The sequence below is a fragment of the Chenopodium quinoa genome, unplaced genomic scaffold, assembly GCF_001683475.1.
Source record: "Chenopodium quinoa cultivar QQ74 unplaced genomic scaffold, ASM168347v1, whole genome shotgun sequence".
Classification (NCBI taxonomy): domain Eukaryota; kingdom Viridiplantae; phylum Streptophyta; class Magnoliopsida; order Caryophyllales; family Amaranthaceae; genus Chenopodium; species Chenopodium quinoa.
Genome location: NW_018743331.1, coordinates 10557182 through 10701360, shown reverse-complemented (window position 1 = coordinate 10701360; position 144179 = coordinate 10557182). Strand labels below are relative to the sequence as shown.

Genomic DNA, 144179 nt, shown 5'->3' with positions numbered 1-144179 from the left:
ATTCAATTTAATAATTATTTAATAGTTTAAACATTGTTATTGAAAGTATTAATTTAATTAATTTGATAGATAATTTGAATTTTAATCATAATTATTTCAAATAATTCAAGAGGAGTGTTTGTAATTTAACAAATAAAGAAATGCTTTACTTACTTTAAATACTTTACTCAAATCAATTATTTAATAAAACAATTTGACTTTGATTCAAACATTAATATTCGAAAAGCTAACTTTGAATCAATTGAATAATGTGTTTGACTTTCAATTGTTTCAATTAACAAATGAGTTAGTTGTTAAATCTATTAGATTAGTCTAATATTAATACTTTTAGTTAAATGCATTCAACAAAGCAAATGAAATTTTCGATTTTGATTTAAACAAAATTGAAATGAAAATTGAAACACATTGAATCATTTGCTTAAATTCATTTTGTTTATTTAATTTGATTGAATCAAATAAAATTAATTCAATTATTTGTTGAATGTTTTGACCTTCTTTTTATGCAAAAAACTTTGTTTGAATGTGTTTTGACTTTCATTTGATTCACATAGCTTTGTTAAATGAAAATCAAACACATTCATTTAGCTAATTCAATTAATGAGTGTCATTTATGGCACTCATAGGGTAGTATTTTAGGTTGTTTTTACCTTCTTTTTATAGCCTTCTTTCTTAAAAAATTGCTTAGTTTTGTTCATTTGTTCATTAATTTCTTCATTCTTGCTTATTTTGTGTTTTCGTTCACTTTTGTGGTTATTCTTGTCTTTTCTCTTCTATTCTTGTCTTTATAGCTCTAAGGCAAAGCTCGGGACCCATTCACGTTGATTTTCCGGGTTGGAGGAGACTTTTGGTGTAAAGTCCTAGCTTGTGGATAGCTCATGAAGCAAAGTAATGGCTAATTCCAAGTCTTAGTTGTTGCGCTCTCATGAAATTTAGGTGTTGAACCCACTACAAATAGCGTTTTGAAACTGCCATGTTTCGTGAGTATCATGAGGGGCGCACTTATCCTACAATGTGAGCACCTAAGAAGTGTCCTTCTCCAGGAAGCGCGGGCGTGCATGCACTACCTACGCACGTAGGATGTCTTTGCGGGCGCGCCGCCGAGGGTCTCTGTTCCGTACCTAGTTTATCGCGGGCGCGCATGCTTGTGAGAGGGCAGTCCCGACTAGGTCTGTTTTTGGTTTATGCCGTATTTTCTTTGTATTTAGTTATACTATAAATAGCTTTTCCTTTTATTTTCATGGGGACTTGATGAGACTTCATTTTAGCAAATTTTAGAGAGAGATTAGATTAGGCTTAAATTAGGAGTAGATTTAGAGAGAGAAAGTGAGGAAGATCAATGGAGAATTGAGTGATTGAAGAATCAAGTGTGACAATTGCTTTGGTATATTCTCAACTATTCAATGAGAATTTCTTACTCTATCTCATCTTTATTGCCTTCTTGTATTCATTGTTTGATATAGTTCTATTGCTTGAATCTTGATTTGATTTGTTGTACTTCACATTTGATTTATTCTTGATTTTAATTACTTGCTTTGATTTGATGATGAAGTGTCTTGAGTAGTTTGCTTGCTAGGGTTTGGGTGAAGCATATTTGATTGATTCTTGTGATTAATTTGGGAATTTTGGTTTATTTTTGTTGAGATTAAATTGATTAATGGAATTTTGCATGTGTTTAGTTTCATTAGGCCTTGATGACTAAACTAGATTGCATTGTAAATCCTTTTGACATGACCACTTGATTTAGGATTTGCAATTGTTGATTGGTTTGAATTGTGATTCTCCTAGTTTGTCATTCATAGTGGAGACCTAGTTTGACGATTAGGTGATAGCTATTCAATTCCAATTGATAGCTCTTACCATTAATCCTGGCAACTATTAATTAGCTTGACCTTTCCCAAATTTGTGCAATTATCATGATACATGTTGATCCTCATTCCCTAGTGTTTAGTTTGTTTGATTCTTGCTTCGTTTTGGTAGTTGAATATTGTTAGAATAGTCTTTCTTCACCCTTGATGACTTCGACCTAGCTTAGGCGTTAATTGAAAATACTTAATCATAAATGTTCCTTGTGGTTCGACCCTTGACTTACCTCTATACTTGTATTAGGGTTTGTTAAGTGATTATAAATTTGTTTGACCTTAGGGAGGATTAGTCAATGACCTAGTTTTCCCTACATCAAAATGGCGTCGTTGCCGAGGAACGGTGTCTATGCTTGAGTGTTTTTTATTGTTTAAGTCTAGGTCTTTGTATTTACTTTTCTTTTATTTGACTTTTGTTTGTTTTGTAAAAAATGGCAAGTACCTCGTTTCCTCAATTTGAAAATGAGCCATCTTAGGTGTACTTTAATAGGCTAGAGAACTTCATAAGTTACCATGGTTGTGAACTTTGGGAGGCGTATGAGATTTGTTATCATGAGTTGAATGAGCAAACTAGAGACATTATTGAAAGCATGTTAAATGGTGAATTTCAAGAATTGTCAATCGATAATTCTTAGGATTTTATGTGTGGTTTGCTAGGGATACTAATTATCGTTGTTATGGTTATTCAAATACTTCTAAGGATAATTGTGATGTTTCATGTTCCACGTTTGATGAATCTTGCATGCCTAATTGTGCCCCCCATTCCCCATTTTGATGATGCCATTCATATCTCTTATGTTGATCCCAACATGCTTGCACATGATTCCTCTTCCCATGATGATCCTTTATGCTCTTCATCTTTTCAATCTTTACAGCCTAGCTTTGAGTCTCTTTATAATCAAATTAGTAATTAATTGAAAGAATTAGAGATGAATTCTAATTTGGAGCCATATGAGATGAGATGTTTGGAGATTATGCAAAGCCAAAAATGGTAATGATGAAAAAGATGGAGGAGAAGAATGGCAAAGCAAATGAGGAGATGAGAAGTCAATTGTCATCAATGTTGAGTGTAAATGTAGTTTCTAAAAGTTTTGTAGTTATGGAAGATGATGATAATGATTGTTTTGAGAGCTCAAAAGTGTGTGAAGAGGATTTTAGAGAGCCTATGAGTGAGGAAAAGGGAGTAAAGATGGATGTTTTCTAAAAAAGTTTGCATTTTGAACCTCCTTCCCAATTTAAATTTCGTTCCATTGAGTTTTTAGATGGAGTCAAAGAAGAATGTTATTTTCGCTTAATGTTGAGGAAATGGTATTTCAAGTTTTGAAGGATAGGTCATTATAATTTGTGAAGCGTGGAGAAGATATGAGGAAAGAGAATGATGAGGATGATGAAGTAATTTCTATGGGATAATGGATGTTTGAGGGTGATAAGGACCAAGAGGTTTTGAGTCTTGAAGAATCATCAATTGGTGAGCCAATTCCAAAACCCATCTCCTTTGTTTATGATTTCATTTCTCCATCGGAAAATGATAAGTGATCTAAAAGACCACTTATATGCTCCATATACCCCTATATTTAGTCTCTTTCTCGTGCTCTTAGCCCCTTTTATCCTTACTTTACCCCTTTTTTTCTCTCGTTGTTCCTCTTCTCTTGATGTTTAACCTTTTTGTGCATATTTTGGCCATTTTTACTTGTTTTTATGAGTGTTCTAAGTGCATGAATGATATCGCCCCTCCCCTATCTTCTTACAAGTGTGCTTGAGTGCATGTTTTAGGTTGCTCCGGAACGATGATTTGTAAGCCAACTCAAGCCACTTGAAGACCAAGACTTGAGGAGCTAATTTGGAGCTTTTGAAGAAGACATCTAGAGTATTTGAGTTCCAAGACAGATTGTTTGGAGCGATCGCTCTACCATATAGGAACGTCCACTCCACTTCAGATTTACAATTTGGGCAGAAGGTTTGGAGCAACTGCTCCACATTTTGGAGCGACCGCTCCCCTAGACTAGAGCAACCGCTCCAATATGGTGGAGCGCCCGCTCTACTTGGTCTGTTATGCGCCGTTTTTAATCCTTCTTTTCTAGCTTTTTAGGGGTTTTAAGGAGGGGGTATAAATACCCTTTTGGATGTAATTACCCACTCTATTCTGATTTTAGCCCTAATTCTAGAGAGTTTAACCTAGTTTTCTAGAGAAAGAAAGTAGTGTAATCTTCAATTCTCCACTGTAGCACTTGATTCCTTTTGAAGTTAATCTCAATCCAAGCCTTTTGTTGAGTAATTTCTTTCCCTTTTTCTCTTTATTTTGTTTATTACTTTCCTTTTGATTTATTATGTTTGTTTTTGATTAGTTTGTTGCTTTTGATTTGTTCTTCTTTGTTTGTGAATCATGTTTAGTTTTCTGTTGATGGTTGTTTCATCTTGTTTGGTTTCAATGGTTTCTCTCTCCTCTCTAGGCTAGATTTCTAGCTAGGGGAAGGGAGAGGGATAAGAACATGGGTTGCTTTGATTAGATGATAATGATGGATTGGATTATGCCTTTTATTGATGAGAGTTTGCCATTTGATTGTGTGGAATCAATGTTGTGCACCATTAATTCCATGATTTGATTGCCTTGATTGGATGCACGGAGGTGATCTTAGTTAGGGTTAGATCTCGTTCATCGATATGCTTGGATGATTGTATGGAAATAAGTTGTTTGAGTAGGATTTCTTATTCCCTGGCATGTTATTCATGAATTTCATTATCATCTATCTTGGTTGTTCATGTTTGGCTCTCCCCCACTTCCCCTAGCATTCGTCTCACCTTGTTTACATCCCACTTTTTGTTTGTTTGTTTATTTCGTGTTGTTTGTTTGTGTTTCTATGTTTGATAGTTTCAATCTCTCTCACTACAATTATGTACACAATCCTTAGGTCTCATTAGTCTCGTTTATTTGTGTTGATCACCGTTTTCTTGTGGATCTCGACCCTATTTATCACTATACTTATATCTTGGTGAGTGGGTTAATTTTATAGGAAGAATACCAATGACCTAACATCATTCTCCGTATCAGAAAACCAATCTTCTTCCACCCCATCTCCCTTGAGTAATAACCATGGTTGCTTTGAGAGTAAGGCCTTGAGCTTAGATGATTTTGATGAATAAGAGGTTCAATATGACAAGGTAGAGCTAACTTTTGATGATTATGAATTACAGGTCGGCATCTTGATCTTCACCATTGGTTTTTCCAGAATCTCCCTACAAAATGGGGAATCATCTAGAATCACCTAGAGCCGCTCACACTTCATCCTGTCCAGGCTTGGCCCTCGCTCTAAGATCGAAGATCTGCTGCGAGTGACTCGTGCCACTGAACTTCCTCTTTCAAAAGGCCTCTTCATCCCCCACTCTTGGTTTAGATTATGAGCCTCCAGCTCCAGAACCTTCTTCCTCGACTAGATCAGTTCTTTCTACTTCGGAGTGAGAACTGGTGACATAGGCTTCTTGGCTAACGGATAAGAGGCTGTATCAACTGATGTTGAACCAGCTCCCTTGCATTAGGTAAACATTGCCGTAATCGCAGCAAGTTGCTTCTTACTGCATTTGGAAAGGTTTTGAAGTATGGCTGGCATATTAACAGGCTAAGGTTTCTAGGTTGGGGGTGTCTGAATGATTCGTTCGTTATTCGGTCTTGAATTGGCATTCTGAATTTGAAAGATGAACTGGATCGTGCCGGATCTCCCGGTTTTACCACCGCTTTTGTCGAAATAGGTGTCGATCCGGAGAGATTGGTCTTCTGGGTCACAATTGATTTTGGTTTTTTGGTAGATCCTTTAAGACTGTAGTCGATGATGTTTTTTGTGGTGTTTGATTGTTTCCAGTCATTTTGGAAGCCAGTCCCTGCTTAGTCGGCGAACTTAGGTACGGACAATCGTGGCCCTTCTTTCTAGCGCCAATTATTCCAGGTGTGGTACTGGTTGTTCGAACTAGGACAGGTGGGCTCCAGCTGTGTAACTTGCACAGGTGACAAATGTTACTGCCCTCGAGAGTGGCTCGAGGAACCCCCCTCCGAAGCTTAAGTTAGTAAGTGTTTAGAGAGAGAAAGTGTACTTAGATAGAGAGAGAGTATGTGTAATAAACTTATGTGTCTCACCCTTTTTCCGTTGTACTTGGTCCTCTATTTATAGGTGTACGATCTCCTTTCAACTGGAGTCGTACTAGTCAGCCTGTAAGCCGACTCTAACGGGCTGGTGAGCCCCTACATCTTTATAGTGGTGATCGCACACCCCATGAGTAAGGCCGGGAGCGTGGTGATAACTCAACAGGACCTATCCCATATAGTTAAATATATAAATTCATTGAAAAAAGGCTAGAAGCTGTTCCACTAAAATTAACCAAGTGCTTAGGAATTACATAACCTTTTTCAAAGAAACCTTACAACAAAAATTCTTTTTTCTCCTTCAGTCCTCTAGCATCCCTCGTATAAACTACCCATGTGTTCCTTGGTGACCCCCAAAAGCAAGTGGGAAAACAAACCATGGAGAGAGTAGTAAACTTACAAAGCTACTTAAAGAACACTTGTAAAAAAAAATGTAGTTACTTAAGGAATTATAAACTCAATTAAATAAGCTTGAGATTTTTATGAATTAAACTTCGACCTTGTTTAAAGATGAGACTGAATGCGACTATTTGAACCATAATCCTAAAATATAAAGGTATGGATCACTGAATTTATAATTCCTTTTCACTTAATATATATTTTTCAACTATTTCCAAGAAAAAGAAGGGCATGGAGTTAACAAAGCTTAAATTTTCAATAAATGAAGTCAACAAACTGATAGAATAGTCAAAGTATTATAATCCAAGAACATGTATTACAATTCTATGCAGGAGTATTTTAATCTATGGAAAAAAATTGTTTTGCATCAACAACATACTAATAATTACCTATCGTTAGCCATCTTTATTAAGTTGATTGCATCATTTTCATGGCAAATGTAATGACATCCCTTCATGAGTCTACATTTTAAACCAACATTATCGGCTAATATCTATGAGTTAGGAAATTGTACAAGGCAATTAAATTGAGTAAACTTTTAAACACATCCCAAACGGACTCAAATTTTGTGCGTTTCAACTTGTGATGTTTTTACTAGCTAAAGGAATACAAATTTCTTTAAACTAATCTTTGACGGTTGATACCATAGTTCAAACCAATAGTCTAAAATAAAGTGATGTCAGTATAACAACACAACCACAGCAAGAATAACAACTTCCTATCAGATAATATATACACACATCACTCTGATGGAAATCAATCCACATAAACTTAAAATTTGGCATAGATCAACTATCTCACAGTTAGCCATTGACGTATATAATCATGCAACAATTAAAGCAATTGAACCACGTGATGAGAAATATATAAGCCCTAAAACATAATCAATATTCAAACCCAAAACTAACAAATCCTACAAACAATCAAGCTCTTACTGTCTTACCACCTTTAACCGACCACCACAACGCATATAGACAGATATGTCGTCGCAAAACTTGAAACCGTAAACCCTACTTTACCTGCCAAAGTAACTTTGAGTGTTGTGATGATAATGAAGAGTGTGAGGTTCAATGGGATGTCAATGGTTATTAAGAGAATTGTTCCCAAATTCAGAGATTCTACAAAAATTACATTAAAAAATCAACTATTAATTAATAAAAAATTACTACTCTTACTTGATTGAATGAACCACCGTCGTCGTAAAGCTATTCAAATCAACCAACATTTTCGCGCCATTAATGCTCGATGACACAGACAAATGAAGTTCTCAGTTATTGATTTCTTTGAACACTAATGTGAGAGAAGTTCTTTCTAGGCTAAAAAAATGGTTGTTGATGAGAGAAAAAGAACGGTGGGAGGATGGGCATGAGGAGGAACTGGCGGTGATTAGAGGAGAGAGAAAAGATTGCGATGAGCCAAATTCTTTAGTTCTTCATGTGAGAGAGTATAACGGAGACAAGAACGGGAAAGAAAAAAAAACAATAGGGTTAAGAAGCCTGTCATTTGGTATTTTTTTTTAAAAGGTAAGATAAATAACCCTACTGAATTGGCACCTCTCACAAGTTAAGCTAGCCTAGCTCAACAGGTTAGACTTGAGAGTATAGGGGGGAGCTAAGGAAATCCCCCTATTTCCAATCAAATGTAGTTGGTGAGAATTGAATTTGTGAACTCAAAGTCAGAGTTCCCATTGGTATTAATTACATGATACATGTATATATGTATTTTTTTTTGAAAATGTACATGTATATACGTATAAGCATACATTACATTACCCCACTTTTGTCGTTTGGTTCGCAGGGGGTAATCAGAATGGAATGAACAAAGAGAATGAAAGAGAAAGGAATGAAAATCCCTCAAATTTAGTATGTTGTTTGTTTTAAAAATCAAAGGAAATCACATCGCCACCACCACCACTACACAAACCCCTCTTTCTTCACTATCCCACTTCTCCGGCCACCCCACCCCTCGCCGCACCTGCCCCACCCTCGCCGCACTTCCTCTCCTCCAAAACAGCTTTTCCCTCTCCCGAAAACCTTCCCCCACCCTCGAAAAAACCCTAGAACCCTTCCCCAACCACCCAGCCACCCTCGAAACCCTTCCCAACCACCCTCGAAGCCCTTCCCAACCACCCTCGAAGTCGCACTTCCTCTCCTCCCAAAAACCGATTTGCTTTCCGGCGAGGGGTGGGGGAGTTGAGGGATGACCGGCGAAGGGTGGGGGAGATGCGGCGAAGGGTACACGGTGGTGCGGTTTCCGGTGATGTGGGTAGGTTGGAGGGTGGTGGTATGGTGGTGTGGTGGTGGCCAATGAATGGAATGGAAATACCTTGGGGGAGTGAGGAATGAAGTTAGAGGGATTTGGGGAATGAAGGGAGTAAAGGAAATTGGGAAAGTGGCCTAACAAACAACAACAAAGAGAATGATTCCCGTCAATTCCCATTCCCTTTGTTGAATACCCCCAACTAAACGGTCCCTTAATTTGTTATGGGAAAGTTTGCCGCAACAAATTGCTGGCTTTACCCGTACGAGTTATTACGTTGCTCAAAGTGGATCAAATTTGATATCATTTCCAAAAAAAAAAAAGAAAAAGAAGTGAATTAAAAGGATATTGGAGCTTTTCACGTGCACCCCTCTCTGTCTCTTTCCTCCATTGAAGCGGCTATTCTCTGTTGAAGCTACTCTGAATTCTCCGTTGAAGCAGCTTGTGAGCTTTTCTCTACTCCATTGAAGCTTAGGTAAGATATATTTCTTTGTCATCGATTATCAGTTTCACAATCTAGTGTTAATCATTGATTCAATTAAATTTAGGGTTCTTCTATGGTTGATTGATTATTGAACTATTGATTATAGTTTGATTACTGAAATGCTATAATTACTGTGGTATAACTTGTATTAGATATCTTGTAACTATTTAGGATATGGGGTGTTTTGCATCAACACCAAAGGAGGGTGGTGGGAATAGAAGACGGCCGAGCAATATTGGGGAAGTCTCGGTTTTCGTACCCGGACTTCGAATTCCTAAACCTGTAGATTTCTCTCAGTGCCTTGGTGATCATGTACCTAAAACTATTGTCGATGGTTTGTCCGCTCTCAGAACCCAAATTGTTGTGATGGTTGGCCATGAAGCCCTTACAGTCACGAGATCAAGAAGAAAATCTGCTACCCAACACGGTTAGTTGATTGTCGGAATGGAAGTAACAATTTTTACTAATGGCATGGTAGTAGGTTTGTGGATTGCAAATTAAAGTAGTCTCAGACTTTCAACATACAACCTTTACTTGTATTCAGGAGGTTCGACTTTGGCTGATCTTCAGCAAGCCCTTGAAGATTATTTGCCAGTTCTTCTGGGTTTAGTTAAAGATGGTAGGCATCGTATCATATTGTATGAATAATTATGCTTGATTTAGATTTATTCAAGTTCTGCCATTTATTATTTTTTCAGGAAGCCCTTTACAACACAAGATACAATTTGCTTGGGTTAATCAGGAGAATGTTGCCGAGGTTGAGTTTCATTATCCATTTATGTTATGATTTTAATTTTTTTTTTTAGCCTATGGTTAGCTTTTATTAGGAAGTTTAGCAATTAATTTCTGTTTTCCAATTTTCAGGAAACTGCCATGTCTAATGCTTGGTATGAGGTATCGTCTGTCCTACATTTGATGGCTATGCTATCATTATCACAAGCCAACCTATTACTTCTCCCCAGAATATCTGCTGATGGCTATCAGCCAAAGGTTTCAGATGGTAGGCATAGATTTCTTGTTTCAGTTTATGAAGTAGACTGCCATATTACTTTAAATTATTTGTGTTTTAGTATGTTTCAAGATATTGGTCTGGTGATATTGTACTTATCAATTCCTTTGCCCTCCCGATATGAATTTAAGTTGCTGCTTCCTTGTTCTGAGTAATTGATGTTTCGAAGCTGAGGTGAATATTCTGATACACTAGCCAAAAATATTGAGGTCAATAGATAGTGTAAGAAAATGTAATTCTCATCTATTATATACTACAAAAAGGTTGCAAAACCTGCTTTTTGATGGGGCAGTGGCCATGTAGGAAAACCCAGATTCCTAAGTTCATAGTAGTTAGAACAATGGTGGACATGGTCTCTCTTGATGGTAAGATTTGTGAGGAAAGAATTAGACGGTTTCCTTTTATTTTCCTATTTGAAAGAGGAGATATCCAAATGCCAAGTCTAGGAGATGTGAAAATCATTTTGAGATATACAGATGAAAGAGAAAATCCAAGAAGATTTTTGTAGTGGTTTTGTGCAACCTATAGGAAAATTTTGACATTCTAGTATACAAGTTGTGGATTCCAAACCCTTGTTTGTCTTATTTAAACTATGTTTGAGTAGCTACTAGAGAAGGAAAAGGATGGTTGGAGAGGATAGAGAAAAGAAAGGGAGATGAGGGGAAGGAAAATGTGAGCTTGCATTCTCCTTTATGTATTTCCAACATTTAAAGGTTTTTTTTTTTTTTACTAATCGTCCTATTCTTTTCTCTTCCCTTTAACCCTCCTTTCCCTCCACTCGTATCCATTTAACGGATGATGAATCTCACTTTCTCTTCCCTTCTTTTTCCTCCATACTGCTCTATTAAAATACACAATTATGGCATCCTTTATGGTGTGATTGTGGAGAGGTGGTGGTCTTTATGTATAATTGCAATCATGGTTGGTCACTTTTCACTACTTCTCCATTTCTTACTACTTAAATCTGAATATTGAACTTGGAAACATATACAAAGGCAAATGTTCATGAACTAATGACTACCAATCCCCAAGATCTTTCCAATAAGTACAATTAGAGCTGGATTCTTCTTAGAATTTTATTGTGACAATTAGCAACACCCTGTTGGCTTTGCCACTCCCTAAAATTGTGTTTTGATCACAATCTGGGGAATGGTTATGTCGTGGGAACGGAAATGATGTGTTCATTGTGGATTGGTTATGTTTCGACACCATAAGTACTCGTGTTGAATCATTGACACTTGGACATGAGTAGGATACTTGGACACTTCATTTTTGACAAAAACCGTGAGTGTGTCTTTACGAAATTGCTGAATGAGATCCTTAAATTTGTATTGGGACATGGGTATTCGAGTCCAAGTAACATAGTGCTTATTGTGAATTGACTTTGTTTTAACTCTTCATTTCTTCTCAAGTACTCGTGTTGGTCCCTTGTAACTTGGACATGAGTAGGATACTTGGACTCTTCATTTAAGATAAAAATCCTAAAAGTGTTTTTTATGAAATTGCTGAATAGGAAACTTAAATTTTTATCAAGACATGGGTATTCGAGTCCAAGCAACATAGTGTTCATTGTGGATTGGCTATGTTTCGACTCTTCATTTCACCTCAAGTACTTATGTTGGACCCTTGACACTTGTACATGAGTAGAATACTTGGACATTTTATTTTTCATGAAATTGCTCACACTTAAGTACGTATTAGGACATGGGTATTCAAGTCCCAGTAATATAAGGACTGGGTCACAGTGGTTGTGATACGAATTTGGTATTATAGTATTTTTATGTGTGTTATTTAAAACTAATGTATTGAAATATACTTCGTTTTTTACTTGAAACACTTTGACTTATGTATTATTTATATACTCCACTTTGACTAGCTTTATTGATTTATAATTAAGGAAAAATATGGTCATGTGAGATGTTCTTGGATTTGCCTTTATTATAATTTCATAAATTCAAATTTTTCTAAATTTAACATATTGGTAATTTAAGGTATTTTCCAATCACATAATGCACAGGCAAATGTGAATTGAGAAGTGTTGCAACTTGCAAGTAAATAAAAACAAAGGAAGTATGTTGATTAGGTGTTTCATTAATTGTTGTAAGACTTGTAACCAAAGATATATTGTCTACACTTACAATTCAAAATTTTAAAATACATAGTTAAATTATCGCCAAAAAAATGAAGATATGAAAAATAAACAGTGGAGTCGGGAACTTAAATGTCAAAAAGAATGTAAAAAAGTTTTTCTCTTCGTTTCATTTCGTTCTTTACATATTTTGTTTTTGGCGTTCCCCTTTACGTTTTCTGATATCAAATTTCTAAATTTTTTTATTATTCATCTAGTTGTTGCATCTCTCCCGGCTCCTATTTAATTAAATTAATCACAAAAGTATAATCTATCAAATTTTTATTTTTTGGTAAATAAGCAATTTTATTACCAAAGGAAAACCGTTACAACTTACAATAATAAAAGTTGTAACCCCTGAACTACACAAGCCCTACGGCAACCACACACCCCGAACATGAAGGCCACCTTCTAGGAAAAATTGAAAAGAATAGTCCCACTTTGCTCAACCTGCTCAAAACAAGCCAAGTTTTGGAAATTCTGGGAACAAGCCAACCTTTGCCCCCTATTTTCTCAATACAAGCCTTTTTACCTACTACCTCAGGTTAATTTTTTTTGTTTTTATAATTATTTTTTTCCTTTAATCTTTGTCCTCCCACTCACAACCCTCCTCCGTGGAAACCACCTTGGAAAACACCACCAGCACTACCTCAAGAACCAAACTGACCCATGCCCGACCCGAAACCACCCACGTCTTGACCTGAAACCACCCACGTCCTGACTCGAAACCACCACCCTTCACTTCCCCCACCCCAGAAAACCACTCTTTCCTACACTCCCGCCCCAAAACTTCCGTGAACCATAAACCCCCACCATCGAAACCACCCTAAAACCCAAAACCCCACTACCTAAACCACCTTGAAACTCACCCAAAAACACAGTCTAAAGAATGAAAACAAAAACAACCCAAAAATCTGATTCAAAAATCCAACCTAACAAAGTGACCAAAATCATTCAATCTTTCATGCTAATGCAGCTCAATTAATTGAAATCCCTACAAAATCTGATTTAATAAAATAAGAAAGAAATGAAAGCTTGAATGAAAGCTTCATCCACCGCAAAACCTCTCTATTCATCCCCATAAACAACCTTTACCATACGAAAATCAACCCCAACCATCACAAAAAATAACCCAAACAACCGGATCTAAAAAATTTGCAAGAGAGAGATAGGAGAAAGTGGCGGCGCGGTGGCGGTGAGAAGGAGCTGGTTCAAGGGGGATCGCGGGAAGGGGAATGAGAAAGGAGAGGGTTGGTTCCTTTTTTTTTGTTTTTTGTATTATTTTTTTTTCAAAATAATTATTTTAAGATAAAAACCAATTAGAAGGTGACATGTGGCGAGTCACCTTCTAAAACCAGTTAATAATTTTAAAAACTGGTGAAAGGACTGTTTTGAGAAAATTAGAGGCAAAGGTTGGCTCGTTCCCAGAATACGCAAAGGTTATCTCGTTTTGAGTAGGTCGAGCAAAAGTGGGATTATTCTTTTCAATTTTTCCTATAATTATTCGTTAATTTGCGTGCACGACACCAAACATAATGAATAAAAAGGAATACAGGGAGTAGACGTGTGAAAAGATCAGATTCTTATAACAAAACACCACTAGATATTTTCCTTTCCAAAACATGAGATATGGTCGGAAAGTCAAAAGTGAAAAAAAGATAAATAAGAGTGAGTTACAGCTAGTATCTTAAATGCTTGGTACTAATACTCATTTAGTTTTGTATTGAATGCTTTAGTTTATAGTTGTTGGGAACTTGACAACAATCTCAGGGCATCTAAAATAGAAAAAATGACTACTAAACTTGGGAGGTACACAGGGTGTACTACTCTTATGTGGTATCTTAGTTATGTGCAACAATATAATTTTTTAATCTTGCATGTTTATTTACCATTAATTGGATATTCTTACATGTATTTGAGACCTTAAAAGGTTTTTTTTCATCATTGTTCATTAATATTGTTGTTTTATTCATACAGAAAGCAGGCGTGCTTCTGTTGATATCTTCTTGAAGGCAGCTGGATACCTTGATTGTGTTGTGCGCCATGTTTTTCCGCAGCTTTCAGCTGAAATGAGGTTGGAATCACATACTTTTGAATCATGGTCTCTAAATTTTAATTGTAATGAAGGGTAGGTTTTGTCACAATGCTCACTATCTATCATCCTTGATTATAGGAGAAATTTACCAGTAGACCTAGCTGAAGGAGTTATACGGGCTCTGTCCTTGCAGGCATTGGGCCAGGTAGTTGTATCTTCTAATTTTTTTACTTCATGTGCTTAATAATTTACACCCTCATCCCAAAAAGAGCATTGCTTTCCTTTTTTCTACACCTTCAAATATGTAATCTATTTTTTCATTGAATTGACTACTCATTGGTACTTGTGAAGGCCTATCTACTATAATTGCTAGTTAGAAGAGAGACAACTGTGGTTTTATGTGTGTGTCTGTGTGTGTTGCAACTGTTGCAAGTATACACAGGAACTCCTACATACACATATAAAGATACGCAAGCACTCTTTGTGTTCACACTTCCTCTCTCTTGGATACATAGTATGCAAATTTCTATTGCAAGTATACACAGGAACTCCTATATACACATTTAAAGATACGCAAGCACTCTTTGTGTTCACACTTCCTCTCTCTTGGATGGTATGCAAATTTCTATTGCAAGTATACACACACTCCTACATACACATATAAAGATACGCAAACACATCTTTGTGTTCACACTTCCTCTCTCTTGGATACATAGTATGCAAACTTTTGTTGTAAAAAAGTATCTTACATAAATGAAAGAGAATTTTCTAAAAATAATTGTCTCTTTGAGTTGATTTGATCCTTTTATTATCATTTTTCAACCATGATGCATTAGATAATTCTTGTCTATCAAATTTCATGGGCGGGAATATCAGGTAAATGACTAGAAAGATGATATTAGATTGAAATTTTGTAAATATGACTTTTCACCATTTATCATTGATATGCTTTTTGATCATCATAATCTATCCTATTATTTGGCTGTTGAATAGTATGACTATGCTGTTGAAATTGAATACATAGGGAATGTGAAATGAACCGACTTAGGGGAAGGGTATTATGGGTAGTTTTGTATGCAATGAACTGTATTACATAAGATAAAATATGCAATGAACCTAGAGATGCCACCTGTGCACATGAGACAAAAGCTAAGTCTAGAATCATCATAGGGATAGAGAATGTATGTATAAAAATGGAAGAGAGGTATTGTGAAGGTAGGCAGAAATTTGTATTGAAGGAAAACCTTAGAGAGTTATGGCTTTGAGCCATTGTTAGAGAGTGATAGCCTCAACCTATTTTGAGAGAAATAGCCTAAATGTATTAAACCTATAATTTTGTAACCCTTTTACCATTGTCAATCAATATGTAAGCTTCCATCTTTATTATTTCTTCATAGTCATTCAATTTACCAAAAAAAAAAAAAAAAAAACGGATTATTGGTCTATTACATAATAAGGCTTTGATTGATTGGTCTATTACCGAATGCTTAGTTGCTTTGTTCCAATTCCGCAAGACATTAGTAAAAGTCATGGAGTTTTAATTTTAGTAGTTCAAATGGGGTGATTGGGAGAGAGAAATAATAAGGTTATTTTACTACCACAAAAAAATCTAAAAATTGGTTTTCACCACTAGTAACGCTTTATTTTGTTTTTCGATTTTCGTGACGAACACATGGTCTCTAGAGGTTTTGGGGGTCATTTTGGCCCTATAGAATCCGATTTTAGGTCCAAATTGACGAAAAATTATCAAAAGTGCCTTGTTTTTTTTTTTTTTTTTTTTTTTTTTTTTTTTTTTTGTTTTTTGTGAAACATTCAAAACAAGGCTCTTCCGATAATTTTTTGTCAATGTCAACCTTAAATCGGACCCTTTAGGACTAAAATGAACCCCAAAACCTCAAGAAACCATGTTTTTGGCACGAAAATCAAAGAAATGTTTTAATTCCATTAGATTTAAGGGAAGGTTCTCAATGCCAGGTGGTAAAATATAATAAAAAAAAGAGTAGGTGGTAAAAGCCAATATCTGGTTATTTTTTTGTGGTTAAAATCAAAATTTCCAAATACTAATATATTAGTTGGGCTTTACAAAACAAAGAAGTGCTACAATTAATTAGAAATGGATGAGAAAAGCAAGTGTTGCAATTAATTACTTCCTCCGTTTCTTTTTAGTTGCTACACTTTCCTATTTTGAAAATTGTTAATTACTTGCAACACTTTCCATTTTTGACATTTCTTTCTCTCTATCACTCTCCTACCCACATGGGTCCCTCTTATTTTTCCCTCTATCTCTCTGCTCTTCAAAAATTGTCTAGGAGACCGTGAAAATAAAAGCTTTGCAACTAAAAAAAAACGGAGGAAGTATTTCAATTGAAGTGCTTGTCATATATGGTTGAGGACTTGGGTCCTTAGTGGAGTGGATATTGAGCTAGAGAAGTAATAGTCAAAATTTGAATAGAAGGTCTATTGTATTACTTTAGGCGGTGCCTAGGTAATTCCTTATTGTATGGAAACAAAATGGTAATTCCTTAGATTTGCATTAGTGACATGTTGCCATTTGAATGTGTCTCATATTGAGAGTATACCTTATTCTATCAATTTGGATTCAAGGGATATTGGATACTGTTTTACTGTTTTTATGGTGGCAGAAGATTTTTTATGATCCATTTGTATGCCCTTTGTTTTTTTGTATTATATTTTTGGTTTGATGTAGGATGCCTAGACTAGTTAGACCTAAGAGGTGCTTTCTTGACAACCTTGTTAATATAGGAGGTTTAATGGGGGAAGTGGGGTTTATAAGGATTGAATCTCTTATTGCATTGTCCTAATAAAGAACTAAGGTGTTTTTATTCAATAAATATTCGTTTTGTAAAGAAATGCAACTTAGTTTTAGTTGGTGCACATGGGTGCACAATTCTTGCACCTCGTCAAAATAACAATGCGTGTTCTTTGATTTTGAACTACATGTTTAATACACAAAATTGTAGAGTTATGCTAGACATTGGAGTCTTACACATCAAAGAGGAACAGCTTTATCTATTTTTTTTTTTTTAATTTCTATTTTTTATTTTATCTTAATTTTAGTTAATGTTGAATTCAGGGTGTAGATATCCAACTGGGAATGGCAATTGATAGCGCCAAAGCTACACTTGCTGTTAAGAGAAGGCTTGCATGTGAAATGGTGAAATACTGGCAACAGGTATGTGAATCACCTTTATCATACATACCTACCACCTTTGTTCTTTTATTATTGCTTCATACAAGGGATGAAATAATGAGCAGCCCATGTAATGAGGAGTGATATGTAGCGATATTAAAAGAGTGACCCCATGTGATAAAAAGAGAGAGAGAAAGAGGAACCACATAGAAGGAAATGTTATAATGAATTTGAAACTTTTAAACATGGAATGTGAATATAGAGGAAGTGATTTTAAAATCTCTTCGTAAGACTTAAATGTTTAACCTTTATAGCTTTTTTTTTTTTTTTTTTTTTTTTTTTTTTTTTTTTTTTTTATAAGTTTTTATTATAGTAAGAAGACTTAACTAAAGCTTACTTTCTCAGCTTCTTAAAGTTCTTCCCACTTTCAATTTCCATCCGTTTCATGAAGTTCTACCTACTTTCAATTTATTATTTAGAATTTCCTTTCTACCCTCCTATGCCCCACTTTTCGAATACAATTTATTTTCAGAACCTCAACCTCCTTCCCTAGAATGCAAAAAAGGACCCACTTTTCAAACTCTCTCACATCCTTTTCTTGAACTTAAGGAATGGAGGAAGATAATTTTTAATTGAGTAATATGCCTTAAGATAATCAGTAATAGGTTTTACCTCATAAATCAATATAATGGTTAGTACTCCCTCCATGCTATATAACCCTCATTTCATCAAAATTCTTGTCCATTAACAAAATCCTTAATTTTATTGAGGTGGGGTCCATCCACTAACTTTTCTTTTTTAGTTACATTTAAATCACTTAAACCCTCATTATATTTTCTCACTTCCCCTAAAACTATTAACAATTCCGTTACATTCCTTTTTTATTCAGCAATACTCCGCAATCAAAAGAAGCAATCAACACTACTAAAGAAAAACTAGCTAGATTATGCATAAATATAATAGTTAAACATGTTTTTGATTTTTTTTTTTTATTAATTAAGTAAAACAAGAGATTAACTAAAGAATAAACTACTGTAAGTAAAAAGAGAAAATTGGTAGTACATAATAACTATTACAAAGTTTCATAAGTTAAAAGATCAAAGTTTTGCAAAGCTGGTTATGAACACCTAAGCACCCATTATAATTATCTTTATACTAAGGGCATGTACGATATCTCTTTGAGTTAAGTTTAAAGCAAAACTTAATTGATTTTTTTTATTATTTTTTAAAATAATTTGAAATGGATACTATTATATGAATAGTTTTTTTTAACACATAAAGGAAGTTATTATACTACTCTCTTTGTCCCATATTACATGTATAACTTTGGTTGGACACATTTGCCAATGACTGGATACCCTTTACGTACATTCTTTAGTTCTTTAATAATTGCAAAATTAGGTTTTTACACTATTCACTCAATATCATGTGGCAACTCATTATGATATTTATGTAAGGAAAATTATAGTAAAGTGGGTTCTTGTTAGATTTGTCTCGATTATACTTTCATAATATCAACTTTTTATTATTTTTTGTTGTAGATAATTGAAGATATTAAAGGTTAAAGTAGTGCCTCGAGATGCGTGAAACTCCAATTGTTGCAATTAATTTGAGAATGGAGAAAGCATATATATATATATATTATTTTTTTTTTTTTCATATTTTGATGATATACATTAAAATAAACCTAATAACATCCCAAATTAGTTTTTACACTTTCCTTTTTAATCTAATTTGAATTAGGAAAGGCCCCACTATTATTTAATTCCTCTCACTTTGCATTACCAAGCGGTCATGATCTTTTACATTCAATATACTACCTCCATTGAGTATTAGTTGCAACTTTGGGCATTATTTGTGAGATATAAAATATTTCAAAGTTGCAACTAATTCTTAACAGAGGCAGTGAAAATATCCCACTATTTTCTGTCATTTCTAATTTTTCATTAAATAATACTGCACTGTCTCTTTTCACATTTACTGTTCTAATAATTTAACAATTGATAACCAAGCAACTTATCTTCTAAAACTATTTACCATTATAAATGTCATAATAAATGTCGGATGAGGGATTATTAATTTTAAAACAGGAACATTTCAGTTTACATTTACTTCTATGTAACTCATAAACTACTCTTCACATGCCCCCACTGACGTTATTTACATAAAGAATTTAACATGTCATAAATTTTTGCTTGTTGTGGAAAATTGGTGGAGGTAGGAGGTATCTCGTGAAAACTCCCTTCCTTAAACCAAGAATATATTTTTTCATGCGTGAACTCATTTAGCTAACATGCGCATTAACTTTCTATCAGGCATTCTGGTTGAAGTTCAGCTAGTATAAAAAGGGACTTGCTCGATCTTTGCTTGCTAAGTAATCAAGCTTATTCATAGATGGCCTTCTGCTGATTTTTACCTACAAATATATTGAATTAGTGAGCTTGAATTAATTATTATTTATTTATTTATATTTTTTTACTTCCTTCATTTTTTATTAGATGCATCACTTTCTAAAAAGGGAAGTTTCAATTTAGATGCATCACTTTCCCTTTTAATTAATAAATTCTCTCTATCTCTCTCCTATCACATGAGCCCTCTTTATTTTTTCTCTCTACTCCAAAAATTGCCTAGGAATCCGTAATTATAAAAGTGATGCAACTTAATAAAAACGGAGGAAGTATTTTATTGCAATCAAACTAACATCCAAATGATTATGTTACCTGTGCCATTAGGATCATAATTTTAGGTTCTTTTGAACACGAGTAAATGGAAATTTATAATTGTTTAAACAAATTCATTTAATTTAACAGTTGCTTGTTCTAATGCCACGGTTTGTGCAGGCACAAGATAATATAATGAATTTACCATTATCTAATGGATGGGGTGAAAAGCATCAACTGTTCATTAAGTGGAAGTATGTTGAAGCTAAGGTATAAAATCAAGGTTCTTTTCTATATATGTCGTTATTGTGATTTATCTTGCTATTTTGATGATTTCTCATAATTTTATGCAATTTCTACTTGCCGAAGTCCCTATTGTGGATGAAAGGATTGCCATATTTATCCGAAAATAGCATATGTCTGATCGCCATTGATGGATTGGGCCTTTACTGACACGATCTGATCGGCAAGTCTTTAATTTTAATGTGATATTTTGAAGTGGTTGGTCAGGCAAAGACTTAGTCCATTCATATTCACGGTGTTAAAGTTTTCCCTTGTGCATTTTTTTAAATCACAATTACTTTATTTTAAATGTTCCTTTGGTCTTTAAAGTATGCTTCTTAGGAACTCCTAGTGTTTTAGTTGCATAAGGAATGTACATAGATAATCCTTGCTATGTTTCTTGTGTTGAGGTATCATAGTATAAAACGCTTCCACATCTCCACCCTAATTTAATGTTTCACTATCACTTGAAATATCAAGGATTTGATGTTTCGGCTCCCTCTAGTGCTTATCCAACAAATGTATACTTATGTTGTTGGCTATATGTATTCAAACTCGACTCCTTGGTGTGCTGTGAAAGTCTTGCCCAACTCATTCTGTTGCTTATAATCCCCACCAGGCATGCTCAGTCGCATATCTTAGTTGCATATCTTGTACCCCAACCTGCATTCTTGCTGCATGGATGCAAAGAATGTGGCACACATTCTGACCATCTAAATAGCGGACATCAACACCTGATTAAACCTCTCTTCATGCACATTTTGTTTTGGTAATATGTAGGGTTAATGGAAAGGAATTTATATGCAATTATGTAAGATAAGTACCATGCTTTCCTTTATTTAAAAACATTTGTGCTGTTGCTTTAGTGGTGATATTAAATGGTAATACATTTGTGATATTGCTTTAGTGGTGGTATTAAATGGTAATGAAACATATACTTTTAAATTATTTGTGGCTGGAGTTCCATTGCCATGGGCATGGGCATGAGACTTCCTCAAAGATTACTTTTAGATTCCTATCATTGTAATCTTCAAAACATGCTCTGCATTTGCTGTCTAAAGATATTCAGTAATCTACCTAACCAAAATAGTCTGTGGTACTTTAATCAGACACCACTTTGGATTTTGTTTTTTGTTTTAAAAAAAACTCAATTTACAACTTTAACTCATGTGAGGCTCTTTTTTTTTTTTTTTTTTCCCCACTCATAGATTTCTCATTAGAGATACTATAAAAGACTATGTTACTCGGACTCTTCACTTTACCTTAGATACTCATGTCGGATCCTTGACACTCAAACATGGGTAGGACACTTGAACGATTCACTTTAGACCAAAATCATGAATGATTTTTTTATTTTTTTATTTTTTATTTTTTATTTTTTTATATATTTTTTTCCCAAAATAGCCAAATTGGACATTTGGAGACGTACCAGGTCAGACTTGGGTAAGTTTGGATAACTCAGATGAATAATTATTTTTGACTCATTTATAAAACCAATAAGCTTTAACCTTCTTAATTTTTTTTCCTCACTATGTTACTCAGACTCTTCATTTGACCTCAAGTACCTATGTCGGCTCCTTGACTGACATTGGTAGGACACTCGAACACTTCATTTTAGTTCAAAATCATGAAATTTTTTTTGGAAAATAGCTGAGTTGGACTCTTGGGCATTTAACTTGTGTCGGACATGGGTACTTGTATCCAAGTAACATAACTTTCATAACAAATTCGACTAGCCTTAAAGTGACAGTACATGTGTTGTAGAAGGTACCTCTGTCAAATCCCCCTTAAAGTGATTGTGAACATGTCATAAATAAAGCCGAGGCCAAATCCAATCTTGTTTATCTTATAGACAATCTGGCTGGAGCGGAATCGGCATATTGTTAATGGAATTGCTTCTTCTCAGGATAGTATATGGAATAAAACAACTTTATTAGTGTGTGAAAAGGTAGGTGAGTGCTAGATAAAGTAAAAGAGTGTAAAACGGTGGTGGGTGTAAGATAAAGTAAGCGAGAGAGTGTGTAAAGGTATATTGTGGGGTAAAAGGGTATAATGATAAAGTAACAAGGCAAAAATGGATATATATAATACGAGTTGAACCAAAAAAAAAAAGTAACAGTGTTTATAAGGTAATTGAAAATAACAGATGTAGGAGTATAAATTTATGAGAAATAGAAGTAGGTAACTTATGGAAATTTATTCTAAATTTAGGAGTTCTATAAAATAGTTTACAATACCCTAGGTGGATTATTAGAACTTGGCTGAACGTTCGAATAAGTTGTGTATTTGTGTTTCTTGGATGTTACCGAGTTAATTTGTATGCTTTTATTTGTCATTTTCGCAGGACATGATTTCCTTCTTAGTCTTTGTCCAACTTCTTGCAGGCTGCTGCTTATTATTATCACGGACTCATTTTGGATGAGGGGAACACAGAGAAATCTCATGGTATGGCTATTGCTGCCTTGCAAGCAGCTGATGAATATCTTAAGGAAAGTAAAAAGGCATGTGAAGCATTTAACATGGCTCCCCCTCAATCAAGGTAATGCATTTTGTAACATCAGTCTTTGCTCTTTATCTAACTGCACTTAATGTGTATTTTGTCTGGCAATACTTTTTATTAATTTATTTTTTATCTAATATGAATCTCAAAGCTTTGTGTTGGTTGTGAATAAACAGTTAATACAAACAAGATACACTGTGAACTATCGAGAGTATTACATATGAACCAGAATAGGTAGCAATTTGAAATCCCTTGAAACCAGTATGCAGCTAATGAGTGTACGCTAGACATAAATTATGACTGTTTACTAAACAAAATGTTACCTCCTCTCATTTTGCTTGATTGGAAGTTAACACTTTGCGTTTCTATGTATAAATTCAATTACTGGTTTTGAAATAATTTGATAGCTACATATTTGTCAAAGATTATATTGTGAATTATTCTAAAAGAACATATGAAGAGTAAATTTATGTGAATTAACGGTAAGCATTTGATAATTTTGACCTCAAAGTAAAGTGATATAAGTTAAGTGAGGTGGAGGAATAGTTCTTATATGCTAGTATACAACCATTCACTTTTTAAAAGAAAAACTTAAATGGAAACCATAATTATAATTTATGTGTATGGAACAACTAGGGAATGATTTTCTAATAGTGACCGGCAAAATTTACAAGAATATTGTTGGACATGATTTATGGAAAGGAGTGACATACCAAATGATGAAGGAGATGGTTAATTTTTATAAGTCAATACGTGCAAAGTAGTAGCATGGAAACTCAGTCTGATATGTAAAATGGTCAAAAGGATTGCATGCATTTTAATCTTTGTTTGTTAATAGATTAGATTGTATGGAGTTCTTGCTATGGTTAGACTATTAGGCAGTAATGTGGGTTGTTTGATGAATCTAATTTTGGTTAAGTAAGGGTAGTAAATGTTAAGGCCCCAATTGGTTTGATGTAAAACATTTTCAATAAAAATTTAGTTTTAAGAATACATATTTCGAAGGAAAACCTCAATTACAAATTAGTTTTCCTTTGTTTGGTTCCTTACTAGAAAAGTTAATAGAAAAATTATAAATAGGAAGTGAAAATGTGAAGATGGATGAGAGGAAAGTAAAAATGAGTTAGGGAAGAGAGAGGAAAATGTGGCTTCCCAAGTTTTATAAAAGAAAATGTTTTCCACCATTAAGGATACAAATTTCCACCATTGGGAAAATTGTTTTCTACCCCTTCACAAACCAAACAAAGGAGAATGGAATTAAAATTGGAAAATTGTTTTCCGTGAAATCATTTTACATCAAATCAAACGGGGCATAAGTGTAAAACTACCCATAGTAGAAACGAGTCAACTATAAAAAAGTTCCCCGTAAAGAATACGTGTCAAGTTTGTCAACTAAAATAAACGGAGGAAAGTGTTAGTGCTAACACCTTATTTACCTAATTTCAGTTGAAGAGAACATATCCTATGTACCTAAAGTTTGACTTTTAATTCCATAATTGGATATTAAAAGTTAAGATTATTTATATGAAAAAGTTATATCATTTGTATTCCTGTACCTATGTTCCAATTAAGATGATGTCCTTGTATTTTCATAAGAACTACAACACTTGAAGCTTGTGTCCATTTATTAGAGGTTAGGTCTACTTATAACACACAAAATCTTAAGTCTCACCAAAATCCTTCATATCAGAAGTGATGTAGATCAATTGATTTGTCAATTGTCATACATGTTATTGGTTTAACTGTGACACCGTTGTTGCAAAGTATTGAATACAATCAAGGTTCATTTTTCTAACCATACATAAAGAAAGTAGCAATCAAATTATTTTATCCTCAACATGAGAAGCTCTGTTGATGCCATGAATACTCTGCTGTCCACCCTAGGTGGTGCTCATGGCCTTGTTGGAATCTTGTTGGAGGTATTGAGATTTCTGTTAGGTATTCTGGCTTAATTGTTGTTGGTACTGTTTGGTTGTGGATCTGGGGCTTCAGCAAGAAAAGAAGAGTTAAAAAAACATGATATTGGTAGCTTCAACTTCTACCTTGAAGCTGCAACACTTTTCTGGAATCCGAACACATACTGCACTTGGTCAACCTAAGCTTTCCTTGCGTAATTTATCTTTTGGATGTCTGAAAATTGTAATAATTTTTTCTAAAATAGAATTGCTATTGTTAATCCACATGTGATATGAAATTTCAATCTTTAGTTAGTGATCTGCATTCACGTGCTGTACTATATAATAGTTGTCGGGATCGAGATCCTACTTTGTATCAAAAAGGGGTGATAGGATGGGATCGGTAAAATCGGATCGTAGGATCGTAAGATCCTACAAAAACTCATAAAAGGGGTGATTAAAGACTATAATAATACTTATTACATGTGATTCGAGGTAAAATTGATGCTAAAACCAATAATTTTGAAATAATTAGCCATGTTTAAGACAATGCAACCCAAAAAATAATTTAGATACAAAATAATCTAAAATTTTAGTAGGATCACTTAAGATCTAGTAGGATGGTACGATCCTACGCGATCCTATCCGATCCTAGCGTGATCCTACCATAACTTGAGCTGAAATTCCTCACCATTTAGTTGATTTGTAGGACGTGTGGGATCAATGGGATCGTCTGATCCTATATGATCCTACCCGATCCTACTACGATCCCACTTTAATTGCGATTTTGCTAACGATCCGGATCCTTTGGTAAAAAATAGATCGTAGGATCGTACGATCATATGATCCGGATCGCGATTCCAACAACAATGACTATATTCATAGAACTGATTCATGCCCAAGGTTGGTACTCTATGGAAACAATCAATAAACAGTTTGATTAAAGAATCTTTTAAAGTTCAGTTAAAAGGTATTCTAAAACATTGATCCGATTCTATGGTTAAATATATCTATCAATTCAGTAGCTTGATTCTTAAGCTTTATTTCAACAGTTGTTTTTATTACTTTCTAAAGTGACTATCTGATTTGGTGATGCTAGTGGGATGGGTGGAATATAAACCAACCTTTCGTTATTAATTAAATCGTAAAAGCTTTATTTACAGGATTGGGAATAATTTTGGGGTTTGAGGTCTTTTTAGAAATTGACACTTATAATGATACCAATTGTACATGTTATAGTATGAAATCGTAATAGTGATTTTTCGGTTTCCCAATTGGTATCCATTCCCTGATATGCAAATATCAAACAGTGACTTTGAATGACTGCAAATTTTTTATATTTATTTCATGGGCGAGCTATTATTTCTGACATATGTGTCCCTGTAACTCAAATCCATTCCCTGATGTGCAATAATCAAACAGTGACTTGGAATGATTGCATCTGCAGAGTTTTTCATTTTTACTTTTAGTTTCACGGAAAGCTGTAATTTCGCTCACTTCTAACATGGAAAGGGTTTGTATTGAGTATAGAACTTGCTTCCTTGATACTATTGGATGGTTATCCATCTGTACATTGGAAATGATCTAAGGTCTTTGAGTTCTTGTAGTAATATAATCTCGTTGTACCCTCTAGGGATGTTTGTCCAGTATTGTCTTTGTTAGGATGGATTTTTAAATGTGGTTATCTACCTTTATTCGTTATTTTATAAAGTGCTTGTTTAGTTTATCAGGCAGCTCTAAATCGGCCTTTTTGATGCAGAAATACATTATCTTGGGGGACTATGAAATATCTGTCAGAAAAAATTCCAAAAGACACGGCTAGCAAGGTGCGGATCAATCGGGACTTGTATACACATGAAAAGTAAGCATTTTTTTTAGCAAATAGTTTCTTTCTAATATATAGATGTGATGTATGCTTTCATAGCCGCGCAATGTCGAACTCAATGGTCTTTGTTGTCTGTTTCCATTATACTATATTTATTTTCCCGTTTCTTCTGTTATTGGTTATTTTTTGTAGAGCCATACGCAATGGGATGCAAATCATCCTATTACTTTGGTTTTAGTCTAAAGATGCATACATATGTTTTTTTTGGTTATTCCCTCTTTGGAGATGAGAGCGTTTGGTTCACAAAGCAGTTTGAGTATGTGGTTAGAACTTGATTCTTAATACCATGTGTTTGGTTTACCCATCTTCCCCTTGGTTTTCTAAACCCCATACATTGTTGGTATGAGGTATGAGTTCAAAAAGTAGAAATTTTTTAGACAAACATTTAGGTATGGATTTTATATGGGTAAAACCCATGCCTAATTTTAAAGTTATGCAAACCAAACACCCCTTTAAAGGTTTGAGAGTCAAATTGCTTATATTGGTGTTGGTAGTTAGCTAGTCAAAGACTCAAAGGAGTGTAATGTTATCATTTGCTAATTTACGTTGACCATAACATATCAAAGCAATGTTTTGGGATGATAGAAATAGGGACTATTTGCAAAAGGACAATCTGCCAATTGTTTGTGCCATAAAAAAACTATAAACCACCATGTACAAGACCTCTTGAATCCCTAAGACAATACAAATACAATGGAACCACACTGCTAAGAAGGTACAATGGAAAACTGGAAGTCATAAAATTCTACAGTCATTTTATGCCATTGTTTGTCAAATAAAATATAAGTTTTAGATTTGGACACTAAATCAATGCTAATTTAAGAGCCAGGCTCTCAAAATTCATGAAGGTTGGCCCAAGGAGAGGGGATGGAAGAGGGTGACTGTTTGAGTGATGGAAATTTTCCATGTTGTTTTCGAGGACTAAAGAAGTGGAAAGATTAATCGGGAGTAGAGTAGACATATGTGTGCTATAGTTATAGATGTGAAAGATAAGAGGAGCTATAAATATAGGGTAAAGGCTTATTTACTTTATTAAAGGGTGTGGAGATGGTTAGAAGTTTTAGTTATTTATTTTCTTAAATATTCCACACTTGTAATCATTTCAATTTTATTTGAAACTTTGAAAAAAAAATTATCAATTTTTTTATTTCATCAAATAACATCTTAAGAATCTTCTGGGTTAAAAGTTTGGTTAATAGTTTTTATAATAAACTAGTATTTGGGCCGGACAATGTCTTAGGTTAGTATATGTATGTAATTAACAATTATACTTTTTATTCATGCTCGATGTTCCCAAATTAAATTTTATTTTTCAGATTGTCATTCATCACAATTTAATATTTTGTTTGCAAAAGTAAACATGAAAAATGTGATATGTCTTAGTGGTAAGACATCCGTGCCAGAAATTGAGTCAACATTTTTAATATATAAGTATAAATATTAACTTAATTATTTTCCCAAAAGATAGGGAGAGTGCTCATTAGTTTTAATTGTTTGATAATTCATACTTTGTTCTTTTTTGCTTGACTTGTATTTTTTTTGGAAGTTTCTTTTACTTTTTTTGGCAAATTTTATATGTTATTTTCCCTTATTTACCGTCACTTTCTTAACATAACCTAGAAAAAAAAAAAAAAAGAAACAAACTATACCCCCTTACCTATCTCTTGTTACACAGCCCACAACCAATTTTCTCCATGGCAGCCATCTCCTCCCTTCCTCCAATTTCATCATGGCAGCCACCTCCACAGCTCTATTATCAATCAACCAATCAATGAATCTTAAGCCTTAATCCAATAAGTGGGGTTGGCTACATGAACCAAAAATGATTATTCCGTATAGTCATTGACAAAAATCTTCCCTCCTCCACCCCTTACGATCCAATGCCTCATCCTCATGCAAATCCATATATTTCAAAGTTTGGCTCATGACATGGGATGTGACAGTTTTACACTGGGTGTCACTGGCCTACCGAAACCCTCCTCCTACGAAATACCACCACAAGATCAACCACCACCTTTATATTTCCTCTACATCATTACTAACATCCACCCTTCTTTCACGCGGTCCTCTAAATCATTTGGCTATCTGTTAATAATTTGCACCATTACATCCAAAATCCTTGCCCCTAAATTTTACCTTTATTGATTTCTTTATTAGATTTTATTCATTTATAATCCACTATTGTATTTTCTACCTTTTTTTTTCCCACTTCAAACCAACCAAACCCTACTATCGTATTTTTTTATATTCACCATTAAACAACCAAACTCCACTATGTTTTTATTTATTTTTTAAAATTCATCTTCCTTTACACTTGTGCAAAGGGTAAATGAGGCTTTTAATCGAGGATTGTGCGAGTAAACGGTTTATTATATCGAATGAAGGGAGCAATAGCTAATGACATCAAATTTCAACTAAGTACCAAAATGGCTTGAATATATCTTCAGTTTGTCTTGTGGATTTATAATTGTGTTGAACATAATACGTTTTGAAATTTTCACTTTGGTATGGGTCATATGGTTTGATATTTATTACTTCCCTCGTTCCATATTAGATGACATGTTTTGACTTTCAAACTATTTATAATCTTTGCTTTGACTAACATTTGTGATTTTTTAATATGAAAAAACAGGTAAGATCTTGTTAGATTCATTTCAATGTGTATTTAATTAAAATTAAAATTTCAAAATGTTTTTTAATCATAGTATAATTAAAGATTTTTTCAGTTAAATTTTTGCATTAGCAAACATGGTAAAATAAACGTGTTATCTAATTTGGAACAGGTTCGTTTTTTTTTTTTTAAATGCATTACTTGGTGATGCGGAGAGTTTTTGGAGAGTAATATATTGTGAGTGGGTGAATAATTTATCATAATAAAAGTAAGATGGAGACCATGAAAGAAAAAGTATGTGAAATAAAGTAAATATTTTTATTATTTTAGTGGGGACCATGAGAGAGAAATGATAAAATAATTTAAGTGGAGTTTAAAATAAGAGAGAGAAATGATGAAATATAGTATAAAGTTACCAAGTATAGAAGTGATGCGTTTAAAAAAAAAATACCCATAAAAGGAAAGTAATGCATTTGAAAAAACACGGAGAGAGCATATTCTAAGAGAAGCACTGGCTTTAAGGGTTGAGCATCTCATAAGTACAACATAAAGTCTCGATTCTAGTTACTATGACCTATATGATTCTTGTAATTCCTTCATAGTGAAGTGCTTTATGTGTTTCTTTTCCTCTTCTTTCCCACTGTTATTTATCAGTATCTTAGATTTAATTAAGTAAATAAGTGTAAATTTTCTTGGATAGGAGTTTATGCTGTCATTACTTGTGTGCAGAATCATGGAGACAGCACCAACATTGCCTGATTTTGCTTTGGCACTTAAACCTGATGAATATCAATTACCTCCTGTGCATCCTTGTTGGAGTGGAGAGAATACAAATTCCGTGGAGCAAGGTGCAAAGTAGCTTTACAGTCCAGGTTTCTCCCATCTCAGAAGTTAACTTTGCCTTATATCAAGTTGAAAAAGCAAATCTTGCTCAATTGTAAGATTTGTAACATTATTTGTTGTGTGTAATCTAAAACATCATAGCTTTACGTCCATTACTCCCTTAAGGTGACAGTAGTTTTTCATTTTGAGCACCAGCCTGCCAAAAAAAAAAAAAAAAAAAAAAAAAAATCATGTATAATTGTATAAAATCGACAGTTGGGAGGACATCTTTCCTATTCAATATTGAAAATAAAAATATGCATTCTTTCAGTTAAAATGTGATGATATTATATTAACTGTTTTCATTTGCTCCCTTAAGCTGCATTTATTTTGCCAATTGATGTGTGAATTCATCGTTTCTATTTCCGTTGGTATGCTTCAAAGATTTGCATTATGCTGCTTGAACCTTCTTTTTTGACCGCCATAAGAAAAGTAAATTTGATTCTTCGAGAAATAATAGAGGAAATGGGAGGTTAACAACTGTTGTGATTAATTATGAAAACTGTTGGGTGCAAAATAGAAGAGTTCATCGAGTAAGATGAGGAATGGAATGAAATTCAGATACCCTATTCGCATTATGATAGAGGAGATCAAAGCTCTATGTTTAATGGCGGACATGTAGAAACAAGAGTGGTACTACATACTTAGTATTTTTTTTTTGAGAGTAATTAAAGGTTTCTTGCTTTCCTCATTTATACAGTTCAAAAATAGGCCACCAAAATCTCATGATCAAAGACTTGTATTTTTTTTTTCTTGTGTATTTGTAAAATCTAGTTTAGCTCAATGTAGTTCTTTGGTCTGTCAGGAGTCTTACATTAAAACAAAGTAGTTCTTTGCTGACATTTTTTTTTTTGTTTGTTTGTTTGTGTGTGTGTAAATGCTGATATTCTTAGTTTGTACTCAGTTTTAAAATAAATGCTCTATCTTGACTAGGCACGTATAGGGCTGGCCCAGGTTACTCAAGTTGAGTTACAAATGTTGTTGCTCAAATGGCAATGTGGTAAAAATTTGTCTTGAAATTCTCAAAATAACAATATTTTAAGTTTGCTGGGGTTTATGGGTAGTAACTGGGGTTTGTTACCGTTATTCCACGGAGTTAGTAAATTGCTTTGGTTTGTTGAGGAGAGAGAAAGCATATGGACTGTTAGAGCAGTCGAAAGAAAGTGGAGAGCTTCGACCGCCGCAGCAGGGGAGTACGTTTCTAGCGCGAAAGGCTAACGATGAAGCACGACGAAGCCACCCCAAATCTTCTCTGAGGTAAATAATTAAACTATCATTTCCGAACAAGCATCAGTTGCCAACTATTTCATCAACCATTTCATCACCATAACTAATGTAAACCATTATCAATGACAATGATTCTATATCATCAACAACTAAGTAAAACCCAAGTAATTAACATTGAATTTCATTAAGTGCATTGAATTTCATCAAGTAACACCCATCCATTAACATTGAATTAACCCATGTAAAACCCGACCATTAATTAACATTGTACTTCAACAAGTACATGCGTAAACAAGTAAAACCCAAAAATCAAAATAATTGGTATCAAAATAACCTATTAAACTGAAATGTTTGAATTTCAAAATTATTTGTATTCAAATTCATCAATTACAATTACATCAACAAACAACTAAAGCATCTGTAATTGGGCACAATTTATCAACAGTGGGATGAAGTAAACAATGGCAAGTACTTACATGAACATCAATACGCCGGTTTAAACATCAATTCGTCGGTTTTAAACATGAATTGGCATGGACTTGAATTCATCCCATGTTAATTGAGTTCATTCGGAGGAGACATCGGACTTGAATTCATTCGGTGTTAATTGAATTAGTTCGGAGAAGGTGACATCGAACTTGAATTGCTTCGGAGTTAAATTGAATTCATTCGGAGAAGGTGACATCAGACTTAATTGATTTCATTCGGAGAAGGTGATATAGGAGATCGCTTCAGCTATCACCAGAGCAAACCCTAACTTTACTCAAATGGGAATTGAGATCTTTGGTTAACGACCCTTCACCAGAGGTTAACCATAGTACATTTCACATTACTCATTTATCCTTACTCTTGAGAAGGAAGTTGAGTTAACCATTAGGTTACTCAAGTTGAGTAACTTAGATTTCCTCGGCACGTATATCATATAAAACTTGACTAAAAATATCATCAATTATCAATAAATTTAAGGTAAGATTTTAATAATCCCAACTTCAGCCCATTCGCGTTTAATAAACCCAACTTTGGATTTTGGTTGAATAATTTCAACTTTAGGAGGTACTAGCTCAAGCCTTGCGCACGATATTTTACTAATTTTCATAAAAAAATTATATTAATTCAATAATACCTTTTGTACCTAGCTAAAATAATATTTTGGTTGTTGTTAATGGTAAGATTATATTAATTTTCCTAATTAAATAAGATTTTGTTGATTGTTTGAATGGTAAGACAAATTTACTTGATTTACATTGAATAAAAGAGGAACCAAAAAAGAAAAAAAATGAAAAAAAAAGCAAATTGGAGGGAAAAAATTTCACCACAGTGTGACAAGTGTCATGTCGATATTTGCTTTTAGTATAGGTTCACAGATTCGCTTTTATTGGTCCTAACTAGTCATCCAAGTTGCCGAACATGTGTCAACATGTGATTGGTAAAAAAATAAATGAATACTAACAAAAATAAAACCCAATACCCAGCCCCTGCCTCCTCTGGCACCCCGGCCCAACCCCCGGAACGACCACCCCTCCGGACTCCACCCCCGAAACCTTCCCTCCTCCTCAGCCCACCACCCCAAAACCGCCCATATTATAATGGTGAAGCTACGTGAGTTGAGTTAAGGGGTCGTAACTCGTTTTCTTTTAGGAAGGTAGAGAGCGGTAGAATTTCATGTTATTTTTTTCTTAATTTTAGCATCTTTTAGGGTTTTTGTTAGTATTACATAGATTTTGCTGTTAAGTTCTTTCTTACATACTAGGATGTGTAAGTTTGTTAGTAAGGTTGAACCTTACATTAATAGTTGGTGTAAGTTATATTATTTTATATAAGCTTGTTAGTGAAGTTATTTTATGCTTTAGGTTATGTAAGTTGTCATAAAACTTGTTACCCTACACGCAATTTTGTGTAAGAAAGAGAAAAGGAAGTAGAAATCATGTGTCACAAAAGTACAGAAACTATAAGTATCAAGAATATTGTTTTTTTTAGATTTCAAGTACATATTCGTGTTTTAACGAGTTTTCTTAGTTTTTGTACCTAAGTTTTAAAGATGAAACTTCTTGTAAAGGGGGTAGACCGTAATACCGTATTTTAATATAATTTATAAATTATTTAAGTATTTATAAATTATATTTTAAAGGCTCAATTATTTAAATTAAATATTTAAAGGATTTAAGTATTTTAATTATCAAGTTTAATTTGGCAAATTTTATCTTAGGTTAAACTTTTATTAATTATTATTATTTTGACCCGTTTAGATAATTGTATATGAATAATCCTTACATACTCCTACCTCATATCATTTAAATAAACCCAATTCATTTATGTAGTTTCTTGGGGTCAAATATCTTATACCTAAATCCAATTAGTTTTGTAAAGCCCAAACCTACCCTGTATACACTACACTATAAAAATCCCTCTATACTACAAAATTTGCTACACAAAAGGTTAAAAGTCAGATTTTTATTGCAAGTTTTTTTTCTTTTTGTTTACTTTTTTTTTCTTTCTTTTTCCCTTAATTTTATTTTTCCCACTTTTCCTTTCATGCATGAGCTTTCACGAGTGGCAAGACTGGCAGCCCCTTGCTGCCACTTCACGCTGCTGTTGATAAAGGTAGGAAATTAGGTCGTTATATTACCTCTCTAAATCAAATCAATTTTATCATTCCTAAACTAACCTTAAACGTGTCAAGTTCAAAGTCGAACCACAAAGACTAAGGGACAAATATTCAGGTAAACTAGATCGAAAACAAATTAAAAAGAAAAACTACTGATGGGCGTTAGAACGGTCGTACATTCCACACTCAATCAAACACATTTATTAACAAACACCTTACAAACCAAGCATAATGACAAGTAAGAGTTCGGTCCACAAGGAACAAGATATGATTGCCAAAGATCTTTACACTTAAGCTAACTCGAAGTCAATTGGTGAATAGGGGTTCGTCAAGAAGACAAACAAACTATGGTTCTAAATCAATGAATTAAAGATACTAGGGAATGAGATCCACTCAACCAAGGCAAATAGGCAAACGGGGAGTAAAATAGACAAGGTATAGCAAGGACTATATGTAAAATCAACCTCATGCAATTAGAAAACAACTCACACTACTAAACTTAGATTCCTCATTAGTTTAGCAATAGATGATACATAATCAAATTACAATAAGTAATGACGTACTCAATTTACACTTCCATGTCAAATTAGGCATATCATACTATCAAGCTCCTTAGTCAAGGGTAGCTAAACCTATCATGAGGAACTAACAAGCAATCTCATATAATCAATTTAATTGCAATACAAACATCAATGCTTCTCCCACATTTGCATAGTTAACCCAAAAGGTCGAGCTTCACCCAACCCCTAGCAAGAAAACTACTCACAACTCATGTTTATCAACATGCAATCAAGAATTAGGGTTCTAAATACTTCAATACTTGGGGAAAAGTGGTTAACAATTGAAATAACTATCATCCAATAACAAATTACCAAGAACTAAGAAGATTTAAATAACATGCAAATACCAAATGAAATATGAAATTAAAAGGAAGAAGGTTGGAGAAATTACTAATTGAAGCTTCAAATGTTGAATACAAATTGCCCAACTTTGAGAATAATTCTTGAATTTCACTAATACAATGATTTGATTTGATGAAAACTAAGCTAAATTAATCCTAAGGAATGTTTCAAACTAAGAGGGGTTTCTGAAAACTAGGCTACTGTCCTCCTTCTCCCCTCTTTTTTAAACGATCTCAAAAGGACCTTAAATAGTCCGTACAAAATTGGCTGAGATCGGGAAAAGGTCCGACCGAACTCTGGGTAAGTTCGGTCGGACTCAGGGTAGGTTCGGTCGAACCCTGTGTAGGTTCGGTCGAACCTCCCTGATCCTTGTTTGGTCGAACTTTTGAGGTTCGACCTCTCCTGCAAAATTGCTGAAAACAGGTTTGACACTGCCTTCACTGCACCCTGGAGGTTCGGTCGAACTTTTGAAAAGTTTGACCACACCAAGGTTCGACCGGACCTTTCAGAGGTTCGGCCACACCTCCTCTTGCACTTCCTTTTCTTGCTTCCTCTCCTTCCCTTTTGCTCCTCTTGCCTTTGTCCATGGCTTCCATGCTTGGCCAAGGGGCCTCCCACCGTGCATAGGACCGTCACGGAACCTGCAGAAGATACCAAAGTTCACGAGAGCATGGGGATGATAAAATAATGCATAAAGATTATCAAAATAAGCATTACTTTTCATCAACACAAAAAGAAGCCATAAGAGGATAATGAGGTGGAAAAACCTAAGAAAAATAAGAGGAAAAAGACCTAAATACTACCCCTAAGAGTGACATAAATGTCACTCATCAACTACACAAATATAATTGATTACCAAAGAGATAAAAGCACTAGAGATCGGAGACTTGGGCATAGTAATGAATTTAAACAACCAATTGCACATAAATAACAATGAGCTCAATTAAGGAAATTAACACATTTAATTCACTTTCGTATAATCAAACATGATAATTACCCCAACTTGATTAAATCATTTCCGCACAACCAAATATGATAATTATCGCAACAAACCTAGCCTAAACATGGATGAAATTATATTCTCAATTAACTCACTCTTGCACAATCAATCAAGGGCATGATAAGAATTAAAGGGGCAATTAGCTATAGAAAGACTTAATAAAGTCTTCATCCATATTCAGAAATTGAGCATCAACACAATCTAAACACAATAAATCAATTATAAACATCTCTATCCCCTTCATCATGGGACTCATATGTTCTTCGGGAAACCAGCTATAGTTAAGCCATGGTCTGACAAAATTAATTTTTTTGCTTAAATTCGTAGAACAAATTGTGCATTTGTGGGTTAAAACTTCCTAATCTACCTTTAAATTGTTGGGGTGTTTAGTCATTAAGTAGAATTAGAAGTATTGTTGGAGTCCCCATTTATGTTGATGAGTGTACTTCAATAATTCTGAGAATTTCTTTTGTTAGGCTTTTGATTGAAATTTATATTACTAAGGCACTACCTAATAGTATTTGGCTTGAGAGTCTAACTGGTGATTGGATTGAATATAAAATTGTTTTTGAATGGAGCCCCCTTTCTGCAAAAAGTGTAACAAAGTAGGGCATGATTGTTCTGATCCTATTACAAAGCCTATGCCTGAAACTAAGAAAAAACAGGATGTGTCTAAGAACCAGCAAAAGGTCTGGGTTCCCAAAACTTAAAAGCCTACTATTATTGTTTCTGAGAACAATAGTGTTCTGAAAGGAATGGTGTCCTTCGATTAACTGTATTACTTTGATAGAGGGTTCAGAATTAATTAGGAAAACTAACTATTCAGTGATTCAAGTGATCAGAATGCCTAGCTGGAGGCCACTTCCGATCAGTAAGATTAATCCGAAGGGTTAAATACGTCAATAAAGATACTAAGAACTCAGACGTTGGATTCCGAGCATAGAGCGTCAAAACCGAGCGTCAAACGTCGAGTCGATTATAGGAACCGACAAGACGAGAAATAAGTCAAACAACAAGTCAACACGCATAGCCGTTGTTTCGGGGTTTTCTGATATGCCTGCGAGAGAGTTACATCACCAAGACTGGATTCTCGATGCCTGTACCTACAGGCAAACGGAAGCTCCGATTGTTCGGAGTTCCGCCTCCAACGCTCAAGTTAGTACTGGGTGGAGTGTAATAAAAATGGAAAGTAAATAGAGTGGATCTTCTCGGATCCCGAGATCAAGTGAATCACTATAAAGAGTGATTGCTGTAATAAATGGGAATGCATTGTAAGAAAAATGAATGTGTCTCCCAAGGTCATAAATTCCCCTATTTATAGGGCATGGGAGTTTGTGCTTTTATCCTAGGTAATTAGGCTGCGCTGTTTTTACGGCACCTTGGGATTTGGGCCCTTGAAGGCCGCCATTTCCCTAATGATGTAGAGTGCCACGTGTCAATCCCTGAGTGGTCCACGTGTCTAGGGTATTTTTACCCTAAACAATTGTAGCCTCATAGTGATCTAGCCATGCGAGGGCTAGGCTAGCTAGGTTAGCTAGGCTGCTGCCTTATGCGTGGCCTTGGCCGTAAGCCTAGCAGCCGTGCATGCGTGCTGGCTGGGTGAGCAAGCTGAGCCTGCAAGCTAGTAGCGCTAGCAAGGCCAACAACTAGCATTCTTGCTGGGCCTCGCTAGCTGCTGCTAGCATCATCTCGTAAGAGCAGCCAACCCGCTAGCAAGGCTAGCAGCAACAAGGCTTGTTGGGCCTCGCTAGCGGTAGCAGCGCCCAGCGCACAAGCAACACGCATGGTGTTCGTGGCTTGCTGGTGCGGGGCTTCTGCTATGAGGGTCGGCTGGCAGGCCCCCCCAAGGGAGCAGGCACCAGCGAGGTAGCCTTGGTGCCCAAGGCAGGTCGCCAACTAGCGGTAGCTAAGTGGGCTAGTTTGATGCTTTGGGTTTTCTTGAAGAACAAGGGGAGCTTGTGGTCCTCCCCTTGTGGTCCTCACCTGCCCTTTCTTTTGTGTTAACACTTGTTGTTTGCTTATTACATTGAAGTATTTATGAGGAAAGGAGATGTCATGCCTATAAATACCAAGTCTTGGGATTTGGGAACATCACTTGAGTAGAACTCGAGAAAGGCATCTCCAATTTAAACTGTGAGAAAGCCTTTGGAGTTCGTAAAACTCATATTTTGGTTTGTGGGTTCGTCTAGCTACAAAACCCAACCTAGTTCGGGCACGAGGGTGTGTAAAGCGGGAGGATCGTGAAGTGCGGGTCTAAGGCTTTCGACATCAAGGGTCGTGTTCGTGTACGTGGCGAAGCACGCGTCTTGGGTATGATGGTCTTTTCCCTTTTCCCCCTCTCTCTCTCTTGTATGTTAAATGTTTTATTTATTATATGTATGTTAGTCGTATTAATTTATGCATGTGGTCCGGGGTGGAGTTCGGTTCCGCAAGGTGTTTGGAACACCGTAAAACCGAATAACTGTATCACGAGCCTCTTGTATTTAATTTTTACGACTAAAATTAGTTAAGGGGTTTTAAAAGGGATTTAAAATTTGGATTAGCAACCTAATTAGATTAGGATTTCTGTTTTATTAAATAAAATCGAATTAGTGCTTGATTATGCTAACCGAACCCAGATTTCGACGAAAAAGTAGTGAATTTTGGGTGGAAACAACATTCTAAATCAAACTTTACCTACAAAGTGATTAAAAATTGGCTCCCAGAGGCCAAAATCCACCTAAAAACATGTTTTTCGAGGGTTTTTTCGTTTGGAACGAGAAAATTTAAATCATTAGACCTTAATTAATTATGGCATATAATAATTGATTATGTGAGTGGTTATGGATTTAATCTACCGCAATTAAACCCTTAATGTATGAATTTGGTAATTTTTGGATGCTTTATTTTGAAGGCTCAATTTTTCACATAAACTTGAATTTGCTTAATTATGCAATTGGATTGCCCTAAGTGACTTGGTTTATGTTGAATGTGATTAATGACCTTTAAAATAGTTAGAGATTGAATCTTTATTGGATAATTGATTTGGATCTTGACTAACTAAAACCCTAAATGAACAAACTTTGAATTTTAATGATTTTGGAAATTGATTTGAAATTTATGTTGTTTATATTTATGTTTGAATATTGTTCTTCATTGGATGGTTGAAATATTCAAACATGGTTGGGTCCTAATTGAATAAATTATTTTTCATTGGATGGTTAATTAATTAATTTGATTAGTTTGCCAAAATCATAATTAATTTAATTATGTTGCATGCCCTAAAATTATAAAAGAATGGTTCTAGGAAGTAATTTTGGTTGTGTAGACACCTACTTTTCGCCTCCTGTCCCGACAGGAGGTGCAATGATGTTACAAAAACACGCTCTTCATGCTAGATCAAAGTTGAAGTGTTTATGGACTCCGAAATAAATTATGAAGTAAGTTAAAACCCGTATTTGAGACCAAAATATTTTAGAGCCTTGTCGGTTTAGTTAGGCCTAAAATGTGCTCATACATATTTAATCTTGATTAATAACGGACACAAATGCGTTAAGTCCAATGGTTAAATCAAATGGATCTTACATTGTTGAAAACCGAGCCAATTAGAATAATTAGACACCTAATATCCGTTCTAACCAATAAAGTTGGATAGCTCTTTCAAAGAGCTTTTCAATGGTATATTATAAGCCAAATTTTGAGTTAAAACGAAGAAGATATCATCAAAATACTAAACCGGGCCCGAAAACTGACACCCTTGCACTCAAACGGCCATATCTTTTGATCCATAATAGCTTTTAACCTAATTCTAACGGCATTAGGAAGTAGACATTCAAAGCTTTCCAAAGATATCTCATTTGTTTTAATCCGACTTCGTAATCAAAAGTGATGGAAGTTTTAAAAAATGCATTTTCTTTTAAGGCAAACCGCGCCGCGCGCGACATCTTAAGTTACACGTGACAGCCTAGCGCAAGTCTTAAAGTTGCGCTTGGCACTCTAGCGCAACTTTGAGAGTTGCGCGCGCCCCTTTACGCCGGGGCCCTAAAACCCTAAACTTCGATTCCTATGCTTATAAACAAGGGTCGTTACTAAGACCTAATTACAATAGGAAAATTAGAATTAAAACCCTAGCATTCTGAAATCCCTAATCTTTCAAGCTCTCTTACTATTTGTAAATACCTAATCGTGTCTCCCCATAAACCAAACCTAGTGATGAGTACCTTTCACATCTTTAATTTACGAGTTCGGAAAAGAATTGAAGAGTCATGTGAAGTTTCCTTAAGCCTTGACCATATTCCTAATCTTACCTGAATGGTTTTTAATCCAAGACGTTCATTTTGTGTCCTTAAACCCAACATTCATTTCGTGTCCTTAAAATCATTCATTTCGTGCCCAATTTATAAAAATGTCCAAAGGTAATTATTTTGGTCCATGTTCTCAGTCCAATTATTGTTTAGTTGGATGGGGCTCAAAAAGAGCTTTCCAACGATATATTTTAAGCCCAAATCCGACTTAAAACGGATGAGATATGGCCAAAATACTAAGCCGAGCCTAGACCCACCTTCCCTTCGACCCAGTGGTTGTGTGGAGTCTAAATATTTTATTTAGGCCCTATTTGATCATATTCGCAATCCTAAATCAATTAGGAACTTCTAGAATCTTCTAGAAGGTTCTAATTTATCTAACCTGAAAAGATAAAGATCAAAGAAGTTCGAGATTGAATAAAACTTCTCATATGATAGTCCTTGTTCAATCCAAATTCATAAATGTTCGGATATCTTCTGCAAATATAGATCCATTAGAAATCAAACTCCGTACGACTTCGCTATCTTTAATAACTAACGCACAACGGCAGGACCATCGCGCCACGTCAGCACTGTTGCGTTGCGACAGGTGCCAACGTGTCGCGACAATCCTGTCGTGCCGTGACAAAAAGTGGTTCCATGTTATTTAGAACTTCTTATCTTTTCTGATCGTCGATACTCTCTTTTTTCCTTAAAAATAGAGGTCATTTTCCCCGATTTCAGATCATCAACAATCATCAATATTCATCTATAAATAATTTTCTTAAACACCCATGTTATTGGCTTTAGTCTAAACAGATCCCAAACAAACACAATACTTCCTTTGCGTGATTCGAATACTCCAAACCATACTCGACATTGCCTTCGATCTCGACGTGAAAGGTTAATAGTTCAGAGGGTTTGGTCCCAAATCTATATTTCAATTCTTATTTGATTTATTTACTTTATTGATTTAACTTTCTTGAAGTTTACTAATGTGTGTATTGTTTTAATAGAAAGAAGATTAAGGCATCAAAGTGAGTAATTTAATTACCCTTTTATTACTCTTTTGATTATTAGAAATCGTGTTTAGGATAACGCTTTGATTTTGTTATTAGTAACATGCTAGGAGTTGTTATTAAACAGTTTAGTATCATGCCTATGATCTTACTATTAACGATGGTTAGATGATAATTGTGATATTAATCATATGTTGCTTGATTATTTATGATTTATTGTTATTGCTTGATCACGCCCTCTTTTTGCAGGTTTAAAGGGAATTTGTAATTAAAATCACGCCTAATAAGATAACTAATAATTTTGATTTAGGCTTAATATGATTTTAATTCAAGTGATCACCAATATTAGATTTATTTGTGCATTAATAATCAACCAATGTAGATGGACAGGTTTTGGGCTAATATGATGTATGTATGTTAATTGAAAAGCGCGCATGAATATCAATAAGAATCAAGTAGAGGCCTATTTAGGGCGGGTTTGATCTCTTTGAGGTTAAATTTGTACCATCTTCCCCGAACATCCAGTCATGGTTCCAAACCACTATGAAGTTAGCAATCTCTGTGATTGTTAATGGGGTGTAACCTTCATAATCATGAACGGTTTACAAGTTCCTAAAACTTGTTGGCGACTCTTTTTCTCTAGCTTTTTTTCCTTGGAGCACCGCCATGCTTAAAAACATGACCCACATGTAGAGCAGGAGTTAAAATTCCATGCAGTTTTTGGCGACTCTACCGAGGAGGATTTCTAATTAATTCCTAATTTGTTTAGCAATTAATTAGAATGAGTGGATGAGACTTGAAAGATTCTTGATGTTCATGCGCGTAATTTTGATTAACATTGTGGCATAAGCATAAAAAGGTACGCATTGGAAAGACCATCCATAATGCGTCAAAACATAGGACATATATGTAGGAAAGGTCGAAAATATTTTTCACAACAAAAATCGAAAAGACGTTGAGAAAAATCGAAAAAATATTGAAAACTGAATCTGCCGCAGAGCGTTGGAACTGTCGTCTGACGACAGTGACCAACGGCGGATGACAACCCTGTCGTTTCGCGACAAGGCTGTTGCCGGACGATGGACACTACCGTTTAGCGACATGATCTGGCGATTCTGCGCCAGCTTTCTGTCTTCGTGTTTGGCCCAATTCTAGTACTGTCTCGACAATTTTACTTCTTGATTAAGTTTTTCCGACCTTTCTAAACCCATATGTGTTTTACATGTGGTTTTAGCCCTTGGGAATTCACGCTCCATCCACCCTAAAAACCCTATGTGCGATAATGGGTGCATCTGAATTTGTGAATTCACCAAACCATGGAGTTGAGTTTAACTCGCGGAGTCCCGTCCATCGCTAACCCTTCTAAGGTAAGGCTTCTGTGCGATGAATCCGGACTCTTAACCATGGATCCTTTTGGACACCAAAACTCTTGACCTTAGAGAACTAGAGCTTTGGTTAGGTGGTAAACTCATTGTATCATGTTATGACTACTTCAGTACTTGTGCATAGCTTGCTTGTGTTTAACCTAACCTTTGTCTTGACTTGTTTCTTGTACATATGACTTGTATATACTAACCAAAGGACAAAAAAAGATTTTGCTCAATTAATTTGATTAATTTTTATCAACTCATAACGAATGAATATGCTTGACCTAGAAGTCTTTTAGGCTTAAACCTTCAAAAGAATGACCGAAAATAGATTTCGGTGACAATCTAGTATTGGCGTGACACTTGAATCTGTGGCGCAGAACGATGGTGACAATCGCCTCGTGACAAGCTGGTCGTTCTGTGATAGAACCATAGTCCCGCGGCAGTTCCATCGCCACGCGATGGTTTAGTCGTTTCTTTCGAAGTCTTGGCATCGAGTCTCACTGTTACGACTCACCAGTTTAATAACAGTTGATCTTGTATGAGTCTAATCACGTGTCTAGTCCCATGGTCATCATACGAGCCTTGTAAATCTCACTTTCATTCACGAGTCTTGCACACACCTTGTACATGTCTTCTTTCACACCATGACCATGCTTAGAGTCTTGTGTGCGTTGTTTTCCGTCACTTTTTTTAGGGAGTAAGTCGGAGAGTATCCTCTTGAAGGATTTATGTTTTCGTCAAGTGCAATTACTAGATATATAAACGGATCAAATTATGGAGATAATTAAGTTCGTTCTTCTAGGTCGTCGTTATATCACAACTAGAGGTACTAACGATCTTTGGGCTAGAAAAATAGTCTAAAGCCTAACTGAATGGATCCTATAAGGTCACACAAAGGGCCTAGATTGAGCATAAGTGGAAGAGGCCCATGATGGGCCTTCTCCCTCTAGGTGGCTGGCCATATAGAGGAGATTAGGTGGATCGGGCTTTCTAACCTAGTCTAATTATAACATGATTATAAATAGACTAGGTGCCTAGGGTTTTCAATATACAGTTTACTGTTAATCAAACCCGAGTTAGCAAACACAAAAACTAACCTCTTAAACTCTCTCTATCTCTCTCTCTCACAGCTCTCTCCCCTCCTTGCGCTGGTTGTGTGTACGGTGGTGGTGGTGGTTCGTGGTGGTGGCCGGTTGTCCGCAAAGGTGGTGATCGTGGTGTTTCCCTTTCATCTAACCTATCTAGTATTGGTGGACGGCTCATTCGAATCCCGTGGACTAAGTAGAGGAGCAACGCTTGGGGCTCTATTCTCTCCCGAATTGTCAATCAACTTGCTACATGGAATTTCAAAGGTATAATTATCTGATTCTTGTGTGTTATGCATGCGATCTTGTTTTAGGTGCGTATGAATATGATTCATGAAATTTCTCTTAGAGTACCTAAATCCCTACACCTCCTCCCAACATGAACTATGAATACTTGTCTTCCCTACTTGATTCCCACAAATTATGCACCCATTTTTTTGCTTTTTCAACCCTATAGAGTACGAGTCGATTAGAGTCAAGTCATTAAAGAGTCAATGGTTTAATTTTTACAGCATTTTGTCGAGGAAAGAAGGACGCCTAGTTCGAGAACTCCTACATACAAGACATCTTCTTCAATAATACGGTTCGAAAAAAGAAGAAACTAGTGAATGACCAGTAAGGAAGATGTTGACAAACTCGAAAAAACCATGGAAGGTCTCGCTGAGCTTGTCAAAGGACTCACCACTTGAATGGAAAGGGTTGAAGATTCTAATCAGTACGTCCTGTAGGGATTTAGGTACTACATTGCGGAATTTCACAAATCATATTCGTTTGCACCTAAATAGGATCTACAAACATAACACACAAAAAATTACATAATTCATACCTTTGATGCGTTATTTCCACGACGCGATTAACTATTAATTAGGGATATAATAGAGCCCCAAGCGTTGTTCCTCTACTTAGTCCACGAGCTAGGATTGAATCTCCGCTACTGCTAGATAGTCGGGCACGAACACTTCAAACCACCATCTACGGAGAGGGGAGGAGAAAACCGAGCCAAGAACAACCACGACCAACACTGTGCACCACCGTGCACCACACGCGCCACCTGCGTATGCAGACGTGAGGGGAGAGGAGAGAATGAGTGCGTGAGACTTTAGGGTTTGGTTGCTTGTTGATAACTTGTTATTTTGTATGATTTTAGAGTGATTTTGAGCCCTAGAATTGTGGGAAGTCAATGCTTAGTTCGCTAATTACTCTATTTTATGCATTTTTTATGTATCATATGCTTCACGGGTTTGCTAGTATTTTGGTGCATATTTAGGTATAAATATGGCACTTTGAAACTTTTGGACAAAGAAGAAAAGAAGTTGGAGACAAGAAGAGGAAATAAGGGAGCTATGGAAGAATGAAAGAAGCAAGGAAAAGTGTACAAGAGTGAAATAAGAGCATTTGGAAGGGTTTTGGAAGGATTATTTCACTAAGGTCAACTTCAAATGACTATAACTTTTTTTCTACTCAAGGTTTTGAAGTGATTCAAATTGGAGATTAAAGTTCATCTCAAGAGCTTTCCAACGACTACTTACACGCCTTATTCCAATGAGTAATGAAGAAGTTATGACCTTCCAAAACGAAGCTGTATCGCTAGAAAATGTTGCACGTCCGTGCCAAGTGATGCACGTCCTTGCAAGGTCAGGCAGAAGTTACTATTCTCATTTTTACAGGTCTGCACGTCCGTGCAACCTTTGGCACGTCCGTGCCGACCTGGAGACGGGCCGATTCTTGTTTTCTCCGCCCTTTTACTTAGGGGTTATATAATATCCCTTTAGCTTCATTTGTAGGGGGGATCCTCTTAGTTTAGTTTTAGCTTAGGTTAGGGTTTTTAGAGAGAAAAACTCTCATTTTCTAAAGAGAGAAAGTGAGAAAAGCTTGTTGAAAGCTTGGAATATGAAGAATTGAAAGGAGACTTGAACATTTGGATACTCCTTGCAATATCAATGAGAATTTCTTACTCTCTCTCTCCTATTTTGTTATTCTATTTACTTATTTTTGTACCTTTTCATCCTTAATTACTTGTTTATGTTAGATTAGTGTTTGGTTTTATGTTCTTAGTTGTTAATTCCTTTAGTTTTGCAATTTATTATGATTTGTGAGTGATAACTTGCTATTTTATGCAGTTTTAGGGCGTATTTGAACCTAGTTTACCTGAACAAATTTGTGTTTTGGTTCACTTTTACCCTATTATTATGCAATTTTTGTGTATCCTATGCTTCACGGGTTGTTAGTGTTTTTGTTGAGATTTTAGGTCCAAAGACGACCAAATGAAGCCCATGGTTACCAAACCGAGGTTAGAAGCAAGGAAATGATGGAAAGAATCCAAGTACAAGAGCATCGTAGAAGAAAACACGAAGAAAAGGGCCCAGAAGACCCTGCACGGCCGTGCAAGATGTTGCACGTCCGTGCAGGAGTGCAGACTTGAAGCCATCTTTCTGCCAAGGCCTGCACGGACGTGCCAAATATTGCACGTCCGTGCAGATGATGCAGCACGGACGTGCTTCCGTGATTATGAGGCAGCACGATCGTGCAAGATGTTGCACGTCCGTGCAGGAGTGCAGACCTGAAGCCATCTTTCTGCCAAGGCCTGCACGGACGTGCCAAATATTGCACGTCCGTGCAGATGATGCAGCACGGACGTGCCAAAGGTGCACGCCCGTGCTGCAGCAGGTCGTCTTAAACTGAGTTTCTGCCTTGGTCTGCACGGACGTGCCAACTTCAGCACGTCCGTGCAGACCTACAGTTTACCCGTTTCTTGTTTTCACCGTCCTCTTATTTTAGGGGGTAATATAAATAGCCCCTTTGGACCATTTTAGAGGGGTTCCCAATTTTTCCAGATTTTCATACTCCTCTTAGTTTGAAACACAAAAATCCTCAAATTAGCATAGATTTTAGTTCTTGTTTTGAAGGTTTTTCAATCCAATCATTGTAGAAGACAAGTTCCACCATTGTTAGTCAATTATTGAAGCTTCTAGTAATTTTTTCTTACTCTTTCTTTCTCTCTTCTATCTTTAATTCTTGCTTTTTATTAATTGTTTGGTTGTTCTTTGCATGTTTAATTGTTAGATTCTACTTAATTCTTAGTTTTAATTTGTTCATGAATTCCTTGAAATCTTTAATTGCTTTAACCTCCATGGATTGTGAGTAGTCTAATTTCTAGGGTTTGGGTGAACCCTCAATGTAATCACCAACACTTGTTGCATGAACTAATTTGTTAATTGTGGGGTGTTAATTAGTTGAGTTTAAGAGGTTTCATTGTTAATTCTTGTAATTGGCCATTGCTTGAATTATTTATCTAGCTTCCTCAACGAAGGATCGAGAGATGAACTTGAGGAAGCTCCCTTATGCTTGATTGACTTGATTTGCCATGAGAATAGGAATTTCTAGTCAAGGGAATTTGCATGTTATCGTGAGGATGTTTTAACACTTGTTTCTTGCCCATAATCACGAGAGTAGGTTATGGTTTTGATGTCAAGTAATCCCTCTAGCTTGAGAGAGTAGTTGGGTGCATTTGATAACTTCCCCTAATTTATCCCCTAAATCACCATTTCTATGCATGCTACTTGTGGTCCGTGATGAAGTTTAGTGGTGTAACCCATGCCCTAGGCCTTCTTAATATTGTTAATCACCTCTTAGAATTAGTTGATTTGAATTAGAATAGTGTGACGTAATACCAACTTAAAACCCCCGACTTAATCTAGCTTGTTTAAACAATAACATTTGGTGGTTGATTCAACGCCTCTCATGGGTTCGACCCTTTCTTGCCCTTGCTACTAGTTGAGTAGGATCGAGTTAGGTCCTATTTCTTGATAGGTTGACGACGTCCTATCAAGTTTTGGCGCCGTTGCCGGGGAGGCAAAGTCACATTGAATAAGTTATTGTTGAATGAGTCTAGATTTGTGTATATGTATATAATCTTCTTATTTTGTTTTTGTTTAAGCGTGTTTACTTTGTGATAGTCATTGCTAACGTTTTCCTTAGCTTTGTTTGACTGTGCATGACACGGAGGAGTAAGCAATCACCGCTTATCCCCGTAGATCCGGAGTTAAATAGAACTTTGAGGAACGTAAGAAGGCTCCTACAAGGCACGCCAGAATTTTCTCTAGCTTATACGGATTCCGAGTCGGAGGATAATCTTGACAACGAGCAAGAGATGGCCAACCCACCGCCTCCTCCACTTCTACAAGACTATGACCACCCCGATGCATTCCAACTTCGGAGTGGCATACTTCTTCCCACCACCAATGCAAACAACTATGAGTTCTCTCCTCAACTCATAAGGATGATCCAAAGTGAACAGTTCGGGGGGAGTGCAAATGAGTGCCCTCTAGCTCATTTAGACAACTTCCTTGAGTTGTGCACTACCATCAAGCAAAACAACCTCACGGAGGAATTCATTTGGATGCATATGTTTCGGTTCTCTCTTAGGGACAAGGCTAAGTGTTGGTTGAGGTCCGTGAAAGAAGGATCCTTAACAACATGGGAAGAGGTTACCAAAGCATTTCTTGGGAAGTTTTGTCCGCCCGAAAAGACCGCGGAATTGAGAAGGAAGATTACAAGCTTCACTCAAGAGGATGATGAAACCTTAGGTGAAGCATGGGAAAGATTCAAGGATCTAAAGAGGAAGTGTCCACACCATGGGTTGCCTTTATGGATGATTATTCAAAGCTTCTACGACGGTCTCACTCCTACCTCAAGGGCCAATCTTGACAACGGAGCCGGTGGTAGTCTTAAAAAGCTACCGGTGCAAGAAGCCGAGAATATGATTGAAGAAGTTGCAAGGCATTACGCCTATAGATATGATAGAAGAGAAAGTCAACCGAAGAAGAAAGGTATGCATGAGTTGAGTGCAATAGATCTCATTGCCTCAAAGTTTGATATGCTAGCTCACAAGCTAGACCAAGAAACCTCCTCAAGCGGTACCTCCTCTTCACAACCACAACCACAAGTCATGTCTTGTGAGACTTGTGGGGGTAATGATCACATGGCTTCATATTGCAATGCTACTAATGAGCAAGTTGCGGCCATGAACCAAAGAAATGAGCAACCTTTCAATCAAGGTTGGAGGCAACAAAACCAAGGGTGGAGACAACCCAATCAAAACCAACAATCCAACTACAACAACCCTCCTCAAAACATCTACAACCAAAATCAACAAAATCACCAAGCCCCATACCGCCATCCAAACCAACAAAGACAACAATTCAACCAACAACCTCCTCCACCCCAAAAGACTTCCCTTGAGGCCGCTCTTGAGTCTTTCATAAATCAACAAGGGAAGAGCAATGCAGAAATGAGCTCCAACATCCAACAACTTCAAGCGCACAACAAAATAATTGAGAATCAACTAGCTCAAATTGCACAACAAGTTGGGAGTTCTACCTCCAATGCTAGTGGTCAATTTCCAAGCTCAACGGTTGTGAACCCAAAGGAGAATGTCAAGGCTATCACATTGAGGTCCGGGAGAGGGTATGAAGGTCCGGTAATGAGTGAAGATGTGCCACAAAAGAGAGATGAGGGTGTGGAGGTGAGAAGTGAGAATGATGTTGAAAATGAGGTGGTAGAAGTTGAGAGAAAAGAAAAAGAAAAGAGTGTTGAGGGAGACACAAAGAAAGGAGAGGGAGTTGAAGTTGAAGTGGAGAAACCCCCAATGAGAGTCTACAAGCCACCTATTCCTTTCCCTCATAGGTTGGTAGAGAAAAAATTGAATGAGAAGTTTTCAAAGTTCCTTGAGGTCATGAGAGGGCTCCAAGTGAACATTCCCTTTCTTCATGCTATGTCACAAATGCCTACATATGCAAAATTTTTAAAAGATCTCTTGTCCAACAAAAGTAGGCTTGAAGAGAGTGCAACCATCTCCCTTCCAATGGAGGTGAGCGCAATCATTCAAAACAAGCTTCCCCGAAAGCTTGGTGACCCGGGTAGCTATGCAATTCCGGTGAAGATTGGAGATATGGAAGCCATGGATGCTCTTTGTGATCTTGGGGCAAGTGTAAGCTTGATGCCCTTCTCAATTGCGAAAAATTTAAAAGTTGGTGAGATGAAGCCAACAAGAATCTCAATACAATTAGCCGATCGTTCGGTTAGGTTACCAATGGGAATACTTGAAGATGTACCGGTACAAGTGGGAAGAGTTTTTGTACCTTGTGACTTTGTGGTGATGGAAATGGAGGAGGACAACAAGGTTCCTCTCATTTTGGGAAGGCCGTTCTTGAACACGGCGGGAGTGGTAATTGATATGAAACAAGGCAAGCTAACATTGAATGTGGGAGATGAGAAAATTTCTTTCTCATTCTCGCAAGCCATGAGGAAGCCTATGTATGAGGATATCAATAGATTCGATACTCTTGATCGAGAAGTGGAGGAATTGAAGATGATGAACAATAGCAAAGATACTCTACAAGCGATCCTCACGGAAAGTTTGTACAATGATGATGATGAAGCTAAGGGGTACAAGTTGTTGTTAGACCAACCCCTACATGGCAAGGCAAGGGAGTTTGAAGCACTTAAGGTGGAGGTAAAAGAGGAGAGGTCTACGCCTCCTCCTAAGGTTGAACTTAAACCCCTTCCCCCTTCACTTAAATACGTTTTTCTTGATGATAATGAGACTTATCCCGTTATTGTCAATACCAACCTTGATGACACTTCCCTTGAGAAACTCCTAGTTGTGTTGAGGGAGTATAGGAGTGTCATTGGGTATGCCATTGATGACATTAAGGGGATAAGTCCCACGATATGCATGCACAAGATTTTGCTTGATAATGATCATGACTCCTCAATTGAGCACCAAAGAAGGCTCAACCCCAACATGAAAGAAGTTGTTAAAAAAGAGGTTTTGAAACTTCTTGAAGCGGGCATAATCTACCCTATCTCCGATAGCAAGTGGGTTAGCCCGGTTCAAGTTGTTCCAAAAAAAGGGGGCATGACCATTATCAAGAACGATAAGGGTGAGACCATTTCTACAAGGTCGGTCACCGGGTGGAGAATGTGCATAGACTATCGAAAATTGAACAAATCCACTCGGAAGGACCACTTCCCTCTCCCCTTTATCGATCAAATCTTGGAAAGGTTGGCATCACATAGTCACTATTGCTTCTTGGATGGGTATTCAGGATTCCTCCAAATCCCTATCCTACCCGAGGATCAAGAGAAGACTACATTCACATGCCCTTTTGGCACCTTTGCTTATCGAAGAATGCCATTTGGATTATGTAATGTACCTTCTACATTTCAAAGGTGTATGATGTCTATCTTTTCCGACATGCTTGAATCATCAATCGAGGTATTTATGGATGACTTTTCTGTTTGCGGTTCATCTTTTGACACTTGCCTAAGTAATTTGATTAAAGTGTTAAAAAGATGTCAAGAGGTGAACCTTGTGCTTAATTGGGAAAAATGTCATTTCATGGTTGAAGAGGGTATTGTGTTGGGACATGTTGTTACTAGTAGGGGCATTGAGGTTGATCGTGCCAAAATTGAGGTTATTGAGCGCCTCCCTCCCCCCACTAATGTGAAGGGTATAAGGAGTTTTCTTGGACACGCGGGATTTTACCGCCGGTTCATTAAAGATTTTTCCAAAATCGCTAAGCCGCTCACTCAATTGTTGGTAAAGGATGCCCCTTTTGTGTTTTCTAATGATTGTTTGCTAGCCTTTGATAGGTTGAAGGAAGCTTTGATCACGACTCCCATCATTCAACCACCGAATTGGGAGCTCCCTTTTGAACTCATGTGTGATGCTTCGGACTATGCCGTTGGATCTGTGCTTGGGCAAAGGAAGGATAAAAAGCTCCATGCCATCTATTACACTAGCAAAACTCTTGATGAAGCACAAAGAAACTACACAACGACTGAAAAAGAGCTCCTAGCCATCGTCCATGCTATCGAAAAGTTTAGGTCTTACTTGGTGGGCTCCAAAGTTATAGTCTTCACCGACCATGCGGCTTTGAAGTACTTGCTGTCCAAGAAGGACGCTAAACCAAGGTTGATTAGGTGGGTCTTGCTCTTACAAGACTACGATATACAAATTCGGGACAAGAAGGGTGCCGAGAATGTAGTAGCCGATCATCTCTCACGGCTACCGATCGTAGAAGGTGAAATTGAAGCTTTGCCAATTGATGATTCATTCCCGGATGATCAATTATTCGCAATCATTCAAGCCCCGGCCCCATGGTTTGCGGATATTGTAAATTACTTGGCTTGCTCCATCCTTCCTCCCGACCTCACCTATCAACAAAAGCGGAAGTTCCTCCATGATGTCCGCCAATACTTTGGGATGACCCCTTGCTCTTCAAACAAGGTGTTGATGGTCTTTTTAGAAGGTGTGTCCCCGACGATGAAATTCATGAAGTTATCACAATGTGTCACTCCTCACCTTGTGGAGGACATATGAGTGCTAACAAGACATTGGCGAGAATATTGCAATGCGGTTTCTATTGGCCCTCTATGTTCAAGGACGTATGGGGAGTTGTTAAAGCTTGTGACCGGTGTCAAAGGACCGGTAATTTGTCAAGAAAGAACGAAATGCCTTTGAATAACATTTTAGAGCTGGAAATTTTCGATGTGTGGGGAATAGATTTTATGGGACCTTTCCCATCCTCTTTTGGGAACAAATACATTTTGGTGGCCGTCGACTATGTATCAAAGTGGGTTGAAGCGGTTGCATCTCCTACAAATGATGCTAAGGTAGTAGTCAAGTTGTTCAAGAAAGTCATTTTCCCTAGGTTTGGTGTGCCACGTGCCGTAATAAGTGATGGAGGATCGCACTTCGCAAAGCGATCTTTCAAGGCTCTCCTTGAAAAATACGGAGTGAGGCACAAGGTTTCATTGGCTTACCACCCTCAAACAAGTGGTCAAGCTGAAATTTCAAATAGGGAGATTAAGTTGATACTAGAGAAGACGGTGAATAGGTCAAGGAAGGATTGGTCATCAAGGTTGGATGATGCTCTATGGGCCTACCGCACCGCCTTCAAGACTCCTATTGGCACCACCCCTTACAAGCTCGTTTATGGGAAGTCATGCCATCTACCGGTGGAACTGGAACATCGTGCGCACTGGGCTATCAAAACCTTGAATTTTGATATCCAATCCGCCGGAGAAAAGAGGATGCTTGACCTCCATGCCTTGGAAGAGTTGAGGTTAGATGCATATGAGAGTGCAAAGATCTACAAGGAGAAGACCAAAGCATGGCACGACAAGCACATCAACAAGAGAGAGTTCAAGGAGGGTGACAAGGTCTTGCTATTTAACTCCCGGTTGAAGTTGTTTCCGGGAAAGCTAAAATCAAGATGGAGTGGCCCTTTCACCATTACAAAGATATTCCCATATGGCGCCATTGAGATTTCCAACGACAAAGGTGAACCATTCAAAGTTAATGGCCAAAGGTTGAAAGCATACTTCGATGGTTTCGTGCAAGAAGAAACAAAGGTAGTTCATTTAGATGAATTTGATATCCCTCGTGATTGAAAACGTAATATGGTCAAGCTAGTGACAATAAAGAAGCGCTTCCGGGAGGCAACCCGAGTATTTTAGTAATTTTACTCAAAAAAAAAAAAAAAAGGAGAGTAAACGTGCCAAAAGCAGCACGTCCGTGCCGATAATGGCACGTCCGTGCCGATAATGGCACGTCCGTGCTTTTACAGGCAGAAAGTTGAGAAGTATTCTGCCAAGTTAAGCACGTCCGTGCCAAAAGCAGCACGTCCGTGCCAAAAGCAGCACGTCCGTGCCAAAAGCAGCACGTCCGTGCCGATAATGGCACGTCCGTGCTTTTACAGGCAGAAAGTTGAGAAGTATTCTGCCAAGTTAAGCACGTCCGTGCCAAAAGCAGCACGTCCGTGCCAAAAGCAGCACGTCCGTGCCGATAATGGCACGTCCGTGCTTTTACAGGCAGAAAGTTAAGCACGTTCTGACTTGAGCTGCACGTCCGTGCCAATGCTGCACGTCCGTGCATACCAAGTATTTAAGGCCGAAACTGCTCGAAAAAAAAGAAAAAAAAATCCACAATTTTTTGTTCTTCCTCTCAAACCCACGGTTCTCCTCCTTCTCTCTAACCCCTCTTACTCCTCCTCTCAACCCTCAAACACTCAAATTCTCACCCAAAATTCAACATTTCCCACCATAATCAACACTCCTTTTCAACAAAAACGCAAAATACTACTCCTTTCTCCAATCTTCAACCCAAAAATCACCCATTAACCGAAACCCTAAGAAGAAAAAAATCAATTTGGGGGTTTTCTTTTGGATTGAAATTTTAACAATTGGTTGAAGGAAAAGGTTCAAGCAAGGGAAAGGAAGGCTAGGAAAGTTCATTGGCGGGTTTTACACCCACGTTAAGCTCGGTATAATCGTTCCTTCCACTTACTATTTCCATACTTGAAACTTGTTGTTTTGTGCTTATTTTTGCTTGCAATCTTGGTTGAATTGATAGTTGTTGAGTATTTGTGCTTTTATGTAAAGCATTATGGGTTTAATTGAATATTGTGAGGATTAATTGTTTAGGTTTTGTGAGTTTTTGTGATTGTGTGGATTATTCTTTGTGGTGTCCTTTGGTGTGGCTAAGTCTTGGGTTTTTGACCTTAAAATTGCTTGGTGAATTGGTTTAGTGTCTTGATCTCTTTGTGTGGCGGGTTTAGTCATTCTAAAAAAAACAAAATAAAAACAACCATGCCAAGAAGAAACCAATCCCGAAACACCTCTTCCCTTAGATTTAGGAACCCATCGCCTCCTCCTCCCGTTGATCCACCGCAAGTGGACACAATGGGAATAGTTTTCGCTGACCAGGCCTTTTCGGCCAATTTCCTTAAAATCAGTAGGAGGCGGGTCAAGCCCACCAAATTCTATGATAGTGAGGTGGCGGACGCCTTAGGGGTAGGAGCTGACATCACAATGTTATTCGAGGGAGCCGACCTAGGTTCTTGGCTAGAGTTACATGCCTTAACCTATAGGAGACTGACCCTAGAATTCCTCTCCTCCCTTTGTGTGCACCGTGACACCACAAGATCCCCCCGTTACATGACCTTCCAGCTCATGAATGCCCAACATAGAATGTCCGTAGCGAGAGTTAACCAAGCTTTCGGGTGGCCTGTTTCTGGAACTATGGGGCCTAAGGATAGGCAACCCCGTAACTATATGGCGGGTGAATTTTGGAGAAGAATCACAGGGCTGTTTGGGTATAACCCTAGAACTGATAAGGCCACAACCATTATTCACCCTGCCTTTAGGATCGCCCAGCGTACCATAGCGAACACAGTTTTTGCTAGGGGAGACATTTCAGGGGTCGTGTCTACTCGAGAGCTTTACTTTCTATGGCATCTGAGTGAGGGTAGTACGAGTTTAAATGTGGGGTCTTGGTTTATGGACCACCTAGAAGATGTTGCCACAGGATCAGGCAACATCACCATAGGTGGTATGATTACTATAATTGCTGCTGCTCTTAACCTTGATTTTGCAGAAGAGCAGGTTGTTCCAGGTCCAACACAGTTGGATATGCAGTCGCTGAGAGCCATGAAATGGCTCACGGATGTAGAGGGGAACCACCCCTATTTGTGGTTGGTGAGTAGGCGCCCCTATGCCTACTTACCCGACCCCGAGGCCACCGCCATCTACAATCAGGCGAACTGGATCTTTGAGAGGGACTTCCCTTGGGCTCCCGGTCAAGAGGGAGAGGAACAAGGGCAAGAGCAGCAAGAGCAACAACAACATCATCAATAACAACAATTTCAGCAACAACCAAAATTTCACCAGCAGTACGAGTTCCAACAAGGGTACCAAGAGGGGTACCAAGGTCAGGGCATGGGTGAAGGCAACCCATTCCTCACCTTCGAGCAGCAGATGGCTAATATGAATGCGAACTTCGCCCGCATGAATTCCGAGTTTGAGACCATGAGGAAGTCAAATGAAGACTTGAGGACTTCTTTTGACGGAATGAGGTCAAGCTTTGAAGGTCTTCGATCGGAATTGGGCGACTTCCGCAATGTATATCACCATCTCTACCCCGGGGGTTCGAGCTCCCAAGGGGGCCCGAACCAATGAGTTAGTATCTCCTTCCCCTTCTCTTTGTGCTTATATTGTTTCAACATTGGGGACAATGTTTATGATAGCTTGGGGGGGAATGGAGTATTTTCTCATTTACCATTGGTTCATGCTGTGTTCTCGTATGTATATGTTGATTTGCATGCCCCTATTCCCATTTCCCTAACATCCAAACCCTTTGAATCCAAATTGCTTCCTTTGAAATCCAAATCCCTTGCATTGTGAATACTTCTTCTATCCCTTATTTAGATGTATAGTTATTTTATGCCTAAAAAAAAAAATATAAAAAAAAAATTAAAAAAAAAAAAAAAAAAGAAAAAAAGAGAGAAAAAAATGAAAGAAAAATGATGAAAAAGTGCCCAAGGATGAAACTCATATGACGATTATATGTTTTGCTTGCTTGACTCTTGAGTGATGAGTAAAAGTTTTTTTTTAGAAGAGTGTGTGCACGAGTTGGGGGTCATTTAGAGGTCTATTAATCTTGATTGCATTGGAGTATATGAAATGAAAGCCAATGAATGCTCAATTGCACGCCTAGTATAAGATATTGTCTAATTTGCTCAAGTAGGATATGTTTGAATAAATTTGTGGTCCCTTGTGCCCTTGATGTGTCCCCTTTCCTTCCCGAAATGAAACTCTATTAGGGAATTGGTTCTACTTGTATCGTGTGTAATAAGTGGCGTAATAAGCCACACGTTCTCAATAAAGAAAGAGCCGCTCACAGTTAAAAGAGGCGAGGGCATTGAAAATTGAAAAAAAAAAAAAAAAGAAGAGCATAAAAAGGGGAGAACAAAAACTACCCCAAAACTTCTAAAAAAAAAAAAAATTCTCTTCTTTAGAGGTCAACTCGTGGATGCCTCCCACACCTTGTTTGCATTGTTGTTTCTTATGAAGTTCCCGAGTTAGAGTGTAGTTAAGGGGCCTTGGGTGTGCATTTTGGGAGGTGGACTAGCATTTTGAGATTTTATAACCGAAAGAGGGCTTGTTACAACTTTGGAATATCTAGGTGTGCTCTAATGAAATAGTAAAAGGCCAAAGGAAGTATCCTAGTGCAACCTTGTTTAGTTCTCCTCTCTACCCCCAACTCATGTGTACATTTGTATGATTGGTAATTCTTGAAAGTTGTTCACTTGTCTTGCTTTTGAATCACATCCCGATGAGTTGACTTGGGCTATAAAAAAAAATCGTGTGTTGTTTTTGTGGGAGTTGTGGGTGATTCTCTTTGGAAACCCTCACGAGAGATGGACTCGTCCTACTAGGCGACTTGTAGGTTTAAACGGCTTCTCACTTTTGCTAAAAGTGATCGTTCGGTTTATTGTGTATGCCTACCCTTTCTTGGTTTAACTTTTGCTTCAACCTTCTATAACAAGTTAGTTCCCTCTATTTGTTTTGTCATGACTAGTTTGCTCGAGGACGAGCAAAAGCTTAGATTGGGGGATTTGATAACTTGCTATTTTATGCGGTTTTAGGGCGTATTTGAACCTAGTTTACCTGAACAAATTTGTGTTTTGGTTCACTTTTACCCTATTATTATGCAATTTTTGTGTATCCTATGCTTCACGGGTTGTTAGTGTTTTTGTTGAGATTTTAGGTCCAAAGACGACCAAATGAAGCCCATGGTTACCAAACCGAGGTTAGAAGCAAGGAAATGATGGAAAGAATCCAAGTACAAGAGCATCGTAGAAGAAAACACGAAGAAAAGGGCCCAGAAGACCCTGCACGGCCGTGCAAGATGTTGCACGTCCGTGCAGGAGTGCAGACTTGAAGCCATCTTTCTGCCAAGGCCTGCACGGACGTGCCAAATATTGCACGTCCGTGCAGATGATGCAGCACGGACGTGCTTCCGTGATTATGAGGCAGCACGGTCGTGCAAGATGTTGCACGTCCGTGCAGGAGTGCAGACCTGAAGCCATCTTTCTGCCAAGGCCTGCACGGACGTGCCAAATATTGCACGTCCGTGCAGATGATGCAGCACGGACGTGCCAAAGGTGCACGCCCGTGCTGCAGCAGGTCGTCTTAAACTGAGTTTCTGCCTTGGTCTGCACGGACGTGCCAACTTCAGCACGTCCGTGCAGACCTACAGTTTACCCGTTTCTTGTTTTCACCGTCCTCTTATTTTAGGGGGTAATATAAATAGCCCCTTTGGACCATTTTAGAGGGGTTCCCAATTTTTCCAGATTTTCATACTCCTCTTAGTTTGAAACACAAAAATCCTCAAATTAGCATAGATTTTAGTTCTTGTTTTGAAGGTTTTTCAATCCAATCATTGTAGAAGACAAGTTCCACCATTGTTAGTCAATTATTGAAGCTTCTAGTAATTTTTTCTTACTCTTTCTTTCTCTCTTCTATCTTTAATTCTTGCTTTTTATTAATTGTTTGGTTGTTCTTTGCATGTTTAATTGTTAGATTCTACTTAATTCTTAGTTTTAATTTGTTCATGAATTCCTTGAAATCTTTAATTGCTTTAACCTCCATGGATTGTGAGTAGTCTAATTTCTAGGGTTGGGGTGAACCCTCAATGTAATCACCAACACTTGTTGCATGAACTAATTTGTTAATTGTGGGGTGTTAATTAGTTGAGTTTAAGAGGTTTCATTGTTAATTCTTGTAATTGGCCATTGCTTGAATTATTTATCTAGCTTCCTCAACGAAGGATCGAGAGATGAACTTGAGGAAGCTCCCTTATGCTTGATTGACTTGATTTGCCATGAGAATAGGAATTTCTAGTCAAGGGAATTTGCATGTTATCGTGAGGATGTTTTAACACTTGTTTCTTGCCCATAATCACGAGAGTAGGTTATGGTTTTGATGTCAAGTAATCCCTCTAGCTTGAGAGAGTAGTTGGGTGCATTTGATAACTTCCCCTAATTTATCCCCTAAATCACCATTTCTATGCATGCTACTTGTGGTCCGTGATGAAGTTTAGTGGTGTAACCCATGCCCTAGGCCTTCTTAATATTGTTAATCACCTCTTAGAATTAGTTGATTTGAATTAGAATAGTGTGACGTAATACCAACTTAAAACCCCCGACTTAATCTAGCTTGTTTAAACAATAACATTTGGTGGTTGATTCAACGCCTCTCATGGGTTCGACCCTTTCTTGCCCTTGCTACTAGTTGAGTAGGATCGAGTTAGGTCCTATTTCTTGATAGGTTGACGACGTCCTATCAGTGAGTAGTTCTTTTACTTGGGATGGTTGAAACCATTGATGAATTCACAAATACTTGTTTTTATGTGTTGATTTAGCTAATGTGGGATGTTAATTAGTTGAGCTTAAGTGGTTTCATTGTTAGTTCTTGTAAGTGGGCATTGCTAGAACTATTTATCTAAGCTTTTTCAACGAAGGATCGAGAGATGAACTTGAGTTAGCTCCCTTATGCTTAATTGACTTCAAATGCCATGAGAATAGGAATTTCTAGTCAAGGGAATGTTTATGTCATCGTGATTATGCTTTACCACTTGTCTTATGCTTTGTAACGTCAGAATGGTTTTGAAAATCCAATAATCCTAAGGATGCATAAGAGGTCCATTTAAGGATCAAAGTAAGAATCATGGAGTTAGAATCTTCAATTTAACGAGTTAATCAAATCGGTTGATATTCTCATAAATGAAGGTCTTGTGATATTTAGTGGATACAGTCTTCTTGGTCTCTTACAAAGAGTGATTATTCCATTCTTGAAGGGTCAAATAGTGGCTAATGCATTTTGTACGAAAAACCTTGAAGACGAAGATGAGTATAGTTGAGAATTAAGATCTAAAGAGATAGGTCTCGAAGGATATTTGAGCTTAGTTAAGAAACTTATATTGATAAGATTCTTATCAGGTTCACATTATATTGAAAAGAGTTTCTATCCCATGTAACATGGCACATAGCTTAACAAGATTCAATGCTTTGAAAAAGGCTGATGAAATTAAAGGTTGAGTGATGCTCCTTGTGCCTTTTGGCAAAGGATGCATCATGCATGTCATGGACTGTACTCGTCTATTTCATTCACATGTTTTCAGGAAATGTGGTGATAGATTTCAATCGAAAAACCAATGCAACATGGGAATACAATTTAGAAATTCCTAAATTCCTTGCTGAAGGATGAAGGACGATTCTTAGTGTATGGAGATGAATATTATTATAAAATATAGAAGTTGTAAGATTCATGTTTATGAGAATGTCTCATGAATTGTATCAACTTAACTATTTCAAAACCCTAAAGATACAAAAGGTTCATTTGAAATAACAAGATGGTGGATGTTTTTTTATTGTGTGCTAGGGAGTCACAATTGCAAAATCATCAGTCATGTTTCCCTATGTTTATCAATTGAAACAAAGTTTTAATATTATTTAATCATGATTTAGTATTAAATAAAATGTCCAAAATAATTATGATTTGATGGGATCATCAAATACGTGATTTGGTGAATGAAACCCCACAGGTGAACAAAATTCATAAATTATTTAAGTTCTTAGTTCGAAATCATTAAATTGGACATAAATGATTTCAATAAATGGACTGGCATGTAAAATTGATTGGATAGCGCAGTTTCATGGGCTATACGGGCATAAAGAAGCTCGGTCAATCATGGATATGCATGAATGATACATGATCGAACTATATATTAACCTACTTTGAAGTTCAAGTATAGTACTTCCATATATATTAGTGGATTCTTTTAACATGAGTGGAACAATGATTTCATTCAATGATTGATTTAACTATGGTACATCAAAATGTCATTCCGTAAAAGGGGACTATAAAGGGTGTTTCCTGGTTACTTCAAAAGTTGAATGGGAGCTTTGGTTGCCACAAGATTGGATTGAGTCTACCTATTTAATTAAGAAATGTGTCATGGCCTCTTGACGAGGGAGAATTTGGAAAATACGTGGCCGCGCTCAAATGCATTACTCAGTTATCATTTGTTTTGTAATTCTAACTCAGATTTCAAGAAATGATTTGTATATTAATATGATCTCAACACGAGATGAAATCATATTATCAAATCGACACATATTGATTTAAGGAATTTGATCATTGCATACTTGTCTCAGACAAGTGGGAGATTGAAGGTTTTATGTCTTCATCAAGTGCAATTACTAGATATATAATGGATCAAATTATGGAGATAATTAAGTTCATTCTTTTGGATCGTCATTATCTGTTGCTAGACGTGATCAATGATCTTTGGGTTAGTCAAATAGTCCAAAGCTCAATAGAATGGATCCTATAAGGTCACACAAAAGGGTGATGGATTGAACAAAAGAAAGAAGCCCATTATTGGGCCTCATGGACAAAAATTGTTCCCAAAAGCAAGCTTAGCCCTATTTAAAGGCTTTACAAACAAACCCTAAAGTTCTTAAAAAATTACACCCCTTGGATTACAAATGAAAGGCCAAGATAAAAAGATAGCAAAAATAAGCACAAAATAAATGAAGTTGTTCGCTCGAAGCAGGGCCTCATGAGCGGCCTATCTAAAGGGTGGGAGCGGGCGCTCCTCAATTCTGAAGATTCAATTGACGTCCTTTGGAGTGGGCACTCAACTGTGAGGAGCGGGCGTTCCACTTGGAGGAGCGAGCGCTCCTTATAGAGGGAGCAGGCACTCCTCGCAACTGCCTGGACAACTCAACTTCAACATCCATAACTTCTTCATTTCTTGCTCAAATTTGGCATATGAGCTATCGTTGGAAAGCTCTCGGACTCTACTTTCATCTCCAATTTGAATCATCTGAAAATTCCTTGTTGTTTAGGTTAAAAATACCCATCACAAATGGACTAAACCGGACCTTCCACGTGTCCACCACGTGGACCAATTAGCGTCCGCCACTTGACACTCTGAGAGGTCCAACATGGACTAATTAGGCCACGCCATGTGGCACATAATCCGCCAACATAGAAAACGGCCATCACAGGCCCGAATCCTGAGGCAAACCCAATCAGTCCTAGGTTTCGCTAGAAAACCTAGTATTGGGCACGTAATTCGATGCTATATAAACAGATAATTAGCCTCTATTAAACAGGAGAATCATCTCACCAAGAGAAGCCTAAACCCTCGTGCATACTACTTGCTAGACCAGACTTAGCATTAATTGCACACCTTGATCGCTCCTCCCCTTAGAGGAACCAAATCACCTTTACTTGCCGCACCTTTTACTCCTAAAACACGTTCTAACTTGATTGTCGGAGGCGGAGCTCCCACAAACCGGAGTTTCCGTTTCTTTGTAGGTACAGGCGCAAGGATCCCAGTCCCGGAATTGTAACTATCCCACAGGACATAAAAAAAAAAACCCCGAAACACTTGTAATGAAGAATATATAGCTTATTGAATTTGAGTATTACATTATTTTACCAAATAAAAGCTTTTCTTTCTCATCCTTTTCCCATGCTTCATCTTCAACCATCAATTGTAAAATTAAGACACAAGGATCACTTTTATTCACCTATGCCACGTTATAAGATAAGAAATATATCCAAAAAGTAGATTAGATCCATAAATTCCACTAAACAGGTCATATTTCCCTATAACCAGTAGGTTTAATGAACACTCCAGCATCACAAGTGATAGGCCGTCGTCAAGCCTACCAAAGATAAAAACCTAACTTGGTCTATCTAATGGGTAGAAAGGGCAAGTAAGGGTCGATCCCACAAGGACTAAGGGGAGAACTAACAATTATCGATTTGTGATAAGCTAAGTCAAGTCTTTTTGGGTTATGAGTTATGAAGAAAAACTACAAACAATAATAAAAAAGGATCTTGGGAAGGTATCCACCAATTAAGTCATTCACAAACTACAATTTAACATACAAGACATAGCAATTTGGGGATAAATTAGGGGAAGTCATCTAAGGCACCCAACTACTCTCTCAAGCTAGAGGGATTACTTGAGTCATGAATATAACCTACTCTCGTTGTATCACATATAAATCTTCTTTCATGAACAATATCAAGAAAGAGTTTTTGAAATCCATATACTAAATCTCATAAGGTAGAACTCACTAGAAATATCTTTAATAAATCGATCTTGGCAATATGACTAATGTAAAGGTTTTATCATAGTCATACTATGAATTAGTTAAATCCTCTAACAAAAGTCTTTGCTTTGCTTAGAAAACATTTTTCTTTCTTGTCTGTTTCGCTTATAATGGGTCTTACCCAATTAGACAAATTAATCAAGTGTCATACACTTGCTTACAGACTTAAAATCTATTTCAGATTTCCATGGTTTTAAACCATTTGGAGTTTTAACTTGTCAAATCATCTTTATTACCTGCATAATCATTATGTTCCGAAATCAATATTTTAGAACTCTTAGTCAATATGAAATTATATTTCTTTGGCTAAGTTTTAGATATGCTAGTCATTATTGTGGGTCTTTATGCAACAATTGAAACTTATACAACAACTTTGTTTAATTTCCAATGAATAACGACAATAGAGGATGTGCACTTGGAATGTACTACCTTTGACACATGGTTATTATTCTCATTACACTTAATGAGACCGCATGTTGTCATTTATAACATGAGGTGAACCATGCTCATACTATTGCTTTTATTTGAGTACTTCTCGAACTACTTCGAGGCTCTCGAACTTTTTTGAGATTCGTGTACTCCTACTAGCCTTCTTTAAGAGGCACATTAGCATGGGGTGAATCAACCATGGTTTGAACAATGTTTGTTTGTTGCTTTTCTCGAAACTCTTTCGAGATTTACACTACTCCCACTTGACCTTTTGGAAATGACATCTTTTCCATAAGGGCATCTATTTGAGCAACAAACGTTTTGTGCTAAGTATGACTTGTGTAGTAGTACCCCATGCTCTATATAGGAATCGAACGTGTATTAAGCGATTTAATAAAACTTTTATTCCTTGCTTTGTAGAAAAACTTTATAAGAACTTTTCTTATCCATATCACATCTGAAGCCTCTGCTACATTTTGATTTGACGTATGTAGTTTTTTTTTTAGTATTGTAGCTCACCTTAAAAGTATATCCCTTGAATAATGGTTGGAAGATAGGTAATTTCATCCATTATCAAATTATATCTCATATAGATTGATAGCTCTTTTCAAAAACACTTCACAAGGTTTTTTAGAGTTTATTGTAAAACGATTTCACAACTCTTGGATGTTTATCAAGGTCTTGGCTTAAATTTTTATTATTATGATCATAGCGCAACACTTTGAATACTTTCCAAGTAAATGTCTTGGCTCAAACTTTCACCATTACAATCATATTGTAATGTATTTATCATCTTGTCAAGTCGAAATCTCAATGTTCATCATGGATCGAACCATATCTAACAATGTTTGATTTCTCCTTCCTAAGATACTGTTTAATTGCGGTGTTCCAGGAGGAGTTAATTGTGAAAGAATTCCATAATCCTTTAGATGATCATTGAATTCTTGGCTCAAATACTTGCCACCACGATAAGATCGTACCACTTTAAATGTTCTGCCAAGTTATTCTTAACTTCATTATGGACCTATTGCACTTTTCAAAAACTTTCACTCTTATGCTTCAACTAAGCACAAGTGATCGTTTCACAAATGAAGTTTCATTGTCTGTCTCTAGTCATTAAACCTTAGGTTTGCTTACATTAATATGTATTTGACCTTAAGTTCATGTCATCATTTCTCTAAAGGATGACTTTGTCAATTGTCAAATTAGAATGATATTTACATATATCGATAGATTCATAATCTATTGATATTGAAAGTCTATCACTTTGGATCTTCCGTATGCAATGTTCATTTTCATTTGATATTTTAGAGACAATTTATATACATATACAAATGGTTTATCTATATCTACCATATAGAACTTTTCACCTATTTAGCTATTAAAAACACACTTTGATTCAAATAAGTATAGAATAACATTTACTCCATGTTTTAAATCTTCAATGCTTAGTCATTACTAACATTGATTGGTGTTTTGATGATGGCAAGAATAAATAACATTTATTTAATTCTAGCCAATTACTAGGTAAGGTGAAATGTAATTTCTACTTGTAAAGTTGCAACTTTTTGCTTCTAAACTTGTAGAATCTACTTGTGAAGTAGTAACATTTGGTTTTAAACTTGTAGATTTACTTTTTTCTTAGCCAAACTTCTTATTTTCATTCAACCACATTCTTCAATTAGTGAACTAAACATGATATCGCATGTCCAAGAAGTAGTAATATGCTAAATAAATTTCTATAATATGCTTCTTAATTGGAACATTTCCATTCTCTTACCTTCTAACTGTATGAGGTATTTTCTAATCAAGTGGAATTGGTACATTTAATTGGAAACATTTGTGCATATAAGCAGTTTTAGGTTTTAGAAGTAGCAACTTGCTTGCATTTCTTAGCCTATAGCTCCTTAATGTCGTCCTCACATATTCTTAAACCCTTCCGATTTGGGCCACTTAGAACATTTCTCTTAGGTTTAAAATGATACTTTGCTTAACCTTTTTAAGCACTTTTCATGATTTTGATAAGCCTATTCAATCACTTTTCATATTAGAGTTTAATTAACTATTTAACTCCATATGAAATGGAAGAAGAATAATGTCATTTGATCAAGTTTTTATCATATAGACTTCCAATCACTTTCTTATATTCAATTACATTGAAGATAAGAGATTTTATTGGAATTCCATACTTGCCTTTTAGAGGATTTGTACCTCCCATTTCATTATATTGCTTGCATCTTTGAATATGGATGGCCAGTAAAATCCGCTTTCCAGTGCTGTTCTCTTAGGCCCAAAATGTCCTCCATAAGCATACGAATGGCAGAAAGTTAGTATAGAAGAAACTCAGAATCAGCTACGCACCTTCCGATAAGTTGATCAGCACAAAATTTCTAGAGATATGGGTCATCCCATATGTAATACTTTGCTATGCTCTGCATTCGATCCTCTTGTGCCTTAGTGTAACTTTCTAGACACTTCCTAGATACAAGAAAATTCACCAGATTTGCGTCCCACGGGATTTCTGAGCTCAAGGCATGAAGTTGCTCATTTGGGAACTCTTCATTGATTGGAGCTTTGCTTTCATCAACTATAACTAACCTGCTTAAATGGTCAACAACACTATTGTCAGAACCCTTTTTATCTCTAATTTCAACATTAAATTACCGAAGAAATAAAATCCAACGTATTAGCCTAGGTTTGGATACATCCTTTGACCATAAAAATTTCAGCGTTACATGATCAGTAAACATAACAATTTTAGTACCCAATAAATAAGACCTGAATTTTTCTAAATAAAAAACTATAGCAAAAAGTTCTTTTTCAGTTGTAGTATAATTAGCTTTAGCCGCATCCAAAGTCCTCGAGGCATAGTAGATGGCATGGGGAATCTTTCCAACTTGCTGGCCTAATACTACCCCCACAGCATAGTTGGAAGCATCGCACATCAGCTTGAACGGAAGCTCTCAGTTAGGAAGTTGTAGAACAGGGGCAGTGATCAACTTCTCTTTCAGCTTGTTAAATGCTTGCTTATAGGCCTCATCGAATGAAAACTCCACTTCTTGAAGAAGTCTGCATAACGGATGTGCAATCTTTGAAAATCCTTTAATAAACATGCGATAAAACCCTGCATGGCCAAGAAAAGGACGTACTTCTCGAACAGAATTAGGATAAGGCAAGAAGAAATAAGGTCTATCTTAGCTTTATCAACTTTTATTCCATCAGAAGACACAATATGACCCAAAACTATACTTTATTTAACCATAAAATTTCATTTTTTCAGAATTGAGCACAAGGTTAGTTTCAAGACATTGTTTGAGAACCAATGTAAGATGTTCTAAGCTACTATCAAAGGAGTCTCCATGTACAGTGAAGTCGTCAATGAAGAGTTCGATGAATTTCTCAAGGTAATCTGAAAAAATGCTTACCATACATCTCTAAAAAGTAGCTGGAGCGTTGCACAATCCAAAAGGCAAGCGACGGTAGGAAAAGGTACCGTATGGACATTTGAGGTCGTTTTTTCTTGATCTTCCGAAGCTATATGTACCTGCACATAGCCAGAATAACCCTGTCAAGATAATAGTAATAAGCATGCCTAGCAAGACGTTCAACCATTTGATCGATAAAAGGTAAAGGAAAATGATCTTTTCGAGTCATAGAATTGAGTTTCCTATAATTTACACAGACCCTCCACCCATTTTGCACTCGAGTGGGTACCATTTCCCCCTTATCATTTTTCACCACTGTGACTCCAGACTTTTTTGGAACAACCTGTAAAGGATTGACCCATGAACTATCAGAAATTGGGTATATCACCCCCACATCAAGAAGTTTCATAACTTCTTTCTTCACCACTTCCATCATTGGTGGGTTAAGTCGCCTTTACACTTGCCGCACTGGTTTAGATCTCTCTTCTAATAAGTATCTATGTTGACACATAGAGGGACTAATCCCTTTTATATCAACAACCGTCCACCCCAAAGCTGTCTTATGTTCCTCCAACACCTTAATAAGTTTCTCCTCCTGGATTGAAGTAAGATTGCTTGCAATTATGACTGGTAAAGTGTTATTTTTGCCTAAAAAAGCATACTTCAGATGGTCAGGCAGTGGCTTTATATCCACTTCAGGTGGCTTCACAACGGAAGGCAATAACCTATTAGAACTAATAGGCAATCTCATAAACTGATCAGTATACCTTCCTTGCTTATTTCTAGAGAAAAGAAAGCTTTTTCAACTTCGTCTTCTAGCTTAAAATGTTCCTGCAGGTCAGTGTATTGCTCTTTTTCCACATGTTTAGTCAAAACAACATCTAATGCATCATGACCAGAAAGAAAATAGACTTGCTTAGTTAATGCATCAACGATATCTATCTTAGAAACGAATTCATAATCAGAGGGGTATCTCATTGCATTAAATAAATTAAAACGAATAACCTCCCCATCAAAGTCCATGGTTAGAACCCCACTATGAACATCAATATTAGTTCTAGATGTTTTCATAAAAGGTCTCCCTAATAATATCGGTGCTGCATTAAGAGATTCATCATTTGGCATATCTAACACATAGAAATCAGCACGAAATACATTTTTATTTACTTGTACCAAGACATCCTCAATCACCCCTATAGGGTACGTATTAGAATGTTCAGTAAGTTGAATGATAACACGAGTATCATTCAAAGGACCTAAGTTTAGAGCTTAAAAAATAGATAAAGGCATCACATTAATAGAAGCTCCTACATTTTACATACACCTCTCATACCTCGAGTTACCAATTCTACATGGTATAGTAAAAATACCTGGATCCTTGGAATTTGGAGGAATTTTCCTCTATAAGACAACAGATACATTCTCCCTTATGCTGACCTTTTCATCTCCATTCAATCTCCACTTGTTAGTGCACAAATCCTTCATGAACTTAGCATAGCGTGGCACTTGTCTTATCGCTTCTAGTAAAGGTATGTTTATCTCCACCTTGCGAAAAACATCCAACACTTCCTTTTCTAACTCTTGCTTCTTATTTTTAGTTTCTAACCTACTAGGAAAAGGAACAGGAGAAGAAAAAGAATTATTATGAGTAGAAGCATAATTACTTACCTCAGATTGCTGCTCTACTTTCTCTACTGCAGTTGTCTCTTCTTTTTCTTGTTGTCGCACCACTTCAGTCTAGCTTATTGCTGGAACCTCTAGTTGCTTGCCACTTCTAAGTGAAATAGCACTTGCATTCTCCTTAGAGTTTCTCTCCGGTTGGCTAGGCACTAGTTGAGAAACTTGATTTTCTATGTTCTTCAGCCCACTTCTCGTTTCTTGCTGAAATTGCACAGTGTTGTTGGCCATTGTCTTAACAATGTCTTCTAGAGACATGCCACTAGATTGTGGTTATTGAGATAAAACTTGCTGGCCTTGAGGTCTTGGTTGATATTGCGGTTGAAAATGAGTGAAACTAGGTGGTGGAATGGATGTTTGCTGCTGTTAGAAGGCTGGTGGTTTGAAGTTGGAGCTTCCTCCTTGCCGTCTATTGTTCCCATATCTCAGATTTGGGTGATCTTTCCACCTAGGATTGTATGTTTAAGAGAAAGGGTCATATCGCTTTTGCGGCTCGTGAACACCACCAACGGAATTCTCTTGTTCCTCTTGCATAGTAGAACACATATCAGTATGATGTCCTATTGTTGAACAAATACCACATGCTTTTTCTTGCCCTTTTTCGATCATCACTCGCTCCACCAAGGAAGTAAGATTGGCTACTTGTTGCTTGAGGTTAGAACTCGTCACTTCATTTACTTGACGTACAAAAGTGGATTTGATATTTTAACCTCCTTGATACTGAGAATTTGCAGCTATGTTTTCTATCAGTTTCTTTGCTTCCGTGGGTGTCTTATCAACCAAGGCTCCCCCACTTGCAGCATCAATTAAGTTCCTATCCGGATCTATGAGGCCTTCATAAAAATACTGTACTAATAATTGCTCACTGATTTGATGATTAGGACAACTATCACAAAGCTTCTTGAAACACTCCCAATACTCATGAAGTGTCTCTACATTTTCCTATCGAATCCCACATATTTCTTTTCTAATATTAGCTGCCAAAGATGCTGGAAAATATTTTTCTATGAATTTCTCTTGCATATGCGTCTAGGTTGTTATGGTTCCTGAAGGTAAACCAAACAACCATTCCTTAGCAGCATCAGTCAAGGCAAAAGGAAATGCCTTTAACATGAGTTGGTCTAGGGTGACACCAGCAGGTTTTATCACTGCACATGCCATGTGAAATTCCTTCAAAAACCTGTTCGCCTCGTTCATGTAAACCGAACCCAAAGAGCTAGTATTACGGAAGCCTAAAAATGTGGGTAATGCTTTAATCAGACCAGGCTTAATCTCACATTTTGTCTCATTGGCCAGTATGCAGAGTAAGTTCGGATCAAATGTAGGAACAACAAGATGCTTCAATGTACGGTTAACCATCTTGAAAATATCTTCCGTTTCTTATTCTGATGATAAGCTTTCACTTAGAGGCAATGGAATATGGCGAGCTTGCTCTAGTATCTGAGCACGAGTGCTTTTAGCCACGTGAAACGTAGAAAAAGGAGAGAAAGGATGAATTATAAGTCCCTGGTTCCTTGCTGCGAATTTTCTCAATCTTTGGTGCTTCAGGTTTCTGTCACATATACAAAAACAAGCACCTAGATGACAAGTTAGCAAGGAAAATTAGTAAAAACACAAGAAATAATGTAATAAAACACCAATTCCCTGGCAACGACACCAAAATTTGGTACGACTGTCGCGTGTCTACCAAAAATAAACCTAATAGTAACCTCTAAAAATGTAGTAGGGAAAGTTAGGGTCGATACCACAGAGAATTAGATTTATCAAATTATAACTTACGTAAGTTAGACACCCTCGTTTGAAAGAGTAAATGGTTTATTTAACTATACTACTAACTAGAAAATAATTTCGGAATAGTAAACTAATAAAACTATACTAAGAGATGTTAAAATCAAGGGTAAAAAAAATAGGGATCGCGAGACGTTTTATAACATTGGAGTATTAATTGATCATTGAATCATAAGAAAATATATATACACCTACACCTTAATGTTAACCAAAGAATATAATCTAATATTCGAAACTTCTCTTACTTGCAAATAGACCAAATAAGCTCTCGAAATATTATCTAACTAATTAATAATCTAGAACAAGCTCTCTAGACTCGATTAATTAGCTGCATTAAATCAAGGAAGTGGTCAATTTAAGCCACAAATCTCACAAGCTTGGATTCGTGCAACTTAATGGATTGATAACCTTAGGTATTCGGACAAGCTTTACTACTCACATATCAAACACCTAATTGCTACTAGGGGAAATTAACAAGGACAATTATGGATCGCAAGTTAATATTCTAGCAATAAAACTGGCAAAGTACACAAAAGATAGCCGATCTAAAATATTCTTTGGCTAGTTCATAAGATAAAAAAAGATCATCAATTTGATCAAGATATCGGCATCACAGCAAAACCATTTCTTACAATTATATAATTCAGTGCTTAATATATCTCCCTACCCATAAAGAATTAGCTAGACATTCTAGTAACTATAATAACAATAATGAAAAATATAAAGATCTTATAACCAAGAAGAAAGTACTTCATGAATTGAAACAAGTTGTATACGATTGTTCCCACTTAACAAATCTGACAAGTGAATGAGATTATTAAGAATAAAATCATTAGCAAATCCTACCACTTGTATTCAAAACAAAATCCTCTATTACTACAAATTTCAATTAAATGAAAATTAAAGTATACCAATTCCACGAAATAACAAGGATCTGCTATCCCGAGATGATGTCGCTTAATCCCCTTAATTAATTCGCTGCTATATGGTTCTGCTGCTACCCGCAAAATTCAGACGAAGCTCCCAAAAGTTGTAGAAGGTATCAGCCAGCCAAAAGCCCCCTCAAAAAACAATTTGATTTTCTTCTATATACTCCTCCAAAATATACCCAATTACTGCAATAATATCATATTTTGATACTAAGAAAATATCAACGATACTAATTACCAAAATTGATATCCAAAAGACCCAAATCTTCTTCTCCAAAATTATACGGCTCCAATAACATTCCAATTTCATATTTGATTTACTCTTGCTCGATGATGAGTGGCACTTATGTCACTATTTCTCCCCTCTTTAGGGACGATTTACCCTCATTTGTCATTTGTTTGTGCCTTCTCTAGTCATTTTACTCTTATTTCGGTTATATTTGCTTCCTTTTGTGTTTTTCTTCTTCTTTTGTCTCTTCTTGTGTTTTCTAGCATCTTTATCTTTGTTTTGTAGATATTTAGTGCTTTTGGAAGGAAGAAGACTAGCTTTGTTGGCCATGGAGAACGAGAGAAGGCACATTGGAGAGGGCGCGCAACACTCCAACCAACCGCGGGCGCAGAGCTCAACTTTGGGAAAAACATCCGATGTTCCTGTAGAAGGCTGGCCGCGCCTGGAGAGAGGGATCTCCACTAAGCACCGCGGGCGCAACACTAGACACTGCGGGCGCGGTCTCTCTGAATTCAGGCTCTCCCCTGTTCCTGCACTGCGACCTCTCTTAGTGGAGAGAGGCCTCTCCATCAGCCACCGTGGGGGCAGTGTTCCAGGCCACGGGCGCAATCCTTGAGGTCTTCTTGTTTGTACCCAGATGAAAGAGGGCGCGGTGTAGCTAGAGATGGCGCAACTTAGTTCGTTATTTCGGATTTCTTAAGCACTATAAATAGACTTTTTATTGAATTTTTGAATTATCTTATTTTTTCAGTTATTACTAGAACTTTGTAGTGAGAGAAACAATAGAGATTTTTAGAGAGAAAAAGTGGTTTTTATCATCAAGCTTCATCATTGTAAGATTTCTTCAAGTTTTCCTTCAATCTAATTCAAGTATTTCATGTTTTCTTCATCAATCAAGCTTCATATTAGCAACCCCTTATCTCTTTCCTTTCCTTTTTTTTTTATTGCTTTTGATTGTGTTGATTTTCATCTACTTTTTTTATTTTACTTGTTTAATTGATTTTCTTTGAATTAGAATCATGTTTTGTTTGGTTAAGATTGAATTCATACTTAGTGTAGTTTTGATGGCTAATTGCTCTTCTTTAGCTTAGATTTCTAGCTAGGGAAGGGGGTGAAGATCATGATTAGCTTGGATAATGTTGATGATTGATTGCTTTGAGTTGATGATTTTGTGCTCAAATTTCTTGGAATTATTGTTGTGCACCTTTAATTCCATTGCTTGATTTCTAAATTGGATGCATGAGAATGATCTAGTTTAGTGTTGATCTATTTCATCGACTTGCTTGAATAATTGCGTGAGAATGAATTATTTGGGTAGAATTTGTATTCCTTGGCATTTATCCATGTTAATCTTCATTGTTCCCCTTAGTTGATTATGATTGGAACTCCCTCTCTCTAGTGATCTGATCGTATTTCTCTAATCTAGTGTTTCAACATTGTTTTTGTTCATTTAGTTTGATTTCATTTCATTTAGATGCTTTTATTAATTGTGGTAGCTTTAATTCCTCATAGAATACAACAAAAATTCGAACTACTCCTCTTTACCTTGCAATAGATTCTTGATTTCACCTTAATCGTGCAATTCTCCCGTTTCCTTTGTGGTTCGACCCTTGCTTATCACTATCTAGGTAATGGAAGTGTAGGTTTATAATTTGTATGATTTGATCTAGTATAGTAGTTGGCAACCTATTATCCTGCCATCAAATTTTTGGCGCCGTTGCCGGGGAAACGACTAGTTTTGCACCTTTCTTGTGATATTATTGGATTTATTGCTTCTACTTTTGTTCATTTACTCTCTTCCTAGTCATTGCTAATTGTTTGCTTAGCTTTGGTGAATGCAAATGAGGTCTCAAGGATCACCTACACATTACATTGATCACGAAATCGACCGTACATTAAGACAAATCCGAAGGCTATACCAAGAAGAGTCCCGGAGTCTTGGTGGTATTATTGAGAGTGAGAGTGATTTTTGGTCTTCAAGTTCTCAGAGCGAGGCAATGGCGGAACTAGAAGAGGAAGTTTTTTTTCGTGAGTTTGGAAACCCGGAGGACTATGAGCTCACGGGTGGTATCTTGTTACTCGTCACGGATGCCAATTTCACAATCCATCCTCAATACACAAGGATGCTACAAGCAGAGCGATTCTCAGGTTCTCAAAGTGAAGATCCCATAGCGCACCTTTATAGATTTCTTGAGCTTTGTGCCATGATTCAAACTAATCAAGTTTCTCAAGAGTACATCCGTATGCACTTATTTCAACAATCTCTTTCGGGTAGGGCCAAGAAGTGGCTTAAGCAAGTCAAGCCAAATTCTCTCACAGTATGGAGGGAGATAGTCAAGGCATTCTTGAAGAGGTTCATATCCGAGGAGAAGACCGTCGAAATGAGGAGGAAAATTACATCATTTAAACAAGAAGCGGATAAGAGCCTTAGTGAAGCTTGGTAAAGGTTCAAAGAGTTGGTACAAGCATGTCCTCACCATGAATACAATCAAAGCTTGCTCATGCAATTCTTCTATGATGGTTTGGAACTTATGTCTAGAGCTAACTTGGATGCGGGGGCGGGTGGACAATTGATCAAGATACCCCAAAATGAAGTTGCAGTGATAATTGAAGATGTAACTAAGAATTACTCTTGGGGTGGTAAAAGGAGGAACACACCTAAGAAAGGTGGGATGTATGAATTAGAGAAGGTTGACCAATTGCAACATCAAATTGAGCTTTTGACAAAAGGGCTTGCCAAGTTGAACACGAGTGTTAATAGTAGGACAAGCTCCTCACAAGTCCATTCTTTCTCTTGTCAAAATTGTGGTGGTACAAACCACAATACTTCTTATTGTGGAGGGTTGAGCCCCGAGCATATGGCGGCATATAACACAAGGCAAGATGGATTTAAGGGAAATAGAGGTGGAGTAGCATGGAAACAACCACCTCCTGGATTTGCACCTCAACCCCAAGAATGAAATCAACAAGCTGAACCATCTTACAATTCCAACCCTTAATACCAAAACCTATCTCCACCTCAAAACCATAACCCAAGAGGAAACTACCCTAGAAACAACCAATACAACAACCAAAACCAGTACAACAATCAAAACCAAGTTTCTCAAATAAATCAAGATCAAGCACCTCAAGTGGATCTAACACAAACCTAACTCCACCAAGCCATGAACCAACAACTACAAAACTTTGGCCAACAACTCCAAACCCAAATTCAACAAATGTAAGAGGTCAAGGCCTATAGCAAGATGATGGACTCTCAATTAGCCCAATTGGCTGAAAGAGTATCCTTCAATTCACCTTCTACTCTACCCGAGCAACCACAACCTAACCCATCTCACAACATGAAACCCGACTCTTGTAAGGCAATCACATTGAGATCGGGAACATCGTATGAAGGTCCAAAGAGAAGGTTAGTGAGGAAAAGAAGGGAGGAGAAGAGAGTGTGAGTCAGGATAAGAGAGTTGAGGAAGAAAAAGTTGTTGACAAAAAAGAGAGTGTGGAGAAGAGGAAGCTTAAAGAAAAGAAGACAACTTCAACTTCTAGTGAAGCTAGGAATCTTAAAGGACCGGTCCCATTTCCCGGCCGGCTTGCGGAGAGGAAATTAAAATTTTTTTTTGCAAAGTTTGTTGATGTGATGAAGAGTTTGCATACCAATCTCCCTTTCCTTGAAGTTGTCACATAAATGCCTTCATACTCCAAATTCCTCAAAGAATTTCTCACCAACAAGAGGAAGCTCAATGATGAGCTCATCACTCTTCCCCATCAAGTGAGTGAACTTGTTTAACATAAGATGCCCAAGAAGGAAAAAGATCCGGGAAGCTTCACCTTGCCGGTCAAAATTAGAAACATGGAAACTAGGGGTGCCTTAGCCGATCTTGGAGCAAGTGTTAGTTTGATCCCTCTATATATTGCTCAAAAACTTAACATTGAGATGATCCCTACAAGGAAAACAATCCAATTGGCCGATTGTTCGGTGAAACTACCTTGTGGTAAGCTTGAGGATGTTCCCATCCATGTGGGGCACATCTACGTGCTTTGTGACTTTGTAGTGATCGATATGGAGGAAGATGTTAACACTCCTTTGATCTTGGGTCATGATGCTCTTAAAACTTTGGGGGAAACATTAGTTGTAAAAACAACACCATCACATGTGAAGTAGCTCATGAGAAGATTGTATTTGAGTTCTCTAAGTTTCTCAAGACCCCATGGTTGCGAAATGTTATAGAGTGGATGTTGTAAATGAAGAGTTGGATCTCTTGGGAAGGATAATGATGAAGCCTCGTGATGCTATGGTTGAAGCTCTTACATGTAAGGAATAATACCACTCACTAGAAGCTAAGGAGCAAGTCATGGCCATGGAAGAAGCTCCCAAAGAGGATGAGGTTGTTCAACAACAAGAGGTTGTGCTTGAGCAAAAGGAGGAGAAATTAGAGGAGAGTTCTAAGCCTCCTCCCAAGGTAGAGCTAAAACCCCTTACCCCCTCTTTAAAAAATTCTTATCTTGGTAATGAAGGGGAATATCCTATTATTGTCAATGCTACCCTAAATGGTCTTGATTTGGAAAAAATTGCTTGTTGTTTTGAGAAAATATAAAGATGTGATAGGGCATAGCATTGATGATATTAAGGGTATTATACCCTCCTTGTGTATGCATCGAATCCATCTTGAGGATGATCAATCGACCTCACTAGAGCCTCAAAGGAGATTGAACCCCAACCTCCAAGAGGTTGTCAAGAAAGAAATCTTGAAATTACGTGAAGCGGGCATTATTTATGCTATCTCCGATAGTAAGTGGGTTATCCCGGTTCACGTGGTTCTAATGAAAGATGGAATGACCATCATCTCGGGAGAAGAGGAGAGGACATCTCCACCCAGACGGTGACTGGATGGAGAATGCGCATTGACTATAAGAGATTGAATAAGAACACAAAGAAAGACCATTTTCCTCTCCCCTTCATGGACCAAATGTTGGAAAGACTTTCTCACCATGCTTTTTTTTGTTTTTGTTTTTTGGATGGATATTTCATATTCCTTAAAATCCCTATCCACCCCAAAGATCAAGAGAAAACGACATTTACATGTCCATATGGGACATTTGCATACCGTAGGATGCCCTTCGGATTATGCAATGCCCCATATACTTTCCAAAGATGCGTGACCTCTATCATCTCCAAGATGCTTGAGAATGAGATTGAATTTTTTATGGATGATTTTAGTGCTGGTGGCTCGGTTTTGACACTTGTCTCGACAATCTTGAAAGAGTTTTGAAAAGGTGTTAAGAGACAAGTTTGGTTTTAAATTGGGAAAAGTGTCACTTTATGGTTGAGGAGGGAATTGTCCTAGGCCATAAAGTGTCCAAGAAGGGAATTGATGTTGATCCGGCCAAATTTTTGGTGATTGCAAAGTTGCCCCCTCCTACTTCTATCACGGGATTAAGAGCTTTCCTTGGGCATGCCGGTTTTTACCGGAGATTTATCAAAGATTTTTCAACAATCGCTAAACCATTAACCGAGTACTTAAGAAAGATATTGAATTCAGCTTTAATGAGGCTTGCCTTGAGGCATTTCATAAGCTCAAGGAAGCTCTCATTTCCTCTCCCATTGTGCAAGCTCCAAATGGGAGCTTGCCATTTGAACTAATGTGCGATGTAAGTGATTTTGGAGTAGGTGCGGTCCTTGGTCAAAGGAAAGATGGATTATGTCATCTACTATGGAAGGAGAACTCTTGATGAAGCCCATAAGAATTACATAACAACGGAGAAGGAGATGCTTGCGGTTGTTTTTGCTATATACAAGTTTAGGTCCTATCTTGGTCATTGTGTACACGGATCATGTAGCGGTTCGTTATCTCATGAGTAAGAAGTATGAAAAGCCACGCCTCATGTGCGATGTAAGTTCTTTTGCTTCAAGATTTTGACATGGAGATGAGAGATAAGAAAGGAGCGGAAAATTATGTGGCGGATCACTAGTCTAGGCTCCTCTTTGAGAACAAGGATGATGTACCCATTAATGAGGAGATGGGAATTGAGACTCTTATGGCTATAGCTTCAACATCTAGCCCTTGGTATGCGGACATCGCCAACTACCTTGCTTGTAGAGTCATTCCCCTGGAGTTCTCCTCCCAACAAAAGAAAAGGTTCTTCAAGGAAAGAGGAGATACTTTTGGAATGATCCTTACTTGTTCAAACAATGCAGAGATGGCCTTTTTCAGAAATGTGTTCCAGATCTTGAAATTGAAGGAGTTCTTGAGCATTGCCACTTGTTACCATGTGGTGGACATCGTGGAGTTGACAAGACGGTGGCAAAAATCTCTCAGTCTCTCCCATGGTGGCCAACAATGCATAAAGATGCTCACAATCAAGTTTGTTTCTAGATGTGATAGGTGCCAAAAAAGTGGTGGAATCACCAAAAGAGATGAAATGCCTCAACAAAACATCTTGGAGGTTGAGCCTTTTGATGTATGGGGTGTAGACTTTATGGGGCCTTACGTATATTCATGTGGGAATTTGTAATTTTTGGTGGCGGTGGACTATGTCACTAAGTGGATTGAAGCTATTCCTTCCCCCACCAATGATCATAAGGTTGTGCTCAAGCTTTTCAAGAAAATAATTTTTTCAAGGTTTGGGGTCCCAAGGGTACTAATTAGTGATGGTGGTTCTCACTTTGCCAAGAAGCAACTTGAAGCTCTTCTCAAGAAGTATGGAGTCTATCACAAGGTTGGTTTGCCTTATCATCCTTAAACTCAAGGGCAAGTGGAAGTGTCAAATAGAGAGATCAAGAATCTTCTAGAGAGAATGGAAAACAAATTAAGGAAAGATTGGTCCCTTAAGTTTGATGACACACTATGGGCCTTGAGGACAGGCATATAAAACCCCCATTGGCACATCTCCCTACCGTTTGGTCTATGGTAAAACTTGTTAATTGCCGGTTGAGTTGGGCACAAGCCTTGGTGGGCTATCAAAGAGCTCAATATGGATTTGTCATTGGCCGGAGAGAAAATATTTCTTAAGCTTAATGAATTGGAAGGGCTTAGATATGATGCCTATGAGAACTCAAAGCTATATAAGGAGAAGACTAAGAAGCGGCATGACCAACACATAAGTTATCATTTGTGATCTCTAATGTTCGGGCCCTTTTGTGATCTCAAAGACTACTCCTTATGGCTCCTTTGAGTTAGAGGCGGGCGATCATAAGTTCATGGTGAATGGCCATCGTTTGAAGCATTATCGATCTTTGCAAGGATGAAGTTGGTTTGAATGAATGCATTCGACTTGATACTATGGATCCTAAGCCACCCCCTTGAAGATAACATCTTATGGTCAAGCTAGTGACCTCATAAAGAAGCCTTTTCGGGAGGTTACCTGAGACCTCAATCCTTTATTTCTTTTATTTCTTCTTATTTTGGTTAATTTTTGTTGACTTTTCCCCTTAGTTCTTTGCTTATTTTCTTTTGTTTGTCTTGTGTGTTTTGAGTAGGAATTTGATCTTTGGGCATTGAGTTGGTGGATAACAATTAGGAGTTCTAATCTCAATAGGAGTGATTTCAAGAGCAAGGGACAGGCCTATGATAGAAGAAGAAGGTGAAAAAGTGAATATCAAGCCTTAATCAACAGCCGCACCCATGGAGAGCCCCCTCCATGTCACCGCGGCCGCGACATAGAGGAGAGAGGGCGCGGTACCCTGATTTACAGAATTCTAAGATCTTCCTGTAGATGTCGCAGCATGGACAGGGAGAGGGCGCGATTAAGCTTACCGCAAGCGCGACCTTGAACACCGCGGGCGCGACCCTGCTCGACGCGCGCACGACTTTTTGGGTTTTAATAACTCGGCTTCTCTAATTGTCGAGGCTCATTTCTCTTTTCTCTATTTCGACTTCTATTGCTCCTTGTTTAATAATCAAAACCCCCATCTCCCTCAAACCTAACTCTAATAATCTCACAAAATCTTACCAATTCTCACTCAAATCTCTCCAAAATTCGTTCAATCTCCATCAAAATCATCACTTTTACCATTTTTACTTCAAATTTTGCCATAAACTCTTGCGGTTCTCCATTGACGGTCCTTGAAGCTTGCTTGGGGAATTTGTTCTTGGGGCTAGTATAAAGGTCACTCTTTCTCTAGTTTTATTTGAGTTTTGAGCATTAATTTTGGTGTTTAATCATGATAATCTTATGATTTGAATTGGTGATGAATGTTTCTTCAATGGATGAATTTGTTGGAATAATTGGGTATTTCTTGTTTGTTTGTTGATTGTTGGTTGATTATTGTGGTTATATGAAGTTGTTGGTGATTACTCTTGGTTGATTTGTGTTGATTGGTAACTTGGTGGGTTGTGAAGAAGTGTGTAGTTTGTGAAGTAGTGTGAAGTAAGTGGGTGTTTTTCTTGAATTAGACATTTGTTGATTGAATTGTTGGTTCATTGACAATGGTGTTTGATACTAAGAAGAGAAAGAGTGGAAAGGAGCCACAAAATCCTACTCCACAAAATGATGAACAACCACCACCTCCTTTGCCACCACTAAAACTTTCCAAAAAAAATCATAAACCCATATACGAAAACTGGCAATCTCGAAGTCTTCGCCCCACAAAACATTATCACCAAGAAGCCACCACCAAATTCGGCATTTATGAGGATGTTTGGTTTTTGTTCAATAACATGAGGATAGGCACATTTGTGAATAGCTCATTCCGAACTTACCTTGAGCCTACCCTTGAGTTCTTTGCCTCATTTGAGAGCTGACTAGTAGGAGACAATGACTTCTCCATCTCCTTTCAACTCTTCAACAAAAAAGAAACCATGAACCTCCGCCAATTGAACCAATTCCTTGATCTTTACCCCGATGCAGACTTTCTCTTTCCCGGACATGAAACCCTAGTGAATTATAAACCTCTTGCTTGGTGGAGGAGTATTTCGGGAAAAGATACATTCAATGCCAAGTTTTCATTGGCAAGTGAGATTTTCCACCCCGCTCTTCGCCTTTTGCATCAGATTCTTGGGTGCATGGTATTCAACAAGCAAGACTTGGGCAAGATTACCGCCGAGGAAATCCGTATATTATGGCTTGCTACACAACCGGAGTTGGGACGTAGGGTGAATCTTGGTCACCTATTTATTTAGTGTGTCAAGTCCATTATTAACGGCAAGAAGACGGGGGAGATTCATTGTGGTGCTAGGTTGGCAATGAAGTTGGGGCACACGGATAAGCTTCGTTTTTGCACCCTCATTGGGTCTAGTGATGGTGAGGACCATTTGTTCAACATTGAAAAACTAAAACCATGAAGTTCATTATGGACACCGACGATAAAGGGAAGATGTTAAGTTTGCTCGTGTCTCTTGAGCACCATTTCCTCCTCCCAAAGCCCACTTTCACTTCTATCACTAGGGAAGGAACTAATAACCCATGGTGGGTGAGGAGGGACAATGGTGTCCTCCCAGGTGCAAGAATAGCGGAGGATGAGAATGATGAGGATGATGATGATGATCAGGAAGAAGAGGGTGAAGAGGAGGTTCCTCCTATGCAACATCAACAACAATAACAACAAGAAAGACGACAACAACAACAACAACAAGGCTACCAACAAGACTTGGCGGCCATGCAATCTTAAATAGAAAGCATTCAACTTGGCATGCAAGGTATGTATGCTTCTCAACAAAACATGATTCCAAATGCAATCCCTATACGATGCTAGTGTACGTAGGGGGGATATCACACCCTCGGTTAACTATCCCTATGTGCCGGCCTAACAAAGGCCTGTGCCATCTTGGGGAGGTGATAACTAACCTATGTACCCCTATTGGCCGGGTCCTATGGACCCTAATATGCCTAGGAGATAATTTCCCGATGAGTCCGACCATTATGACTACCGAGTCTTGGGTGGGAGTGATTATAGGGGTAACCCTAATCACCCCTACGTCGATTCCACTCACCCTTGATCCTTTATCCAACCCGATCCCTATGACCAATTGACTTCATCACAACAAGAGCTCTTTAAAGGTCATTCTGGGTGGCCTCCCGGTTACACCGTAGGTTGGGATCCTTATGGCCCCCCCTCGGGCTTCTCTTATGATGGTTGGGGTGGTGATGATGGTAATGCCGGCCCTAGTGGCTAATAGTTCTCCCTTGGTTTATTTGTCCCCCCCTTTTTGGTCCCTCCCTTTCCTTTTATTTGTATATGGAGCATCGAGGCTCATCTCTAGTGTAGGGGGGGTGTTTGAGTCAAAAGGGTGTGTTTTTGGGTAAGTGTGGGGCAAGGAACCAAGGAATCATAGGAAAATAAAAAGGATTTGTGTTGTTGGTCTTACTTTTTGTATTGTTGATAGCGTTTGGTATCTTGTTGTTGGTTGTGGTTAGATGATGATGTCTTTGATGATAATGATTTGATAATTAGCTTGAGTTTAGGTAGTTGGATTTGCCCAAGGTATGATTTTGTAGGTTTTCTTTTTCTTTCTCTCTAACCTTTTTCCTTTTATAGTTTTTGTTTTTGTTTTATCTTTCTCCCTTATAGCTTCAAAGAGCAATGGAAGCAACATAAAGATCAATGGTGAAAAATGTAAGGTTGCTTTATTTTTCTTCAAGCGGCGTTTAGGTGAGATCTTTCCTTTTTACTCTTTTACTTTCTTCTAGTGTGCTTAGTCTAGGTTAGTTTAGGAAGAAGTTGAATGGTTCGAGGTTGTTTGCATTGGTTCTACGGAACCTGGGGATCATTGATGTTGATATCGAACGATCATTATATGACAATTGGGATTTTACTTGATTTATGTGCCTCATTGGTGAACTGTTTGATTTCTTCCTTCTTCTTTTTCTTTCTTTTCTTTTGACAAACATGACTATGGAAAGTTGATAAAAATATGTATTGGAATTTGCTTATGCATTTGGACTCGATTGCTTTGATGTTGTGCCTTTGAATGCTTGTTTCTTCCTAGTTGGTGATGGTGAAGATGGTTTGAGAGTGCTTTGACAAACTTTAATGCTAAGGTAGCAAGGTTAAGAACTTTGAGGCCATTTGAAACCTTAGTTCACGGGAAAGTGGTAAGATGGAGTTGCTCTCTATAGTGGATTTGAAGCCCTTGGTTGGTATTTGCTTGTTTTTCATCCCTAGTAAGGATTATATTGTTCTAGCCTTCATCACTTTGTTGTGTGGCGCATTAAGATCCTTGATTGTGGATGTCTTAATCCTTGTTTTGACCTCTAGTTCTCGAGATCGTGACCAAGCCACTCTAGGGGAGGACAAGGGCACTATTTCTCATTTTTATTTATCTTCCTTTTTGTTTAGTTACAAATTTGATTTTCTATTTTGCATATACTTTTCTTGCTAACCAATTTGAGCCTAATATTCCCTTTCTTGTCTAAACCACATTATAAACCTAATGGCCTATGTTTTCCCTATCCTCTTGTGAAGCATTTGGCATGTAAGGTTTGTGTTTTGAGTGAGTTGATTATAAGCAAGAAGTATTTTGATATTGGTTTAAGTGAGAAAAGAAGTTGGGTGTGAATATGCATGAAATGTTTGAGAAGAAAAGTTTAATTAAAGAAAATCAAATGAAGTTTCAAGTAAAAAAAAAAAAAAGAAAGTAATAATTTATATATATATATATATGTAATGTTATGAGAATTGAATTGATGGTTGTTTGTTTGAAAATTGTTGATCCCTATAAGTTTGTTTTTGAGAGAGAGCCCCTCTTTTGCTTCACTTAGGAAATACCACCAATTTTTCAAATTTTTTCCCCACCTTTACCTCTAGCCATGACATTACAACCCTTGAAAAGACCCTTAGACTTTAGAGGGGTGAGGTCAAAGATCGGTGGAGGGAGATAGATTTAAAATATATGGAGAGATTATGCATAGTTGAGATGTTAGGATGACCATCTCATGTTTTCACATAAATATATCTTGTTCTGGTTCCTTTGCGGAATCATGAGAAGCTAACTTATTAAGGGGTGATTTGAAGCTAGTGGGGAGAACGCGACCCATTTTGGTTGGTACTAGGGCGTAGAATGAAATAACTAATTCTTTATGCTTAGTTTAGTTTTTGTCTTTTTCAATCATAAGCAGCTTATAACGTGTTTTCTCTCGTTTAATTGAGAAAGGTGAATATTCTTTGGTGTATGTCTTTCCCTTTTGTGTCTGAAGGGAGCATTTTCCACCCTAAAACTTGATTGCCTTTCCTAAGCCTTGCCATGTTATGTTAGTCTTAGTAGTTTTTGCTTTTGGTGATTGCTTTTTCTCTTTTTCTCTTTAGTTTTGCTTGAGGAAAGCAAGAGGCAAGTGTGGGGGATTTTGATAAGTGGCATTTATGCCACTATTTCATCCGTCTTTAGGGAGAATTTACCCTCATTTGTCACTTGTTTGTGCCTTCTCTAGTCATTTTTACTCTTATTTTGGTTATATTTGCTTCCTTTCGTGTTTCTCTTCTTCTTTGTTTCTTCTTGTGTTTTCTAGCATCTTTGTCTTTGTTTTGTAGGTTTTTAGTGCTTTAGGAAGGAAGAAGATTAGCTTTATGGGCCATGGAGAAGGAGAAAAGGCACTTTGGAGATGGAAGCCGCGGGCGCAGAACTCAACTTTGGGAAAACTTCCAATGGTTCTGTAGAAGGCTGACCGCGCCTTAAGAGAGGGCTCTCCACTGAGCACCGCGGGCACAACACTAGACACCGCGGGCACGGTCCCTCTGAAGTCAAGCTCTCACCTGTTCCTGCACCGCGGGCTCTCTTAGTGGAGAGAGGCCTCTCCATCAGCCACCACGGGCGCTACGTTCTAGGCCGCGGGTACGGTCCTTGAGGTCTTCTTGTCTGTACCCAGAAGAAAGAGGGCACGGTCCATGAGGTCTTCTTGTCTGTACCCAGGATAGTAGTTGGCGACCTATTATGCTTAAGATAATTCTTTGCTGCTTCTATAAGAAGAATGAGAGGGTTTGAGGTGCTCTTTGGTATTGTCAAACAGAAGGCTGCTCCTACAAGATAACAAGTCCCACTGGACTTGGGCTTATTACTTAATTCATTAGCTTTGGGCTAAATACAAGTGTGAGTTGTCCTAAACTCGTGGGTTTCACTTCTTTTTATTCTCGAGCCATAGTTAAATTATTTTGAAGCCGAAATTCTCCTTCCTACAAACAAATAAATAAAATAGTAGTAACTCGTGTCTATGGAAGGAAAATTACACCAAACACCCTCAAATTGTAAAAACCCATCATAATATCAAGAGTTTAAGTAATAGATCAATGCACATTTATGACTCTATCAGTTCAATAAACACCAACTTGTTACCTAGAGATATTTAAAAATTCGCAAAAAAAAAAAAAAAATAAAAAAAAAAAAAATAACAAAACAAAAAAAAAGAAAAAAAAAGAAAAGAAAAAAAGGAAGTGGTTCGAATAAAAAAAAAGAAAATGTCGAACATGCCAAGTGCCACGTGATTAGGTTAAAATTACCCTAGCCACTTGGACAAATTAGATGGAGACAAGTGTCACCCCAAGAGTTGTCCCAATGGGACCAATCAGTGGCTGACACGTGGCACCTCCCATAATTAGGGAAAAGGCAGCCTTCAAGGGCCCAAATCCCGAGGCACCGTAAAAACGGCGCATCTATCCCAATTACAAAGGTTAAATAACCTAGGATAAGGGCACTAACTCCCATGCCCTATCAATAGGGGAACAAATATACACATTCAATTCTTACATCATTCCCATATATTACAACAATCACTCTCTACAGTGATTCATTAGATCTCGGGATCCGAGAAGATCTTCTACATTTACTTTTCCGCATTTATTACACTCCGCCCGATACTAACTTGATCGTTTGAGGCAGAACTCCGAACAATCGGAACTTCCGTTTACTTGTAGGTACAGGCGTCGAGGATCCAGCCTTGGTGCGTAACTCTCCCGTAGGACATCTCAGAAAACCCCGAAACGTTTGGTACCGACTGTGGGGAGAGTACCTCTAAGATGGTTTCTCAAGAACCTGTACCACTTCCTGAGGACAAATGACAAAAAGCAAAGGTCCATTCGGACCATGATACTGAGTTTGAGGTTGAACCAGATGTAATCCCCCATATTTTCCTTAGTAAATAATAATTATATATGTTTATGTATACAAATATTTTATAATAATTTTATACTTGTATAAATATTTTGGAAAGATTTGACAGAATAAAAACAATAACTTATATTTCAATAGCATTTTATTCAATTTGGGCTATGATTATCATTCTAATTCTAAAAAAAAGAAAAGAGCCCAAACCCTCATTTTTCTAATTAAGTAAACTTCTCTCAAAAACCCTCCTCTACTGCTTCCCCTTATTACTCCTTCACTGCCTTCCTCCTCCTTTCACGACTCACAAAAAAAAAAAAAATTCGCTGCTGCCTTTCGCTACTACTGTCGCCTACATGGCTGCTGTCATCGCTGCACTGCTGCTGCCGCCGGCGTCCCGTCGCGGCTGCCCGAACCACCAGCCGGTTTCCCCTCACTTCCCTTCTCTTCTATCTTCCTCTTTTCTTGTTTAATTTCTTAAAGATTTAATCTTTATATGAGTTATTGATTTGATTATTCATATACATGATAAATATTGCAAATTTATTGAGTTATGTTGCGAATTTGTTGAGTTTATGATATACTAAGCATATGATTAATTTCAGATTTTATTAGCTACGAAATTAGGGTTCAAAAATCGTGATTTTCGCAAGTTTTGGGCTTAAACCATGAATAATGGATTTAACTAATTACTTTGTATTTAAATATGGTTCTACCTTTAATTTTCGATGGCTATATGTAATTTTCAGATTTTCAGAAAAGTTGATTTTGGGTTTAAATATTGATTTTCATGATTTTAGGGTTTAATAACGTGTTGCTAAAGTTATTCAATTTAAGCATGATTTTGTTGTGATTTTGCTATGAATATAATGATGTTTAATTCAAAAGCAAGTTTTCAATTATTCGTAGTTAATTTATGATTTCCGTTCTTAATTTCTCTTAATCACGTTTTAATCACGTTTTGACTCTGACTCGTCTGATTTTTGCAAAAAAATAGTGTTTTTCGTGTGTAAACGATGCTCTAGTCACCTTCTCGTGGCCAAATCTAGCCTCTAAATATGATTTTTGGGCAGTTTTAGATTTTTAACGAAGGATTGATGTTATAAATGAATTTTCAGATTATAATCCTACTTTAAAGTTGCTGAAATTTTATGCTACAAGCTGTATTTTCATGATTTTAACATACAAGTTTGTAATTGAACTTTGAATTATTAATTTTGACCATTGTGAGCAATTTAAAGGCATTAATTCAATAGTTTAAGGGGTTTTAAAGTAGTTTGGTATTGCTGTAAATTATGTTGCTTGGGTATTAATTGAGCTATGGTTGTTTTGTTTCGGAGAGGACTTCGTAGAAGGTGACTTCTAGCCTTAAGGTGGCCAACCAATTTGTGTACTCAAGGTACGTACAAGAATACGAAGAACCTTGATTCTAGGAGCATGTTTAGGACTTGGAAAAAACTAGAATCATGCTAGGGAACTTGTGGATTGGTTGAAATTGTTTGGTAATGAGTTGATTGATGATTAATGTGATGATTGCTTTAGTTCATGTATGAGAGATTGCATCGATTTTTCCTTATGAGTATTATTTATGAAATACTTTGCAAGGAGGGCTTAAAAGTAAAGCTACAAGTATACATAAGGAATGAATCATTTTAATTACTTATTCATTTGTATTGAAATGGAATGAGTAAAGGTAGGTAGAGTTAAAGTCTTATAAGACAAGATTGTGGATATGAGGTGCCTTATGCATTTAAGGTGTTTATACACCGAGGTAGTTAAGGGATTCAATAATAAATGTTGTTTGTCATGGATAAATTAAGAATTGAATTGGAAACTTGAATGATTTGAATGATTGATGTATGATTGGTTGTGTTGTTTGCATATGAGTCATCACCAAATTTAAACTGGTCAATCACGTAAAGTGCAAGAAGGATGAGCAATAAAATTCTAGATTTGTGCACATCTAGAGTAATGACAAACAGGGGTTGGGGTTCACGGGGTATTAGCCGTGTACTTTTCAAAGGCTATGGCCACGGAGTCGCGCCCGTCTGCCATTGGATGTTTATTAATTTCTTCCGAAATGAGGCATAGGGTTTTCTTATTTAATGTTCCGGAATGGAGCACAGGGGGACAACCCGGTCTATTGCTTAATCCAATCAATTAATGAAGTGACCAATGCTACTTAAATAAAAACCTAGTAATGAGTAACTATTGAGTCATGTGTTCGAGTCAATGATAATTTTGTGAGTATATGGAATGCTTGATAGTATCATGCTAAGACTCTTTACTATATTTCGTAGCTTGTATGTACTCAGCATTACTGATTGCGTGCTTTTGTGTGTTTCTCTTGGTCATGGCCTTTGCCTTCAATGTCCCTGTAATGATCCAATTCTTACACTTGTAAAATTAGGGAGCAGATTAATCACAGGTTTTTGCATAAACTGACTTGCATCAGGGTGATGGGATTTGAGTGGAGCGTTGGCTGATCACTTAGCTTATTTTATATCATAGATTGAATTTTATTTTGGTTCTAATTCCATTTACTTCCTATTTTACTGGATTTTGAATAAAGGCCGTTATGGTTCCAACTTGTAAGACTAAATTGAGTTTTGACTTTTAGTTTTGAAATTTGTATTCTTTTTAAAACTAAGTTAGTTTTCCACTGCTGATTTCTAAAACTAGCCTTAACGTTTGAACACGTGGCGGTAGCACGCCAGTAATTCTCTCATAGGTTATTAAAAGTATTTACAGGTTACTACATGTTAATACAGGTTTTAAAGAGAGAATTATTGGGGTGTTACACCAGAGGTTGAATTACATACTGCCGGAGATGGTTCCCTCATAACAAGACGCATCCATTCCAAAGACAAGGAGCGGAATGCCAATCAGGTTAGTGCAAGCAAGTCAACTGGCAAGCCTTAGGATGAAGGGTCGACTACCCACATCACCCGTTCGGAGTTCTTGAAGTTTATGACAAACTTCAAGGGCGAGATGAAAGACTTAATTAAAAGTCAAGTGGCTAGTCTAAGCAAGGAGTAGCTGACCAAGAAGCTTTCTCACTCTAAAAAGGAAAATCCGGTCAAGGATAGGCGGCCCATTCCGCATCCCAAGCAAAAGGAGGGGGCTCGAGCCTTAATTGACTGGTTAAAATTTCGTCTCCTAAAGACGATTAAGGGAAAGCCCAGCCGGCATATTCATCTGGATGGCAGTAAGAAGACTAATACTGATGCTCGGCAGATCATCGAGCACAGGAAGAGTCAGATGTCTGACTCGTCATCAACGCCGACCATGCTAGATAGCTTCAGGAATACCTCTCTCAGGTATTCCCATTATGAGCAAGAGCACATATTAGGCGGTCATTCCATCCGTACAGGTGATGAGTGTCATCTATGGTACACATAGGGTAGTGTTTTTAGGGTGTTTTTCCCTTCTTTTTTAGCTTTTTTACTTAATAATTGCTTAGTTTTGTTCGTTTGTTCTTTTGTTTCTTCATTCTTCTTTATTTTCTGTTTTAAAACAAAGTTCTTTTTCTTTTAATTCGTGCTTGAATTATTACATTAATGAGTCCTACTTATTAGTGCATAAAGAAAAAAGATATGTCGGTTGTCAACTATTGACAAATTGCGTTTTCAATTTAATACTGCTTGTTTATCAAAACTACCTAGTATTTTGAATACATGATGTCCAACCGTCCTTTCGGACTTAATCATAAAAGTCATTTATGAGAAGTTGTATTTTAGAAATGTCTTTACTCTCTTTGAGAACCATTCTCAAAAGATTCTTTTATAAATCGTTGGAAACATTATAATTCGATTTAGAATTCACAAATATAAGTGCAAGTATAACCATTTATCAAGGTAAAATAATAAGCTTTGAAATACATGCAAACTAGGAATTTCAATTAACTTATTAATGTTATATTCACGCATTTATAAATTTGTCCCAATTAGGCAAGAATAAAACAATTCCAAGATCCCAAAAATTAATAAGTGATTAAGCATGCTTTGGCTTGTCTTAACACTTAAGATTTTAAGGTAAGCAATCTAATTGCTAATAGCTCGAAGCTATTCTTGGTTCAATAAATCGTCGCATCCAATGCTTCCTTGACGATTATCTCCTTTGCCACGACATCTAGGGACTCCTTATTGATATCGTTGAGTTTAATCAAAACTAACGTGTATATGATGCCTTACTTTACCAAGCCCACCAACATACCTTACTTCCCTAGGAAAGTAGTAATGCCTTGCTTTGGCATAGCCCATTACTATTCTCATTAGTTCTGTAAGTGCCATTTCGGAATGACAAATTTTAACTCAATATTATAGGGACTTAGGGTTTCTATGTTAGTTGATTTAAGTGAAATAAATTAATTATTCAACATTCGAAATTCTAAACATGCATGTAATATCGCAATTATATACATAAGAAAATATATATAAAAGATAATTAAAGATGCATTGGCAAACTAGCATGACCCCTAGACTTGAAGCATCCAATCTTCAAAGGCCTTCGTTGCATCTTCTTCGCTTCGTCTTTTAGAAACGCCGTCTTGAGACTTCACCACCAATTATGCAATTACTAGTTACTAGGACTAATCTAAATAGACTAAGTACAAAAATACTTACGGCACGCAGTCCATATTTAAATTTACAAAAATATGAAATGGGACGCAGTCCATATTTACAATCCTAGTCGGGCAATACTAGTTGCCTTTTGTAAAATCTGCAAAAGAACATTTATAATATTCCATTCACCATGCACTTCTAAAATGACTGGCCCATGCATTTTACAAATAATTTAAGAAACGATACAAAACATTGTATCAAAACTCACTATTTTTGAGTCGAAATCTGGGTTCGTAGTCATAAATTAGCAATAATACGATTTTAATCCAATTAAAACCGAGGTCCTAAGCTAATTAGGTTGCTAATCCAAAATTTTAAATCCATTTTAATTAATTTTTAATTGTAAAAATTAAAAGCAAGAGGCTCTTATACCGCTGTTGGGTTTTGCGGTACCTGAAACCGCGCGGAAACAAAACCCGTGAAAGGATTGCATACATAATAATTACAACATAACAACATAGCATGTAATTAAAGAAAGCATAAACTCTTAAAGGGAAGAGAGAGAAAGAAAGAGTATCTCACACTTGACGCGTGCTACGCTGGTACCTCCAATGTCTCACACCCTCGCAAACCGAAACGACCCCTACCTTGTAGCTTAGACAAGGCTAGACAAAATAAAACTAGAGTTTTATGAACTTAAGGCTTTCTCACTCTTTTGGGAGATACCTATTGAGTTCTACTCAACTGAGTGATCCCATTACCCAAGGTGGGTATTGATAGGGGAATGCACCTAAAAGTTTCCATCAACTTTCCATGTGGGAGAGTTGTTGAAATGAGAAAAATAATGAATTAATTTAGTTCTAAATTAAATTAAATAACAATTCAATTAGCAAACAACAAGTGTCACAAGGAGAGAAAGATTAGGTGAGGACCTCAAGGGAAGACCACTCCTCCCTTTCTCGCAAGCATCCCTCAAACAAACCGGGTCCAACCCTATGGCTAGCTGGCGGCAAGCCTTGGGCACCAAGGCGCGCTATACTAGCAGTCTGGTGTTCAGCCAACCCGTATGTGTGTGGCCCAGCCAGCAAACCACGCACGCAATGCGGGCTGTTGTGCTAGGTGTTGTTGCTGCTGCCAGCGAGGCCCAGTACACCTTGCTGGCTGATGGCCTTGCTGGCGCGCCTTCCCCGCATGCTTGCTCGGCATTGCTGGCGAGCCTTGCCCGCATGGCAGCTCGCCCAGCCAATGCATGTGATATATGTTGGGGTTGCGGCTAAGCCTTGCCTTGCGACAAGGAGCTCGGCTAGCCATGCTAGCCCACCTAACCATCGCATGGCTAAGCCATTGCGAGGCTAGGACTTTTACACGCGTTGAATTTTTATTTAACTAATTTTCTCATCTCATCGATTGCATAAATTGACTAGACGTTCGACGCTCGGTTTCGACGCTCTAAGCTCGAATCTGACGTCTCAGTTCGAAAAAACTCTTTCGACTTATTTAATCCTCCTGATTAATTCGTCGCCTTGGTTCGGTTACAAGATTGGGTGTGACCCGAAGGGTTCAGTCAAGAACAAGCTGTAATATATATTGTACATTAAGCGGCCTCCAACTAGACATTTCGATCACTTGACCTCACTGAATAATTAGCTTTCCTTATTAATTCTGAACCCTCTATCGGAATAATACACTTGTTCGAAGGACACCATTCCTTTCACACTCCACATCCCAAGAAGGAGGGGACCAGTCCCTTTATTGACAGGACAGAGTTCCGTCTCCCTAAGACATCAAAAAGAAAGCCTATCCAGCATATAGAGTCAGATGGCAGCAATAAAACGTACACTGATGCTCGACAACTCATCGAGCACGAGAAGAATCAACAATTATTCTACACGGCTTCAACGTCGACTATGCCGGCCAGCTTCAGAAATACCTTGCCGAGGTATTCCTATTCTGAGCATGGTCATCCGTCAGCCAACCCATCCGGTCGAACGAGTCCTCATGTGATAAGTTCGGTGTCGTATGTGCCCTATCAATCATACCACCCGTACACATAACCATTCTAACAACATGCCATCTTTGGGGGTTAGGCGGCATATCAAGTCCAACCCCTTGACTGGCAGCTCCGTCTGCTCAAACTTGGAGAATAACCTTCCGTGTTCTCCAAGGAAATAACCGAGGCGACACAGCCGGCTAAGGTTAAGAATCTCTTGGTTGGTGCCTATGTTGGCACCACCAACCCAAAGGACCACCTAATGGCATATACCGACCTCATGATCTACAAGGGTTGGACGATGCTACATGATGTTGGTGCTTCCCAGCTACACTGAAGGGCATTGCCCAACAGTTGTTCAGCAACTTGCCATCTGGATGCATTAACAATTTCAAGACGCATCGGTACCTATTTGCCTCTAACTTTTCAATGAACATAACGGGAAAAAAGACAACCATTGACTTGGGGGCGGTTTTTTAGGGAGACCGTGAGGGGCTCCGCTGATATTTTAGGCAGTTCAATATGAGAGAATCCAGATTCAAGGGCTGCCTAACAAAGTAGCTTTCACAGACTTCTTCAAGGGTCTGAAGGACGGATCACAATTCAAGTTTGATCTCATCCGGAAGAGGATCTTTACTCTTCATGAAGCTCTAAGGGAGGGAGAGGCATACATATAGGCGTCAAAACTTTGCTCCTCCAGCAAGTAGTTGGACTCAAAAAGGTCCGAGAAACAAAAAGGGAGTCGCAAGAACAGCCGGCTTAGAAAAATGAATAGAGCAAAAAGAGAAAAGAAGTTTGGGCAGTCAAATATTCTAGTTAACCGTCCAAGAATAAAAAGAAAAATGTAACACCGTACGTCTTAAAGTACGAGTTTAACAAAGACTGTTACTCCATCCTCATGGAGATCAAAGACCAGGTGAGATTTAACAAGCCTTCGACAATGAAAGGTCCGGCAAAGTACCGTGACAGGATCAAGTATTGTCATTTCCATGAGGACATAGGACATGACACCAATGACTGCTACAACCTCAAGTGGTTATTGGACAAATTTGCTGAGAAAGGATTGCTTAAATCCTACATTATGAAGTCCAAGGTGACTCTTAAGACAGATCCTAAGCAGCCGTCTAAAAATGCAGTTGTTCGAACACAGATCCGAACATGATTTGTATAATCACAGGCAGTTTCGCTTCAGGCGGCCCAACAACAAGGGGCACCAAGGACCATGACCGAAAAATGGTCAACTCAGTTGAAGAAGAACATACGTCTACCAAGACATTACTTAAGGTTGTCATCACTGAGAAGGACCAAGGCAAGATCCGCCGGCCGCATGATGACCCTGTTGTTATTGAATACAAAGTTTCTAATCAGAGGGTTGGTCAGATTTTAATTGACACCGGCAGTTTGTCTGACATAATTTGTTGGTAGTGTTTTTCAAAGCATAAGTTCAACCCAAGCAGCATGCATCAGGTCTCTCACCCCTTGGTTGGTTTTGGGGGTAGAGTCCTACACCTAGTTAGCCGAATTGATTTACCCATCTTGTTAGGTGAAAAGGGAAAGAGGCGAAATATGGTCTTCCGGTTCTTGGTGTTAGAGCAGCTGACCGCCTATAATCTCATTATAGGCTGTCCAACTCTAAATGTATCCAAGGTTATCATAATCCCCTCCCTCATGCTAATGAAGTTTAAAAGAGATGATAGCAGCGTATGGTCTATGAGAGGAGATCAGAAGGTAGCACGAGAGTGCTAACTCTTAGACGCCAAGCTTACTGCAGTCAGTCAAGAATCAGAGACGATCAACTTGGATAAAGAGAAGGAGTCTAACTCTGTCCCACCAATAGGCGGATGAACATACTGACTAGGGAACGGTCAGATGAACTTCGTCCCCAGCCGGCTGGAGAGCACATTGACATTGTTCTGGATGAGACACGTCTAGAGCGAATTAATAAAGGTGGGGACGGTTGCATTTGCTAAACTGGGGGCAGACTTACAAAATTTGTTGAAGTAATTCAAATATATCTTTGCTTTTGAATTAGAAGAGATGTCATGCATCAGCCTAGATCTTATTGTCTAAAAACTAGCAGTTGACCCGAAGAAAAAGCTTTTCAGGCAAAAGAAGAGGAATCACGACAAGGAGAGAAGTCAGGCGGCAGCTGACGAAGTGAGAAAGCTGCTGGACGCTGGGTTCATTCAGCAATGTCACTTTCCCGACTAGGTGGCCAATGTTGTTCTAGTCAAAAAGCCGAATGGGACTAGGCGCTAGTGTGTTGATTACACAAATATGAACAAGGCGTGTCCGAAGGACATTTATCCGCTTCTAAAGATTGACAGTCTGGTCGACTCTGCAACTAGACATACCATGATGAGTTTTATGGACGCTAATTTAGGCTTTCATCAGATACCCTTATAGATTAAAGATTAAGAGAAGATGACATTTATCACTGATCAGGGATTATTCTGTTATATGGTGATGCCGTTTGGCTTGAAAAATGCGCTTGCTCCATTCCAACACATGATTAATATGGTTTTCATCAACTAGATTTGTTGGAATGTAGTGGCGTGCACTGATGATATGATAGTAAAATCCAAGCTACAGACGAATCACCTTGTTAACCTCCGAGAAACCTTCACTACACTCATGCAGCACAAGGTCATGCTCAATCACAAGAAGTGTGTCTTTGGTGTTGAGTTTGAGAAGTTTCTCGTATTTTCGATTGATCAAAGAGGAATAGAGGAAAACCTAGAGAATGTACAGGCGGTCATTGACATGAAGTCACCCGGCACTGTAAGAGTGGTGCAAAAACTCACCGGTTGTCTGGCAGCATTGGGGAGATTCCTTTATTTCTTCCAAGCTATCAAAAAAGAAAACAATGTTTGAATGGGGAGATGATGCTGAGGCGACTTTTCAAAAATTAAAAGAGCATTTGCACTCCTTGCCAAGGTTTGTAAGTCCTTTGCCAAAGGAGACAATTTAAACGTATTTGGTAATCTCAGATCATGCTCTTAGTGCTGTTCTCCTTGTTGAGAGAGACGACAATCAACTCTTAGTTTACTTCGTTAGCCTCATTCTTCGGAATGCAGAGGTTCAGTACTCGAAGATTGAAAACTTTTCCTAGCGCTATTCAAAGTTGTTAAGAAGTTGAGACCATACTTCCTGGCACATCTAGTTGTAGTCTACACAGACCAAACACTCAAGCGGCCAATGACAACCTTAGAGTCATCCGTCAGAATGATCAAATGGGATATCAAAATCCAAAGTCTTGAAATTACCTTCGAACCAAGGAAGGCGGTGAGAGGTTAAGCGTTTGCTGACTTTGACGTTAAAATGACACGTCCGGTAGAGCCGGAGAACTTGGAACAGGTTTGGAAGGTGTATGTAGAAGGTAGTTCTACTATTAATGGTTGTGGTGAAGGGGATAAATATGAATATGCACTATGGTTCAAGTTTCAAGCTTCGAATATTAAAGCTGAGTATGAAGCGTTGCTAGCCAGTATCTACATGTGTAAGGTGGTAGGGGCAAAGAAAATGGACACTTGTTCTATTTCACATTTGGTTGTTAGCGAATACCATGGTGACTATGAAGCCACCCATCCGCCTATGATCAAATACCTTCTGTCAGTCAAAACTGAGGCTAGGACACTTGATGAATTTCATCTAACTTAAGTGCCTTGGTCAGAGAATAATTAAGCGGATGCATTATCAACATTGGCATCATTTGCCTCCTTTGATACACCTCGATCATTGTTTTGGGAAGTGATGGAAAAATGAAGTATTGAAGAAGATCCCATTAGTGAATTTAAACGAAGCTCGACCTAGATGAACGACATTCGGGCCTACCTGCTAGACGGTACTCTGGCGGATATTTATCTAGAAATGGTCGCCATAAAAAAGAAAGCGACCTGCTTTGAAATTCACAAAGGAGAGCTAATCAAGAAGGGTTTTCAAAAACCACTCTTGAAATGCATTACCCCAAAAAGGGAGCACAAAATTCTGGAAGACTTACATTTGGGCTACTATGCCTCACACATAGATGGAAGAGCCCTATCAAGGAGAGCCACTCGTTAAGGTTATTTTTGGCCAACCATGGAAGCAGATGCCATGGAGATGGTGAAGAAGTGTGACAAGTGTCAATGGTTCATCAACCTCATACATTGTCCGCCAACTAGTCTGACGACAATTCATAGCCCGGTACTATTCGCCAAATGGGGCATGGATATCTTTGGTCTGTATACATCTGTGTCAGGCTAGAGGCGATATATCTTAGTAGCTGTTGAGTACTTCACCAAATGGGTTTAAGTAAAGGCAGTCAAAGGCATAAAGACAAAAGATGTCATCTCTTTCATTTGGAAGAACATCATCACCCAATACGGGGTTCCTATGTTTATAGTCTTTGACAATGGTCCTCGATTTGAGACGCCTACCCTAAAAAATTGGCTGGGAGATCAAGTAATTTCCCACTGTTTTGCATCAGTCGGTCGACCCCAAGCAAAAGGCCAGGTTGAATCTTTCAACAAACATATCTTAGACGGTATAAAGAAGAATTTAGAGAGAGTCGGTGGTCTGTGGGCTAAAGAGTTAATCCATGTACTTTGGTCCATCAGAACAACGACAAAAGAGGCTACTGGCGAAACCCTATTCTTCATGGTATACGCGCTGAGGCCGTCTTACCCATTGAGCTCTATGAGCCCACTCTTCGAGTCATGTTATATGATAAAGAGGCCAACTGGGAAGCCATGGGGCTAGCATTGGACTATCTAAAAGAACTCTGGGGCAATGCCACCTTACGTCATGAAATCTACCGCTAAGAATGACAAGTGCCTACAACAAAAGAGTACAAAATGGCCCTTGATTGTAGGGGACTTTCTATTATGCAACATGGAGCCAATCGGTAGAGCCAATGAACAAGGTAAGTTGATACCCAATTGGGAAGGTCCTTACCGAATTTATGAAGAAGTCAAAGGCGGCACCTACCACCGAGAAAATCCAGAACTTGGAATGTAAATAACTTGAAAAAGTATTACTTCTAAGCCTTGTAAATTATTGTAAATAAAAAGCTTAAGTAATGAGAATTGCTTTTTGTTTCAATTTTTCTTTTACTTTATTGTTAGATACATTCCCCTATGGGAGTACCGTGTGCGCTATGTATATACGGAAAATCTAATTTAACTGTCCAATCTAATAGAGTAGGACAATTTCAGTGACATCCATTCGGGTGACTTCGCTCAAAGAGAGATTCTCCCATTCGGGTGGTACATTACTCTATAAAGTCTCTCTTCAAACGGCCAAGCCGACTTCCCTAATTGGAACAATCAATGGTCATTTGTAATTTTCAATACGATTCAGCTGGTATATGGAACCGTCTGCCCTACGGGATATCAGACGGCCTCCAACCGCATTTATGCCTATTTTACGTTTAATTAACTTATTTTGTTTTCGCAATACTTAAACCAACTAACTTAAACGGCTTTCTCGATGAGAAGGTTACTCACTTCAAATGACCCTAGCAGTATAGACAATTGGGAACATACCGCCTGCCCAAGGCGGCAGAGGCTGCCCAAAGCTGTCTGCACTCGCTAGTTTTTTGACATTACAACAGTAAGTGAAACTTGGTGACATAGTTTGAACCTATGATAAGCCTTCTTATCATGGGTTGAGAGAAGAATTTTAGGGTGTGTTTTGATGCTTTATATGTACTTTTGTTAGCTTTTGTGAGTTTTGGGCTGTGATCTCACTTATGTGCAAAAGGCGGGATTTATGAGTATAAGTGAGTGAGTGAGCTCGGGAACCAATGAAGAGTTATGTAAGAAGGATGGACCTTGGCTCGTGATTTGAGAGTTGTGATGGAGCATGGAAGAGCAAGGAAGAAAGCTTGAGGAAAAGGTGAAGCAAAGCAAGAAGAAGAATCAAGGAAAGAAGGCAAAAACAGCAGGAACCGCTGCCAGCTGGCCAGAGCCGCTGGCAGCGGGTATACCAGAGTGAGGGGCTGCCAGAGCAGCTGGCAGCGGCTCTGGCAGAAATTCGGGCTGTTATGGTTAATTTTCAGCAATTTGGCTTTGTTTTGGCTCGTGTTTTGGATATTATTTTATTATTATTATTGTGTTATGTTATTAAAATATAGAAACATATAAATAGCTTAGTTTTAATTAAGTTTTAAGTTAGAAAAGGAGAATTAAGTTTTGAGAAAAAAAGCTTTCTAGGGTTTTCTTGGAATTTTCAGAATTCTTTGTTTTGGAATTAGAATCCATGGAAGCTTAATCTTCCGGATTCTTGGTTAAAGATTAAAGCTTTTGGCTACGAATTGTGAGATTTCTCTTCTCTTTATTATCTATTGAATGTTTATTATTCCTTTGAATTATTTCATGATTTGCTTTAATCAATTGCTAGGTTAGAATTGTTAGATTCGCTTGCATCTAATTAATCTTTCCAAAGTAGCAACTTTGGGTTATGAATGCATGCTTTTGATTGATAACTTAAAGAGGGAATAATATTATTGAAGAAATTAGACCGCTTGTGTTAATTTATTCAATCCTTGTTGATTTCTCCGTTTATGTTCTTCTTGTGGATGATTTAGAGCGCTTGTCTTAAATTATACATTAGAAAGGGTTAGAAAGGAGCGCTTTGCTATTTCTAACTAGCTTATGAGAATTTAGAATTTAGAATTCTACAACAAGGGGTTCAATAGTGTTTGATTGAAGAAGCTTCTATGATCAATTTGTATGTTCAATTGTGGATTTCGCATAACCAAGACCGTTATTCTCATTGATCGCATACTATTTACGTTCATTGTTCTGATTTAGTTTAATTGTCACCATTGCTTGTCAAAACCCCCTTGTTACTTAGATTACTACGTTCCTAGAGTAATTCCACTTAGGTTTGCAGTTATTAGTCCCTTTTTCCCTGTGGATTCGAACTCGACTCCCCTAACTACGTTTATTTGCAGTTAGCTTAGTTGTGATATTTTTGGTTGCATACGACTGAGGCACACCAAATTTTGGCGCCGTTGCCGGGGACTTAAGGCGTTACTTTTTAATTGTTTATCTTAGTAGAATTTATTTTAGGACTGTTCTTAGCTATCTTTCTTTGTTTGTTCGCTAGGGTATGATAAGTACCCGTTCTGCTAACAAAGAAGTTTTGCAGTTTGATCCAGAAATTGAAAGGAATATTTCCAGGTTGCGAAAAGAGGCAAGAACAACCCCCAGTGAATCAACATACTCCTTCAATATTGAAGAAGAAGAGGAGATGGCTGACAATCGAACTCTAAGGGAACTCACAGCTCCCAACTTGAACCAACAACCGTTGTGCATTGCATACCAGCAGTTGGAGGAAGGTACTAATGTTGAGATCAAATTCGGTCTAATTCATCTATTGCCGGCATTCCATGGCATGAAAGGCGAAGATCCGAATAAACATCTGGCAGAATTTCATGTGGTTTGCACTAGCATGAAACCGATTGGGATGACTGATGAACAAATTCAGTTGAGAGCATTTCCTTTTTCTCTCAAAGATGCAGCAAAGGATTGGTTTTACTATCTTCCCCCAGGTAGCATAACAACTTGGGCAGATTTAAAGAAGTGTTTCCTTGAGAAGTACTACCCAGCCACTATTTCTGCAAGCCTTAAGAAAGCTATCAGCAATGTGGATCAGAAGGAAGATGAATCCTTGTATGAGTATTGGGAGAGATTAAAGAGATTGTGTGCTAGTTGTCCTTACCATGGGTATTCCGATCAAGACCTCATCCTATACTTCTATGGAGGTCTAACTGATGATGACTTGAGGATGGTGAATGCAGCAAGTGGTGGAGGGCTAGTGAATAAGACTCCAAGAGATGCAACTAGGTTGATTGCAGAGCTAGCGGAAAATTCTAGGCAATTCAGTCAGAGAACTCCCACGCGCCGGGTGAATTTAGCAAATTCGAATACAACTGAGTTAGAGAGTCAAGTAGCTGATTTGACTTCTATGATGCGTGAGTTCAGGATGAACTCAAGGAATCCACAGCAACTGAATGCTTGTGGTTTATGCACCTCCATGGGACATCCCACTGATGCATGTCCTCAATTACAAGAGGAGCAGAATGAGCAGGCCAACGCCTTAGGTTTTCAAGGGCAAGGTCCGCAGAGAAGATATGATCCTTTTTCAAATACCTACAACCCAGGATGGAGAGATCATCCAAATTTGAGATATGGGAATTCCCAAGGAAACCAACAACATCAGCATGCTCAAGGTCAACAACAGTTTCAGCAATATAGGGCACCGTTCCTAACACCTCAAGGCCAAAGCTCTAATTCAGGTAATATGTCAACTGAAGAAATGATTAGATCACTAACTTCTAATGTTTCTACCATGCAGCAGAATATGATGCAGTTTCAACAAGAAACCAGATCAAGTATTCAAAACCTGGAGAATCAAGTCATTCAAATCTCAAGTGCAGTAAGCCGAATTGAAGCTAAGGACTCTGGAAAGCTTCCATCCCAAACGGAGCTGAACCCTAAGCAACAAGTTAATGCAATAACATTGAGAAGTGGCAAAAAGTTGCAAGAAACTGTAGTTGCACCTAAGAAGGCTAAAGACTTGATTGGAGTTGAGGAGGAGGAAGTAGAACAAGAAACTAAGGCGAATCCGCCAACCTTTACCTCTTATGAGCCTGTGCCACCTTTCCCAGAAGCCTTGCAAGATACTCGAAGGTATGAGAAAGACAAGGATATTTATGAGACTTTCAGCAAATGTGAGGTAAATATGCCCTTCTTGAATGTGATTAAAAGTGTTCCTCATTTTGCTAAGTTTATGAAGGTACTGTGTACGATCAAGAGAAAGCACAGGTTGGGAGGAAAAGAAAAAGTGAAGGTGAGTGCTCATGTTTCTGCAGTTTTCCAAAAGAAACTCCCAGAAAAATGTGGTGATCCTGGTATGTTTACTATTCCTGTTACAATAGGAGACACCACATTACACCGAGCCATGTTGGACCTAGGTGCATCAATCAATGTCATTCCCTACTCCCTGTTTAAATCTTTAGAACTTGGGCCTTTGCATGAAACTAGGGTAGTAATTCAGTTAGCTGATAGGTCCAATGTATATCCTAAGGGGGTAGTAGAAGATGTACTTGTTAAGGTTGATGGATTGATCTTTCCTGCTGACTTTTATGTCCTTGACATGGAACATGACAAACAAGCAGCCCCCATCCTGTTAGGAAGACCTTTCTTAAAGACTGCTAAGACAAAAATCGATGTGTCTACCGGTTCTTTGACTATGGAGGTTGATGGGAAAGCAATTGTGTATAACATTTATGATACCATAAAGTATCCTGTTGATACTCATTCTTTATATTCTATAAATGTTGTCGATCCAATATTGCATGATGTTTCTAACATTGATCATGGGGATGAGCTCCTCACACCTATTACTAATGTTGTGTCTGGAGATTGTTTGGATTCTTCTATACCTACTAATGTGCAGGTGAAGGTGGCGGAATTGAATGAACAGTCCAAGCTTCCACCTATACCACTAGGGGAAACACCCACCCCGTCATCATTTCCGGGCAAGAAATTATCCCAGGTATACCACAAAGCAAAGAATAAGGTGTGGCATGACAAGATGAGCTCCCGTTGGAAGGGTCCAATTCAAGTTGACAAGGTCTATCCGCATGGAGCGGTAGAAATTCGGAGTTTAGAGACCAACAACATGTTCAAAGTGAATGGAAAAAGGCTCAAACCATACTACGAAGGGTTCAAGGTCGAGAATTTGGAGAACATCGATCTCTACGAGCCATCAATTGATTAACGAAGTTTCATGAGTTGTGTCGAGCCAACGACGTAAAACAAAGGCGCTAATCGGGAGGCAACCCGAAAACTCTTCCCCGTTTTCATTTATTTTAGTTTTTATTGTTTTTGTTTTGATGTACCAAGTGCTTTTGGTGGATTTATGTAGGAGGATGCTTTGGGAGTACGTATTGTGAGCAAAAACAGAGCAAAACAGGTAAAAACAGGCTTTTGGAGGCAGCCCCTGCAGGAGCCGCTGGTAGCGGGCTGGCAGCTGCTCTGTAGCCGCTACCAGCGGCTCTCTAAGCAGCCAAAAAATCCCAAAGTTCTGCCCCAGCCGCTGGCAGCGGGTCTGGTGCCGCTGCCAGTGGGTGTCCTTCAGAAAAAAAAAAGAAAAAAAAAATATTTTTTTTTTTGCAGAAGCCGCTGCCAGCGGGTCTTCCAGCAACATTCACCCTAAATTCCTTCTTAAGCCGCTGGCATCGGGCCCCAAGCCGCTACCAGCGGCATTCCCTGCATACCTGAATTTTTGCCCTTTTAAACCCCTTTTTCTTCAATCCTACAATCCAATTCATTCTAGTCTTTATCCAAAACCCCAATTAATCACTTCCCTCTATCCCTTAGCAAGTATTCTTTATCCAAAACAACCCATTTGCCCCATTTTCAATCCAAAATTCAGAAATTTAAAACCCCTCGTCTAACCTCTTTTCCCTCAATTTCAAGTCCAATTAAACCTTAACATTGTTTCAATTTCTAAATTCTAAACTTGAAATTTGAGGAATTGTGTGAACCTTGGTGTTTGGAGGTTTGGTGGGTTGCTCATTGTATTTTGAAAGAGGAGGTGAGATTTGTGCAATTCGTTCTTGTGCAATGGGAAGACATAACAAGTGAAGGCAACCTCTTCACCTACAAGAGTTGCAAGGGGGTAGACAACAAGGGGATACTTCAAGGGAGGGTGTATCACCCTCTTTTCCCCAAGCAAATGACTTCATGGGCATTCGTCTAACTACGAAAGAAAAGACTACATGGGTTCAACTTCAACAGCCCAAAAGAATGGTGCAATGCACAAAAGTCGTCGATTTGGAGGCATTGCAAGTGGTTGGTTTGGAGGAAGTGATGGAGCACGAGCGCACCTACTTATGTGAGGTATAGATGAATTCCTTTCCACTTTGACTAAGGGATTTCAAGAATTTCTTTCAATTTTAACAATAAGAACTATGTCATGCCTTATGCGGTAATTAGAAATGCGTTTGGTTGGAATAATCTTCCCATGGGCAACACTTGGGGTCCCCATAGTTCATTTTTCTTCTCGAGAGTTTTTGAAATCCTTGATAATGCCGAATCTTCCAACTTCGGGAATCCTTCCCATTAAGGTGGTACTTATTTCTTCCCTTTCCCTTACTTTTGTTTTTATTGTTGTTGTTCTTGCATTGAGGACAATGTCTCATTCAAGTAGGGGGGGGGGGGGGGGAAGCAATTCTTGCATATTTTTTGAAATTTGTATAGTTATCCTAATTTAATGGTTTTGTATAGCAATTTCAATTATGTTTCAATGAAAAAAAGAAAAAAAAACAAAGAAGAAAAATTGAAAAAAAAAGAGAAAAGAAAAAGAAAAAGAAGCCCTCTAAGTCGAAAACCTGAAAAGGCGGCTTAGGCAAAAATGGGGTCCCGGTTAGGTTGAAAACCCGAAAGGGCGACCTAAGCAAAAAAGTGGCTAATGAGCGGCTGAGGTAGTGAGATTTGGAAAAAAATGAGAGGCTAGGATGAAAACCCGAAAGGGCTCCTAGGCAAAATGAGAGAAAAAAGAGAGAAATGTTTGGTGTGCCTCAGTCGTATGCAACCAAAAATATCACAACTAAGCTAACTGCAAATAAACGTAGTTAGGGGAGTCGAGTTCGAATCCACAGGGAAAAAGGGACTAATAACTGCAAACCTAAGTGGAATTACTCTAGGAACGTAGTAATCTAAGTAACAAGGGGGTTTTGACAAGCACTGGTGACAATTAAACTAAATCAGAACAATGAACGTAAATAGTATGCGATCAATGAGAATAACGGTCTTGGTTATGCGAAATCCACAATTGAACATACAAATTGATCATAGAAGCCTCTTCAATCAAACACTATTTAACACCTTGTCGTAGAATTCTAAATTCTAAATTCTCATAAGCTAGTTAGAAATAGCAAAGCACTCCTTTCTAACCCTTTCTAATGTATAGTTTAAGACAAGCGCTCTAAATCATCCACAAGAAGAACATAAACGGAGAAATCAACAAGGATTGAATAAATTAACACAAGAGGTCTAATTTCTTCAATAATATTATTCCCTCTTTAAGTTATCAATCAAAATCATGCATTCATAACCCAAAGTTGCTACTTTGGAAAGATTAATTAGATGCAAGCGAATCTAACAATTCTAACCTAGCAATTGATTAAAGCAAATCATGAAATAATTCAAAGGAATAATAAACATTAAATAGATAATAAAGAGAAGAGAAATCTCACAATTCGTAGCCAAAAGCTTCAATCTTTAACCAAGAATCCGGAAGATTAAGCTTCCATGGATTCTAATTCAAAAACAAAGATTTCTGAAATTTGCCAAGAACCCTAGAAAACTTTTACTTCTCTCTAACTTAATTCTCACTAATTAATCTCCTCTTTAACTCTTCATAAAAATAGACTATATATATGTTTCCATACTTAAATAATATAAAACAATAATAAAAATAATAAATAAATACAAAACACGAGCCAAGACAAAGAAAACTGCTGAAAAATAACCAAAACAGGCCCCGAAATCTGTAAGACCCGCTGCCAGCTGCTCGGGACCCGCTGGCAGCGGCTAAAGCAGCAAAACACTTCGTCCTCTCTGGCTGACCCGCTGCCAGCGGCTCTGGCCAGCTGCCAGCGGCCCTGGCAGCGGTTCTGCTGTCTTCTGCTGTCTTCTTTGCTCTTTCTTATAGCTTTGCTTCACCTTTACTCAAGCTTTCTCCCTTGCTCTTCCAAGCTCAATCACGCTTCTCAAATCACGAGCTAAGGTCCATACTCTATAATCCTCCTCATTAGTTCCCGAACTCACTCACTAACACCTATAAATCCCGGCTTTTGCACACAAGTGAGATCACTGCCCGAAACTCACAAAAGCTATTAAAAACTCATGCACAACATCAAAACACACCCTAAAGCTCTTCTCTCAACCCTTGATAAGACGGCTTATCAAATTCCCCCATACTTGAACCTTTACTCGCCCTCGAGTAAACTTAGAGAATAGAACACATCTCCCCATTAAGGTTCAAAACAGAAGATGGCGGAACCGAACAAGCTCTACGCATTCAAACTCAAGAAGACATCCTAGCAACCACCAACTAACCGCCTTCTCACTTCACAAACTCCCTTTTTCATTTTTTTTTATTCAACTCATCCCCCAAAACCAACCTAGAACAACAAGCACATAGCCAAGAGCATAGATATTCTCAACTATCCTACCACATGAAACTTTTGATAAAATTGGGCAAACAAGACTCAACTAAACCAAAAGTCCACAAAAGAAAACACTTCCACACTCAAAAGTCAAGAAAAATAACTCTAGCTTTCTAAGCATGATCAACACTTCTCCCGAACTTCAACTATCTCCCGAAAACATCAAGATGAGACCTACCCGACACCTCCATATTTCTCCTCCCCTTATGACACCGACTCCGGCAAATGGATGCGCAAATTCACGAATTTTTCTCTCTCTTCTCTCATTTTTCCTAGGAGCCCTTTCGGGTTTTCATCCTAGCCTCTCATCTTTTTCCAAATCTCACTTTCTCACCCACTCATTAGCCACTTTTTTGCTTAGGTCGCCCTTTCGGGTTTTCAACCTAACCGGGCCCCCATTTTTGCCTAAGCCGCCTTTTCAGGTTTTCGGCTTAGCGGGTTTCTTTTTCTTTTTCTTTCTTTTTTTTCAATTTTTTTCTTTTTTCTTTTTCTTTTTGCATTTTTTTTTCATTGAACCACAATTAAGATAGTTATACAAAACATGAAATCAAGATAACTATACAAAATTTCAAAAAATATGCAATGAAAAGCTTCCCCCCCCCTACTTAAATGAGGCATTGTCCTCGATGTAAGAACAACTACAATGAAACCAAAACTAAGAGAAAAGGAAGAAAATCGTTACCATCTCAATGAGAGGGACCTTTAGAGCCAGAAGAGCCGGCATCACCCCGAGAAGCACGCCTCTCGGAACGACGCAAAGCACGGGATGCCAGGTGATCCATGAACGCCTCAGTTGGGGGCTCATACTGTGGATATTGAGCGGTATAAAACCGACTCATGCTTCTCTGATATGCAAGCAGCTCTTGCATCCCATCGCACACCTCCTCTAGTCTATCATCTACATCAGCCCTCCAGTGAGGCCAATCATCATGCCGCACTTCAGCAGCATCCTCACCCCCTTCTTCATCCACATACTCCCCGCCCATGTGAACATCGGGATTTTCCTCCCCCATGTTCTCAACTATCACTTCGGCATCTCCCAAATAGGGGGCAACATCCGGGTCGGGCGCAAGGAAAAAGTCTGCGGCAGTAGGGCCAAAAGGTAATGCTCGTCCCTCAGGACGAGGAATTCTTAAATAGTTCAAACCCTGTGGTCCGTATCGCCAGAAATAACTACCGACGACGGGGGAACGCGATAACAAACCAATCTTGACCAGAGTCATGATGTTATAAGTTAGGTACGTCGAATCTACTGGCACAAGATCTGCGGGGGGTGGAACATTTAAATAACAAGCGAGCAGGGAGACCATACCACCCATGCTAATGTGGCCACTTGAATTTGACCGCACTTTCACACAGCTATCTACAAAAATATCGACCCAATTGGGGGTGCCGACACCCTCAGGGGTCATCGCCCACAAATAAGATAATGTAGCCTTGGGAACCTTAGTAGCTTCTCCTTGACATAGTATGGTGGACGAAATAAACCTATGAACGAGTCTAAGGCATGGGTGAGTGATCTTGAAGCTATGATCACCATGAGGGTCAACTTCACAACCAGTTATAGCCCTCCAAAATGTTCGGGACGAGTACGTGGTATAATCACCCCAATGGTTCACCAATGGGGGTGCATCCCAACCAAATGCCATTCGCATATCATCATAAGACATAACATAATTCCTATTATTCAAATTAAAGGATATTTGATCACGTCCTTTAGTAAGAGTTGAAAGGAATTCATAGGTATACCTGACATAGGTGGGGGCGCATTTGGTCATGAAATTCTCCAGACCCACTTTCCGTAGCAAGAGCCGCACTACTTCCTCCATGCCTAGCTCTTGCAAAGCTTCTAAGTCAAAAAACTTGGTGCATTGCACCGTTCGTCGTGGTTGTTGAAGCTTAGTCCATATCCCCTTCTCCTTGGAATTCAACCGCACACCCATGAATCCATCCCCTCGAGGCAATGGAGGTGCCTCACCTTGACTAGAAGAAGCACCTTGCTTCTTGCCCCTTGGGGGTCTTGATGGAGAGGATGCCTTAGACCTCTTGTTATCCCCACCCATGACTCTAATTGTATGCTTGTACCTTTACCTTCACTTTCAATTACGAGAAATTCAACTTGCACAACTGCACAACCAACTCAATGTCAAACTTGAAATCAAGAGAAAATGGAAAATCTAGGTTGTAATTGTGATGGGAATTGAGGAGTGGATGAAAGGCAAGGACTTGGGAAAGGGAGATTGGTGCAATTGGAGTAAGGGGATGAAAGAATAGAGAGAAGGAGGAGAAAAGGAGTAACGGTTTGTGGGAATTGGGGTTTACGAAAGGAGTAATGAAGGTAGGAGTTGGAAAGGGGGAAAAAAAAATCGGGGAGGCTGGTGGAGCCGCTGGTAGCGGCTTGAGGCCCGCTGGCAGCGGCTGATACTGATTTCTTTTTTTTTTTTTTTTTTTTTGAGGGGGGGGTGCCGTTGGTAGCGGCTCTGCAGCAGCTACCAGCGGCTGGGACAGAGCCTGGGGTTTTTGGGCTGCCTGAAGACCCGCTGGTAGCGGCTGCAGAGCAGCTGCCAGCGGCTTCAGCAGGGAATGTCCCCTTTGGCTCTGTTTCAGCTTGTTTTTGCTGTGTTTCGGGCATAAAAGATGCTCCCGAGGCCTCTACCTACATAGAAACAACAAAAACACTCTTCGCATCACAAGAAAAATTAAAAAAAAATAAACTACGAAAAGAAATGGGGAAGAGTTTTCGATCGGGTTGCCTCCCGATTAGCGCCTTTGTTTTACGTCGTTGGCTCGACGCGGCTCATCCCACTTCGCTACTCCATTGATGGCTCGTAGAGATCGATGTTCTCCAAATTCTTGACCTTGAACCCTTCGTAGTATGGTTTGAGCCTTTTTCCATTCACTTTGAACATGTTGTTGGTCTCTAAACTCCGAATTTCTACCGCTCCATGCGGATAGACCTTGTCAACTTGAATTGGACCCTTCCAACGGGAGCTCATCTTGTCATGCCACACCTTATTCTTTGCTTTGTGGTATACCTGGGATAATTTCTTGCCCGGAAATGATGACGGGGTGGGTGTTGCCCCTAGTGGTATAGGTGGAAGCTTGGACTGTTCATTCAATTCCGCCACCTTCACCTGCACATTAGTAGGTATAGAAGAATCCAAACAATCACCAGACACAACATTAGTAATAGGTGTGAGGAGCTCATCCCCATGATCAATGTTAGAAACATCATGCAATATTGGATCGACAACATTTATAGAATATAAAGAATGAGTATCAACAGGATACTTTATGGTATCATAAATGTTATACACAATTGCTTTCCCATCAACCTCCATAGTCAAAGATACGGTAGACACATCGATTTTTGTCTTAGCAGTCTTTAAGAAAGGTCTTCCTAACAGGATGGGGGCTGCTTGTTTGTCATGTTCCATGTCAAGGACGTAAAAGTCAGCAAGAAAGATCAATCCATCAACCTCAACAAGTACATCTTCTACTACCCCCTTAGGATATACATTGGACCTATCAGCTAACTGAATTACTACCCTAGTTTCATGCAAAGGCCCAAGTTCTAAAGATTTAAACAGGGAGTAGGGAATGACATTGATTGATGCACCTAGGTCCAACATGGCTCGGTGTAATGTGGTGTCTCCTATTGTAACAGGAATAGTAAACATACCAGGATCACCACATTTTTCTGGGAGTTTCTTTTGGAAAACTGCAGAAACATGAGCACTCACCTTCACTTTTTCTTTTCCTCCCAACCTGTGCTTTCTCTTGATCGTACACAGTTCCTTCATAAACTTAGCAAAACGAGGAACACTTTTAATCACATTCAAGAGGGGCATATTTACCTCACATTTGCTGAAAGTCTCAAAAATATCCTTGTCTTTCTCATACCTTCGAGTATCTTGCAAGGCTTCTGGGAAAGGTGGCACAGGCTCATAAGAGGTAAAGGTTGGCGGATTCGCCTTAGTTTCTTGTTCTACTTCCTCCTCCTCAACTCCAATCAAGTCTTTAGCCTTCTTAGGTGCAACTACAGTTTCTTGCAACTTTTTTCCACTTCTCAATGTTATTGCATTAACTTGTTGCTTAGGGTTCAGCTCCGTTTGGGATGGAAGCTTTCTAGAGTCCTTAGCTTCAAGTCGGCTTACTGCACTTGAGATTTGACTGACTTGATTCTCCAGGTTTTGAATACTTGATCTGGTTTCTTGTTGAAACTGCATCATATTCTGCTGCATGGTAGAAACATTAGAAGTTAGTGATCTAATCATTTCTTCAGTTGACATATTACCTGAATTAGAGCTTTGGCCTTGAGGTGTTAGGAACGGTGCCCTATATTGCTGAAACTGTTGTTGACCTTGAGCATGCTGATGTTGTTGGTTTCCTTGGGAATTCCCATATCTCAAATTTGGATGATCTCTCCATCTTGGGTTGTAGGTATTTGAAAAGGGATCATATCTTCTCTGCGGACCTTGCCCTTGAAAACCTAAGGCATTGGCCTGCTCATTCTGCTCCTCTTGTAATTGAGGACATGCATCAGTGGGATGTCCCATGGAGGTGCATAAACCACAAGCATTCAGTTACTGTGGATTCCTTGAGTTCACCATGAACTCACGCATCATAGAAGTCAAATCAGCTACTTGACTCTCTAACTCAGTTGTATTCGAATTTGCTAAATTCACCCGGCGCGTGGGAGTTCTCTGACTGAATTGCCTAGAATTTTCTGCTAGCTCTGCAATCAACCTAGTTGCATCTCTTGGAGTCTTATTCACTAGCCCTCCACCACTTGATGCATTCACCATCCTCAAGTCATCATCAGTTAGACCTCCATAGAAGTATAGGATGAGGTCTTGATCGGAATACCCATGGTAAGGACAACTAGCACACAATCTCTTAAATCTCTCCCAATACTCATACAAGGATTCATCTTCCTTCTGATCCACATTGCTGATAGCTTTCTTAAGGCTTGCAGAAATAGTGGCTGGGTAGTAATTCTCAAGGAAACACTTCTTTAAATCTGCCCAAGTTGTTATGCTACCTGGGGGAAGATAGTAAAACCAATCCTTTGCTGCATCTTTGAGAGAAAAAGGAAATGCTCTCAACTGAATTTGTTCATCAGTCATCCCAATCGGTTTCATGCTAGTGCAAACCACATGAAATTCTGCCAGATGTTTATTCGGATCTTCGCCTTTCATGCCATGGAATGCCGGCAATAGATGAATTAGACCGGATTTGATCTCAACATTAGTACCTTCCTCCAACTGCTGGTATGCAATGCACAACGGTTGTTGGTTCAAGTTGGGAGCTGTGAGTTCTCTTAGAGTTCGATTGTCAGCCATCTCCTCTTCTTCTTGAATATTGAAGGAGTACGTTGATTCACTGGGGGTTGTTCTTGCCTCTTTTCGCAACCTGGAAATATTCCTTTCAATTTCTGGATCAAACTGCAAAACTTCTTTGTTAGCAGAACAGGTACTTATCATACCCTAGAGAACAAACAAAGAAAGATAGCTAAGAATAGTCCTAAAATAAATTCTACTAAGATAAACAATTAAAAAGTAACGCCTTAGTTCCCCGGCAACGGCGCCAAAATTTGGTGTGCCTCAGTCGTATGCAACCAAAAATATCACAACTAAGCTAACTGCAAATAAACGTAGTTAGGGGAGTCGAGTTCGAATCCACAGGGAAAAAGGGACTAATAACTGCAAACCTAAGTGGAATTACTCTAGGAACGTAGTAATCTAAGTAACAAGGGGGTTTTGACAAGCAATGGTGACAATTAAACTAAATCAGAACAATGAACGTAAATAGTATGCGATCAATGAGAATAACGGTCTTGGTTATGCGAAATCCACAATTGAACATACAAATTGATCATAGAAGCCTCTTCAATCAAACACTATTTAACACCTTGTCGTAGAATTCTAAATTCTAAATTCTCATAAGCTAGTTAGAAATAGCAAAGCACTCCTTTCTAACCCTTTCTAATGTATAGTTTAAGACAAGCGCTCTAAATCATCCACAAGAAGAACATAAATGGAGAAATCAACAAGGATTGAATAAATTAACACAAGAGGTCTAATTTCTTCAATAATATTATTCCCTCTTTAAGTTATCAATCAAAAGCATGCATTCATAACCCAAAGTTGCTACTTTGGAAAGATTAATTAGATGCAAGCGAATCTAACAATTCTAACCTAGCAATTGATTAAAGCAAATCATGAAATAATTCAAAGGAATAATAAACATTCAATAGATAATAAAGAGAAGAGAAATCTCACAATTCGTAGCCAAAAGCTTCAATCTTTAACCAAGAATCCAGAAGATTAAGCTTCCATGGATTCTAATTCAAAAACAAAGATTTCTGAAATTTGCCAAGAACCCTAGAAAACTTTTACTTCTCTCTAACTTAATTCTCACTAATTAATCTCCTCTTTAACTCTTCATAAAAATAGACTATATATATGTTTCCATACTTAAATAATATAAAACAATAATAAAAATAATAATTAAATACAAAACACGAGCCAAGACAAAGCAAACTGCTGAAAAATAACCAAAACAGGCCCCGAAATCTGGAAGACCCGCTGCCAGCTGCTCGGGACCCGCTGGCAGCGGCTAAAGCAGCAAAACACTTCGTCCTCTCTGGCTGACCCGCTGCCAGCGGCTCTGGCCAGCTGCCAGCGGCCCTGGCAGCGGTTCTGCTGTCTTCTGCTATCTTCTTTGCTCTTTCTTCTAGCTTTGCTTCACCTTTACTCAAGCTTTCTCCCTTGCTCTTCCAAGCTCCATCACGCTTCTCAAATCACGAGCTAAGGTCCATACTCTATAATCCTCCTCATTAGTTCCCGAACTCACTCACTAACACCTATAAATCCCGGCTTTTGCACACAAGTGAGATCACTGCCTGAAACTCACAAAAGCTATTAAAAACTCATGCACAACATCAAAACACACCCTAAAACTCTTCTCTCAACCCTTGATAAGACGGCTTATCAATGTTCATGAATTTGATTTTTCAAGGAAATTTCGCATCTATTTGCCGGAGTCAGTGTCATAAGGGGAGGAGATATAAGGAGGTGTCGGGTAGGTTTCATCTTGGTGATTTTGGGAGATAGTTGAGATTTTAGGGGAATTTGTTGATCATCTTAGGAATTTGAGAGCATGAGTTGCTTGTTTTCACTCTTGAATGTGGAAGTGTTTTTATGAGATTTTTGGTTAAGTTGAGTTTTTGTTCGCCCAATTTTATCAAAAATTTCATTTCTTTAGGCGGTTGAGAATATTCATACTCATGGCTATGCGTTTATCGTTCCAAGTTGATTTTGGGGATGAATTGATAAATAAGAAAAAAGGGAGATTCAAAGTGTGAAGTATGGGGGAGTGTGATTGTGATTGGTTGATAAGTACTAGGATGTTTTGTTGAGTTTGAGTGCGTAGAGCTAGTTTGATTCCACCATCATCTGTTTTGAACCTTAGTGAGGAGGATGTGTTTTATTCTCTAAGTTTACTCGAGGGCGAGTAAAGGTTCAAGCATGGGGGAATTTGATAAGCCTTCTTATCATGGGTTGAGAGAAGCATTTTAGGGTGTGTTTTGATGCTTTATATGTACTTTTGTTAGCTTTTGTGAGTTTTGGGCTGTGATCTCACTTATGTGCAAAAGGCGGGATTTATGAGTATAAGTGAGTGAGTGAGCTCGGGAACCAATGAAGAGTTATGTAAGAAGGATGGACCTTGGCTCGTGATTTGAGAGTTGTGATGGAGCATGGAAGAGCAAGGAAGAAAGCTTGAGGAAAAGGTGAAGCAAAGCAAGAAGAAGAAGCAAGGAAAGAAGGCAAAAACAGCAGGAACCGCTGCCAGCTGGCCAGAGCCGCTGGCAGCGGGTATACCAGAGTGAGGGGCTGCCAGAGCAGCTGCCAGCGGGTCCAGAGCAGCTGCCAGCGGCTCTGGCAGAAATTCGGGCTGTTTTGGTTAATTTTCAGCAATTTGGCTTTGTTTTGGCTCGTGTTTTGGATATTATTTTATTATTATTATTGTGTTATGTTATTAAAGTATAGAAACATATAAATAGATTAGTTTTAATTAAGTTTTAAGTTAGAAAAGGAGAATTAAGTTTTGAGAAAAAAAAGCTTTCTAGGGTTTTCTTGGAATTTTCAGAATTCTTTGTTTTGGAATTAGAATCCATGGAAGCTAAATCTTCCGGATTCTTGGTTAAAGATTGAAGCTTTTGGCTACGAATTGTGAGATTTCTCTTCTCTTTATTATCTATTGAATGTTTATTATTCCTTTGAATTATTTCATGATTTGCTTTAATCAATTGCTAGGTTAGAATTGTTAGATTCGCTTGCATCTAATTAATCTTTCCAAAGTAGCAACTTTGGGTTATGAATGCATGCTTTTGATTGATAACTTAAAGAGGGAATAATATTATTGAAGAAATTAGACCGCTTGTGTTAATTTATTCAATCCTTGTTGATTTCTCCGTTTATGTTCTTCTTGTGGATGATTTAGAGCGCTTGTCTTAAATTATACATTAGAAAGGGTTAGAAAGGAGCGCTTTGCTATTTCTAACTAGCTTATGAGAATTTAGAATTTAGAATTCTACAACAAGGTGTTCAATAGTGTTTGATTGAAGAAGCTTCTATGATCAATTTGTATGTTCAATTGTGGATTTCGCATAACCAAGACCGTTATTCTCATTGATCGCATACTATTTACGTTCATTGTTCTGATTTAGTTTAATTGTCACCATTGCTTGTCAAAATCCCCTTGTTACTTAGATTACTACGTTCCTAGAGTAATTCCACTTAGGTTTGCAGTGATTAGTCCCTTTTTCCCTTTGGATTCGAACTCGACTCCCCTAACTACGTTTATTTGCAGTTAGCTTAGTTGTGATATTTTTGGTTGCATACGACTGAGGCACACCAACCTACTACACAAACGTCAGCCTTATAAGGCCGGATGCGACCAATGGTCGTCTGTACGCCGAAAATTTTACAGTTTGCTCAATGGACGACTATCCACTTGGTTTGGGGAAATAACCATAGTGATTGATTGACTTTGAAATTAATCATACTCTTTCAAGTATCAAAAAATTCTAAGTCAATCAACCCACTTTTTATACCAACTGAATAGTCGTCCAGGGGTAAGAACATTCGGTATACTAGGGCCGTATGTATGGATTGTGGCAAAAATACTTAGTCAAATTCATGCATAGCAAATATTCAAAATTGAAAAACTGGAAATATTAAAGCAAACCGACTACACAATTGGCATATTCACTTAAATTAAAACCGACACTACGGTTGGTAAGAAAGTTTAAATTGTTAAACCAACATCACTGCTGGCAAAAGTTGTCAAATCCGACCCCACAGTCGGTAAAGATACATAAATACTCGGCACGAAGGCTAAAAAGAAAGTACTTTGCCATCTAGCCGAAAGAAACACACATCAAGCTTAATCTTGCTGAGGAGTGAGCTGCTTATCTTCGACAACCGGCTCTACAACCTCATGGGTCGACTGTTCTTGATCATACTCTTGCTTGTGCCCCTCCTCATTCCAAGCCATCTGCTCATCCACAGCAGCCTCCAACTGTTAGGCATCAAGCTCATCCGTGGCTGCCTCATATTGATACTCCCAAACGCCGTAGTCGTCATCTAGATATAAAGCTTTCCTGGCCATTTTCATGCAAGTAACACAGTCGGCCTCGTTCTCAACAATCAACTTTGCCTTTTCCTCTATAGCCTTGTCTTTAAACTCTGCCTACAGCCGGATTTCCTTTTTAGATAACTCACCCTTTAGAGCCTCGTTTCGAGTGTAGAGGTTGTTTTTCCCTTTATCAGCGTTCTCCAAGGCTTTGAGGTTGTACTTAGCCACCTTTTTGTTGGCCACATCAAGCTTTGCCTTGACTTGCAGATTGCCTTCTGCCTGTGTATACAGGAAATCACGAGTCAGTAAGTCATTTTTCATGACCTAAAATTGAGCAAAATCAACAGAAGAAGCGACTCGCTTTTTGGCGCTCTTTACCTTTTTTTGCTTGTCGGCAAACGACTTCTTGAGCCTGGCTACCCGCAACATAGCCTGCATCCGGTAAAAACAATTTATTAACGACAATCGACATACAGGTTGGAAAAAGTTTGATGATGTGTGGAATTTATGCCACCATTTTAACCCTTTTCACTACCGATTTCCCCCGAATTTGTCACTTTCTTATGCCTCTTTTCACCCCTTTTATCTTGATTTTAGTCACTTTAGCTCCCTCTCGTATTTTTCCTCCCCTTTTGTCTTTTCTTTTAGTTTTTACCTACTTTTTGTGTGTTTTGACAGCTCCCAGCGCTCATGTGCGAATCACGAATTAATAGCTCGAGTGGAGATGCCAAAGGAGCTTGCCAGGGGAGTGGAGATGCCAAAATGGAAAGGGCGCGCTGTTCTGATAGGCCGCGGGCGCGGGCTTGTAAGCCCAGGTGCGGACAGGAAAACCCTGAAGCCAGCAGAAGAAAGTGGAGACGGCGAGCCGCGGGCGCGGAGCATAGGGGCCGCAGGCGCGACATTCTGGGTTTGACGAGACTATTTACCTAGCTTGGAGAGGGCGCGACTGCGTGTTCGGAAAGCCCTCTCCCTTTCCCTTTTTCTTCCTTTTGGTAGAAGACTATAAATAGTCTCTTGCTTGAGTTTCTAAGGCATTCACGATTCCATTGGCCCAAAAATCATTTGTAGAGAGAGAAGTTCCTGATTTCTAGAGAGAGAACACACTAATGTTCAAGAATCAATCTTTGTAATCAAATATTCAAGCTTTCTTCTAGATTGTTGCCACTACTTTGATGATTTGGTAATCTTTCATCTTTATAATATCAATCTTTACTTTTGTTTCTCTAGTTTTTGATCTTCTTTGTTTTATTGTTCTTACTTGAGTTTATTTCCATAAATATTCAAGCTTTATTAGTTTCTTTGATTTCCTTTCAAGTTAGAATCATGTTAGGTTGTGTTGGTATTGAATACATGCTTATGTTAGTTGTTATGGCTACTCCTTTCCTTCTAGCTTAGGTTTTTAGCTAGGGAAGGGGGTGAAAATCATGTGTATTTGACTATCTATTGATAATTGATTGGGATTTATTCTTGAGTTGATTATTTGAGCTATAATATGTTTGGAGTTAGTGTGTGCACCTCTAATCCCAAAAGTCTAGCCCTTGATTGAATGTATGAGAATGATTTAATCTAGGTGTGAATGATTTCATCGACTTGCTTGAGTGGTTGCATGAGAATGAACTATCTTAGGTAGAGTTTATACTCCTGGAATCGGTTTCCTATTGGTTTTCATTAGTACTCCTTGTTCATGATTGAATCCCCCTCTCCCTAGTGCTTTTGTCATTGTTATCTCTCTAATCTTGTCCATTTATTTGCATTTAAGAGTGCTTAATCTAATTCCCTTGTTTCTAGTTTATTCTAGGCTCAATGGTATTTGGTTTGTCCATAGAATTCTTCAAACCCAAATCTAAATACCCTTTTTTTGTTACTAGAAATTTCTCCTCGATTTCGTATTAATTGTGCTAAACCCCCGTTTCCTTGGTAATCGACCCTGCCTTACCACTATCCAAAGCAAAATTGATAGAGTTAGGATAGGAGTTATAAATTGTAATTTTGATCTAGGATAGTAAACTAACGACATATTGTCCACCGACCAAAATTTTGGCGCTGTTGCCGGGGAGACGATTAGTTTTGCACATTTATTTGCGTGATTTGTGGATTTTGTTGCTTTTTGTTTAGTTCTTTTTCCACTTGCTAGTCATTGCTAATTGTTTTTTTAGCTTTGGTGAATGCAAAGAAGATCTCAAGGACCACCTACTCACAACCTTGATCACGAAATCGACCGAACCTTGAGACAAGTCCGTAGACTCTATCAAGAAGAGGGACGAGGTTTTGGTGCAATCTTTGATAGTGAGAGTGATTTTTGTTCCTCAAATTCCAAAAGTGACGAAATGGCTAGACAACAAGCGGATGTTTTATTTCGTGAGTTTGGTAATCCGGAGGATTATGAGCTCACCGGTGGGATATTGTTACCCGTCACTGAAACTAACTTCACCATCCATCCTCAATACACTCGAATGGTTCAAGCGGAGCAATTCTCGGGTTCGCCAAGTGAAGACCCCATTGAGAACCTTGATAGGTTCCTCGAACTTTGTGCCATGATACAAACCAACCAAGTTTCTCAAGAATACATTCGGATGCACCTATTTCGGCAATCTCTTGCGGGGAGAGCAAAGAAATGGCTCAAGCAAGTCAAGCCTAATTCTCTCACAACATGGAGGGAAATTGTCCAAGCATTCTTGAAAAGGTTCATCTCCAAAGACAAAACCGCCGAGATGAGGAGGAAGATAGCATCTTTTGAACAAGAGGCGGAGGAAAGCCTTAGTAAAGCTTGGGAGAGGTTTAAAGAGTTGGTGCAAGCATGTCCTCACCATGAGTACAATCAAAGCTTACTCATGAGGTTCTTCTATGATGGTTTAGAACCGATGTCTCGAGCTAATTTTGATGCGGGGGCGGGTGGAAAATTGATCAAAGTCCCTCAAAATCAAGTTAAAGAAACAATTGAAGAGGTAGTTAAAAACTACTCTTGGGGAGGAAGAAGGAGGAATGCGCCAAAGAAAGGTGGGAAGTATGAGTTGGAGAAGGTCGATCAATTGCAACATCAAATTGAGATGTTGACAAAAGGGCTTGCCAAGTTGAATACAAGTGTTGCTAGTGGTTCAAGCTCCTCCCAAGTCAACTCTTTCTCTTGTCAAAATTGTGGTGGCACCAACCACGATACATCCTATTGTGGCGGGTTAAGCCCGGAGCATGTAGCGGCATACAACACAAGGCAAGAAGGGAATAGGGGAAATGGTGGAGGAGTATCTTGGAGACAACCGCCACCCGGATTTGCAACCTAACCTCAACAATGGAACCAACAAGCTCAACAACCATACAACTCCAACACCCAATATCAAAACCCACCTCCATTCCAAACCCAAAATCAAAAAGGAAACTACCCAAGAAACAACCAACACAATAATCAACACCAATACCAAAATCAAACCCAAGCAACTCAAAGAAGTCAAGAGCAAGCATCTCAACCCGATTCTACTCAAACTCAAATTCTTCAACAACTTCAAGCCATGAATCAACAAATGCAAGAAGTCAAGGCTCATAACAAGATGATTGATTCACAACTAGCACAATTGGCCGAGAGGGTTCCTTTCAACTCATCTTCTACTTTGCCCAGACAATCCCAAACCAACCCTTCCAATATTGTGAAACCCGACTCTTGCAAGTCAATCACATTGAGATTGGGTACATCTTATGAGGGTCCCAAGGAAGAGGATGGCAAGGAAAAGAAGGAAGGAGAAGAGAAGATGAGTGAAGATAAAAAAGTTGAAGAATAGAAGGTTGATGAGAAAGAGAAGAGTATGGAGAAAAAGAAGACTAAGGATGTGGTGACATTCTCAACTTCTAGTGAGGCTAGAAACCTTGATGGACCGGTTCCTTTTCCTGGTCGGCTTGCGGAGTGAAAATCGAACGATAAATTTGCAAAGTTTCTAAGTGTGATGAAAAACTTACACATTAACCTCCCTTTCATTGAGGTTGTCACACAAATGCCCTCATACTCCAAGTTCTTGAAAGACATTCTCACCAACAAAAGGAAGCTCAATGATGAGCTTATCACTCTTCCCCATCAAGTGAGCGCACTTGTTCAACACAAAATGCCCAAGAAGCAAAAGGATCCGGGAAGCTTCACCTTGCCGGTCAAGATTGGGAACATGGAAGCTAGGGGTGCCCTAGCTGACCTCGGAGCAAGTGTTAGTTTGATCCCTCTATCCATTGCTCGAAAGCTTAACATTGAGATGATCCCCACAAGGAAAACCATTCAATTGGCCGATCGTTCGGTGAAGCTACCTTGTGGTGAGCTTGAAGATGTCCCTATTCAAGTTGGGCATATCTTTGTGCCATGTGACTTTGTACTGATGGATATGGAAGAAGATGTGGATACACCTTTGATTTTGGGCCGTGAAGCTCTTAAAACCTTGGGGGTGGTAATCAATTGCAAGAACAATACCATTACATGTGAGGTAGCCGATGAAAAAATTGTCTTTGAATTCTCTAAGCTACTCAAGACCCCCATGGTTGAGAAGTGCTATAGGGTTGATGTTGTTAATGAAGAGCTAGATCGTTTGGGAAGGGTTATCATGAGTCCCAAGATCCAATGGTTGAAGCTCTCACATGTGAGGAAGATTACTTCTCCAGAGAAGCAAAGGAATTTGCTATGGCCATTGAAGAAGCCAAAGAGGAGGAAGAGAGTGATACTAAGCATGATGAGCTAGAACATGAGGAGGAAAATTGGAGGAGATTTCTAAGCCTCCTCCCAAGGTAGAACTCAAACCCCTTCCCCCTTCTTTGAAATATGCTTATCTTGTAAATGAAGGGAAATACCCCATTATTGTCAATGCTTCCCTTAATGGTCTCGATTTGGAAAAATTGATTGTTGTTTTGAGAAAATATAGAAATGTGATAGGGTATAGAATTGATGACATCAAGGGTATTAGCCCTTCTTTATGCATGCATCGTATTCACCTTGAGGATGATCAATCCACCTCCATTGAGCCTCAAAGGAGGTTGAACCCCAACCTCCAAGAGGTTGTCAAGAAAGAAATTTTGAAATTGCGTGAGGCGGGTATAATCTATGCTATCTCCGATAGCAAGTGGGTTAGCCCGGTTCACGTGGTTCCCAAAAAGGGTGGAATGACCATTGTCAAGGGAGAAGGAGGAGAGGAAATCTCCACCCGGACGGTGACCGGGTGGAGGATGTGCATTGATTATAGGAAGTTGAACAAGAACACTAAGAAAGATCATTTTCCTCTCCCTTTCATGGATCAAATGTTGGAAAGACTCTCCCATCATGCTTTCTTTTGCTTTTTGGATGGATATTCAGGCTTTTTCCAAATTCCTATCCATCCAAATGATCAAGAGAAAACTACTTTTACGTGTCCATATGGGACATTTGCATACCGAAGAATGGCATTCGGGTTATGCAATGCTCCCTCAACTTTCCAACGATGCATGACTTCCATTTTTTCTGAAATGCTTGAGAATGAAATTGAAGTTTTTATGGATGATTTTAGTGTTGGTGGATCGTCTTTTGACACATGTCTTTTTAACCTTGAAAAAGTTTTGAAAAGGTGTCAAGAGACGAGTTTAGTGTGTAATTGGGAAAAATGCCACTTTATGGTCGACGAAGGTATTGTCCTAGGCCATAAAGTATCAAAAAAGGGCATTGAAGTAGACTCGGCTAAGGTTTTGGTGATTGCTAAGTTGCCTCCTCCTACCTCCGTCACGGGAGTGAGAGCTTTTCTTGGGCATGCCGGTTTTTACCGGAGGTTTATCAAAAAAATTTCATCTATCGCCAAACCCTTAACCGAGTTACTCAAAAAGGATGTTGTGTTCAATTTTGATGAGGCTTACCTTGAGGCATTCCAAAAGCTCAAGGAAGCCCTCATCTCCTCTCCTGGGTTGCAAGCTCCGGATTAGAGCTTGCCTTTTGAGCTAATGTGAGATGCAAGTGATTTTGCAGTAGGTGCCGTACTTGGGCAAAAGAAAGAAGGAAGATCTTGTGTCATCTACTACGCAAGTAGAACGCTCGACGAAGCTCAAAAGAATTATACCACAACGGAGAAGGAAATGCTAGCGGTTGTCTTTGCCATGGATAAGTTCCGGTCTTACCTCATATGCTCAAAGGTGATAGTCTACATGGATCACATAGCGGTCCGCTACCTTATGACCAAAAAGGAAGCAAAACCGCGTCTTATTCGTTGGGTTCTTTCTCTCCAAGACTTTGACATGGAGATGAGGGACAAAAAGGGAGCGGAAAATTATGTAGCGGATCATCTATCGAGACTTCCTTTTGAGACTAAAGAATACGTGCCTATCAATGAAGAAGTGGGTTTTGAGGCTCTTATGGCCATTGCATAAACATCAAGCCCTTGGTATGCGGACATTGCCAATTACCTAGCATGTGGTGTCGTTCCCCCGGAATTCTCTTCTCAACAAAAGAAAAAGTATTTCAAGGAAGTGAGGAGGTATTTTTGGAATGACCCTTATTTATTCAAGCAATGTGGAGATGGGATTTTTAGAAAATGTGTTCCGGATCATGAGATCGAAGGGGTGCTTGAGCATTGTCACTCATTGCCATGTGGTGGGCATGAAGGAGTAGAAAAGATTGTGGCCAAAATTTCTCAATCTCTTCTTTGGTGGCCAACAATGCACAAGGATGCCCACAAATTCATAGCTAGATGTGATAAGTGCCAAAGGAGTGGGGGCATAACCAAGCGTGATGAAATGCCTCAACAAAATATTTTGGAGGTTGAACCCTTTGATGTATGGGGGGTCGACTTTATGGGGCCTTTTGTTTCCTCTTGTGGCAATCTCTATATATTGGTGGCGGTGGACTATGTGACCAAGTGGATCGAAGCTATACCCTCGCCCACCAATGACCACAAGGTTGTGCTCAAGCTTCTAAAAAAGATCATCTTCCCAAGATTCGGGGTTCCAAGAGTTCTTATTAGTGATGGTGGTTCTCACTTTGCCAAGAAACAACTTGAAGCTCTCCTCAAACGATATGGGGTTCATCATAAAATCGGCGTACCATAACACCCCCAAACTCAAGGACAAGTGGAGGTATCAAATAGGGAGATCAAGAACCTTCTTCAGAGGATGGTAAACAAGTCTAGAAAAGATTGGTCTCTCAAGCTTGATGATACGCTTTGGGCTCTAAGGACGGGTTACAAGACCTCGATTGGTACTACTCCTTACCGATAGGTCTATGGAAAAGATTGTCATTTGCTGGTTGAGTTAGAGTACAAAGCTTGGTGGGCGATCAAAGAGCTCAATATGGATATGACCTTGGCGGGCGAGAAGAGGCTACTTAAGCTCAATGAACTTGAGGAGCTCCGCTATGATGCCTATGAGAACTCAAGACTCTACAAGGAGAAGACCAAGAGGTGGCATGACCAACATATAAGGAACAAGAGCTTTAAGGTTGGGGACAAGGTGTTGTTATTCAATTCTAGGCTCCGTTTGTTCCCCGGAAAGCTTAAGTCAAAATGGTCGGGGCCTTTCACAATTTCGAAAACAACTCCTTATGGGTCTTTTGAGTTAGAAGCAAATGGGAACAAGTTCATGGTTAACGGCCACCGTTTGAAGCTCTACCATTGCAATGATCAAGTTGGCATGATTGAGTGCATGAGGCTCGATCCGCCGGATCCTAAGTCACTTTCTTGAAGATGATGTGAATGGTCAAGCTAATGACCTTATAAAGAAGCGCTTCTCGGGAGGCAACCCGAGTTCTCAACCCTTTTGATTTTGTGTTTTTTGCCTTTGCTTATTTTTGAATGATTTTTCTGCAATCTCTTATTGTGTGTGTTTGTTCTTTCATTAGGTACCTTGATCTTTGGGTGTTTGATCTATTAAGTTGAGTTTGGAGAGGAGAAGGAGTTTGGAAGAAGAGAAGGTGGAGATGCCTAGGAGAAACCCTGAAAGGGCGCGCACAGGCCACCCGCGGGCGCGGCAGTCCCCTCTCCTGTTTTCATGATTAAGTGGAGATGCCTGGGAAATAGTGGAGCGGGCGCGCAAAGAAGGCCCCGCGGGCGCGGCCCATAGGCTTTCAATTTTTCTTGAGGAAATGGAAATGGCTCAGAGATGCCGAGAGAGGGCGCGAACAGAAAAACCTGCGGGCGCGTCGTACACCATCGCGGGCGCGGACAGGCACCTCCGCGGGCGCGCAGTTCCACCTCGCGGGCGCGGCATCCTGCAGTTCAGAAAACCAGAAACCTGAAACCCCAAAGCCGCGGGCGCGGCCTACGAACCCGCGGGCGCGGACAAAGCATGTCGAGGGCGCGGCCTACGAACCCGCAGGCGCGGACAGAGCATGTCGCGGGCGCGAATCCTTTGGTTTAATCCCAGCCATAAGCCCGAAAATCAAATACCAATCCCATATCAGTTTTTCCCCCTTTCTCTCTCTACTCCTTACTCCATTCCAAACCCTAACCCATTCTACCTCAATTTCTTTCCCCAAATAATCAAACTCCATCAAAATTCAACAATTTCCCTCATTTTCCTTCACTTTTTCTCAACAAAATCTGATTTTTCACCCCCAAAAACCCCAAATTTTCGGTACTTTCTCTTGTGTGGGATTTGCTTCCACCATTAAGGAGTTCTTGGAGGTGGGATTCATTGCTTCTTCAAAGGCTAGTAAGAGCACTTGATTGAACTCATTGTTGGTATAAATTTCTCCCTTACTCTATATTTCCTTTGAATTTGAAGTATATTGTTGTTTGAGAAAATTTCATGTTGGAATTGTTGATGTTTAGACTCCTATTTTGTATTCATCTATTATCTTGATCATCATTGATTTTAGAGTTGTTGTTTGTTATAGTTGTCTCTTGGTATAGATTTCTTTGTTGTAGGTTGTTCTTGGTGTCTCTTGGAAGTGTTCTTTGTGGTGATTGCTTGGTTTTGGAAGTTTGTTGTGGGTGTTTATAGTTGTGATTTGTTGGGAGTATTTCTTGGTGATTGAAATTTGAGTAAATAATCATGGTGTTTGGTTCTAAGAAGAGAAAAAGTGGGAAGGAACTTCAAGGTTCATCCTCTTCCAACCCCCAACAAAATGAACCAACACCCCAAACCGCTCCACCACCTCTACCACCCCTCAAATTCCACAACAAAAACCACAAACCCATCTACGACAACCTCCTAAACAGGAAGTTGAGACCAACCAAGCATTACCACCACACCACCACCACCAAGCTTGGCATCGATGAGGATTGTTGGTTCTTGTTCAACAACCTCGGGCTTGGTTCCTTTGTGTCAAGCGCATATCGAACCTACAAAGAGCCTACCCTAGAGTTTCTTGCTTCCTTTGAAACCTATGCCGCAGGAGATAATGATCTCTCCATCTCCTTCCAACTCTTTAACAAAAAAGAAACCTTCACCCTCCGCCAATTTAACCAACTACTGGATTTCAACCCCGATGCCGATATGTTCTTCCCCGAGCATGCGGGCCTCCATGCGTATGAGCCCCTTCACTGGTGGAAGGTCATTTCGAGAATGGACGCCTTCAACTCCAAGTACTCTTTAGCCAGCCAGATCATGCACCCAGCCATCAGACTTCTGCATCGAATTCTCGGGTACACGGTCTTTAATAAACAAGACTTGGGGAAGATTATAACCGAGCAAATCCGGATATTATGGCTAGCTACGCATCCGGAAATTGGGCACAGAATGAACTTCGGGTTTCTATTCACCAAAGGCATTGAGGGTGTCCTGTCGGGTACAAGGAAGGGTGAAATTCATTTTGGAGGGATGGTCACTCGGATAGCCGAGAAGATGGGGCATTTGGCTAAGCTTGAATCTTGCACCCCGTGGGGAAAAGTGATGGGAGTGATATTTGGCTTGACCTCGACCAGCTAAAAACCAGGAAATTCATCACAGATACCGAGGATCGAGGAAAGACTTGGAGCTTACTTGTCTCCCACGAGCACCACTGTTTCCTGCCCAAGCTGGAATTCACTTCCTTCACGAGGGAAGGAGTCAATTACCCATGGTGGTTAAAGAAGGACTCAGGCGTCCTTCCTAGTGCGAGGATGGTCACGGGGGAAGGGTCCGGCCAAAGAAATGAGGGCATAGAGGATGAGTTCCACCAACACCAACAACAACAACAACAAGGATCAAGGCAACAACAACAACATCATCAACTCGACTACCAACAACAAATGGAGGCAATGCGAGCCCAAATGGAAAGCATGCAACTCGGCATGCAAGGTATGTTTGCTTCCCACAACCACCTCTCTTACCAAACCAACGCTTTATATGATTTGAGTGTGCGTAGAGGGGATGTCACCCCCCCGGTCAACTACCCATATGTGCCGGCCCAACAAGGGCCCGTGCCATCTTGGGGGGGGGGGTGACAACCAACCTACGTACCTATATTGGCAAGGAACCTCGGACCCTGCTGTGCCAAGGCGTGATTTCCCTGATGAGTCCGGTCATTATGATTATCGGGTTTCGGGTGGGAGTGATTACAGGGGTGATCCTAACTACCCCTATGTCGATCCCTCTCACCCCGACCCCCTTGTCCAATCCGAGCAATATGACCAGTTATCCGCGTCCCAGCTTGACCTCTTCAAAGGTCATTATGGGTGGCCACCTGGCTACTCCGGAGGTTGGAACCCCTATGGCCCCCCCTCAGGTTTCTCTTATGGTGGTGGGAGCGTGGATAATGACGGTGCCGGCTCTAGTGGCCATTAGTTTCCCCCTTGTTCTTTTTGTTCCCTCCCTTTGTCTTCCCTCCCCTTTATTACATGTCCTCATGCCGCATCGAGGACGATGCTTTACTCTAGTGTGGGGGGGGGGGGTGTTTGAGTCAAAGGAGAGTGTTAGGGAATGCTTGAGGTGAGTGTGGGGGAAGGCACCTAGGACTCAAGGGACTATTTAGGGGTTTTGGGTGTAGGTGTCGTTGGTAGCGTTGTTATTGTCTGGTGTCTATGATGTCCGTTTCTATGATGATGATGATATGATGACAATGTTTTGATGATGATGATTCTATAATGATGGTATGTTTGGGTAGTAGGTCATACCCAAAGAATTAAGTTCATGGATTTTCTCTCTCTCTAGTACTAACTTTCTTTTCTTTGTAGTGCTTGCTTTGTTTTTCTCTCTTTTGTAGCTTGGAAGAAATTGAAAGCGACATGTGGAGGCACGGTAAATTGCTTGGTTGCTTTATTCTTTCTTCAAGAGACATTGGTGAGATCTTTCCTTTACTTTTCTTTTTTTTTTTCTCGTGTCGTGCCTAGTTTAGGATTTAGCTTAGGAAAGAGTTGAATGGTTCGAGGATGTTTGCATGCGGTTCCAAGGAACCTGGGATCATTGTTATTGAGATCGAACGATCACTTGTATGTCGATTGGGATTTATTCGAATCTTTAAGCCTCTCATATGAACCTTCTTGATTCTCTCTTTCTTTTGTTCTACTTCCTTTTGTGTGATAAGCATAATTATGGCATGATGATATTGATGTGTTTTGGAACTTGCTTGCTAAATTTGGACTCTATCTCCGTGATGATGCATCCTAGAATGTTTGTCCTTTTTCTTAACTTTGTGATGAGATGCACATTTCGAGATTGTTGTTGATTGAATTAGACGAGCCTTAGTTAAGGTAGCAAGGGTAAGAACTTGTGAGGGCGTTTGAACCCCTAGTTCACGAGTTGTGGTAAGATGGAGTTGCTCCCTGTAGTGGATTTGAAGCCCTCTAGTTGGCATTTGCTTACTTTTCTCGTCCCTTGTGAGGTTCACTTTGTTCATGCCTTCATCAACTTGTTGAGCGGCGCGTTAGGATCCTCGACTATGCATGTTTGAATCCTTGTGTTGACTATTAGCTCCCAAGATCGTGACCTTGGACTTTTGAGGGAGGAAAAGGGCACCACTTCTCATTTTTGTTTATATTCTCTTTTATTTAGTTACAAACTTGATTTTTCTCTTTGCATTAACCCTCTTGCCAACCAATTTGAGCCTAATTTTTTCCCATTCTTTTTATAGGAAAAGGTGAAAGAGCTAACGACCTTTTGGTAATCATACATACGGATGTATTTGGACCAACGAGTTCAAAAGCTAGAAGTGGGTTTAACTACTTCATCACTTTTACTGACGATTTAAGTAGATATGGTTATATCTACTTAATGAACCAAAAGTCAAAATCCTTTGAAAAGTTCAAAGAATTTCAAAAAGAAATTCAAAATCAGCTTGGGAAAATAATTAATGCACTATGATCAAATCGCGGTGGTGAATATTTGACTTAAGATTTTACGATCATCTGAGGGATTGTGGAATTCTTTCACAATTAACTCTTCTTGCAACACCACAATTAAACGGTGCGTTAGAACGGAGAAATCGAACTTTGCTTAACATGGTTCGATCCATGATGAGCTTTACTGATCTTCACATATGGTTTTGAAGGAATGCATTAGAAATAGCCCGGACAAACCAAACTGAAGCCCATGAAAAGCAGTTAAAAATACGCTATATGAATTATGGACTAGAAAACTTCCAAAGTTGTCTTTCCTCAAGAATTGGGGTTGTGAAGCCTATGTAAAACTTTTATAAGGCGACAAACTAGGCCCTAAATCAGATAAATGTTTCTTCGTGGGCTATCCATCTTCCAAATTTCTTTCTACAAAGCCAAGTGAGAGTAAAGTGGTTCTCGAAGAAATTTGAGACGAACATTAAATGGATGTGGATAACACCACGTTCGAGACGAGGGCACATGAGTCAACTCAATTGATAAATCATGCGTTTAAGCAAGCTAATTCAACTCGCGAAACTCCTATCGTCCCACTTGAATCTAATTCTTGCGAAAATCAAAATATTTCTACTATTGCTCCTACCCCTCGTAGGTCACTCTAAATCAGAAACGAACAGGTTTTTGATGTTCTGTTAATTGAGGATTCCGAAATTTTCCTTTTGGAATGCGCGGAACCCACTACCTACAAGCAAGCTTTGGCAAGCCCCGACTCTGAAAAATGGCTTGAGGTCATGAAATCAGAAATGGACTCGATGTCTGAAAATGATGTGTGCGCCCTAGTACACAAGCCTAATGGGGTCAAACCATTGGTTGTAATTGGGTCTACAAGATCAAAACAAACAAAGATGGAAATTCCTACATCATAAAGCGAGACAAGTTTAAAAAGGGTTTAGACAAATTCATGGTATTAACTATGATGAAATCTTTTCCCTGGTAGCAATGCTTATTAAGTCTATTCGAATTCTTCTAGTGATTGCTACATTTTTCGATTACGAAATTTGGCAGATGGATGTCAAAACTGCCTTCTTGAATGGGTTCTTGACTGAGGATGTGTATATGGCACAACTTGAGGGTTTTGAGGATCCAGAAAATCCTAGAAAGGTTTGCAAGCTTTAGAAATCCATTTATGGATTGAAGCAAGCATCACGGAGTTAGAACATTAGCTTCGACGAGGCAATAGTTTGGTTTTCTAAAAGCAAAGAAGAACCTTATGTATACAAGAAGTCTAGTGGGAGTAGCCTGGTTTTCTCAGTTTTTTATGTAGATGACATACTACTCATAGGGAACTACATACCAATGCTTGAGTCAGTCAAGGAATGGGTTAACGAGTTGTTTCTCTATGAAGGACTTGGGAGATTCCGAGAACATATTGGGAATTATTATCTATCGAGATAGGTATTGAAGGATGATTGGACTTATATTGATAAGATCCTTATTAGGTTCAAAATGTAAGACTCTAAGAGAGGATTCCTTCCCATGCCTCATGGTATTACTCTTAATAAAACTCAATGGCCTCAAAAGCCATAAGAGTTGCAACGTATTGCTAATGTTCCTTATGCCTTTACAATAGGGTCCATTATGTATGTCATGATATGTACAAGGCTAGATGTTTCATATGCCTTGCTCATGTGTAGCAGATTTCAAGCAAATCCAGGGGAAGCACACTGGAAAGCTGCTAAGAACACCCTCAAGTACTTGAGAAGGACAAAGGGAGTTTTCCTAGTGTATGGTGGCGAAAGTGAAATGGTTTCCAAGGGCTATACGAATGCAAACTTCCAAACAGATAGAGATGGCCTTCGATCTCAATTAGGGTACATTTTCTGTCTGAATGGAGGAGTAGTGAGCTGGAAGAGTTAAAAGCAAAGTGTTGTTGCAGACTCTAAGGTAGAATTTGAGTATTTGGTTGCGGTGGAAGCAGCAAAGGAAGCAGTTTGGATTAAGAAATTCCTCACTGAGATAGACATTGTACCTATTGCTGAAGAAAGAATTAAGTTGTTTTGTGACAATAATGGTGTCATTTCTCAATCAAAGGAGCCAAGGTCACATAACAAATCCAAACATGCTGAGAGATAGTATCATCTCATTCGATAGATCGTTGGTAGGCAGGATGTCAAGATCTACAAAGTTCATACAAATGAGAATATCGCTGATCTGCTTACTAAACCTCTTCCACAGCCCAAGCATGAGAGTCACACTAGGGCTTATGGATTGAAGTAAGTTATGTAATTTAAGTTGTATTATTTTTGGGAAAACTTATAACATATGTAATACATTAACTTGTAGAATAATGTTTAATCAGAAATTTTCATTTCTCTTATTTAATTGAGGTTTGATATTAAATAAAATTTCCAAAATAATTATAAATAAATAAGATCATCAAATACGTAATTTGGTTAATGAAACCCAATCGGTGAACAAAATTGATAAATTATTTAAGTTTCTAGTTCGAAATCATTAAATTGGACATAAATGATTTCAATTAATGGACTAGCATGTAAGATTGATTGATAACGCAGTTTCATGTGCTATAGGGACATAGAGATGTTAAGATAATGACAAGAGTGGAATCTGGGGTCGTGAGACTAGCTTACCAATGTCAACAAAATTTATAAAACCAAACTCAAACCTAGTACTAGGGCCAGTTCTGGTCGATCCACGGAGAATGGGTAGTATATTACTAAAGTCTTAAAGCTAAGATACTTCGAAGCGAGGGGAGTAAAATTGTGGTTGAACTAAGCTAACAAACAACAAGAATTAAAAAATTTATCAAATACTAAAACGCTAGGGATTAGGTTCCGCATACAATCATGATAAAATTGCTAATTTGGGGGAAATCAAGTCAAAAGAGCATTACAAGGACTAATGCATGGCAAATGCAATCAAAGAGTTCAAAAGGCTATCATCAAATTGTCAAACTAGGTCTCCAATATGAATGACAAACTAGTAGAATCACTATTCAAACCGATTGATAATTGGAAATCCAAAATCAAGTGGTCATGTTATTAGGATCAACAATGTAATGTAGGATGTAAATCTAAGTTAGCTACTCCTATCAATCCAAACACATGCACAAATCCATTAATCAATTTAATCACAACAATCAATCATTCAAAAGCCCCAAATCAACAATAAACTATCAATCATGCATGCTTCCCCTACACCCTAACTAAGCAAGCAACTCACTAAGAATATTGAATTGAAGGGAGAAAACTAAGCTAATCATTATTAACATCATCATAATTGCAATTGAAATCAAAATTAAATCAATTAAAGTAATCAAAATCAAACAATCAAAATAAACTTGAAATTGCATCAATCAACAAAATGAAAATGCAAAGGAATTGAAATAAGAAGTGCAAGAATCTCATAAACTTGATGATCAAAATGAAATTGTGCTTGAATTGAATTGAAATGAAGATCAAAGTTGAATCCTATAAATTATCTCTCTAGGTTCTTTCTTTAATTAGCCTAATCTCTGTCTAAAAATCTAGTAATAAAAAATTGCTACTAAAATTTCTTAATGAAGTATAAAGAAGAGAAGTTATTTATAGTATAACTAACTAGAAGGAAATAAGTTAAATATCGCGAAATAAACCCAGTCAAGCGCGCCCTCGCAACCACCAGTGTGCCCGCTATACTCTAGGTACGGAATAGAAACCTCAGGTGGCGCGCCCGCGAGGAAGACATGCGCCCGCGTTGCTATCCTACGCGCCCGTGCAGCTATCGTGTGCACTCTCGCAGCCTGGAGCAGGGTACTTCCTTCGGTGCGTGCATGATGTGAATGGTGCGCCCCTATGATCGTCACGAAGCATGCATGGCAGTTTTGAAATGAGGTTTATTGCGGGTTCAACACCGGAAGTTTATGAGAGCGCAAGCACCAAGTCTTGGAGTAAGCCATCACTTGTTTTTGAGTTATACATAAGCTTCCAACTTGCACCAAAAGTCTCTTCCAACCTTGAAAATCATCATGACGGGTCTTAAGCTTCACATTACTCCCACAAACAAAGAAAGAAGAACAAATAAAAGATCAAGAAAACACGAGAAAATCTATAAAAATGAATGAAAACACAAAATAAACAAGAATGAAGGAACTAAGGAACAAATGAACAAAACTAAGCAAATAATGGGAATAAACCTATTAAAAGAAAGCAAAAGCAACCTAAAATATTACCATATGAGTGCCGTAAATGACACTCAAATGGCACTCATTAGTCAATCACATGGATATGCATGAATGATGCATGATCGAACTATTGACCTACTTTTAAGTTTAAGTATAGAACTTTCGGATATATTAGTGGATTCCTTTGACATGAGTGGAACACTGTTTTCATTCAATGATTGTTTTAACTATGGGATATCATAACGTCATACTGTAAAAGGGGACTATAAAGGGTGTTTCCTGGTTACTTCTAAAGTTGAGTGGGAGCTTTGGTTGCCACAAGATTGGATTCAGTCTACCTAATTAATTAGGAAATGTGTCATATATGGCCTCTTGAAGAGGGAGAATTGAGAAAATACATGGTCGTGCTCAAATGGATTACATAGTAATCATTTGTTTTGCAATACTAACTCAAATTGCAAGAAATTATTTGTAGATTAATATGATCTCTACATGAGATGCAATCATATTATCGAATCGACACATATTAAATTAAGGAATTTTTATATTTCACACTTGTCACATATAAGTTGGAGATTGAAGGTTTTATGTCTTTGTCAAGTGCAATTACTAGATATATAATGGATCAAATTATGGAGATAATTAAGTTTGTTCTTTTAAGTCGTTGTTTTATCATAGCTAGAGGTACATATGACCATTGGACTAGTAAAATATCCCAAAGCCCTATTGAACGGATCCTATAAGGTTGCACAGAGGACCTAGATTGAGCATAACAGGAAGAGGCCCATGATGGGCATCATCCCTCTAGGTGGCCAACCATGTTGGAAGGTTTGGAGGGTTTCGGGCTTTCTAACCTACTCTAATTATAATATGATTATAAATAGAACAGGTGTCTAGGGTTTTCATAACATAGTTTTACTGTTAACCAAACCCGAGTTAGCAAACACAAAACCTAGCCCTCTCAAACTCTCTCTCTCTCCCACATCACTCTCTATTCTACATGCGCCGATGTGTGTTCGGTGGTGGTGGTGGTGTTCGTTTTGGTGGCCGGTTGTCCATAAATATGGTGATCGATCGTGGTGTATTCCTCCTTCATCCGACCAATATAGCATTGGTGGACACCTCATTCGAATCCCGTGGATTAAGTAGAGGAGCCACGTATGGGGCTGTATTTTCTTCCTAATTATCAATTAATTGAAACATTGAAATCACGCTTCAAAGGCATAATTATTTGTTTCTTGTGTGTTATGTATGTGATCCTATTTTTGGTGCGTATGAATAAAATTCATGAAATTCCACTTAGAGTACCTAAATCCCTACACTAAAGCAGTTAGAACATTCATCAACTTCTCATTGAGTTGGTTATGTCTTTCCACTAAAGGTTTAAGCCTTGTTAATGCTTCAGTTGCTACACTTTTTGATAAACCCACGTTAGTAGTGTTCACAGTTTCATTAATATCTAGAATAATCCTATCTACTTGTCTGGTAACCACTTGTTGTGTACTGGAGTCAAAGTTCCTTAACTCGAATATCACCGCTCTAGTGGTTTCTTATACCATTACATAATAGTTTCTATCAAACTACTCTCTACTATTCTCATTTAAACCTTCCATTAGACCCTTTATAATGTCAACGTACTTCGTATACATTGAATTGAGTAGGTTTTCGATGGAAAATGGCCTTCTACTATATCTAAGCTAATTAATCTTGCCTTTGAGTATGAGGCTCAAATTGTTCAGAGGAGTGTGCCATGTGTTCTCTTGGTAGTTGATTTTATAGATCTTTTAGATCCACTAAAACAGTTGATGAGTTTTTAGGTTGTTTTTATTTTCTTTTTATAGCATTCTTTCTAAATAAATGCTTGGTCTTGTTCTTTTTCTCTTTAGTTTCTTTATTCTTTCTTATTTTGTTCTTTTGTCCACTCTCGTGGATTTGCTAGTGTTTCTCCTTCTTTTGTTCTCTTTTCGTGGTCGTAGGTATTGTATGAGGTTTGAGTCTTGATATTGGTGACTTACTAAGTTGGAAGATGCCTTTGAAACAAGCTTATAGCATTAGGAAAGCTCAAGCAGTAAGAAAGTGGCATACTCTAAGTTCTAGCTCTTGCGTTCTCAAGCCGCGCTCTCATGAGATCATGGTGTTGAACCCACCGTCAAATCCATTTAAATCTGCCATGCTTAGTGACTATCATGAAGACATTGCGTGCGCACACGAGGAATTATTTCTAAGCGCATGAAGCTACGAGGAACTCGAAGAAACCCGGTGCGCGAGCGCGTCTCCCTGGTTTTCGGATTTTTTCGATTTCAATTTCCTGCCTCTTATAAATACCTGTTATAATTGATAATTGTAAGAAGTTTTTGAGGGGACATTAATTTTCTCATATTCTTAACTTAGTTGAGAGTTTCTCTTTCTAGTTTTCGGGTTAGTTTTAGGAGTAGATTTAGAGAGAGAAAGTGAGAGATTTCAATGGTGATTTGAGAGATTGATAATGTAAGGGTTATTGAAGATCTTCTCAATTACCAATGAGCATTTCTAACTCTATCTCATCTTATTGCTTTGTTTAATTTCATGTTTGTTTGATTTGGTTTTGATGATGAATCTTGATTAGTGTAGTAGTTCCTCATATTTTGTTGATTCTTGAATTCATTACTTGCTTGTTGATTAGATGATGATTCTTGAGTAGTTGTTTTGCTAGGGTTTGGGTGAAACTTGTATGATTGATTGATTGTGATTAATTTGGGAATTATGTTGATTAATTGTTGAGATTAAAGTGATTAATGTAAGTTTCCATGTGTGTAGTTTGATTATGCCTTTAGAATTATGCTAGAATGCATTGTGATTCTAATGACATGACCACTTGATTTAGGATTTGAAATTATTGATTGGTTTTGATTGTGATTCTCCTAGTTTATCATTCATAGAGAAAACCTAGCTTGATGATTAGGTGATAGCTCTTTGATTCCATTTGATAGCTCTTACCATTAGTCTTCACAACCATTGATTAGCTTCATCTTCCAAAGTTGTTGCAATTGTCATGATTACTTGTTGATCCCCATTCCCTAGTGTTTTCATTTGTTTGCTTCTTTTATTTGGTAGATGATTAGTATTGGTTACTCTATTCTTAACCCTTGACATCGATCTAGCTTAGGCGCACATTGGAAGCTCTTAAGCATAACCGTTCCTAGTGGTTCGACCCTTGACTTACCTCTATACTTGTACATAGGCTTGTTAAGTGATTATAAATTTTGTTTGGCTCTAAGGAGGATTAGTCAACGACCTAGTTTTCCCTACCTAAAAATGGCGTCGTTGCCGGGCAACGGTGTCTATGTTTGAGTGTTTTTGATTGCTTGAGTCTAGGTCTTTGTATATAATTTTCTTTTATTTGATTTTTTTTTTGTTTTGTGAAAGAAAAAAAAATGACATGTCTCTCATTTCCTCAATATGACAATGAACCTTTTTGTGAATATTTCAATAGACTTGAGGGATTTATTGATTATAATTGTTGTAATTTTTTGGAAGCTTGTGAGATCTTTTATTTAGGTTTTAATGAGCAAACTAGGGATGTAGTTGAAGGCATGTATAGTGGTGAATTTAGAGCATTGTCAATTGATGATGCTTGGGATTATTATGTTTGGTTTGCTTGGGATGTCTATAATAGGGGTAATCATGATTCTAATATTGATGTGCAATGTCTTGATTCTTCTAACATTAGCATGAATTCCCATGATTTGTCTCATGATCCCATTAGTGAACGTAGAACGAATGCTTTCAAATCTATTTATCCTATTTTTCATAATGATGAGGCACATGCTCAAGTTGATGCTCATGGTATGTTTCAATGTTTTTCATTATTTACCATGCCTTCTTGTGATGTGCTTTGTTCCCTCAATGACGAATCTCATATGCTTGATTGCGCCCCCACTCCCGAATGTGATGAATATGCTCATGATCCTAATGTTGATTCTTCCAATCTTGATTGTACTTCTTCTTTTCTTTTTGAACCTCAACCTTCTACACCTTTTGAGTCTCTTATAAATATTTTTGAATCTCAAATTAGGCATATTGAGCTTAATAATGATCTTGGTCCTAATAAGGAGTTGATTCTTCATTCTATGAGAAATCAAGTAGAGATGATGAAAAAGAGTGAGGAGCGTATTGAGGAAGCAAGAAGGAGAAATAGAGAGCTAGAAAGCCAATTGTCATCTTTGATGCTTGTGTGTGAAAATTCCAAATCCAATGTGTGTGTTGAGGATGATGATGATGTTTTTCAGCAACTAAGAGTTTGTGAGGAACCTATTAGTGAGCATAGGAGTGAAGGAAAGGGAGTTGAGAGTGATGATGATAATGATAATTTTGTGAATCTAAACTCCCCTTCTTTTGTTGATTGTGATGAGTCTCATGTGCATGATTGTGATTCTTCTATCCATAAGTATTTGGAATCGTTTGAGGTTATGTCCAAAATGTTGTTTGAGGTTCAAATGAAAAATCATAGCCTTTTAAATGAGTTCATTGAGAATGCTTCATGGGAGAGAGTTGAGTTTGAAATAAATTTGCATCCATTCATGCATGGTTTTGAGTCTTTGGGCTTTAAGGATATTGAGGGAGTTGTTGTTCATTGTTGTGATGGAGAGGATGATGTAGTTTCTCTTGGAAGTTAGATGTTTGAGGTAGATGCAGATCATGAGTGTCTTTCTTTTGAATATTCAATAATTGACTTCCATGATTTTAGTGATGATGCGAGGAATAATGGTGAGGAAGAGTTCATTTATGAGACCATTGCTCCTATCCCTTCTTCATGTCTCTCTTTCAAGGAAATTTAACTATATCCCCTCTTATCCTATGTCCCTCCCTTCTTTTGTAAATGAGCCTATTGGGGACCCCCTTGTCTATGATGTTTTGCATGTCCCTCATTCGTCTTCTATTGAGGAAAAGGGTGATCTTGCCACCTAAAAATATTTAGTTGAGAAGAGAATGCCTTCTTGTTTTTCTTTTATCTTTCTTCCTTTTTCTTTCATTCTTGTTTTTCCCTTCTCTCCTTCCTCTTCTTGGCATAACTCTTCTCAACTCCATAGGTGTGCACTAAGCTTGTTGCATGCCCTCGTTTTGTCATGCGCATACTTACTTTCTTACGAGATGTGTAGTAGTGCATTTGACAAGCTCTTGTGTTCGTTGCAATATTATTTACTAAGCGGTCAAGCTTGGACCTTAAGCAAGCCTTTCTCAGGAAGTAACCCGTGTTTTGTTGCTTTCATCTTCTTTTCTTTTTAGTATAGATTTTCCCTCATAGAAATGTTTGTGTGCCTTTTTCTAGGTACATGACTTGGTATACTTTGGTGCATTGGTTTGGATCAAGAATCAAGGAAGTATGACTCCACTTTTGCTAGCATATGGACAATGAGATTCAATTCTACGGGAAATTGGCTTTGAAAGGTTAAATTGGGTCATTTGCGGGTATTTACACCCACTAATATCCGGTAATATCTTTCCTTACCCTTCCTCTTATTTTTATTGGACATATGATGGTTTGTTGGATTGATCTCTTTCTTATCCCCTCCCATGGATTCTATGACTTATGATTTGAGTGTATTGTCTCATTCAAGCTTGGTGGAGGGTATTCTATCATCTTTTGTGGAATGTTCATTCATATATACCAAGCACATTTGTATACGCATTTCCGTGTTCTTTTATTTTGAAAAACTCCAAAAAGATTATTGTTTCTATCAAAGCAAATTTGCAATGTATTTTGGTTTGTTCTTGCTTTGGACATAATACTTTTAGACTTGTGTTCTTGAATGCTTTTCTTCCTAAATGATAACGACTTGCACGCTTTGAGAGTATGCTTGGCTGATTATAGGATGGAGTATGCTAAGGTAGTGCGTTTAGAACTTTTGGGACCTTGAAGCCCTAATCTACTTGTTTGTGGTACGAAGGTGTTGCTTCCTATAGTGAATTTGAAGCTAATAGTGAGTTTTTGCTACAACCATGTGAGGATTCATTTTTCTAGCCTTCAACCTTTAATTCTAGAGCGGCACATGGATCCTTGACTATCGCTTACTTTATCTAGAACTTGGCTTTTATCTCCCGAGATCGCGACCGAACCATTTGGAAAGGACAAAGGCATCTTTTCGGGGTGGTCATTTTTTCTTAGGTTTTAATTTTATATTTTTGGTTTTGGTTTTACATTTGCCTTCTTGCTAACCATTTGAGCCTTATACCTTTTTTTTTCTAGCCAAATTCCTAGACTTCTTACCATTTGTTTCATTCCTTTCATCTTTTGTTTTTCTGAAGCTAGTGGTGATTCGTTTGTTTGGTGATTATAAGTGCAATAGTTTGAAGTTATGAGCTCATTTTGTATAGCAAGTATGTACTGTGTATAAGTTTTTGAATAATAAAAAATGCAAAGTTAAAAAATCCGTCCATAGTTAAAAGAGGCGAGGTCTATGCAATAAAGTATAAAAAAAGAGCAAAGCAAAAGCAAATGCTTTAAAGAAAAAAAAAGAAGAAAAAGAAAAACATGAAAAGCACAAAAATATTTTGATGTAAGTGTGATCTCCCTAGTTTAGAGCATTGAGGACAATGCTCCATTTAAGCTTAGGGTGAAGCGTTCTTACGCTTTTTGTATATATGTTTGTGATTTTTTCTTTGAATAAGCTTGGGGGTGTTGGTGTTTTTGTTTGGTGATTACTTGATTATGGTGTTGAGGATTGATCATCCATTGCTTCACAATTTAGGTAAACCACCAAATTTCAAATTTTAGCTTACCTTATGATAAGTGACATTTATATCACTCATAGGGTAGCCTTTTCTAGTAGTTTTAGTAATAATTTGGTCCATTTTAGTATGTTTTTGCTATGATTTACCTAGATTGAGTATTTTACCTTTGTGATGCGTATCATATACCCATATGGTTTAGGTAGTCTATACTCCCCTCCCCCTTCGTTGTATTATGCTTTGCCTTCCTGTTTCATGATTGTAGGTGTATGCTATTGATTCGGAGATGGAAGGAACAAGGGCAAAACGGGAGGATTCCAAACTAGGCCAATGGCGCGGGCGCGCCTCCCATGAGCGCAGGCGCGCTTATGAGCTGGACCAACCATTACATATCCGTTTTGGAGCGGTCGTGCCATCATTTAGTGCGCGGGCGCGCCATCCTGCTGCGGATCCTAATCGCAAATAAGCTTATAAAGAAACGAAGAGGAGAGAGGGAGAAAGTATTTTAAGCATCCTTAGAATCTCTTAGGCATAGTTTAGGTAAGGTTTTAGGGAGGATTAGCCTCCATAGTTACGGTTTTAGAGAGAGAAAGTGTGGATTTCTCCATTGTTGAGCTTAGATTTTGAAGAAGAAGCTTAATCGACCTCTTTGTAGACTTTCAACTTCAATCAATGAGCATTTCCTTACTCTTCTCTCTTTTTCTTGCTATTTGATTTTGCTTTAGTTTACATTTGTTTTGTTGATTAGTCATTTATCATACCTTTGCTTATTGATTTCATGAGTAACTTGTTAATTGCCATGGATAGTGAGTAGTTCTTTAGCTAAGGGTGTGGGGATGATGTAGTTGTAATTTGTTCATGCTTTTGGTTTGGAATTCAAGTTGATTGTGATTAAAGCCTTTATTTGCTTGATGTTCTTCGATCTTCTTGCAAAGTGCAAGTTGCTAGTTGATTGAGAGTGAATTTGTGCTAGGTGATGCGATAGTTGAACTAGCTAGATTCATTTATATCGATTGTTACTTGATTGCACCTCCCAATATATGGTTCTAATGTGATAACATAGAGGCTATGTTAGGAGAAGCCAATTGACCCCAATAGGTGGCTAGATTGGACCTTATATCGATATTCAAGCATGTTTAGTTCATGATTAATTCGTTTCCATACTTGTGTTTGTTCTAGTGAAGCCTCCATCTACCTATTTACCTTAGTGTTTTATTTCTTGTTTTAGTGCCTTTCGATTTTGGATTACATTCCCCTATCCCGGACTAGATTAGTTGTTGATAACATTTGTTGGTATTTAATCGTTCTCTGTGGTTCGACCCCTATGCTTACCTTATACTCGTATTAAGTCTGTTTAGGTTTTATAAATTGTATTTGATTTAGGAATATTCGTTTGACGACGCATTTATTCCCCTATCAAATTGGCGTTGTTCCTGGGGAACGGCTTCCATTACCGTTGTGTTATCTTATTGAGACTAGTCCTTTGTGTATAATTTTCTTTCGATTTGTTTTCTTCTTGTTTTTTTTTTTTGTTTGTGTATAATACTTGAGCTTTCTTGTTTGGTTGCTATTTGTGTGTCTTCATTGAGTCATGGATCAATTTGTCCAAAATGAGATGTCTTGTTCTTCTTTTCCTCAAGTTGAATATGAACCCTTTTGGGTTTACTTTAATAGGTTTGAAGACTTCTCTAATTGCCATGGTTGTTCCTTGTGGGAGGCTTGTGAGGTCATTTATTGGGGTTTGAATGAATATACTAAGGGGTTGATTGAAAACATGTGTAATGGTGAATTTCGAGCCAAATCTTTGGATGAGGCCTGGGATTTCTATATATGGTTTGGTAGGGATAGTTATGAGCAAGAGAATTATGCTAATTCTCATGATTTTTCTAGCTCTTGTATGAACTCTAATGATGAATCTTTTTTTCCCAAGATGAACCTATAATGCATGATGCCAATCCCTCCCCCTTGTATACTAATTGAGATGAGATGCATCCCAATGTTGATAATATTCATGCTATTTCACGGTTTTCATCAAATATGTGCATGAACTTCAATGATGCTCCCCATACCCCAAATTCTCAAATGCATGATCCCTTCTCTTCACCTTCTTGTTCTTACATGGCTCCAAATGATTCCCCTTATGCTTCTAATGAATCTTTTTTTGAGGGTCAATCTATGGAAAATTTGATGGAAGAGAAGACAATGAAGATCATGGAGAAGGCTAATGAGATGAGGGAAAGGAAAAAAGAATTTAACAATGAGATGAAAGCTAGGATGGAGGCGCTTGGGAGCCAAATTTCCCACCTAGCTCAATCCCGAGCAATTGCCCTTCCTTCTTCTCCCCCCTCCCATATGAGCGAACCTAATTGGGCTTTTGAGTGCATGGTTGAGGATGATTATGAAGATGATGTTGAAAGAAAGAGAGGGTATATGGAAGATGATTCATTTGATGAAATTTTGAAAACCACTCCCTTTATCCAACTTGAACCTCAACACTCTTTGCAACCCATTGAAGATCCCTTTTTGGTGGACCTAAAAACTAATTTGAGGTTGTTAAGAGAAAAGATGAGTTATGGTGATGATAAGATACTCATGTTTGATCATGTTGAGTTGGGGAATGTTGAGAATAAAAATCTTGCTCTTGTTGAGAGTGAAGAATCCCACTTAGTGGTTGAGGGTATTTTCAAACTTTTTGAAGTTAGTGACGATGTGTTAGAAGGGACTTCATTGGAAGAAAAGACTTGTGTTTCAATGCAAGGTGGTGTGATTGAAGTTGTGAGTGAGGTACCCATTCCAAGTCTTTCAACCTACACCCCATCTTACCCCATCTCACTTCCATATTTTCTCAAAGTCCCACCAATTGAGAATCCCCTAACCTCTCTAGCTCCCCATGACCCATCTTTTGAACAAAATGAGCTTGTTCCTCCCTTCCCTCTTTTTAGTTCTAGTTTTAATTTTTCTACTTCTTATTTTCTTAATCATTCTTTTAATACTTTTAATTTTTGTTTTCCTCCTTCTCTCATGCATAAAGTTTTCTTTTAGTTTTAATATTTTTCACTTCTATATTTTTTCGGTTCCTTCGAGGAATCATGAGAAGTGAAAAAATATATATGAGAAGGGTATCCCAACATCTTAGCTATGCATTTTTGTGCGCGGATCTGAATCGCAAATCAGCATATAGAGAAACGAAGAGGAGAGGGAGAAAGTATTCTAAGCATCCTTAGAATCTCTTAGGCATAGTTTAGGTTAGGTTTTACGGAGGATTAGCCTCCATAGTTAAGGTTTTAGAGAGAGAAAGTGTGGATTTCTCCATTGTTGAGCTTGGATTTTGAAGAAGAAGCTTAATCAACCTCTTTGTAGACTTTTAACTTCAATCAATGAACATTTCCTTACTCTTCTCTCTTTATCTTGCTATTTTATTTTTCTTTAGTTTACATTTGTTTTGTTGATTACTCATTAATCATGCCTTTGCTTGTTGATTTCATGATTAACTTGTTAATTGCCATTGATAGTGAGTAGTTCTTTAGCTAAGGGTGTGGGGATGATGTAGTTGGAATTTATTCATGCTTTTGGTTTGGAATTCAAGTTGATTGTGATTAAAGCCTTTATTTGCTTGATGTTCTTCGATCTTCTTGCAAAATGCAAGTTGCTAGTTGATTGAGAGTGAATTTATGCTAGGTGATGCGATAGTTGAACTAGCTAGATTAATTTATATCGATTGTTACTTGATTGCACCTCCCAATATATGGTCCTAATGTGATAACATAGAGGCTATGTTAGGAGAAGCCAATTGACCCCAATAGGTGGCTAGATTGGACCTTATATCGATATTCAAGCATGTTTAGTTCATGATTAATTCGTTTCCATACTTGTGTTTGTTCTAGTGAAGCCTCCATCTACCCATTTACCTTAGTGTTTTATTTCTTGTTTTAGTGCCTTTCGATTTTGGATTACATTCCCCTATCCCGGACTAGCTTAGTTGTTAATAACATTTGGTGGTGTTTAATTGTTCTCTATGGTTTGACCCCTATGCATACCTTATACTCGTATTAGGTTTGTTTAGGTTTTATAAATTGTATTTGATTTAGGAATATTCGTTTGGCGACGCGTTTATTCCCCTATCACCTTTACCCTTTTCTCCCATCCGTTACAACCCTTCAAAGACCTTTTGACCTTTGTGGTTGAGTCACAAGTTGGTGGAGGGAGATAGGAGTCAAGCTTATAGAGCAGTTTGCATAGTCAAGATGTCGAGTAGCCCTAAAATCTATTCTTTCCGGTTCCTTCAAGGAATCATTGAGATGCTCACTAGAGGTGGATTTGAAACTAGTAGGCAGAACGCGGTAAGATTATTTGGGATGAAGGTGAATTGTGTCTTATTAGTTCTCTATGCTTAGCATAGTTTATGTTTCAATCTACTTTGAATATCTTGAAACATGCACTCTGATTAGTTCTCTATGGTTAGCATATTTTATGTTTCAATCAACCTTAGATATCTTGAAACATGCACTCTTTTATTTGCTTAGAAAGAATTGCATCCATTTGTGCCTGTACATTTGTAAAAGTCCTTTCAAGAGCATATGTTTTCTTTACTTTTATTTTGAATTCCCTTTCATGCTTTGCCTTGTTTGTTTGGTTTGGGAGAGTTATGGGGTGAACTGTTAGGAAATCCTTACGAGACCTTACTCGTCCTCATTGGCGACTTTGGGGTTTTAAGGGCTTGTTGCAGCTAAAAACAACTGTGATTCCTACTAAAGTGAGTTAGTGTATATTCTCATCTCCCCTCTTCTTTTCTTCTTTGTTTTGCAATCATTTGATGAGGTTTTAGGTTGTTTTTCCTTTCTTTTTATAACTTTCTTTCTAAATAAATTCTTGATCTTGTTCATTTTCTCTTTCGTTTCCTTATTCTTTAATTTCTTATTTTGTGCTTTGGTCCACTTTCGTGGATTTTCTAGTGTTTCTCCTTCTTTTGTTCTCTTTTCGTTGTTGTAGGTATTGTATGAGGTTCGGGTCTTGATATTGGTGGCTTACTAAGTTTGAAGATACCTTTGGAGCAAGCTTATAGCATTGGGAAAGCTCAAGAAGTAAGAAAGTGGCATGCTCCAAGTTCTAGCTCTTATGCTCTCAAGCCGCGCTCTCATGAGATCATGGTGTTGAACCCACCGCCAAGTCCATTTGAATCTGCCATGCTTAGTAATTATCATGAAGATATTGCGTGCGCACAAGAGGAACTATTTGCAAGCGCATGAAGCTATGAGGAACTCGAAGAAACCCGAAAGATCGCGGTCGCGCAGCCCCTTACGCGGGCGCGTCTTCTTGGTTTCCGGATTTTCTTGATTTCGATTTCCTGCCTCTTATAAATACCTATTATAACCGATTTTGGTAAGAAGTTTTTGAGGGGACATTAATTTCCTCGTATTCTAAGCTTAGTTAAGAGTTTCTCTCTCTAGTTCTAGGGTTAGTTTTAGGAGTAGATTTAGAGAGAGAAAGTGAGAGATTTCAATAGTGATTTGAGAGATTGATGATGCAAAGGTTACAATTGTATTGAAGATCTTCTTAATTATCAATGAGCATTTCTAACTCTATCTCATCTTATTGCTTTGTTTAATTTCATGTTTGTTTGATTTGGTTTTGCTGATGAATGTTGATTAGTGTAGTTGTTTCTCATATTTTGTTGATTCTTGATTTCATTACTTGCTTGTTGATTAGATGATGATTCTTGAGTAGTTGTTTTCCTAGGGTTTGGGTGAAAATTGGATAATTGATTGATTGTGATTAATTTGGGAATTATGTTGATTAATTGTTGAGATTAAAGTGATTAATGTAAGTTTGCATGTGTATAGTTTGATAAGGCCTTAAGAACTATGATAGAATGCATTGTGATTCCTAACGACATGACTACTTGATTTAGGATTTGCAATTGTTGATTGGTTTGATTGTGATTCTTCTAGTTTATCATTCTTAGACGAAACCTAGTTTGATGATTAGGTGATAGCTCTTTGATTCCAATTGATAGCTCTTACCATTAATCTTCACAACCATTGATTAGCTTAATCTACCCAAGTTGTTGCAATTGTCATGATTAGTTGTTGATCCCCATTCCCTAGTGTTTCATTTGTTTGCTTCTTTTATTTGGTAGATGATTAGTATTGGTTACTCTATTCTTCACCCTTGACTTCGATCTAGCTTAGGCGCACATTGGAAACACTTAAGCATAACCGTTCCTAGTGGTTCGACCCTTGACTTACCTCTATACTTGTATATAAGTTTGTTAAGTGATTATAAATTTTGTTTGGCTCTAGGGAGGATTAGTCAAAAACCTACTTTTCCCTACGTCAATAGTCTTAGGATTGAGTTCCGATGAATTAACATCTTCCTGAGGGTTTCCTTTACGTGATGAACGCTTAGGAGCCATGAGAAAAACTTCCAAATTAACAAATTGAAATGTATTTAGTTTAGTAATCTCCCACTGTGGTCGCCAAAAAACTTGTTGAGGCAAATATTGTTC

The 144179-nt window shown here is 38.2% G+C and overlaps 2 protein-coding genes, 1 long non-coding RNA gene and 1 pseudogene across 5 annotated transcripts; 3 read left to right on the top strand and 1 right to left on the bottom strand.

Moving 5' to 3' along the window:
• Positions 1 to 8870: 8870 nt before the first annotated feature.
• On the top strand, positions 8871 to 30467 carry LOC110737926. 2 transcript variants are annotated; one of them, XM_021918274.1, is made up of 12 exons: positions 8871 to 9124; positions 9286 to 9560; positions 9678 to 9752; positions 9832 to 9890; positions 9998 to 10133; positions 14248 to 14344; positions 14444 to 14510; positions 17400 to 17498; positions 20297 to 20386; positions 22783 to 22937; positions 26553 to 26654; positions 30019 to 30467. In XM_021918274.1, the coding sequence occupies exons 2-12, from the start codon at positions 9308 to 9310 to the stop codon at positions 30146 to 30148; spliced, it is 1263 nt and encodes a 420-aa protein (XP_021773966.1). In that variant the 5' UTR covers positions 8871 to 9124; positions 9286 to 9307; the 3' UTR covers positions 30149 to 30467. The 2 variants fall into 2 exon arrangements, with proteins under 2 accessions (XP_021773966.1, XP_021773965.1); XM_021918273.1 differs by having other exon boundaries at positions 8876 to 9124; positions 9305 to 9560.
• Positions 30468 to 47791: 17324 nt separating this feature from the next.
• LOC110737636 lies at positions 47792 to 120964 on the top strand (annotated as a pseudogene).
• On the bottom strand, positions 65786 to 71014 carry LOC110737925. 2 transcript variants are annotated; one of them, XR_002514519.1, is made up of 2 exons: positions 70915 to 71014; positions 65786 to 69767 (listed from the first exon to the last, which is right to left on the bottom strand). It is a non-coding gene; the product is annotated as an uncharacterized LOC110737925 (long non-coding RNA). The 2 variants fall into 2 exon arrangements; XR_002514518.1 differs by having other exon boundaries at positions 65786 to 69792; positions 70915 to 71000.
• A 288-nt stretch (positions 120965 to 121252) lies between the features above and the next one.
• On the top strand, positions 121253 to 121642 carry LOC110737635 (protein NYNRIN-like). Its single transcript, XM_021917968.1, has one exon. It carries the CDS (start codon positions 121253 to 121255, stop codon positions 121640 to 121642), a length of 390 nt encoding a protein of 129 aa, XP_021773660.1.
• The last annotated feature ends 22537 nt before the right edge of the window (positions 121643 to 144179 follow it).

Bases quoted from the DNA above. Each gene is read 5' to 3' on its own strand.
- LOC110737926 (XM_021918274.1), top strand. From the start codon at position 9,308: ATGGGGTGTTTTGCATCAACACCAAAGGAGGGTGGTGGGAATAGAAGA. The intron at 9,561-9,677 runs GTTAGTTGATTG...ACTTGTATTCAG, and splicing joins AAAATCTGCTACCCAACACG to GAGGTTCGACTTTGGCTGAT. The intron at 10,134-14,247 runs GTAGGCATAGAT...TTATTCATACAG, and splicing joins TCAGCCAAAGGTTTCAGATG to AAAGCAGGCGTGCTTCTGTT.
- LOC110737635 (XM_021917968.1), top strand. From the start codon at position 121,253: ATGCACAAGGATGCCCACAAATTCATAGCTAGATGTGATAAGTGCCAA.